The following is a 144,179-nucleotide window of genomic DNA, read 5'->3' on the forward strand; positions in this document are numbered from 1 at the left end:
GGAATCTCTTTGATTACGTACAAGATATTGCAATTCAAGTTTAAACAAGAAATCACTGAATGCATCTCCTGCCATCTTTCTTCTCCTTGTCTTGTTTTAGAGACGATGGAAGGAAATTTTTAATTTGATTTTTTTTTTGTAATGTGCTGCTTTATGTAATTCTTACGACCTTATAAGTTCTTTTTCCTTCTGAATGTGTATTCAATGTGCTTCCCACCAAGTTTTGTTGCAGCTGCTTAAAATTGCTAAAAATTAAGCCTATCGATTTTTTTCGCCTTCTAACTGGTGATTTATGAAATTATATGATAGATTACTTGATCTTTGTGTTTGCCATCACCCTTGTGGGGTAGACGGGTAGTTAAATAGCAAATTGGGTAAAATTTATCTCCACTGATGCCTGGTTTGCACCACTTTCTTTCTCTTCATTTATGCAAAAAAGGTTTTAAAAGAGTTCATAAATTTGTGATTATTTACCCTTTTGCAATAAATCTTTTTTAAACAAAGAACAAAAGTGCCAAAAGTCTAGATCACGTTGAGAATTGACTGCTCTGACGAGTATTCAGAAGCTTGAGGCAAGTATTTCTTTATTGCTTAAACTTGTCTATTAACATGAGAAACCTGCACGTATTTCTAAAAATTTGTTGGACGATGTGCTACTTGGATTTGTTTTATCTTGATCTTTACAAACAAAATATTTTCTGCCCTAGTCTATGTTGTGTCTGATGTTGATGTCTTACAGGTTCACCAAGAAGTGCTTGTGCAGCTGGTCGATTTGATTGGTATCACATCCATCATGGAGGTTGGGTGCACGTATATGTTGCTATCTTTGGATCAAGCAGTTTGTTGGATTTAAGTTTTTCGTATCAATTTGTTTTTGAGTTTTGGTTGTAATATTCTCTCCCAATTTGCCTTTTACTATCAGGTTTTGGTACGACTTGTAGGTGCGGACGATCAACTATATCCCAATTCTTTTGATGTGATGCAGTGGCTGACGAGTAGCAATTTATTAGAAATGATTGTGGATAAACTGAATATTCTGGTGAGTTAAAACAGCTATTGTTGTCATGATGGGGAACTTACTGTTGGTTGGGCAAGCTTATCAATTCATTGGGTTGTATGGTTTTTGACTATTAATTGGCTGACAATTGATCCACCCTTCACATAATTCCACTTTATATTTCACTGATATTTCATATTATATTACCCTAAGAGTCTAAGGTATTTTGTTTCATTCTTCAACTCTTTGTGCACATGAATGGTACTGCTGTGTTCTCCTGAATTTGCTCATCATACATATTAGTTCTTTAATTTTTGTTTGAATTGTTTCAATGTAGCTGCCATGTGGTTGTCTTCGGATTTGATTTCATTGTCTGTAATGCGCGTACAAACTCATGAACATTCATCACTAAATTGTTTTTATGACATAGATGAAGGAAGAACTTTGGGTATTTAGAGGTTATTCTATTTGGACAGCCTATTGGATTATATTTTTCTGATTCACTTCATGTGGTGGCTTTGTTATGTATCTGAATCTTAGATTGTTTCTTATACCTTCAGAGTTCTCCTGAAGTGCATGCTAATGCAGCAGAAACTTTATGTGCTATAACCAGAAATGCACCATCACCTCTGTTCACCAAACTATCCAGTCCAAGGTAGTCTTCCAACTCTAGGTTCATGTTTTTGTCGTGTGCTTATAACTGATTTGGTGTGTTTGAGTTACTAGCCTTTTTGCTTTGCAGTTTTGTTGAGAGGATCTTTGCCCATGCGCTTGAAGACTCACAATCAAAATCTTTACTTGTTCACTCGCTATCTGTCTGTATTTCATTGTTGGATCCGAAGAAATCGATTCCTTCACCAGCGATGTATTCTTTCAGAAGTAAACACACGTATGAATCAACAACAAATGTTAACCCGGATACTGTTGGTGCAATGCTTCCAAAACTTGGTTAGTTTACTATATATGCCGACGGGCCTTTTGCGGATACTTACGATCAACTCTCTCGATTTCATCCTCTAACCTCAAGGAAAAAAAAACTTTCATAAAAAAAATTGTTCTTGGTTTTAAAATTTATGTTGGAATTGGACATGGGAATGCAAATGGATTAGCATAGAGGTGAGGTGATAGCTGTGTGACTCGTGAAAAGTATTTTGGTAAGAATGAAGTTGAGTCTAAAATTCGCATGGATGGACATGGGTGGATGAAGCTGAAATTTTCCTTTATGAATCTTTTTGTTTGTTTTACTGTGCTGCTACTTCGTTCATGATCTTGGAATGTGTATTTCGGAAGCTAAGAGAATTTTTTGAACTCTACAAATGGCCAGATATCAACTGCTGATATTACTCCTTATCTTGTGAAATTTGGATTTAAGTGTGTCACATTATTGTAATTGGCTGACCATGGATGTAATAAGCATCTAAATATTTTGTTCAGGGGAGTTGCTTATTCTTTTGAATGTCTCATCGGATGAAAAGATGTTACCAACAACATATGGTGAACTGAGACCTCCTCTTGGAAAACATCGTCTAAAGGTTCATTGACACACTATTGTGGTCATTTGTTTTTCCCAAAGCCCCCAAAATGGTTTGTTAGTTGGTGCGGGATATAGAGAGAGCCATGGACAGTTCCATTGATTCATAAATATACGCGTGTGGAATTTCTTAACTGGTTAATTTACATTTTCTGTTGTTGTGGTACCTGATTGTAGATTGTCGAATTCATAGCGGTACTTCTTAAAACTGGCAACGTGGTGGCAGAGAAAGAATTGGTCAACTCAGGAACTATTGAGAGAGTCCTCAATCTCTTTTTTGAGTAAATTTCATTACTCTAGTACTTCCCATTTTGAATTACACGCTCTTGGTTGCTATGAACAAGTGCTCCACATTCTTCTTCCCAAAAGTGCAGACGGTGTTTCTAAATTATTTTGTCTGCTGCAGATATCCATACAACAATGCTTTGCATCACCACGTGGAGAGCATAGTATATTCTTGCTTGGACAGTAAAGATGATGTCATCCTTGATCATCTTTTCCTGGAGTGTCATTTGGTTGAAAGAATTCTTCAAACTGAGAAAAGTCCCGTCCTTTCTGGTTATCTTAGTCAGGTATTTTTAGTTGGAAATTATTGAAGTTTTCAGTTCATGTAGCTTGTGTTAGGCTTCTCCCTTTTCTATAGAAGAGATGTGGTTGCCTTTTGCTTTGATGGTAAGAAAGTTGATACCACAGATTTATGCCTCGAAAACAATTGCATGTCGATAACTGTGAAGTATAAATGCCCTTGTCAGATTCTGGTAGATTACAGATTTTGAGTTTAGACCTATTGGGGTCTCTGATTGGCTTTTTCCTACTCAATGCAGCCAACTGTGCCAGCATCTGGAAGACAGGCTCCTAAGGCAGGATACTTTGGACACCTAACAAGGATATCAAATAAATTAGTTCAGTTGGGAAGCAATGATACTCGAATTCAAATGCATCTTCAGGTGGGTCTCTGGGTGTAATTTTAGATTATAACGATGTTCATGCTAATTTTTCTGCCACACAATCAATTTATTTTATTCGTGTCTTTTCTCATGCAAACTCGATATCATTCTTCAGGAAAATAGTGAGTGGAACGAGTGGCATTCCACTGGCTTACAGGAGCGCAATATGATTGAGAATGTTTATCGATGGGCTTGTGGGTATGACTTTCTGTGTGTGTTATTTGGATTGTTCAGAAAGCAAAGCTGTTAAATCTCGTGCAAAAATCACTGTATCTTTGTGTACCAAGGTATTTCCTGCTCTACTCGGCTATAGTTCCTTAAAATGATGGATCTTCCCTCTCCACTGCAGGCGACCCACTGCATTGCACAACAGGAACGGGGATAGTGATGAAGAAGACGTTCATGATAGGGATTATGATGTTGCAGCTCTGGCAAATAATTTGAGCCAAGCATTTAGATACACCATGTATGATAATGATGATGCTGAGGTAAACATATGAGACAGAAGAAAAGCTGTTTTATTGTTGCTGCTATTGAAGCCGAATATGTAATTAGTTGAGATATAATTTATTGTTTTCATATCTTGATTGCAGGGTTATGGATCTCTTGATCGTGATGATGAGGTAATGCACATCACTATTATTACTTGGTACAAATGAAAACAATGGGCTTCTTGCCAATCAGAGTGTTATTAATTACGAAAGAGTACTTACGGGTGATTAGTTTTTTCATTTGCCATTCCCTTCTGAATTGATGGTTCTTATGCGAGATTTTTAAATTTGATGAAATTTTAGGACGTCTACTTTGATGATGAATCTGCTGAAGTCGTGATTTCATCCCTAAGGTTGGGTAATGAGCAAGGCAGGTGAGTTTCGTTGGCTTTTGTCAGCAAATTTAGAAAGAAAAAAAATCAGATGCACAAGAAATAACGAGCAGGGTTTTTATCATTTGAGCCTACTTTTGTGTCCTTTGTGGCTGACCATTTTCATGACTCATTTCTATGACCTTGCTTATTTCTCGTTTGCAGCAGCTTGTTCACAAATTCCAACTGGTTTTCATTTCAAGATGATGATAGAAATGGAGACATAAGTATGAACCCATCACCGTCATCTGACATGATGGACGATAGTAACCTAAAAGGAACATCAAACAGCAACAGCAGTAGTGATGATGATGTAGTAGTTGGGGAGGAAGATGAGTTGGAGAACAAAATTTCTGCCAGTGGCTCATCTAGTCCCAATGCAAAAGTCTTCTATGGATTCAATGCCATCAGTAACAAGGGAAACGAGTCATTTGCTGAAACCAAGAACAGCATTACCCCTGGTGACTCGGATTTCTTTCCCTTCGGGAATCCAGACAGTGACGACCCATTTGGAGAAGACAGACCTATACCCGAATGGGTGTCATGGGGTGAAACATTCGATTTTCAAGTTAGTGGATCCAGTGTGAATCCATTTGATGAACCGACCGATATTAACAACAATCTTTCAAATTCAGCAAAGGCGAGCTCTACCCCTGTACCTCCATCTTCTAGTGACGGCTCCATATCAAACGGGACAACATCTACTTCCATAGATTCCAGTGATAGCTCATCTAAATCTGATTCAAGTAACAAAGGTGCTGCTGTACCCTCGTTGTTTGAAGAGGATGTTGAATTTGTGGGCGTGGAATTAGAGGGCACAGAGAAGGCAATGGAACGCGCTCTGAAGGAAGGTATCATAGGAGAAGCTGGGCCAATGAAAAGAAACACTGTTTCGAAGAAAACAGAAAAGGAGGATTCAGACAGTGACGGTGCAGTGATGAAGGAATTTAGCGATTCTAACTATTGGAAAGTTGAGCATGAGGTTGCAGTGTTGGAGTAAGTAAATTAGCTGTCATTTATGTTCTCTTTATCTCTATCAATGGACTCTATCAATGGGGGACCGTTGGAGCTAAGTTATGTACAGAATTTTTTTTTCGCAATTGCATTATAGGCTACATAGTTCGTTGTTCACTGGTTATTTATTGTACCATTTGTTGTACTAAAGTTGTTGCAGTTTGCTTAAAGATTTTAGGGGTGCTTCCCTTATCTTTGTTAGGTGTTTCACACTTGTTTATATTTTTATTAAATTTCGTAATTTGGGTATTAATAAGAGATGCTAGTAGGGATGTAAACGATCCCAATCAAACCAAACAGTATCAGACTTGAGCTTGGTTTGTTTAAAATTGTTTGAGGCTCGAGCTCGATTCGAGCTTCTATTATCAGGCTCGAGCTTGGTTTGTATTGATTACTGAGCTCGTTAAAGCTCGAGCTCGGCTCGTTAAAAGTTCGTTTGACATGTTAATCAAGCCAAGCTCGAGCTCGGCTCGTTAAACGCTCGTTTAGCATGTTAATCAAGCCAGGCTCGAGTTCAGCTCGTTAAAAGCTCGTTTAACATGTTTAACAAGCCTGGCTTGAGCTCGTCTCGTTTTCGAGCTTGATAAACATAGAATTGAGCTCGAGTTTGAGTTTGAATCGAGCTTGTTAAAAATTAAATATATCTATAAACTAATTTTAAATCAGACATAAAAATGTAAATCCATTCATAAATAACCAAAAAGACACAAATAAGAGCAAAAAAAAAAAAACATAAATACGTATATTATTGAACATTTCAAAATCATGTTTGCGAGCCATTTAAACGAGCCGAGCTCGAGCTTGAGTACGAGCCACCTAAACGAGTCGAGCTCGAGCTCGAGCTCGAGCTCGCGAGCCTATTATCGAACATGTTTGCGAGCTCACGAGCCGAATATCCTTAGGCTTGAGCTTGGTTTGATTAAATTTTCGAGCTCAAAATCGAGCTTGGGTTTGGTTTGATATGATTAACAAACAAACTCAAACGAGCTTTTTATCGAGCCGAGCTTCGAGTAGCTCGCAAACCGTTTGGTTCATTTACATCCCTAGATGCTAGGAGAAAATTCGGAAAGATTTGTTCTTTCTTTTTGTAATTATATATTGTTGTATTCTAGGTACCAAGATAATATTTAACTAGTTATATTTCTGAATTATATAGTTACAAAATTTAAAATATTTTTATCTACTTCATTTAATGCTTTATATATTTCATTTTTTAAATAAATATTGGAGATGTTCGAAAAAAATGATACGCAAATAATATTAAGCATATTCTCCGGAGTACAAGTACAAGATGGGTGTATCAGTGATATGTAAAAGATATATTCAATGTAAGCAATCAATCAATACAAAACTTGGATAAATGAAAACTAAAGTAAAATGCACAATTTATATGGATACGATGTTATGGATGTTCGAATAACAATTCATATGTCATTTTTTCTTATGGATACGATGTTATGGATGTTCGAATAACAATTCATATGTCATTTTTTCTTCTAAGAACCCTTAGTTCGAAGACAAAACAATTTTTTCAATGCTTAGCTTTGAACGATTCGCCTTGTTATTAATTCTGCATGGTTATGAAATTCTGAACCTGCATATCTATATTCGAAGTCTTCAATTGTCGAAAAACTTTATCAACGATCATCTGTAATCTCACTTCATCGTACAATACATTAAATACTAATTTAATGTTTTTTTTTTTTTTTGCTTTTTACCTCTTTGGTTATTAGATTCTAAAATTTGATTGACTATTGACATTTGAAGAAACATTCTTGTCAATCGGATGTTGATAGAATATTGTGCTTGTTAGTTTATTTGATAGTTATTGAACAGCTTGAATTGTGGTATCCATCTTAATTCGTACAATATAACAATATATTAAATACTCATTTAATGTTTCTTTGCTTTTTCCCTCTTTAATTATTAGGTTCTAAAATTTGATTAACTATTGACATTTGAGGAAACATTCTTATCAATCGGACGTTGATAGAATATTGTGCTTTTCAGTTTATTTGATAGTAATTGAACAACTTGAATTATTGTATCCATCTTAATTTGTTAATGTCTGACCGGTAAGAGTAGAACGGTCAGACTCTGATCATTTGTGGATAAAGCGATCCGGTTAGAAACAGATACAAGAAATGATCTTGTGATGATATCTGCAGCTTGAGCTTCTGATCGAATATGAACTACTTGACTTGTCCAGCAGTTAGAGCAATGTAATTACATGAGAATGACAACTGGATTTGAAAAACTCGATGTTTTTTCATTGCCAAAACTTATGGCAATTTGAACTTAAATTTTTTTCTCTTTTTGGTGATGACAAAACTAAGTTGTAAGAATAAATACAAGTGTTACATAAGAACAATTAAGTATAATTGACAATTTAAAGAAAAAAAATAATTCATTGCATAATTAAATGACATTGCTACAAGTGCTTGAAAATTAAAACCTATTACACCTACAAAACAAAATCTATCTTCTAAGAATTGAACCGCCACCGCCACTTCCACTTCAACACATCTCCTTATGCCTTCCTCTTCTTGACTTTTCCTCTCCTTAGCTTTCTTGGCTTCTCATATTTGGCTCTCTCTTCCCTTCTCTTTTGTTCCTCTAGCTTCTTGTAATATGTGTTTACTTTTTTTTTTGGAATCACCATGCTTTATAAAATCATGAATCTCCTGCAGCAGGCTGCCAAGGGTAGTTTGAAGGTGATGAAGCCTTACTTACATCCATGTGATTTTTCACTTATGTAATATGCACTGACAATTCAACATTCATGTTTGCTGCTTAACTCTTCATTTTGAGCTGGCCGAAACTAAGATTGTTGTAAAGCTTTACAATGAATCTGATTTCTTCAAGAGTTTTTGATTTGAAGTTGTCGAATGTCAGTATTAGCAAAGTGCTTGATGTCCAAGTTGCTGTTGAACTTGGAGACATCTTGCAACTGATTCGGTACTTGCTATGGCATAGGATATTCATCACATTCTTCATCAAGATCAGAAAATTTATTTCCATGTCATGTTGAAGGGCCAATCTTGTATATATCGAGAGGATTTGATTTAGGTTTGGAAAAAATATGAATGTCGATTTCCTCGACGATTAGACTTGTCGAAAGAATATCCTCATGTATTCCTTCTGTCGGTTCGGTGGCTGGGGTTGAGATAGTTGAAGCTTGAGTCTTAGTGGCTTGAGCTGGTGAATCATCAATATTAACCTGCAACTCAACTACAAATTGGACTCCTTCCTTGGTTATCATAACATATGTAGGCATAGGAAAATAATGGCTCATCTTCGTCGGTCAAAGTCAAACAATGATAAAAACTTGACAAAGTCATTAACAGAGATAAGTGGCATCTCTGGAAGCTCGCCGGTTTGGTTTTCTGTCGATGGTGGAGGAGATGAAGGTAATGGTGTCTAATAATGAGTATATACCAAGGTTCTAAATTACGCTAGGCACTAATTGACTGTCTGACCAGTGCCTAGAGCTTAGGCGAGGACTAGGCACGGGTATGCGGAATCCATGGTATCAATAAAATTGTATTAGTTCTTATAATAAATTTCAGTCCAAACTTTGTTAAATTTCATGACAACTGGTTCATTCCTCTTGCTTCTTCTGATTAAGATGGGTCAGAATAATAAGCAATGAAAGACAAACGCTAGACTAGGTCACATTTCCCAAAGAAGGATGCCCAAACTAGTGGGAGAAGTCATGTTTGACTTGTCAGACATAAATTCTCTGCCTACTTGTGAGTCCTGTCTAAAAGTAAAAATGAATAAGACTCCATTCAATGGAAACATGGAACGTGCGCATGGTCTACTGGATTTGATCCACACAGACGTTTCCCGCTAAGTGTTAGCACAAAATTTGGGAATTCCTACTTCATTACCTTTACTGATGACCATTCGATGTATGGGTACGTTTATTTGATAAATACAAATCTGAAGCACTTGAAAAGTTCAAAGAATTCAGATCTGAAGTAGAAAACCAGCTAGAAAGAAGTATTAAGGCACTTCGATCTTATCGAGGTGGAGAATACTTGAGTGCTGAATTTTTGGGTTATCTAAAAGAGAATGATATTCTCTCACAGTAGACTCCACCAGCAACACCACAATTGAATGATGTTTCTGAACATCGAAATCGAACCTTGATGGACATGGTTCGATCAATGATGTGATTCACTAAATTGCCTACATCGTTTTGCGGCTTTGCGCTTGAAACTGCCGCAATGTTGTTGAATAATGTCCATACAAAAGCAGTAGATAAAACACCATATGAAATATGGATGGGAAACTCCCAAGTATTCTTACATGAGAATATGGAGATGTCTTTCTTATGTGAAGCAAACAGTGAGAGAAAAATTGGATAGTAGATATACTTTGTACTAATTTGTAGGATATCCAAAGAATTCTGTTGGATATTTTCCCAATGAAGTAAAAGTGTTTGTTTCAAGAAATGTCACTTTTTTGGAAAGAGAATTTCTATTAGATAGAAATGACAAGATGATAGAACTTGAAAAAAATTCAAGATACTCCCTAAACTATAGAAGTTGAACCTAATCCCCAACAACCAGTAGTTAAAGTACAAGCTCCTAGAAGGTCTGATATGGTTATTAGACCACCTGCAAGATATACGATGATATGAATATATAGGCATGTGCTAAAAGCAGTAGATAAAACACCATATGAAATATGGATGGGAAACTCCCAAGTATTCTTACATGAGAATATAGAGATGTCTTGCTTATGTGAAGCAAACAGTGAGAGAAAAATTGGATAGTAGATATACTTTGTACTAATTTGTAGGATATCCAAAGAATTCTGTTGGATATTTTCCCAATGAAGTAAAAGTGTTTGTTTCAAGAAATGTCACCTTTTTGGAAAGAGAATTTCTATTAGATAGAAATGACAAGATGATAGAACTTGAAAAAAATTCAAGATACTCCCTCTACTGTAGAAGTTGAACCTAATCCCCAACAACCAGTAGTTAAAGTACAAGCTCCTAGAAGGTCTGATAGGGTTATTAGACCACCTGCAAGATATACGCTTCTTCATGAACAAAGCCACGATGAGCATTGCACAATTTCAAAGAAGCAATATCTGATACTGATTCAACCAAATGGCTTGAAGCCATGCAGTCTGAAATGGACTCTATGTATTCAAACCAAATCTGGACATGGGCGGATCCATCAGAGGGAATCGTTCTCATAGGATGCAAATGGGTCTACAAAAGAAAGCTTGGGGCGGATGTGAATGTATTGACCTTCAAAGCAAGACTGATTGTAAAATGTTATACTCAAAAGCAAAGTATTGACTATGAGGAAAAAATTTTACCAGTTACTATATTTAAGTCTATTAGAATACTACTAACCATAGCAGCATGGTATACCTATGAGATATGACAAATGGATATAAAGACTGTATTCCTCAATGGAGACACCAAAGAAGAAATTTATATGTCTCAACCTGAGGTATACACATCAGTAGGAAGTGAGCATAAGGTATGCAAACTTCAGATGTCACGCCCCGAGCTCGGGCCCGCGCCTGCGTGACTGCACAATGGGCCCCTATAGCAACTACTTCGTATTCGTCCTCGCTTTACGAGAAATGATTAATCCAAGTTGCTATAGAAGTCTATTGTAAGCCATAATAAACTCATTTTAAATCTTTCATTTTTAAGATGTGGGACAAGGGTATCACAATCATTCCTTCTTAGAACACGACGTCCTCGTCGTGACCTGAACACTCGATCCACCAGCACCGAGAATCTAGAGGTGGCTCCTAAATTGGATAGTAGATATACTTTGTACTAATTTGTAGGATATCCAAAGAATTCAGTTGGATATTATTTATATCATCCCAATGAAGTAAAATTGTTTGTTTCAAGAAATGTCACCTTTTTGGAAAGAGAATTTCTATTAGATAGAAATGACAAGATGATAGAACTTGAAAAAAATTCAAGATACTCCCTCGACTGTAGAAGTTGAACCTAATCCCCAACAACCAGTAGTTAAAGTACAAGCTCCTAGAAGGTCTGATAGGGTTATTAGACCACCTGCAAGATATACGCTTCTTCATGAACAAAGCCACGATGAGCATTGCACAATTTTAAAGAAGCAATATCTGATACTGATTCAACCAAATGGCTTGAAGCCATGCAGTCTGAAATGGACTCTATGTATTCAAACCAAATCTGGACATGGGCGGATCCACCAGAGGGAATCGTTCTCATAGGATGCAAATGGGTCTACAAAAGAAAGCTTGGGGCGGATGTGAATGTATTGACCTTCAAAGCAAGACTGATTGTAAAATGTTATACTCAAAAGCAAAGTATTGACTATGAAGAAAAATTTTACCAGTTGCTATGTTTAAGTTTACTAGAATACTACTAACCATAGCAGCATGGTATACCTATGAGATATGACAAATGGATATAAAGACTGTATTCCTCAATTGAGACACCAAAGAAGAAATTTATATGTCTCAACCTGAGGTATACACATCAGTAGGAAGTGAGCAAAAGGTATGCAAACTTCAGATGTCACGCCCCGAGCTCGGGCCCGCGCCTGCGTGACTGCACAATGGGCCCCTATAGCAACTAATTCGTATTCGTCCTCGCTTTACGAAAAATGATTAATCCAAGTTGCTATAGAAGTCTATTGTAAGCCATAATAAACTCATTTTAAATCTTTCATTTTTAAGATGTGGGACAAGGGTATCACAATCATCCCTCCTTTAGAACACGACGTCCTCGTCGTGGCCTGAACACTCGATCCACCAGCGCCGAGAATCTAGAGGTGGCTCCTACAAGTTCAAGAGGTGGCTCCCATCATGTAGCACTTTGCCCCGCAGGTTCAAGAGGTGGCTCCCATGCATGTAGCACTTTGACCCGCATAGCACTTATTTCCCGGTGTTCCATGCCGGTGACCAGCACTGATAGCATTCTGTCACGCCCCGAGCCCGGACCTGCGCCTGCGTGACTCTACAATGGGCCCATATAGCAACTACTTCGTATTCGTCCTGGCTTACGAAAAATGATTAACCCAAGTTGCTATAGAAGTCCATTGTAAGCCATTATAAACTCATTTTAAATATTTTATTTTTAAGATATGGGACAAGGGTATCACATCAGAGATCAATATAAGGTCTCAAGCAGGCGTCAATGAGTTGGAACCTCAGATTTGATAGCACTATCAAGGAAATTGGTTTTGCTAAAAATCCTAAGGAACCATGCGTGTACAATAAAGTTACTGGGAGTGCAGTGACATTCCTATTACTTTAGGTTGATGACATCCTACTAAATAGGAATGATGTAGGATTATTGCAATCAACTAAAGTATGGTTAACAAGTAAATTCTCCATGCAAGACATGTGTTAAGCATCCTATGTATTGATAATACAAAATCTATAGAGATAGATCAAAGAGGATGTTGAGACTCATCCAAGCCACTTATATCGATACCATTTTGAAGAGATTCTCTATGGAAGAGTCCAAGAGAGGATACTTACCAATGTGTCATGGTGTTACTCTATCTAAAGCTATATGTCCCAAAATCGATGAAGAGATAGAGATGATGAGACGTATTCCATATGCATCAGTCATTGGCAGTATCATGTATGGTACGATATCGACACGTCCTGATGTTGCTTATGCTCTGAGTGTTACAAGCAGATATCAGGCGAACCCTGGTCCAATGCATTGGAAAGCTGTGAAGGATATTCTTAAATACTTGAGAAGGACTAAGAACTTGTTCATGGTTTATGGGGGTGAAAAATGAAATTGGAAGGCTGCACTGATTCTAGCTTCCAATGTGATGTAGATGATTCAAAATCGACCTCTGGTTTTGTATTCATGCTAAATGGTATGATTGTCTCTTGGAAAAGTTCCAAGCAAGACACCGTTGCGGATTCCACAACTGAAGCTGAATACATTGCTGCATCTGCTGTAGCCAAAGAGGCAGTTTGTATGAGGAATTTTGTCAAAGAGTTGGACGTTATTCCTAATGGAGTTGATCCAGTTCCGATGCACTACGCCAACACTGGTGCCATTGCGCAAGCAAATGAACCAAGGTCTCATCAGCGATCAAAACATGTACTGAGAAAATTCCACATCATCCGAGAAGTTGTGGGAAGAGGAGATATATTAGTTGAAAGAGTCCCCTCTGCAGATAATGTTGCTGATCCACTTACAAAGCCCTTGCCAGGACCATTGCTTGAGAAGCATCGCGAAGCAATGTGATTAAAATTTATGGGTAGTTGGCTCTAGGACAAGTGGGAGATTGTTAGAGTAGATGCCTTATAAACCAACTGTTGGCTAGAGATTTTATTGACTCAGTTGTAATGAACAATCTTTATTCTAATTTAATTCATTATTTCATGGTTTGTTTTACTTTATCTCTATACCCATGCAATCAGCATAGATAAAGCCCTTGATTATACTTTAATACAAATGAATCGTAATTCGATGTTGAAATTCATTTATAAACACTGTATAATCTAAATTCGTTCCTAGTCAATTCAGCCGCCTAAAACATGGATAAAGGTCGCTTGAGCTCGAGACTAGCATATGTGATGTTGTATACTGCGTTTCTTGGTAAGGGCATAGAGATGTCCAAACATGCTGATGGGTAGTCATATGATGATTATACCGAACTACCCTCCCTCGGACTTTCCAAATACAAGAATAAGTCTGTGGTTATGATTGTACACCATTAGTCCTTACGACCCGTGACAACACTGAGGCTCTATATGCTAAGGCTATGCTTTGACTCGTTTACCGACTCCAGGAGAGTCATCAGGTGACGAGATTGGGTACAGTTGCGACACATTTAGGAGCCAGTATATTCTAGCCAGGAATTCACCGCTCACCTGCGGGTGTTGATAGCCTATGTGATATGATGAAATAATAGTATATGGAATCTCTGGCCAGAGTATGAATTGTACGTTAGAGAAGGAGTTCTCCAATTGTACATGTGATGCCACTATTTATTCTTAAAGATGAATCACATAGTTATCAAATTATTATGCAACCATCGATGAACCAATGGTTGCATATTTGATCGAGATATATGAGATGAAGGGACAGTACTGTACGTTAATCATAATTGACTGTTCTTGCAGACACTATCAGTGATACCTAAGGAATCATGGTGTGATGCTACTAGACACTCTTACCATGATTCAATGTGTTTAATCAGAAATATGATTTCTGACATTCTCGTGATCAGTTGTTGATACATAGAATGTGGTGAATTAGGGTAAGTCCGAATTAAGGATTATGTCCTGAATCACAAAGAGTTGCGAACCCACGACTAGCTGTATCCCTGATATAGCTAGTCGTGGGTATAAATAGATCAGTTAAATTGAATCAAGATAGAGTTCCGACTCTTGATCATACAAAGAAAACTGATAATCTCTCTATAAAGCCTTCAAAGTCCAACTAAAAATCAGCACACGCCGACAATTCATTATCCGATCAATTCAGGATCTCATTCATGCTTAGAAGTTTTCAGTTCAATTTATAATTGAAAGTAAGAAGCCTTACTTATCAAAATTCTTTAGATAAGAGTTTTGGCAATGTTTAAGTCCTACTGAAATGGATGATTTCAAATTGCTTATAATTATCAAAGTCACTTTTAGTACAAACCTTCCACATGGAAAAAGGGATAACGTAGGAGTTTTGAAATTTCCAAACATCCATAAACAATTTTTCATTTTGTTTACTTTTTCAGTTCTAAACGAGTCATTTGTTCAACCATTTTCAGTAAACTTACTTCCGCAGTGATCAACTGTTTGGTTCGTTGAAAACTTTAATAACAAGAATCAAATTTCAGTGTGGCTAAACAAACCAAAATATTTTTTGCTAAATTTATTCACTCCCCTCTAAATTTTATATTCTATCCTAGCACTTTCATTACCGCACTTATCTTTATCCGGTTTATCTTGTTAAAAAATTAGTCTTTTTATTATGTCATTATCCAAATCCAGTCGGTCCGTTCCGCACTTGTAAATTTTTTTTAATTGGCACATCTACATTTTTCCGCTCGAAAAAAAACATTACAATTAACAATTGTTGAGTCTGGTTTGAGAAGCATCTCAAACTTAAATATTTTAAAAAGAATTTCCATAGTTTATTCGCCCACTCTAAAATCTAAATCATGTCCTAACACAATACTATCATCTTTACACAAATAAATTACACATAAATTTAATATAATTGCTAAAAATATTCATAAAAAATTACACACATATATTTAATATAATTGCCATTGACAAAATTGGCTTCAAGTTAGCAAAAGCAAATCCCATTTTCCTATCACGCCCCCAATTAAGTTACTAAATACAACAAGGTTCCCTATTTAGTGATGTCCTTATGTCCCTAATTAAATTAATAAATTCCCTCAAAATTCTACTTTGTGTCGAAATCACTCGACATTTTGGGTTCATTTTTCAAATATTCATCTCCATATAAACACTAATCACATATAAAAACATATCTTCTATTACATAAGTATCGATTTTACCGTCATACATCAACTGCGATCGGACACTAATTACCTTAATATGAAAGCATTTGTATATTAACCCAATCGTTAATTTATAATTTAATGTTACTAACTACTAAGAAAGGCAGAAGCGAAATAGGAGCAGAGTCATCACGACATGAAGATGAAAAGTATAAAGAATCTATATGCAAAGGTGACAAAGATCTAAATTCTATAATATCCCCTTTATTCTTATTATTCCCTACACTTTTTACGTTATTAATATTCTTCTCAATCCCGAAATTATTTTCCGCGGTCGGTTTTACGTGGCATATTCTGATTGGTCGGTTCGGAATCCAAATTTAAGGGGGAAAAAACCCATATTTTTCTAAAGGCATCGGGTCGATATTCCAAAAAGCAAGTAATATTAATTTATCAGTATAAATTAAAATATAATGGTATATATGTGTATGAATATTCCCTTTATATTTGTATAGTAATTTTTAATCAACCTACAAACTAGTTGATTTCATTGCTCCATCCATGGGTTCCTTTTAGCTCCTATAAAACACACAACAACATTCTATTTTCACCACACATTTCTCAAAACAAATGGCTAGATATTACAACACTTCTTACTATGATTACCTCCAATACCTCTCCTTTCCAATCCACTTCTTCTTCTTTCTTGCCACAATCTTCCTCTTCTTGACCTTAACTTGGTACATAAACTATGAGTCAAGATTTTATGACATGATGGATCATGTCAAGTTTCTCTTGATGGCTTTCCCCGTGCTTCTGCTACTCGTTGTTTACTGGTTATCGAGCGACGTTGGAGAACGGGACTCGTTGGTTTGGTCGCTGCCGGAGAAAGATTCGGTACATAAGGTTGGAGCGTCTCCTTTTGGAGTGGCCATTGTGCTCATGTTCTTGATGTTCATGATATCTCATCATGCTTCGTTGAAGGAAAGATGGTTTCCCTTGTTTAGTAGGAGATAAGTTGGCACATATATATATATATATATATATATATATATATATATATATATATATATATATATATATGTAATTAAGAATCTTGTCTAGAAGTATGTCATTACATTAACTTTGGTTATTAATTTGTTTGTCTTATATATATATATATATATATATATATATATATTATATATATATATATATATATATATATGAATTGAGTGTATGTATGATGGTGCTATATATGCTTGATTCCTAATAATTGACTCCAATAATATAATTCTTGGTTGGTTGTCCTTCAACTTTAATTGATGAAATGAACAATATTTTCTTCATAAGGTGACCATGTACCGAGGTCAATCAAAAAAATAAAATTTGAACGTTTATATGTAATATTTTTACTAATTAAGATTTCACCCCAATTGCAAAAAAAAGGCATTGTTTTGCCATCTAGCCTCCCTTGTAAAATTAAATATATAATTTTGTGAATAGGTAATGTAATAAAATTACAAATATTAATTATATTAAAACTAAATATATAATTTTGTGAATAGGTAATGTAATAAAATTACAAATATTAATTATATTATAATAGAAATTATGATTATTATAATAGAAATTATGATAATAATAAATAAATGGAATAATTATTTATGATAGAAGATTCCGATTTCGGGATTTGGAACATCTTAAAGTAAAATAATTTTTATTTAATTAATCAATGATAATTTGATTTTAACACCCTTATTTATAAATTTATACTTTGGTGTAAATCAAGATAATGAGATTACTAAATCCGTAAAATATAGTTGCATGACAGACACAAAAGCCCAGATCAACCAATTAACACATTTATTAATCGATGGCTAGCATATTGTACTGTGTTTTCGTTAAATTACGTGACAATCCCTATCATGCCCTGAGATCGAGGCGTCATTGACATCCGACATTGTTAATAAATTAAATTGAAAACAATAAACCTCGTAGCAAATAGCCAAAACCAGTCCAATTCATAAAAATTCAGTGTCTTTACATATAAAAATGCGATTAATGCGGAATCAGTTTCTTATAAAGAAAAATGCAAAATGCAGAAACTAATATGAATAACTGATAATCTTGCAATCAAGGACTTGGTCTTCATATCCCTGGATTTCTTCACCGGCCCCAGAATTGATCTTGTTCCCTTTCTTCCACATGTTCCTCATTATTATCTAGGGAAGGACGCAAAGGGCGTGAGCGTTTTGGAAAACAATCAGCTAGTGATAGCCGATCAAATGCAAAAATAACAGATTTTACATATCTTTAAAAATTATTTTTGAACATAACAATTCAGCAAAACTGAATAAAACAAAATGAAGAACTAATTGAACTAGACACAGAGCATGTCAAAAATTGTTATCAGATCAGAACGTACCAGAACGAAAACTTATTAGATCTTATTAGGCAGAACATATCACAATGATCATGAGTTGTCCTTGATCTTGGGCTCCCTCTGAGGCTTTCTTCTGTAAATAGGCTCTCTCTGGGCTCTTTTCTCGCATCCGGACTCTATCTAGGGCCTTCTTCCATAAACATGCTTCCTCTGGGGTCTTTTCCCTCATAAGATTTTCCGATGCACCATTATTCAAATCATGTCATATACTTCAAACGGAACAACACAAAAATAGAAGCGAAGCGGAGAAACAGAATTGAAACAAATAGACAGAACAAAACGAATCGAAGCATAACTTAGAAAAAAATAAAATACAAAAAAAAAAACGATTTATAGCAAAACATGCAGTATACAATCACATTTAAAAACATAAGTAATTTTTAAAACATATATAAGCCCACTTACCATTGTTCAATGGATTATTCGAAACTCGCTTGAACTTGAATAAATCTTGGCCGAACACGAACCGTATTTCGAACAAGCCTAATAGCTTTCAATCATTTACTGGGATGACTCCTTATGAGGCACTTTATGGAATGAAATGTAAATCACATATTCATTGGGACGAGGTTGGCGAAAGAAGAGAAATTGGTCCTAACTTTTCGAACAAACAGCCGAGCTAGTAGTCAAAATTCGAGAGAGAATGAAGACTTCACAAAGTCGACAAACAATTTATGCCGACAAGCGACGAAAAGAGCTAGAGTTTACAGTGAGAGACCACGTATTTGTAAAAATAACGCCTATGAAGGGTGTTATCTGATTTTGCAAGAAAGGCAAACTTAGTCAAAGATTCATAGGGCCATTTGAGATTTTGGAGAGCATTGGAACACTAGCTTATAGAGTGGCACTGCCACCAATGCTATCTGGATTACACAATATGTTTCATATCTCGATGCTGTGAAAATACATGTCGAACCCTTCACATATACTAAATCATGAACCTCTGCAATGAAATCCAAATATGAATTATGAAGAAAAGCCTATACAAATCTTGGCTAAACAAGAAAAAAAGACTCTGAAACAAAGTCATTCCAATGGTCAAGGTCAAGTGGCTAAATCACTCGTAGGAATAAGCTACTTGGGAAACCGAGAGGAGCTTGAGGAGTCTCTACCCGGAGTTATTCAGTAAGTTCTAATTTCAAGGACGAAATTTTATTTAAGGGAGAGAGGAATTGTAAGGTCCAAAATTAAGATGACATAATCCAACTGTATGTGAATATAGGAAAAATGGAAAATAGCTAATTAAATGATTTTAATTGCTAAATTGATTATATTTGATATGTATGTATGATTATAAAGAATTTTTCTACTTGAATGCTTGAAAATGTATTTTAAAGGTTATTCGAGTTGCGATCGAGGAACGGAGACCAATGGCTGAAAAATGGAAAATATTTTTATTAAATAATTGTTTTTAATTATTTAAAATAAGGTTGATGCTTTTTGTTATTTTTGAAAATAAGGATTTTTGAGGTGATTTTATACGCCTGGACGTAATTTTTATCAGTATACAAGTTTTTTGAAGAATAAGAACTTTTTGACAAGTCGGCTAATAATTTCTTTAACTTTCTTAAACGAAATAATTTTTAAATGCACTATTGGGCTTATAAGACCTAGTATAGCTTGCTAATGGGCCTAAGCTTGCACACAAGTTTATCATCAAATTTTAAGCCCAAAACTGTACACCATTTATCTTTAAAACTCACGTCCACCACTCCAACACAACACAAACTCTTTTCCCCTCAAACACACGGCACACACTCGATATTTTGCAAGGAAAAGCTTCGAATTTTGCAAGAGGAATTCGTCGTAGGGTTCTCGTCATCGTTCTTCGCATCGTCAACGTATTTTTGTCTGTAATATATGCAAATGCACGTCATAATTCTTTATTTTCTATCTATCACACCCTAATACGTATTTGTTTATGATGAATGAAAAACCTGAACTTCTTTTCATTATTTTCGTTTTATGCATAAAACATGTGTTTTTAAGTTTGATTTGTGTTCCAAAAACATGATATATGTTTACATGAAGGGGCTTCCATGATTAAAGATCAATAGGGAATGTTTTTACACGAGTTTAAGGGTCGTAAGATGCACGGTTCTGTAGCAGCACCGAACTAGAACAAGATGGAACCGATCATTGCATGTTTTGTGTCAAGGCTCGTTTTTTAGGGAACAACCATGCATGGCTTGGATTTGGCTCGACCAGGGCTGGGCTGGGACATGGTTGGGTCAAGAGAGGAGTCATACCCATGCTAGGACTTGAGCACAGCGGCTGGGAAGAGTCCAAGCAAGCTAGGACACTTCCCGAGCCTTCTCGCGTGATGTGCATCTGTGTGCATGGGCTTGGGGCTCGGCCAGGGTGTTCAGGGCTGGGCTAGGTTAGGTCTATAGGGTCCTGAGATGGTTCACGAGGGGCTGGGCTCGTTGGTGGCTCGAGGGTAGAGGTCCTAGCCAAGTTACAAGAGACCTAGTATATTAGGGTGTCTCTGCCACAACTTGCTTCTGGTGTAGGTGGCTTCAGCTCAGGCTAGGGTCGAGTCCTAGGGGTCCAATGTGTTCATTAGGGTCCAGGGGAGGTCTGGTCAGAAGATGACTCGAGGTGGCTCGGGCTTGGCTCGATGAAACCATGAGTTGGTTCGAAGGCATGTTAGAATGGTTTGATTTTAAGGTTTCTATGGGTCAAAGTTTAAAACGTGGTTCAACGGGGGTCTAATCATAGTTCATGAGGGTAAATTAAATATAAAAGTCTATGTTTAAAATTTGGAAATTTTACATTAAAATTTGAATTAGTTTGGGAATTAAACGCTCTGCGAATTAATAATAAAATAATAATTAGAAAGCCTAGAATTTAAGCTAAATAAAAATATGAGAAATTTAATTTAAAATTAAATATGAAAGTTGAAGGAAGTGAAGTAATTGTGACTAATACGAATATGATGATGTGTTAATACGTAAGGCCAAGGCTCAGTTGACGGGTGAGAGTGTTGATGATGTCCATGCCGCCCAGTACTGTGGTTACATGTAGATGGATCCATCGACCCCTAATACGAAATTCACAATTAACGATCTGAATTCAACGAAAAGGAATACGTATACGTATATGATGGATATGAATATGATTATGATGATATGAAAATGTTTAAGTTTATGCGTGATTATGAAATGTTATTTTAAGTAAAAGTATTTTCACTATTGCATGTGATGGTATACGTATTATTTTTTATCAAGATTATGGTTTGCTGAGTATTTAGACTCACTAAATGTAATCGATGCAGGTGAGTATCACGTTGATACTAGTGGAGGTCTTGATGGTTGATCTTACTGGACTGAAGGTGCACATAACCCGAGGATCAGCGTTAGTTTTTCTGCACTTATGATTTTAAGTTTATGTTAAAGATTTTTACGACTTTTATTTATGATTTTGAGTGGTTTTTGAGAGGTTGATAGATTTAGCTTTATTACTAAGTTAGGATTTTCAAACGTTTGACGCTTTTATATTTTTAAACTAATTATTTTAGATTTTCAAATATATATAGTTGGTTGTTTTATTTTTATAATGATGCAAGTTATTTTAAAGTGTATATATATATATATATATAGTGTGTGTGTGTGTGTGTATCTATTTTATTTCGGCCGAATCTTGTAGGATAGAAAAAAAATTCTAATTATTTTTAAGAAAACGAATACTTGGACGTTTCAAGGATTATCGAGTTGTACATGCGATGACACTATAAATATTTCATGGATGCATCACATAGCTATCGAATCTAATATGCAACCCTCGATTAACCAATGATTGCACATTCAATCGGGATATATGAGAAGAAGGGACCGTACTGTACATTAATCACAACTGATTGGTTCTTGCAGGCACTATCAGTGATACTTAGGGAATCATGAGCCGATCCTACTAGACGCTCTTACCATGATTCAATGAGTTTAATCAGAAAATGATTTCTGATATTCTCATGATCAAATGTTGGTACATAGAATGAGACAAATAAGTGTACGCCACAATAAAAGACGATGTCTTGAATCACATGAGTTGTGAACCTACGGCTAGCTGTATCCCTGAACTATTGAGGGTTACACAAGCACTGGATCATTTTTTCTCGTTGAGAAAATAAATTCAATGAGTTGAATTTATATAAAATTATGAAATAATAAATGGAGTTGAATTTATGGTCATTAAAATTTGGTGAGAATAAATTCAAATAGTTGAATTTATAAAAAAAAAAAAAAAAAAGAGAGTTTAAAAACATTAAACACAATGGTTGAGTTTATAAAAGATTTAATTAAATGTAATGGGGGTATGCATAATGGGCTTGTAGGAGTACAAGTACAATATGCTAATTAATTAAAGTTCTTAATGGACGTTGGTATATTAATTAATTAAACTAGTTGAACTAGTCAAATTAATTAACTAAGCTCATTAATGTTAATTAAGGAACCTAAACTTAAGGAAACTAAGTTAATAGTTCAATATAAGAAAGGATGCCAAAAATCCTAACCTCCATGCTTTACAATTTTTGAAAAATACACTCCCAAAAGCTCTTCAATTTTCCGGCCATCATAAGAAAAAAATAAGGTTTGAGCCACCTTTTAATTTTCTAAGTTTCTAGTGTAATTTAGAGGATGAACAATTATTTCCAGTCGTGGACTTGATCGGAGAATTGAAGAGAATATTTCAAGAAAAACGTTTATAGAAAATACTACAAGAGCTATATTCGTCAACCTCGGAATAGTTGATTCCAAGTGATTAATTCACTAAATGTATAATTATTAACATCCTACGAATGTTTAATTCATTTAAACCATACGAGTGTTCAAAGACGTTATTTGAACGTCAAAATAAAAATTTAAAAACTTTCGTTGCGTTTTGGACACGAGAAAATCAATTCTCATCATAATATCCGACGTTTCAATGTTTTCGGAGCTCGCAACTTGGGACCTCCTATTTCTGATTAGTTCGAAGCACCCTAGTCCTTCAAGTGAAGAATAAACCCCAGAACTCTGCTGATCTAATCTAATGGCATCTTGTGGCTGTTTAGGATTTCTTTTCATCCTATTCAATAATATGGGTCTCATGTGTTGGCGCACAAGATTGAATGTTTTTCCAGGTACTAAAACTGATTCAGGTTGCACAGCGCTCGGAAACTCGATAGGGTTGGCAATATAGTGCCTGGGGTACTACAAGATGATTTATTTGGCTGTGATTGGTTCTGGAAAAACATCAATGTGCCCGCCTGGATGCACCAGGGTAAACACATCAGTTTCTCTTGTAGATACTTCCATGTTTGTGTTTTTTCTTCACTTTTCTTCCTTATTTTTGTATGTTTGTGCAGAAGAATCAAATGGCCTCCTACATACTTCTTGTAGGAGTTGCTGAATCAAACTGAGACAAATTCTGGGGTGGATTTTGATGTAAACTGTCTTCCGAAAGAGTGGATTATTTATTTTATGAGATAGAATGATGGCTTAAGAGAATGCAGTCTGGAGTCGAAAGTTACGAAATTATGATCCCTGATGAGGGAGTAAATTAATTTTTGTTTGTTTTGTTGTTCCCTATTGCATTAGGGCATCCGCATCCGTCGGAATTAATCCATGTTAATAACTCTCCATCTCATCAAAAATGATGGGGTCCACGAGCCACATATTCATTACATTAACACTTCCCCATTATTAACACACACTCACATTCATTTAATTTCAACTTTCATTATTTATGGGTCCCACTGTCCACTTACTCATTTTTTTTATTTTTAATATTTCAATATATTTCTAATATTTTTAAAATTTTACAACAAATATTACTAAAAATAAATAGTATTATTATTTTAAAAATAACTTAATTCCAATATTCATTAAAATATTATTAAGAAATGAAAAAAAAAGTTGGACTCTTTTATTTAAAATATTATTCAACACAATCTCTTTAAAAAAAAACACAAAATACAAAGAAAACGAATTACGATAATTGAAAAGAGAATTACATCAATCGAAAATTACATATTCCATTTCTCTCTAATTTGGTCACACAGATGTTCATGAACTATAAGCTGCTCCGGCGTCATTTGTGAAGTGTCTTTCGAAAGGATTTCGTATTCCTTAAGCAAATATTTGCTCTTTTTAGCTTCAGATTTGTTCAAAGCCGCTTTTGCTTTCATCTCCTCTATTGCAAGTTCTTTTTGTTTCCATTCAGATTCGTTCTTCTTTATGTCTGTATACTGAGTAAAACTTTCGAACAAACTGTCGTATCTGGTTGTCAAATCCTCCATCGATGATTTTGCTTTGTTTTTACCTTTTCTTTTTGCGGCTTTTTGACCAATTGGACGAATCTCTTCTTCATTTATATCTAAATCAATACTCGCATCTTTGTTCGATGAGGTGTTGCTAGCCCCCGACTCTGAGATTCTCGCTTTCTTTGTACCAACCAAGTGATCATCGGACTGTGGAGTGAACAGTGGACGTGTTTTCATGATTCTCCACACATGCTCCAGATTAAATGCAACTCCATTATTTTCATCACGATATTTTTCATATGCAAACCGCAATATGTCTTCATCAATATGGCCGCTTCGATAAGTATTGTAAACACTATTATAATTTGCGTTGAAGCGATTTACCTTTTTTTGGACGGTATTGTGCCAATGAGATCGAATCACATTTAAAGCTCTCCGAGATGAACCAGCGGGACGATTGTCATTGTAGTAGTCCGCAACACGTCTCCAGAAATCATTCCCCTTCTGATCATTGCCGATGACTGGGTCATCACTCATTGTGACATACGATCTCGCTAGTAGCTCGTCTTCCTCCTTTTTCCATATTATTCGATTCTTCGTACCCTCAACATCTACATCAGCATTTTTCACATTTTCGAGATCAACTCGTGTTTCACGGTCGGACAACTGAGTCTCTGGGACAACGTAGGAGTTGGCGGCTCGTTTTCGATTGGCATATTGGTGGATTGTGGATTATATAATCCAAAAAAATAAGGCGGCATGAAATCTGGGTTGCCTATACTTTGCCAATATTCAGGTGTAGGCGGTGGATACGGAGCTCGGGAGGTGTAATTTGGATGATTCGAAGGATTTTCATAACCTTGGAAATTTGAAACAAACGGCCAATTTGGAAATTGTGGTGGATATTGTGTAGAAGAAACAAATCGAGGTCGATTTTGTGAGTTCTGACTATTGTCACCCATTTGGCTTAAAAATATGAAAAGATAAATGTTGTGGGATGAATTTGTAGAAATTGATTAGTATATATAGTGAATAATTTCGAATATAGCCGTTGGTGCATAATTTTGCCGTTTGAAAATAGCAGTTGGTGATAATTAGCGACGGTTTTTGAAAAACCGTCGCACATAGCGACGAGTGTTAAAAAACCGTCGCAAATAGCGACCTTTTTTTAAAAAAAACAGACGCTTTTCACTTTGCGACGGTTTACGAAAAACCGTCGCAAAGTTGCGATGGTTTACGAAAAACCGTCGCAAATTTCGAAATAACGCCGTTCATTCTGATGAATTTCTTGGCTGCCATGTCAGCCAAGATTATTAATTCTCTCGCCCACATTGGTGGGCGAAAATTAATAGGTGTTATTAACACCCATTAACCAACCAATGTGGGTGCCCTTATATGAATTAGTACACCGACTCACGCGTTGCGTGCTTGTACGATATTTTTTATAATTTATTTGGTTTATATTTAAATGAAAATCAAAATATATTTATAAGAAATAGTGAGTCGAAATAAAAAAATAAATAGAAAAAAAAGGAATAACAAAAACCCAAGTAGAAATTGAACTTACAACCTCATGGCTAAGAAACAAAGGCTTTATCCACTAAAGTAGATGTGACTTGCATAAATTTTTTAACACTTTATTAATATATATAATTATTAAAACAGACCATGACACCAAAAATTAGTTACTTTGAAGGTCTCTTGCTTAATAATATAGTATAGATAGTATAGATAATATCGCTTTAATCATCTTTTAATAAAGACCACAAAAAATGGTCAGTGATATAAAATGCAGAAATTTTTTGCCTGTACAAGTTATTACATTTCTTTTAAGAAAAATCTTATTCCAACAAATTATGTCTTAAACAGAATTTGAATTTTGGTTTAATTCGTTTCTACATTTTATGAAAAAACTTATTTTCACACAAATATATTCTTTATCCTTTTTAGCTATTGAGCCTTGCGATCTTTTTTACTCGGAATAAGGTCAATTCTATCCTAAATAGAAGTAAAGAGACAATTTTTATTATCCGCCATTAAATCATAAATATCACATGTAAGCCAACATTAAAAATACATGTTTATGTCACATAATAAGAGGACAAGATATTCACAAATATTTTAAGCACGACTGGTCAAATAAAGAAAAAATACCAGTCATGGCTACTTCTAAGAGGGGCCATAAAATATAAATAAACTTTAAGTCTTTTACTCCCGACAGGAGTATAAATGTAGGGGTTTCTCCAGAATCGGGTACAAAAGTAGTCCAAAATCATGACAAAACAAGATGGAAAAAATTGAAAGAACACAATCATGAGTAAATGAAAATACAAAACAAATGAATCCCCAAATACCACATGTCATACCTTCTAGGTTATAATAGAAACTGGTCAGGGAACACAAACACAATTTCAACCCAAGTAAACTTATTACTGATGGTACATTTCTTATTTTTAAGCCGATGATTTGGTGTAGAAACGCACACCAAAAGCCAAGCCCAATATAAGAAGGGGAACTAAGAATTGGAGAAGCTTGATGATGAGGTCTGATGATTTGTCCTGAACTGGCTGAGTCTGTTTCGGAGGAGGAGTGTACTGAGCCTTGCTCTGAATGGTCGATGAATCAATTTCACCTACAAAGAATTCATCCATCGTTGCCCTAGCACTGCTGCTGTGACCAACATCCTCAAAATCGTCAGTTGCGTCCTTCCCTGCAATAAAGACAACAGTTAAATTCGGGACAACAGAGACATACATATACCTACATTACTAAGTTATTTACATCCACAAAAGCTCCCATTCAAAAACCATAATTATATCTTGATACATTCAGAAGGCAGATAAGGGTTGTTACAGAGTTACGGATTTACACTAGGAAGAGTTGATGCAGTTTTATCCAAATGATACAGCAACATACAAAATAGTTCTACCTGTTGCAGTCAGCAAAACATCATCACCACCAGGATGGTCGTCCAAGAATTTGGTGACATCATACACCTGTGTAAGAGAAACCAAGAGCGAGTGATGCAGGCAAATCAAAGTCATAGCATATGGTGCAGATAGAAGTATATAGACACCCTAAAAATCCAGCTGGTATTATGTATCGAACTGTGCCACTCAAACCTGCTCTTAGAAAACTTGTTTACCGCAGTATACAGCTCAAATGTTAAATAAGGAAATTACAGATCCATATTTCGGAAGATCCATGCTCCATTGAGTTTAACCCAGCGAAGACCTTAATTAGGAATTTATGACTGGTGGTAACCAACTCTAAATTAATTAAGAGAATACACTTCTACTTTCATTCATATATTTGGCTCATATCACATTTGGATGTCATATCATGAATCCAATTGGACATAGATGTTACCGGAGCTGTAATGTGATGTTAAAATCAAATGTTAGAATAGGTGCCCAGCGAGCCAACTTGAGGCTTGGGCTTTATTAACTCTTATGTAAAAAAATTTATTTTAATAATATTTTACGGTTTTATCCAATTGTTTCATTTACGTTGTTTGTATACTCATACAAGATGCATAGATAAAACTCTTGAATATACAATGGGGTACTATGAGGCCTGTCTCGCAACGTATGAGCATTAAACTCATTAGAAAGTGTACCATGTATTTTAAACATGTTCCTAGTCGAATCAACAGCCTGAAATAAGGATAAAGATCGCTTGAACTTGAGCCTAGCATCTGTGATGTAAACATCATATTTCATTTGTAAGAGCATGGAGATGTACGTTCGTACAGATGAGTGATCATTTGATTATGTATTGAACAACCCTCTCTCGAACTTTTTAAGTGGTTATTACTTATCAACTGGAAAAGTCCACGGTTATGGTTGTAGACCATTAGTCATTTGACTCGTGACAACATGGAGGCTCTGCGTACTAGCACTGCGCTTTGACTCGTTTACAGCCTCCATCATCAGGTGACGAGGTTGGGTGTAGTTTCGAAATACGTAGGAGCCAATGCATTGTAGTTGGTGATTAATTGTTTGTCTATGGCTGAAGATATCCTATGTGATCTGTCGAGTTAATAATGCAAGGAGTTTCTGATCAAAGCAAGACATGTGCTTTAGAGAAAGGTGTTTTCCTAATACACATACCATGTCACTGTTACTATTCAAATATACATCACATCGTTATCAAATTCATTTACAACTCTTGATATACCATTGGTTGCATATTCGATCAGGATATATGACTTAAAGGGAATGTACTATACGCCAACCATAACTTAAGGTTCTTGCAGGCGCTCTCAATGATACCTATGGGATAATGGTGCGATGCTATTAGACGCTCTTGTCATTATCTGATGGAGTAATCAGACTTGGGTTCTGACATTATTGATCAAAGGGTTGATGGAAAAATTGGGCTAATAAGGGTAAACATTTTATTCAGAATTACAATGAAGTTGTGAACCCAAGGCTAGCTGTATCCCTGAACCATTGAGAGTTACAAATATGTCTGATTCTGTGTTTTCATCGAGTTAGTCAAGTTCAAAGAGTTGAATTTGATGACTGTAGTTTGATCGAGATCAAACAGACTGCTTATAAAGGAGCTTATAAGTAGATTTCATGTATTGGAAGTTGTAGAAGTTAGCTTAACTGCTAATTAAGTGAGGAGAGTCGAACTGCATGTTTTCATTAAAGAGTTCACAAAACTAGCAGCTACCAAAAATGGATCATGGAAATTTTTATCTTCGAAATTTTCAATTTTCATAATATGAACGTGATTTGTACCCTCGACACATCGACGTTAACGTCTGACCGTCGATCGGGGTTATAATGAGTTCACAATTATTTATTTAGTGAATTTAGAATCTACGAATTAAATAATAATGTTAGAAATTGTGACTACTATATGTGCAAGATTCTCATGGAATATTCTAAAGAAATGTAGAATTAATTAATTAGTATTAGTTAATTAACAAACTAAATAAGAGTTATTTAATTTTACATATGTCTATATATATGTGTGTATACATGTGTATATATAGATATATTAATATATATGTATATGGAGATATAAATATATATATATATATACATATATCATTGTTATCAATAGTTGATTTGACATGGTATTTTCAAAGAAAATACTACATGAGAATTTTAAATAATAAAAACAAATAATCATAATTCAAATGGGATTCCTGATATGATCAGAAATTAAAGTTTATAAATATTTCATTAAAGGTTATATAAAATAAAACAATTTTTTCGCACAAATTTTGTCTACCTTCTCTCCTACCTCAAAGTAATTTTCATCCACTTTAAGTTTTTCGCAAGAAATTTTTCGGCAACCTTTCACCATCACGCCGCCCGATTTCTGAAATTCCGACGATCCAATCTTGAGACAAAATCGTTTGGATCTCTATTGCGATCTATACAAGTGCGTCTCAGATCGTGGACTTTATTAGACGATCAAAGGAAGAAGATCCGTTCATAAAGAATTACAAGAATGACTATCTCCACTTAAAATCCAAAATAGTTTGGTATCTGGTGATTAGAACACAATGTATATATTTTAAATGTACTATGAATGTTTTGGTTTCATACGACGCCCAAAGAAGGTTTTGTACGTCAAAAATAAAATTTTTAAACTTCCCGAGAAAACGGTACTTTAACAGTGGTATCAGAGCCATTTTTTCTTCTATAATATGATTTGTATTTAAATCGTGTTGAGTTGATTATTCCTAACCGCTTATGAATTTTTCAGAAGATTGCAGTACCTGAAAAATCGTTTTTCGGAAGGAAAAAAATATGCGCTCTGCCCAGAACCCTTTTAAATAAATAAAAAATTTGAAGATCTGGGCAGTGCAGTGCTGCCCTGCGCATAGGAGCAGCTTATATTCGGGTAGTAAGCGGGCAGACAAGCAGCGTGCTCGAGAGTGTCTCGGGCAGCCCTGCCCCCTTTCGGGCTCGAATTGTTCGGGCTTAGGGCGCTTTTTGAATTTTACAAAAAAATTAGGGTCAAATTGGTGTTTTGTGCAAATATAATCAAATTCACCCTTGAAAATGATTTATGTTAAAATTATGGGATTTTTCTTATAAAATAAATATTTGGAATTGAATTTTAATTATTTATAGTAAAAGGTATATTACGAAAAATTTAATTATTACTGAATTAATTGAAGTTAATAAAGGTATTTATTTAATTTATTAATTTCTTTCTAATTATAGTGGTTAGTAATAAATTTACAAGATAAATGATTTGTTGATAATATTTGATATTATGGATTTAATATAATATTTGATATTATATGGAAAATGATGATCGAGGGTCAAGCCCAATTTGTTAGGTGTATGTTTGAATATTTTACATATTGTATTTTTAATTATTTGATAATTGAGTACACCTGGTTTATGTTTCGTTCCCAACCCCTAAATTTATATCACAATGTGGCATGAAAATTAAATGTAAGTATTAGATTAGTGAGAGATCCAGAATTGAAAATGATGGGCCTGGGCCCTGATCCTCAAAAATTTTGAAGATCGAAGACATGTAAATTTGAAATTTACCTACTTCATTGAGAGTCATCAGGTGCCGAGGTTGAGTCTAGTTTCGAAATAAGATTCACCATTTGCCTACGGATAAAGATATCTTATGTAATCTGATAAGTTAATAGTGTAACGAGTATCTGGCCAAAGCAAGACATGTGCTTTAGGGAAAGATGTTTCTTAGTTACACATATCAGGTTACTGTTATTACTCAAAGTTCTTGCAGACACTATCAGTGATATGTAGAGGATCATGGGGCGATGTTACTAGAAGCTCTTACCATGATCCAACGAGAGCAATCAGTCTTGAGTTCTGACATTCTTAATCAAGGGGTTGATAAAAAGAATAAGGCTGATAATGATATGCTCGAATAAGAATAAATTTTATTCAAAATCACAATGAAGTTTTAAACTCACGGCTAAGTGTATCCCTGAACTATTAAGGGTCACACAAATATCTGATTCAATGTTCCGGTCGAGAAAACAAGTTCAAGGAGTTTAATTTGGCGACTGTAGTTTGATGAAGATCAAACAGATTGCTTATAAAGGAGTTTATAAGTGAATTTCATCTATTGGAAGTTGTGGAAATTAGCTTAAGTGCTAATTAAGTGAGGAGAATGACATTGCTTGTTTTGATGAAGGAGTTCACAAAACTGGTAGCCGCTAAAAATTTTTCAAATCCTGTTGCGTCTTAGTACGAGAAAACGGTATTCCAAATCAAAGACAATGTTGTAAAAAATAGAAGAAAGATGCGAACTTGTGATGTGGTTACTACCTGCTTAGACTAATCAGGAAAGATAATGTCACCGAAGGAAAAAATTAACCAAGAACAGTGATTGAAGGTTAATATCCAAATGTCAGTATATAAACTCGAAACCTGGATTGTAATTTTCCGATAAGATTGAAAAACAGGAGAGAAGAAATTAAATGTAACTTAACTCCACATATTTGAGGAAACAGCTCATAAAAAAGCATAAAAAAATACAAGTATAGACATGAGTGAAAAATGAATGAGACGATTATGCATCAGATGTTATCAAAATCATTTGATTTCTGCCACAACAGTAAAAATTTCAAGTCAATAAATTTGAATAAAAAGAAATTCAAGAACGGCAATTATTAAGGTATCACTTAAATAATTAAGCATTCAATGAGGTTTGCGTCCATCCACGTGATGCTCGTGCCATATCATGGTGAATCTTCATCACCATTACATAGCTTCCTCTATGAATATCCAACTTTATACAAAGTACAGACAAACAAAAGAATGCCACAAGCATAGTCGGGCAATTTTTTATTTTTTTTTAAAACAATGTTACAAGACAGTTATGGCATTCAACTGTCTCCCATTTCTTGGCGTATGGAACAGACAGTAGAAAATCGCCAGAAGTCAAGATACATTGTACTCTTTTAAGGAACTTAAGAATCAAAACGAAATATTAATTCTACAGCTAATTGCAAAATCATGCCGAACCTTTCTCGTCAGAATTGTATTGTCAGAAAATCTTAATTTTTATTGATAAGCATCACAGTCATCGAGCTCTAATGATGATAACCAGATTCACACATGATCCATCCCCAATAATCAAAATTATTCTAACCGAAAATCAACTGAAAGAAACAACAGAGACACGGAGCACAATGCATCAAAACAAAGATAAATCGGTTACAAAACATCCCAGAAGAACCAATCAAGATTGAACCTTCCAGAGATCCAGAACGTCACACGCTCAAAACAGAACCACCCACAACAAAAAAACACCAAAAGGATATAAAATTCGAGATCAATCCAGAAAATTCCAATACCTTGCCATTAATGAGGAGCCAACAATCCTTCTTGCTGTTGTGCTCAGAAATCTCAGCCAAAGTGAAAAGTTTACCCATTTCAGGTCAGCTGATCAAGCAAAAAAGAATAAAAAAATATAGAATTCTTCAAGACCTGTAAAAGGGCTTCAAGATTTGTTTTGATGGAGAGTGAAGCGAGGGTGGGTGGATCCGCTTGGGGATCGTACAGTGAAGATTTGTTCAATGGAGAGTTAAGTGAGGGTAGGTGAATCCGCTTGGGGATCGTAGAGTGGTGGGCTAAAAGGGAATAGGCTTTATTAGGATTAAAGTCGGGTTTAATATTTTTTTTTTATTTTTTTTAAATGGAAATTTGATATTTATTTGGGTAGGTTTGGTATCTACCATTGTAATGGGTCACCGAATTAATCTTTAATTTTTCATAACGTTACCCATTTACAGTGACATAGCCAGAAAGCAAAAACTTGTGTGAGATAGTCTCACGGATCGTATTTGTGAGACGGATCTATTATTTGGATCACACATGAAAAAATATTATTTTTTATGCTAAGAGTATTACTTTTTATTGTGAATATGAGTAGGGTTGACCCGTCTCACAGATTATGATCCGTGAGACGGTCTCACATGAGACCCACTCGAGCCAGAAATATAGCTTTGTCCGGACTAAAATTTTAAACTCTAAAATCTTTTAATATTCTAAATTGATCTACCCGGACTAATATCATATTATTCCAAAATTATACAAAAATTAAATATAATTTTTTAAAAAAAAATTGGACCACCCGGGCTTTCATTTGGGGCAAAAACTTGTGTGAGACGGTCTCACGGGTCGTATTTGTGAGACGGATCTCTTATTTGGGTCACCCATGAAAAAGTATCACTTTTTATGTTAAGAGTATTAATTTTTATTGTGAATATGGGTAGGATTGACCCGTCTCATGGATTAAGATCTGTGAGACGGTCTCACATGAGATCTACTCTTCATTTGGCTCCGCCCCTGCCCATTTCGATCTCTCCCATCATTTCTTTTTTAAAAAATTTAATAGAGATCCAATCCAACTCCTCTTAAATCGTGTGATACATTACCTCCTCCTCATTTCCCCCAACGAAAAAAATATATGTTTTCCTTTACATTATAATATAATTCGAAACAATATAAAAAACGATTCACAGAAATTTGATCATTAAAATAAAAAATTATCATCACAGAGATTAGATTTATAAATGCTTTTTCGAGAAAATTTGAAAACAAAACTCCATACAAAACAAATGCTTGTATTCATCTATACAAACTCAATACATCAGATTTTGAAAACAAACTTCAATATGTATCTGGTAAATTATGAAAACAACTGTGAATTTGGAACTACTATTTTTTTTAGTCTTCCAACGTTATAAGAACAATCTAGTAAAAAATTTTATTTATCTATCTCACACCGTTTGATTCAAACGATAAACATATATGCAAAAATTTGGAGCACACACATAAATAGATATAAACAAACAACGAAAGGATCACAAAAAGAGATGCATAGAAATCATAATATATTTTTTTTATCAAATCAATAATGATTCAAGAGAGGAATCATACCTCTGAAATTCGAGGAACCCTCGACTTATCTTTAGAGAGGAAAAAAGTGTCGTTTTTGAATGAAAGAGATATATGGGGGAGAAAGATATTTTATTTGATTAAAAGTCTACCAAAATCTTTAGGGTGAATAAAGACAATTTTTGAGTTTCTATAGTTGTACCTAGAGTTTTAAGGTTTGTACATAAAGAATTATATTAGAATCATTGTAAATCTATGGAAATATTATATACATATAGATTTATATAGATTTTTAGAAAGTTAAGATTGAATACCACTGGATTTTTAAGACTCTAGAAAAATCTAATTTGAATATCACTAAACTTTTATAAACTTTATAAAAGTCTATGTTCAATACCTTTATACGATCTACAAAAAGTCAATAAAAATAATTAAATTTCCAAGATTGAATATACCCCTCTAAATATCAGTTGCCAAACTAATTTACAAGAATTATTTGAAAGATGCTATTTATTGTTTCTATATTTCCTTATACTTACCAAATCAATACCTTTTAAGTTTTTTGACTACAAATGTTGTGAAAACCAGGTTGAATAGTATTAGTAAATTTTTAAAAAAAAAAATTATTGTTCTGCTATTATAAAAGGTTGACAACATTTTTTAACAAATTTAACGATGATTTTTGGAGAAATTTTTTTTATAATTGTGAAAATTTTATCATTTGAAGGATTAATTTGTTGTTTTTTGGTTGATTTCCTACCAAAAGTTTGTTGAGTATCATGGTCAAGTTTATATACCTTGTCTAATATTTTTTCAAAGTATCAGTACTAGCTGAACCACCACCCGTTTTCTAATAATATTTGGTTTTTTTAAAATTTTATATACGACAAAATAGTTGTTTGTACCTTGTTTTTCAATATCGAAGTGATCCCAAACTTTGTTTCGCTTTGCTCGAGCTGTCGTCGTGCTCATTGCCATCGTGTTGCTTGCTCGAGCGGACGATGGTATCCCTACATCTTTGTTGGAGAGTTCCATTGATTCTTCATCCTCGTAGCCAGGTTTGACTTCATCAAATTCGTAGATGTAGCCAAAATGTTCATAAAAGTCGTAAATTTACTCATATCCCCCACTACTACGGTTTGAAGATGACGTCATTGAAATTCAAATTTATTTGAGTAAATTGCGAAATAGTAAGTAAATAATAATAAATAGAATCAATGAATGTAGATAAAATTATAATAAAATTTATTGAATATATTTTGAAAAATTATAGTAAAAACTTGATTGTAGAGAAAAGTAGAGCTGAGAGAAAATTTGTGTGAAAATGTTAAAAATGATCTTGTTTTTATAATCTATTTTTTGGGTAAAAACAAAATTATGTGTGCAATTCAGCCCAAAAAAAAAAGTGTATTCAGTAGTCATACTGCCACTGAATAAACAACTATTGGGGCCAATGACCATTTTTTAAAAAAGACATTTCTGAATCCGGTCCAGTTCCAGATCGATCCAGTCCGTTATTGGATCCAGTCTTAGAACCGGAACCGGTTTAACCGGTTCATGAAATATTGAACCGGTTCAATCTATTAAATAATGGATTGGATACAGTTTCAGGTTCGATTCATCTATACCGCTCCTGGTTCTGGGCCTAACGGACCGGTTTCGGTCCGAACTGGTCCATTAAGCATGCCTAATTTAGTAAAAACACTTAGTCTGACTTTTCTCTGTTAGGCTCTGTATTACTGTCGGTTGGGTTCAAATTCTTATTATAGTGTAATGATAAGACCATCTTATGTAAAATCAGTTGAGCTAAAATCAAATACTTCTTTGTCATTTGACCTTCTCTCATCCTTCTTTGGCTTAGCAGTCGGAATTGAAACGATCAAATTTCCCACAATTGAAACATTCATTGTCCTCGTCAGTTCATTCTTTCTTGTAATGATTTCTTTCTACTCGGGCTTTGAAAATGTCCCTAGTTTTTCCTTAAAAGAATTTCCAAATTTCTTCATAAACAATGACATCGAATCATTACTTAACTTCTCGGCTGACTTCTCTTTAGAAATAAATTGATCACTTGATATAGTAGCCAGAGCCTTCGTCAGTTTGGCAGTCGATTCCCAATCAGTTCTCGAATCCAGTTAAAATCCATACGCCTTAAGATCTGCAAACAGATCATGTAGTTACAGCCTGTTAAGATCTTTTGATTATCACATGATCATGGTTTTGAGATGAAATGTACACTACTCGTTTTTCTTAAAAAGTACTATTTTTTTTCCTTCTTATAATACCTTTGACCAAAAATATACATATATAAATATATTTTAAAAATACTTTTGCACCATTTAATAATAAAACAACTAACTATTATTTGAAAATACAAAGGAAATAAATCCAAGCACAAAATCGTCAATCGTTTACCAAACCTAAACATAGAAATATCTCAAAATAAAACTAACTCTAACATCCTCTCAAAAACCTCTGAAAAGCGTCATAAAAGTCATAAAATCTTTAACATAAATTTAATTTAAATTGCGAAAAACTAGCGCTGGTCCTCATATTGTGTTCACCTTTAGCCTAGCAAGATCAACCATCAACTCCCTCAACGACATCACTAACATACTCACCAGCATCGATCACACCTAGTCAGTCTAATGACTCAGCAAACCATAATCTTGGTAACAATTAATACATATACAATCACAGGCAACAGTGAAAATATTTTTACTTAAAATAACATTTCATGAACATGTATAAACATAAACATTTCTCCTTTAATCATAAACATTTTCCTTTATCATCATATACGTATACATTTTCCTTTTATTGAATTCAGATCGTTAATTGTGACTTTCGTATCAGCTAAAGGTCGATGGATCCATCTATGTGTAACCACAATAATTATTTAAACTTAAATTAAATTTATTATATTTTTATTTAGTTTAAATTCTTGGCATTTGATTTAATTTCATAATTATTAATTCGTAGAGCGTTTAAATCTCGAATTAATCCAAACTTTAATATTAATTTTCCAAATTTTAAACATAGACTTGAGCCACCCCCATGGACCCACGATTCCAGCCCTAAGCTTTTAAGCCAAATATTCAAACCCTAACAAGAAACCCTCGAGCCACCTTGCGATTTATTCGAGCCAAGCCCGAGCCACCCTGATCTAGCCCTTGACCATACCCCCTATGGACCCTACTGACTAGCCCTAACTCCTTTAACCAGCCCCTAGCCCACGCTGCAGCATCCTGCAAGAACAAGAGCATGCACGATTTCCTCCATACATGCGCCTAGGACTCCTAACATCACTAGGACTCCTAGCCCGAGCCACCACCTGATCCCTCACACCCCTGACCTTGACTGGACCATGTTCTAACCCTTGGCTACCAGCATGAACCAGCGCCTACACCCCTGTAGGCGCGTGAAACCGCCTGCTCAATCATGCTAGGACTCTTCCTAAAGCCCAAGCCACGACCAGCACGAGCCCTGGTCACGCCCCAGTCCTAGCTAGAAGCTGTGGCGAACAATGAGGCCATGCTCGAACCCTACTCATGCAAGTTCAATAATTTTCGTCCAGCTTTCCCTAGCTCCTGTCCTATCTCTAACCATGTCTTTAGTGGCCCTTATACCTGCTGGAAATCATCCTTAGGATGCTCCTACCATGGCAGCCCCTTCATGCATTGTTAATACAAGGTTTGCATCATAAAATCATGAGTCCTTGTCATTTAAAGCATAAAAACAAAAATAAAATCAAGGCCAACATCTTTTTCATGCAAACGCAATTCAAATACGTAATATGGTGTGATAGATGAGAAAAAAAGATATTTATGATTTGTCTTTGCATAAGTTACGCTCGAAACAAATCGACGATGCGAAAAACAAAGACGTAGAACTCTTAGGCTGAATTCCTTATGAAAACCATGGATCCCCTCCTTCAAAAATACGTGTGCTGTGTGTGCTTTGGGAGAGGGGAGAGTCCTTGCAAATATGGAGGGGAGGGGCGTGTATTGCAAGGTATAATGGGTAGGGTTTAGGCTTATTTATTTGTTGATTATCAAGTGTATAAGCCTAGGCCCAATAACATGGTTTAATAGGTCCATTAAGACCATTTGCTAATAATTAAAATATTTCGTTTAGGAAAGTTCGTGAAAATATTAGTCGATTTATCGAAAAATTCATATTTTCGTCGCGAATACCGTTAAAAATTACGAATCGGCGTATAAAATCACTTTAAAACTCCTTATTCTTAAAAATATCATATAGCATCAATTTTATTTTAAATAATTAAAAACAATTATTTAATAAAAATATTTTTTTCAGCCATCGGTCTCTGTTCCTCGATCGCATCTTCAATAACCTTTTAAAAATACAGTTTTAATGCATTCGTGTAGAAAGTACATTTTATACATGTAACCATGCACATCATATTTAATTTATGCAATTAAAACTTATTTAATTAACAATTTTCTATTTTCCTGAAATTTTCATGTAGTTGGATTACGTCATCTTATTTTTGGACCTTATATGAGATCCCAATCTTGTGGGAGTTCCTTCATTACTTTCAAGGTTATTCCAGGATTGTCATACTCATGCCAAGAGCAATCAACTCGATTATAATGTTGCTCATTCTTTCATCAAAGTCCAACATATCCTCACCGACCTTCATTTTAATGTTGTCAAGCTTCTGTGTTGCAACAAAAAGTTTGTTATATTTCGTTTGGTCATTACCATCGCACCGTGGGATAAGTTTCTCCCATATGTCTTTTGCAGTAAAGCATATCTTGATTTTCTGAAGGCATTTTTTCACAATATATTTTATAAAATATACTCAGCAACATTGTCTAGGTTGAATTTATCTTGTCTTCATCGATCCACTCCATTCTTGTCTTTTCAATCATTTATAGAGCTCCGTCAGTGATGGCAATGACAGTATTTGATTTCATGATTTTCATTAGTTCGTCTACAATAATGTACCACGTGTCATCATCTTTTGCAGTTAAATGAGTCTGCACCTTGTTCTTCCAATCATAAAAGTATTTTTTGGAGAACATGAGAACTTAATGAAGGATGTAATTTGGATTTATTGTTCAGAGACAAGAATTAACCATCTCTGATACCACTTATTAGGATCGGAGATTGATTTAGATTGGGGTGACTAAATAATCTCAACAAATTATGAGAAATATTTCAGTAGGCTTAGCAACACTGAAATGAAATTTTCGTCCTTTGCGGGTATCAATAAGCTAGAAGTTTGGTATTGCGTAAAAAAAACTCACTAACACGGTTTGGACACATAATGGATTACGTAATAATCAGTTTGGATATGAAATTAAATCTTAAATTAGGGTGACTAAAATGTAAATTGCACATGTTTGTTTCTAAATGTTCGAAAATTTGAATAACTCATTTTTCCTCACAGAAGGATTTTCATTAGAAGACTTTGGAAATTACAACATTTTGTATCAACCGGATTCTGTTGTCTTATCACTGCCTAACTGAAACTCCTAGTATCTCACCGATTTAACAACACTTTATCGGTAAAATTTTAATGTCAGATTACAAGCGTTTCAGAATAACACTCTACGCACAAAAGATCCTTGATGATTTAATATAAAATCTTATGTGTGTACTTCTGAAAATCTTGATAAGTTTGGCTCTTGATAGCTAGAGAGTAATAGATAATTTTGAAATTCGAAGATCTATTTACTGATTGTTCGCTTCTCTATTTATATGCTTCAATCCAGCAGTCGTCAAAATGAATCTGATTATTGTTCGAAATGAGGTGGCCGTTAGTCGTGTTGTTTTTCATGTCACTGTACTTTCTGACAATCGTACAATATGGGTAGTACTCGTGGTAACATAACATTTACAGTTAATCAGTGACTATATATGTACGGGAAACGTTCTCCGTAAAGTCAGCTAGGTCATGATCCGTAACAGAATAAACTGATAGTTTCATAGAATGTCTTTTATCAGCCTGATTGATTAAGTTGAGTAGGATCAGCAGTTTGTTTGAGTAAAAGTTGTTCTGATTATTTAATTTCGACAGTCAATTTTCCACTTAATAAGGTCTTTGTTCTCACATATCAATTTGGTGATAATCTGTTCGGTTGAGTTGTTGCTCAATCATCCAAAACATAATGGATCTAACATATGTGTTAATGTTTTTTCCATGGTATAGCATTACTCTTTTAAACCTCTTCATAATCTTCTGTTGCCAGAGGCTCAAACTTTCTCAAATTCCAGTAAGTGGACTCGCAAGTCGCAACCGTCTACTTTTCAATTGAGGAAATGAGTGTGAGATTGCATTTCAGAAGCTTTAAAAGGGGATGAGCTTTTTTCCATTACATTTTAGCATCAACATGATGAGATGGACGAATTTGGGAAACATTACAAACATTATGGACCAATTTAGCTATCCGAGAGAGAAAATTTTGGGAGAATGACAAACAACATTGATATGCCGAAGTAAAATATAATAAAAAAATATAGTAAAGCCCGTGTTTTTAAACATCCGAAGTAAAATATATTATTTTACTTCGCTTGTGTTATTAATGAAGTTATTGGTAATGTATTACTTCGTAATTTATTATTGCCGAAGTAAAGCCTGTCGAAGTAATCCGATTTTATAAATATAATAGATTTCACCAACACATCAAAATATATAATATAAGAGGTTTAACTTTAGAGTAGGTCTCATATGTGACCGTTTCACGAATCTCAATCTGTGAGACGAGTCAACCCTACCCATATTCACAATAAAAAGTAATACTCTTAACAGAAAAAAGTAATACTTTTTCATTGATTATCCAAATAAAGATCCATCTCACAAAATACGACTCATAGAACCGTGTCACACAAGTTTTTGCCTTTAACTTTAACATAATATCAGTAGGTTGTTGCTTCGGGAAAAGTTACATAATGAATTTGTTTAAATATGGGTGCACCACTGTAGCTACCTTATCTGCTTTTCTTTCGTTCTTTTTGTCTTTTTATTTTTTATCTCTCTTGGTTAAATATAGATTATAGTTATATAACTAACCTAATAATTTTAAAATAGGAGTAATGATTTAAAAATAATTTTAGGATTGATTTGATTAATAAATTTCTAAACAAAAATTAAGATTTGAATTATTTTAATAAATAATTAAAAATGCAATATTTAATTAATTAATTTTTAAAATAACACAATTGTTATAAATAAAATAATAAGAAATATTCTTAGAATATTTTTTTAAAAAAATGAGTTTAGACCTGATGAAATAAATAAAAGTTTTATATTTGGTGTAAATTTGTGTCATTTTGAAGTTAAAGTTGCACTAGAATAACATAATGAGTTGGAGATGAACTTATGAATTTTTTAAATTAAAATGACAATAAAGAAAAGTGTTTGATATAACATTGATCTTGTTAGAAGAGCGACAAAATCGTGTTTTTTGAGATTATGTAATGTTTAAAAGACATAAGTTGCATCATTTTTATGAGTTATAACTTTTGGTAAAACAACAAATTCTCAGTCCTAAAATTAGTCCTAAAATTAGTATCAGATCCAAAACCACGGAAAATAAAATTGTTGAATAATTATCTATGCTCACAAGCGAACCGTCGCACTTGTAAAGTTTAACATTTGGCTCCAATGTCTTCTAGTGGATAATAGCCCACTATTGCCCCCTCAATATATATATATATATATATATATATATATATATATATATATATATATATATATATATATATATATACGGGTTAAAAGCCTACTAGAAATTACCATAAAATTCAGATGCTAGAATTAGGTCTTTTTCCATCTAACTATTGGACGGCTGAAGTTAACTCAAGCAAAGCAACTTTTCAAATTCGCAAAATCAGGTTTGAAGCATTAGGAGAAGTTGCACCAATATTTTTCAATTTGTTCGGTATGATTGCTTTTTATTCATATAATTTTATAAATTATTGAATATTTCTGATTTAGAGATAAATAAAGAATCCGTGCTTTTATTTCCATTTCTTTTATTTTTTTAATAGAATTGTGATTTTCTTTATTTATATGTATTGAAATTGAATTTTATTAACTGAAAATAATATTATCATGAAATTATATGGTGATTAACAATAAAGTTTTTTTTTTCAGATTTATGATTACAGATTGATCAATTGTTAAAATTTTATTGTGATTTGAGTAACAATTTTAATATCAAGAACATTTAAAACTTTTATAAAGTAATTTATATATATAGTTCGCATAATTTATACATTTTACGAAAGTTTTCAAATAAATTATTATTTGGTCAACACGTCTGAAAACTTGTGTAATATACTTTTTTTGGTTCCTTATTCTGTGTGGTTTTCATGTTCAAGTTTGTAATTATTTATTTGATTTGACAAAATTTTGATTATAATGAAAAATCAAAATAGTTTTTAAGTTTTTCGATAAGAAAGATGCATTAACAAGTAATCCAAATGGTCATCACTCGTCTATTTCGACTTCAATCTCACAATCGGAAAATAAAAATACATGGATGTGCTTTTAAAGATAATGATAAAAAAAAATAATGATGAATAGATTGACTCTACCAATCAAGGAAATTATATTGAATTGATGAAATTACCAGGAATAATGAATCCAGATACTGTTGATTATTTTTTTAGTTAAAAAACTAAAAATGCTAGGTTTATATCACCTTTGATTTAGCAGGAAACTTTGAACATTATTGTTGATACTGTTAGAGACAAAATTCGTGAAGAAATCGGTTATGTCGAGTTTTGTACTCTTGTAAATGGATCAGTTGATGGATCTAATAAAGAACAAATGACTATAATTTTTACATATTTCGATCAGAATAGGTTCATAAGAGAACGTTTTTTGAAGTGAATATCCAAAATATGAATGTTTCACTTTGAGAAAGGAGATATAGAATGTAATGAATCGATAAAATATATTTTTTGAAAATTTGAGAGGACGAGGGTATGATGGCGCTAGCAAAATGTGGGTGAATGAAATGGACTAAAATTTTATTTTTGAAATATTGTCCACATGCTTGTTATGTTCATTTTTTTCCATATATGACAACTTGCTTTAATCGCAGTTTCTAAGTAGGTACAAGATGTGTGGTGTTTATTTTAAAAGCTAATTTTAATTATCAATTTTGTTGGTGCATCAACGAAATGACACTTTCGATTGAAATCAATTCGAGAAGCTGAGATTGTTGATTTGATAGTGTAGTCTCCCGAATTCTACTAAGTTAACTAAACATGATTAAGTGTCTTTAATTAATTAATTAAATCATGTGTTAATTGACATTGGAACCGTCATATTTGATTTCAGAAGCCATACATGATTTCAGAAGACATGGCAGCCTAGGTAGTGGCTGAACAAACATGGCTGAGCAGAAGTGTCCGAACCGAGCTGGTGCTAGGGAATAAGTCCGAACTCAGCTGATGCTAGGGAACATGTCCGAACCGAGCTGGTGCTAGGGAATAAGTCCGAACTGGTATGTTAGTTAGGGAGCAAAGATGGAGGTCGGGATAGTGAGCTGAGGTGTTCAGTAACGTGTCACAAGTCGGGACAGGTGTCTTGGTGCATGTGGCCGAGTGACAGGTGTCTGACAGGTGTCGAAGTGCACGGCATTGGGTTGACATGTCCATGCATGAAAGGGCTTGCGAGTCCCGAACTGAGGTCTATAAATAGACCATAGGATTTCTCACTGGGAAGGGGTATTGTGTGTTTTTAGTGCAAGTCCTAGCCATCCTAGTGAGTCCGGACAGAGCAGAGCAATCCGGGAAAGTCAGAGTATAGTAGTCCGGCTAAAGCAGAGTAGTCTGGATAGAGCTGAGCAGTCCAGACAGGACAGAGCATTCCGGACAAAGCTAGCAGTCCGGACAAGACAGTGCAGTCCGGACAGGACAGAGCATTCCGGACAAAGCTAGCAGTCTGGACAAGACAGTGCAGTCCGGACAGAGCAGAGCAGTCCGGACAAGGCAGCTAGGAAATGAAGCAGTCAGGGAACTAACTGTTTGAACTTGGGCAGGTTGAACTCAGAGCATCATCATCAGCGGGTTGATGACGGATGAAGGTTTGGAATTGTATCATTATTATTTCAGGAGTATTTGATACTCTAGTTAAGTCTGGTAGATATGTTTTAGTGATAGTTTTCACTTGATGTATAGGATTGGACTAGACCTGGTTTTTCTGGTTTTTCCTGTGGATTAGGATTGCAGTGATGGAGGTACGAAAGTTCTATCCGAGATATCCTGGTCGAGTATATATTCTTATATGTGTTGCATGATTATTTGCTGCATTGATATATGTCATATGATGCATGCTATTATGTCACGCTTTATGATGTATGTTGCATTTCATGTTGAGTCGTATCTCCTTCGAGATAGCCTTTACTGTTGAACTGTATCTCTTTCGAGATAAGCTATATCTTGTGGGACCGCTCAGCCCTGTCTTGTGAACACATGGACACCGAGAGTACACAGTGGTCGACGGGTCGGGAGGCACTACAAGAAAATTTGTCTTCAACAACACTCAAAATACTATGGTTTTATTGGAAAACCGTTGTGTTTTTACTTTTAACGATTATAACAAAAACCGTTGTGGATTAACGTGTTTTTTGGACAAACGACAACAGATTTTGTTAAAATTGTTATGGATTAGCGTGTTTTTTTACACAAACGATAACGTTTTCGGTCTATTTTCCTCCACACCGTCCACATCAACAATAAATTTTTCTCTCTTAGACGATTTTAGTTTCGATTTAGGGTAAATTTTTTCGCTTCAATCCTTGGTAAATTTCTAAATGTAAGTTAAGATCATGAATAGTATTAGATTAGTCAGATTATAAGTTTTTTTGGTAGATTTATTAAATTATAAAAGTAATTTTATTTATTTTACTTAAAAAATTAGCGATAGATTATGTCTAAACCGTCGCTAATTAGTCAGAATCCGTCTCTAAAATTAGCAACGGTATATCATAAATTGTACCTAATTAGCGACGGTTTTTCAAAACCGTCGTAATATGATGGCTACGACAATGGTTTTTAACTGTTATTGTTGAGCTCACTTTCAATAACACTGCTAGTTACAACGGTTTTCTGCCAGCTACGACAACGGATATTATCCGTTGTCGTTTTGCGTTTTTGATGTAGTGAGGGCTTCGATGATCTGGGACATTTCAGGTCCACGTCTGATCTTGTAGTGGATGTAGTGACCCAGAGGAGTACCTCGCAGCACTATCCACTTGGAGCCTCTAGACTAAGCATGTTGAAATCTTTTGTAATTCTTGTTTCTTGTCTACCCTGGTATCATATCAATAGCATGTGCATGTCATATAGGTTTGTATGCTCATGCTTTTGTATTGGGCGTTCTTATCGCTCATGTCCTCGGTTTTGTTTATCTTGGGCACCTCATTCCGGCGGGGCATAACTCAGGTTGGATGGCTCAGGAGGAAGAGGAGGACGTTGAGTAGCCGGATGATTTAGTTTATCAGTACTGTTTTGATTCGATTTGGTTGTACCATATATTTTGGTTTGAGTTATTCTGGACTTCGATTGGGTTGTATAAATATTGTTTATTGACATGTTTCCACAATTATCTCTGATTATTGTTATTTAGGTTAATTGCATGCTTAGCTCTTGATTAGTAGGTGATTCTGAAAGGGTCACTACAGATAGCATCAGGGAAAGTTGAGACGGATACTCGAGCTAACTAAATTTGTTCTTTTGTACGAGATGGCACTGTCCTTGGAGTTCACATTTTTAATCTGTTTGGAGATTGGTTGATTGATTTTTTTGGTTCAATATATACACTTCTTGGAGATCATATTGATGGAAGTTTGAATGTTAATATTCTGAGAGGCTAAAGGTTTGTACCTACATATAAAATCACTTGTCTACTACCAAGTTGGTTCTTCAAGAGATGGGAGATGATAGATGTAAGAGTTTTCTTTGGACTGTTATGGAGTATTGTGAAAGTAATGATGTTGAACATGCCAAAGTTAGATGGTTGTTATCTGGAAGGCAAAAAATGTCTTTTTCAGCAAAGGAATAATACAACAGTGTGTGATCATTATCATTTTGATGTATTTAATGCATTAATATATCTTCAGTTGATGGAGTTGAATGTCATATTTTCAAATATTGTGATGGAACTTCTTACTCTTACTGATGCATTGAGTCTTTTTGTGAGGTCTATTTATCATAATTATAATTAATTATCAAACAATATTGATTTAATTTAAATCTGCCGCAGAAAATGGTTTAAAATACTTAAAAATGGACCTCATTTCCTAAAAAAATTTCAACATGACCTCCTCATACATAGGACACATCAAAATTTTAAAATACCTATAAAAAAAATGAATCAATGACGATGTTGTTGAATTCATAAACAATCACACACAGGTGCTGACCGGGAACAAATCAAGAGTACACAAGAAGTAGTTCAAATATAGTTGACAAGGCTAAAAACAACATAAAATAAATCCAAATGCACCATAACAACAACAAATCACCATACAAATACATGAGGCATCTCCCCGGTAAATAGACTCAGACGTAAAACTGACCAGACTCCAATATAAAAAAAATGAACAAACTAGGAGACTTCAACTCCGACAACCGAGTAACAATATCTCAATCATGAGCTCCACGGTCAGAATCTCCGTTGGGTGCTATAAAACTACTTAGGTGACCTACAATAGGTGCCCATCTGCAGCCATAGTAGCCCCTCCCCCAGTATAAAGTACTAAGATTAAGATTCTGGTATGAAACAGTCAAACCACAATAACGATAATCATAAATCATGCATGAACATTAAATACAATAAATATGCATTGCATGAACAAGTTCAACATCGATAGGATAACAGTAGCCAAAGAACGATTCGATAACACAAGAGTAATGCTTGAACAATAACACACATGAGAGCTATATCGTCATGCAGCTAAATCGTGCTGCCAAGTATGCGAGATATTATGTATTGTGTCTAATAAATACCCACGAATAGGCCTCCGTAAAGCTTATAGCGATACAACATGAAGGCATGATGTCAATGTTTCAAGTGCATATCACACAAAAAATTTATTAAGAAAAAGATAGTCAAATTTTCGATATCAGGGATAACTCGACTCAAAAGTCACCCACTGATTCTGAAATAACCACATGTTCCAGGAGTGCAATATAACAAGAGCAACTAATCACAAGATTGATCAGGCTCAACATGAATACCATAATATTATGCCCTAAATGATCATATTTAAAGTCTAAGAATTTTTGTATAATCAACTTTTCATCAAAAGTTTATATTTCACCATTATTAGATTGTACTTAGGCTCAGTTATAAGGTCATAATTCATCACATACTTGTCTAAAATATAATTACAATAAGTGGTTGGAATCTTAACTCAATTTCCCAAAATTAAATTTATCTAGAAACATCAAAATGAGATTCAATAATTTTGATGGGCTAATACTCGCTAAACAACAACTCTATGCAGTAAATTCCGAAACATAATCCAGATTCATCACGTGATAGCATAAAATTCATATCTTACTTGTTATTGTCTTAAATAAATATCCGCCAATTGAAAATGAAATAAATTCAAATATCTATTTTTTCCCAATTAAACACATATTAAAATTCTCAATATTTTGTGCCCAGAATTTATCAAAACACATTGCACCAACCCAATTCGCGAACATAATTTTGAAATAGAGCAACTCCAAGAAAACAGGCATAACTATCTCGATTTGTAATGGAATTGAACAATTATGGTTTCATTTCAAAGATACTAATAGATCTACAACTTTGATTTGAACCAAAAGTACGGAATCCTAGTGCACGCTGCTCATATTCCAAAAATACAATAGGTTTTCATCCCAACTCAAATACAGAAAGAAAAGCAACCCAGAATATTACAAGTTTTATTTAGATCATAACTACAAATTCACAGTGATTAGTTCTGACCCCCAACAAATTCCTACCTCGAACCAAAATGAATCGAAGCTAATGAGCAGATGGACTCTTCACGATGTGCAGTAATTGGTCAGGGGAAAACCCAACTAATATATTAAGCCTCAAATCCTTAGCAGAATACCACGGATCAACCAAGAAATCGAAGCAAATAACATAATGAAATAGGCTGGAAATCTCTAAGAAACATATATCACGAATAGAGATATGTGAAGACAGAAACAAAAATAAAAAATAGATATCCATGGCTCAAATTGAAGCTACGGATGTGTGGAACAAAAACCTTCAAGATATTTTGAGTTTAGACATTGTATGGAGAAGTTATGGTGATTCTTTGGTGGCTGCTAGAGTAGTAATGTGAAAAGGGGTTGGGGATAAGGGGTTGGGGATAGGTTTTCTTCTTTCTTCTTTTTTTGGAATGAAATGTGAGTGTTTGTATATTTGTGTTTTATAGTTATTTATTAATAATAGTAATATGTGTCAATTTATTCCAGTTTTATATTTATTTTGCTCTCGTGTATTATTTGATCTCCGGAGATATTTTATATGATTTAAATTTTTGATATCTAAAATACATATTTTTAACAGACTCCCTAAATTTATTTGGCATAAATAATTATTTTAATTAATCATCTCAATAATTATTCTAATTACGTCAAATTATTTGATTATTATTATAAAGCTTTATATTTATCCACCTCTTAAAACAAATTTCATCCTCGACATCTTTGTTTATACACATACATCTTACATACAATACGAATACAACAATCTATAATACTAAGAATTGAAATAGTAAGAATAAGATGCTCTCATCTTCTCCTATGTCTCCCAACTTAACTTTTTTACCCCATGCCTTGACCACTGAACTCGAACAAGTGATATAACTTTATTACGAAGAACCTTATCTTTGTTGTCTAAAATTCAAATCAGATACTCAATATACGGTAGAGATGGATCAAGTTCAACCTCATCAGGATGAATCGCATGAGAAGGATCAGGGCCAGGCTCATACTTGCGCAACATATACAGATGAAACACATCGTGTATTCCAGACAACGATTGTGGCAACTCTAACCAATAAGCACAAGTCCCAACACGCTCAACAATCTCATAAGTGCCAACGTATCTAGGTGACAACTTACCTCATACCAACACGAACAATACCCTTAAACGATGACATTTTTAGAAACACAAAATCTTCAACTTGAAATTCCAAAGATCAATGACGTTTATTTGCATAACTTGCCTGACGATGATGAACAACATTCATTCTCTGACAAATTAACTGAACTTTTTCATGTATTTCTTGAACAATCTCGGGTCCAATCAATTGTTTTTCACCAAACTCATCCCAACATAAAGGTGTTCGACATCTTCGACCATGTTGCATTGGAACACAACCAAAATTTCAATTAGATGAATGAGTGCAAACAAAAAATCCTCCTGAACCTCTTGGAATGGTGAGAACTGGTGCAGAAGTCAATATCTTTTCAATTCAACAAAACTTGACTCACATTCATCAGACCAAATGAATATCTGATTTTTCTAAGTCAGTGAGTGATAGGTTTAGCAATCTTCGAGAAATTTTAAATAAATCTATGGTAATAACCAGCTAAACCTATGAAACTTTAGATCTCGGGCACATTATCGGTCTTGCTCAGTTCAAAACTGCTTCCACTTTACTTGGGTAAACAGAAATACCATGTTGAGAGATAACATGGCCTAAAAAGACAACTTTTTCTAATCAGAATTTACACTGGGACATCTTTGCAAACAATTGCTTCTTCTGAAGAATTCAAAGAATTATTATATGGTGCTTAGCGTGCTCTACATGGGATATAGAATAAACAAGAATATTTTCGATGAAAACTATCATAAATTGATGGAAATATTTTCTAAACACATGTTTCATCAAGTCCATGAACACCGCATCATCATTCGTCAAACCAAAAGGTATAATCTGAATTTCAAAATGTACATATCTTGTGCAAAAAGTAGTTTTTAGAACATCTTCTTGTCCCACTCGCACTTGTGACATCCGTAACGAAGATCAATCTTAAAATACACTGAAATACCTTGTAATAGATCGAATAAGTCATCAATCTTAAGAATTGGATATTCATTTATGATAGTAAACTTATTCAATTGCCGGTAGTCAATAAACATTCTCATTGTACTATCTTATTATTATTATTATTTTTAAATAAATTGAACAGGTACACCATAAGGTGAAGAACTAGGAAGGATATAACCTTACTCAACAAATCATGTAGTTGTTCCTTCAATTATTTCAACTAGACATGAGCTAAACGGTACGGTGATCGAGATATAGGTTCAGTTCCTGGCATCAATTCGATATTAAACTCGATTTCTCGCTCTGGTGGAAAACCAGGATTTTTTTCCCAGAGTACGTCAAGAAATTCAAAGACAACAATAATATCATATATTTGTCGCTCATCTTGTGACATATCAACAGCATAACCAGAAAGCCTTCATGACCAGTTTAAATTTAGCAGACGAGTCATTTCAATAGAAAAGACCAAAGGAATTTTGGCTTGAGAACCATGGCTATAGAAATTCCAATTAGGAGCAAAATTAGGTCTAAAATGAAATATTCCTGTATAACAATCAACAATAGCTCTATTGACAGTCAAAACGCCCATACCAACAATACAATCGAAATCAACTCAACATCCAGACCTTTCTGTGACAACTTAACAAAATCAGGTTCCAGAAGAAACACATACACCAACTATTCAGTTCCGTGAATCTCTCAATTAACATACCAAATATTTTCCCTTGAGAGATCGGGAATGCACATCTTAGGCTTAGTTCGATAAAATTGAGTTTGAAACTACTTTTCTAGTTACCGCCATTTGCAAATTGATTTCCTCGACAATTGAATGTACCATGTGAAATTTGTACCAGTCAGAGTATTGGAGAATAACCTCATCTCGAAGAATGGAAATTTATCATAGTTGAGCAGTTCTACACATCGTATAGTGAATCGTGCTCCACATCATATAGCGAACGATGCAATGTGCTAGGGGGTTGATTGGCCATAATCCTCTGAAAAAGTGGAAAGTCATGTATCTTGAAGCCTTTTGGATAAGGATTACTGATGTCGATGATCTCTGGATGAGGCTTGCGAAGGCCTAATTCCTAGTCCATAAAAATCTTGTACCAGTTAGTGTATCATTTCTTGATCTACCCCATGTGAACCTGTCAATTGGTGATAATAACTGGATGTACCCCCGAGTATTCATCATAGGATACGGACATGGATATAGTTCCTCATACAATCCAGTGTGTGCACCCGGGTATGTAACAACAAAGTTTTGAATGACAGAGGCCTTACCACTTGCTCTCTGATTTGGTACAACTTCCCCCATGGTTCATCTCCCCTTCTGTGATGAGGATATAACGTTCACCCTGAGGAGCGAATTCAGAGATTCCCAAGCGGTGGTTATCAACTGTCGGGGAATTCCTGTTGGATCCACCACCTTCATTCGATTTGTGACTCTCTTCCATGTTTTGGTTCACCTCAACAGTCCGTTCATGTGTTTTTTCTATGATATTTGGCCCAGATCCTCCAACTGACTTAACTCTGCTCATCTCACCTCTCATGTAACCCATGGCAGTGATCATCAGTTGGTGTGCCTCCACCATTCATCCCATAGTGTTAGCCACCATCCGATCCATTTCTTCAAATTTCTTTGAGATCATAGAGTCGTGGTGTTTGGGAGGAACTACCAGAATCTCTATGATACTGCCAAATCATTCATCTCCAGAAGATTGCTTGTTATTTTTATGTTATCCACCATTTTCTGGACTATTCCATCAGTAGCATCACCCTGAGGAGCAGGGTCATCGGATCTGTAATCTTGTGACGGCAGTTTACCATCACCTCTATCAATGTTCCCTCAATTCTTTGGCGGTATGGGTCCTACTGGGCGTGCCATTATTATTTGTGCACACAAAAATTGCCGAGTGGGTGTTAGGGCGTGCCAGCCACGTGACGTGCCAAAGTCAATAAAATATTGAAATCTAACTTCTAAATCAAGTGAAGTGAGCATCGGTTCAACTGTCAGTTATAGTGTCCCCAGTTAAGAATCACGAAAGATTGACTAAAAAGTGATTGTGTCTCATGTGAGGCCGTCTCACGGATCTTAATCTGTGAGACGAGTCAACCTTACCCATATTCACAATAAAAAGTAACACTTTTAGCATAAAAAATAATAATTTTTCATGGATGACCCAAATAAGAGATCCGTCTCACAAATACGATCCGTGAGACCGTCTCACACAAGTTTTTGCCCCCTAAAAAGTGCTAATAATGGAAAACAAACATCTCATGATAGCAATTGAAATTAACTTTGCCATTAAGAAACCAAACATAGTAGAGATTTACAAACATAATTCGAAAATATGCTGTTGGGAAATGTCGATGAACTACCAGAATGTCACTGGAAATATCGCTAGAAATATGAACTGGAAATCGAAAATTAAGCTTGAAATCTGCAGAAAGTTTGCTATAGCTTTAGAGCATTTGATTTTCTAAGATGTAGCAAACTGGAAACATTTGAGAATGATTTTATAGCCTTAGAGGATTTGATTCTTGATATTTGTTGCATGATTTTCGTCCGTTTTTCTGAATTGGTTCCTCTGATTTTGCCTGATGCGCTGAGTGCAACTTCTATGCCACGATTTCCGCAACATAACCACATTGTATTCCCTACTTCCTCCCCTACGCTTTGACTTTGTCTTCTAATATAACTACTTTAACGTTCCTGGGCTAAGCAATTTGTTAGTGTTATTAGTAATATCCTTGGCTGAGTGCTAATGAATATCTTGATCCGAGCAACTATTACGGATCTTATTAAAAAAAAAAGATTTATATCCGGGGCAAAAATTACTTGGATTTCAACATATTTACTTTTTCTTTTTTTAAAAAAAAAATTGGTTGGATCGTATGAGATTCGAGGAACCATTTAGAGGAAGAATGAGTCTCTTGTGAGACGGTCTCACGAATCTTTATCTGTGAGACGTGTCAGCCATACCGATATTCACAATAAAAAGTAATACTCTTAGCATAAAAAGTAATACTTTTTCATAGATGACCTAAATAAGATATCCGTCTCACAAAATACGACCCTGTGAGACCGTTTCACACAAGTTTTTGTCTTAGATGAATGATTACTCGGTTTATTATAGTAATGTAAATCCTCATATTTTGTTATAGGTTGGAAAATATTTTTAAAATTTAGGATATTTATTATTAAAAAAACCCAATTATTGTTGTATCTTGATGCAATTTTATCAATATTGATTAATTTAAATAGATTCAAGAAAAATAACTAGATTTATCAAATAGATTTATATTTTCTTAAAGAACGCATTTGTTAAATTTTTTTTATCACACCTAAATTTTTTTGGAACACACCATTTGTAGATGAAATAAAATCTTCTGTTATATCATGTGCTATATTTTCTGCTACACAAATATATATGGTCCAACAATTTTAATTATTAAAAATTTATTTGATAATCAATGAAAATTCAGAACATTTATACCTTATATTTGTTTAACAAGAAGTATAATACAAAATATAGCCGATGATTTCATTCAAACAGCCCCGTCTACATATGATTAATCAACCAAACCAAATCTAAAATTATTGAAAGAAATATAAGAGAATTCAAAATTTTATTCATAAATTCGAAATCACAATAATAAAATTAAAATTTAGTAAAGTTGATTTCCTCCTATGTCTAAATCAATGTGTGCATAAATTTTAAAAATAAAAACAAAAAATAAAAAGCATAAAGAAATAAATGAATATAGAGGTATTGTGAGTTTAGAAGATATCAAGAATCTCTAAGATGTAATTGTTGCAGAGTGGACAATTCCCTCTTTGAGCCCATAGCTCTCTTGAACAAAGCCTACAAAAGGAATGCCCACAAGGAACAAAGGCTGCTCCTTTATGCCTCACCATGCATACACAACAATTGTTATACTCTCCTCCGTCCCCGTCGCCATCCTCGTCCTCATCCTCGTCTTCGTCATCCTCATCTAACATGTACGACGATCCATCCAACCCCATTTCTCGGTCTGTCTCTGCCAACAATGACATTAGCGACATCCTCACCGGTTGTTGCCCTCCTGCACTGGCCGCCTCCTCATCCTCGCAGCCACTCTCCTCCTCCTCGCTTTCGCATTCCTCCTCATCATCATCGTCATCGTCATCGTCATCGTCATCATCCTTGTCATCTTCGCTACTATTATCTTCCCTCTGCAACCTCCTCATTCCCGGTGCAGTGTGTGTGCGCGTGCTCCAGTCTATCACTTGCTCGCTCCACGGCGCGACTTGCAGTTTCTCTGGAGACTTGGCCTGTTCATTGGGTTCGACATCAATTCTGGGTCCACATCGGGGACAGCTGATACATCAAGTGGATGAGCCATGTCGGATGGGAATCCGCCAGATGGCCGGCGGTTCATCGAGCGATTGTTGATGGGGATATCTGAAGCTGGTGTGGAGAAGGTGGATGTCCAGGCTGCACCACGGCGCCGGCGGAGCTTGTCCTTGAAATGCCTCCAGCTCTTCTTGCCAGTGTAATAGTGAGCTGTACCACCGGATTCATCACGGATTATGTCTGAGAGGGTCCGATTCGAATGAGCCCGAGGAAATTGTTCTTCGCCTGGTCGAATTGGCCCTCGTTTGTCACTGAGCATTGTGTTTAGTGTCATGCCGGCTGAATTACTCCGGCTGCCTCTACCTCTTGATTCCATTTACCAGAATAATAGTTGAAGGCTAGATCTGAAGGCAAATTATAAATTAGGCTCATTCATAAATCAAAACCACCTACTGGCAATGAGGATCCTAAGATTAATTAGGAAAGAATATATGTAACATAAGGGTAAAGGTAACCAAGAGCATTTGGTTGAGGTTAACTGCCAAATGTCAAATTAAACTTCACGTTTGTTGAGGTAACAGCTCACAAGAGGCCAACAAAATTAAGTAGGAATCATGTTATGGTTAACGCCTATGTCAAACTGTCAATATAAACCTGCCCATAACAATTTTTCAGGCATAACTCTTACTCAAATAATTGAGCTTTCAAAGTTGAGGATTGTGTCTATCGACATGGTGCCGTATGTCTTATCAGGGTGAATCTTCATCACTTACACTCATCCATGATTATTCAACCATATATAAGGTACAATCAAACAACAGAATGCCATATCAATTGCTAGAGAGAGTTTTCTGCAAAGCCAAGCACCACAACCTCGTAATTCTTCGGAGCAAAATCTTCTATCCCGTCTCATCAAAATGCATGCAGATCATACAAAATCATAACCTGAAGAAGCAATAATTCCAGACAAAGTGGTTTATTTTATGCAACTTAAATAATCAAAATACCAAGTTCAAGTGTTCGCTATTTTTTTTCCTGTAATGAGTAGAACAAATTGCATCCGCGGATGTAGGAATATGAACAGCAGTAAGATATTGCAGTTCAGGAAAAATGCATACTCACCCCCTGAATCTCTTGTTTAGTGGCAACCAAACCAGTACAGAAATAGGATGTTGGTGAAACATATCAATATTGACATCAATAATTCAAGATAGGCGGAACATTTTTACGGAACTTAAGAATCAGAACCAAGTTCAGATGTTTGCTATTTCCTTCCCTGTAACGTGTATACAAAATTGCATCGGCGGAGACAGGAATATGAATTGCGGCAAAACATAAATCATTGTTTCATAACATACAAAGAGAAATCTATTACATTTCAGGAATAATGCAGACTCACCCCTAGATCTCTAGTTTACTCGAAACCAAAGCAGTATCGGAATGTTGGTAAAATTTTATATCAGCATTGAGATCTCGCAAACAAAATTGTAATTTGACAAAAGGATCACAGACATTTGACAAACTACAGCTTCACTCACGCTCAATCCCCAATTATTAAAAATAATATGCACATCAAATTCAGATTAACCAATAACACAGCAACAACGATATATCAAGAACCGAACAAAATAATTTGAAAAACACCCGACAAGAACAGATCAAGATTGAATCTTTTAGATATCCAGAAATCACAAGCTGAAAATAGAATCGACCCACGACAGGAAATGCAAAAGGGTACCATTAACAAGGAGCCAACATTCCCTATTGTTCTTGTGCACCACCAAAGTGAAAAATTGCTGCAAAGAAAGAAAGACAAAAAGAAGAAGAGAATAATGTCCGGTCTAGAATTCTTCAAGGCGTACAAATGGACTCTGATATTGCAAGGGAGAGAGTGAAGTGAGGGTGAGTGAATCTGCGTGGGGGTCGGTGAGGTGTACAAGTTGCATGGCTTTTTTCCTTCAATCAAATCAATACATATACATATATATAATTAAAATATTAATTTAATATAATAGACACCACAATATCTTATTTATTTACCTATATATTATACATCAAACTGCTGTCTAAAAGAGAGAAACTAAATTTTTCAATCCCAAAATACAATTTTTTTTTTCTGAAATACAGAAACAAACCAGTGAATTTTTTAAATCCCCATATACAATTTTTCTTGACATGGAAAATTAATTTTATGTATGGACTATACAGTTATATAAAGACATTAGTATATAAATAAAATTGCGCCGAAATCAAAATTATTTTTCAAATTTTCGAATTTAAATCATTTCGGTTTTGGTTCTTGAATGTAGAAACCGGAACCAAAATCATGTGAAACTTTATTCAGAACTAAAAATTTTAAAATACTGATATATAAAGATAAATGATTTATATAAATTAAATTTAACTCTTACTTCTATTTACAACACATAACTAAATATTTATAATATTTTGGAATAATATAATTATCAGTAATTAGATTTAAGTCGTTTGACTATTTCACAAATTGTATTGCTATTTATTTAATTTTTTTTAAAAAAAATCCGTTTAAATCGGAACAAACACGCTAACCAGAATTACTTCAATCGAAAGTTAATACTGAAATCTCTACGTCAGCACTAAAGATGAGTAAATCCACCAGTCTTCATGCAGAAGCCAAATATGATCAGCAAAATCTCAGAGCAAGCAGAAGCATTGGAGGCACTGTGTGTCAATGCCTGATTCGAATGAGTCAATGAAGAACTGTAGAAATATGTGGCGAAGATCACCCAACATATATAAAAAATAACTCAAGAAAAAGAGGCTCGAAGTAAATGGATGCTGGTCCCATCCGTAATCCAAAGACTGGGAAAGGGTGAAAGACGGGGAAAAATCCCCAGGTGAATAAGGTGATGACGTATGAGTGTAGGCGTCTGCACCAACCTATACTCCCAAACTGCGGCAGGAAATGCCTGTGAAGAATGGTGGTGGGAGAGGCAGTGTGTAACTGTCTGATATCAGACGCCCCCAAGAGACATCACCAGAAGTGTAAGTGTCTGAATCCACCCGCACTTCAAGATTATAAGAAGAAGATGGGTATCAGCATAATGGAAGCTGAGGGAGGTGGGCGAAATCATGAAACGACCATAAAAAAATCTCCAGGACTCTAGCAAAAGTCAAAAAGAGTAGAGATAGAGAGAATGGAGATCTTTGAGTGTAAGAAATACACACACATAGATATATCACATATATAATTTATTTATTTTTTCTAGACAAATGCAAAGCAGAGATAAGGATGCCCAAAACAATTGGAACAGCCAATAAACTAAAATATTCCTACGTAAATAAGGCCTAAACTCTACCATAAAACGTCTGTGATCATGCCCATAATGCGCCATCGCTACAGTGCATCTGCCACCACATTTACCTTTAGAAAAATGCATCGGCCAACCCCTTAGAAAGAGATATGTCCGAGTTAGCAGGTGATCTAGATGTCATCGGCACCTCCGAGAATGAAGAATATGAATGGCAATTTGGGAATCGGTTTCAATCCAAAAGGGTAAAAGATAACTGTTATGATTGGAACTTGGACCTAACTCAACTCATTGTCCAATCTCATATATATCACTCAAAGGTTATTTATCCAACCGATGCAGGACAATTAACACACATCTCTCACGCCCAGGAATGAACATCTGGAGCGTGGAGTTTACAAATGACCCAATTATGGGCAGAACGGGTGGCCTAACTATAGGCAGTCCAACACATAACGATGAAACTCGGGCTCTGATACCATGTTAAGATTGAAACTTGGACCTAACTCAACCCCAAAAGCTAGCTCCCATATATATCACTCAAAAATTATTTATCCAACCGGGACAATTAATAATAACGGTGATAACAGAATGGAAGAACCCTTCGAGCTGATTTTGGAAAAATAAGTTTGATATGAATATGACAAAAGTATAGAAAATGATATTTGAAGTAAAGCAGAAAATAAAAACTACAAGAGTTTATAGATTTAAATTTGTTGTGTTCTTTTTTATTTCGTCTTTTATTCATTACTAATGATTTTTATTTGTACTTACCTTTGATATCTTCAACACCCATATTAAATTATAAAAATCAATCCCTAGTTTCTACATAGTGACATAGACCACCACGATTCTCAAATTATATTTATAAAGTATAATGTTCATACTATCGGTGAAGTCAATTTTAATAATTCATGAATCACTATCTATCACACACTCAAAGACAATTCCGAAGTTGAGTGATTCTATAATTTACTTCTCTAAATAGGAATCATTCGGGTTCTCTCGAGTTTTAAAACCTCTAACATAGATAGTAATCCAATTTTGCATATTTGTGAATCTTAGATCAGAGTATTTAAATTCATGGATTCATGCATGCAGGGGCGGATACATGTGCTTGTTTACCCGGGCTTTAGCTCGAGGGACCCATTTTTTTTTTTAAAAAAATGTATATGTAAATTTTGTATGATTTTGGAATAAAATATTAAAAGATTCTAGAGTTTAAAATTCCAGCCCGAACAACCATATTTCTGGCCCGCCACTGCATGCATGGCTTTAATGATAAATTTCCCAACTACAAGCTAGCATGCATCTCAATATCATCAACTTACATTGCATAATTATTAGTCGATGACAAGAACCAGTTGTGCTGAGTTCTACCTCATCATTTGGAGGATTAAAATATAAGGAACTGATATCAGTTAACCATGAAATTCATTTATGATCAGTGCATAAGTTTGGTACCCATTTATTTCTGAAAATTTGGAATACTACTGTTATATTTGAGATTTATGTGAAAAACGATTTAAAGACTGGAAGGATTATTTCTCTCACTTACTGAGCAACGACCATATCACTCATTCATTCACCCTCTTTCAAATGAGAATAAAAACGTAATGCCCCGTCATCCCTATGCCATATATGATATACGATATTTCCAGCAATTACTATTTACGATTATGATGTTATATGTTATTTACATGAATCAAATTTATTTCAAATTATGGTTAATGTTTTAATTATTTTGACTGAAAGGGGACTGTTGATCATAAACGTACAGGAAATAAATATATTGTGTGTATCAATAGTTAGTGTTGTACTCGAGTGTTGTCAAATATTTCTTTCATTGACCATATTCACGAAATATATGAATATGAATGGTGAATATATGTTGTATATGTTACATGAGTTCAAGAATATTGAGTTCTAAGAAATGCCAACATGTACGTGTCGATATGAAGATATTGATGTTGGGAGGAGAGTGATCTAGAAAATGGTAATGTTTAAGGGCTGATTATGGATTGGAAAATTAGATGGTTTATATAGAGATAAATATAGAATGAGAATGAAAGGAATGGATATATATATGATATAAAATCGAATTTGACCTCATTTCTTAATTCCCAAACTTCTCTCAACCCAGAAAAAAGATAGGAACCTATGTTTCTTCCTTTTCTCCATAAATTGCCAACAACTCATCCATTTTCTTTTAAAATTGAAGGAAGATTCTGCCCTGCACAGAAATTGGCAAAGCAAAGAGATAAGTGCTTAAAGTCGATCCTTGATGAAGTACTACTGTCACATGAAATTCATATGACATCCCACCAACAAACCTAACACTAGTCACAACACCTTCATACACATCTTTAATGATCTAAATTTAGCATCAAGGCACATGTTTCTTTCTAAGTATCCACCAAATTAATTCTCTAGGCATTCTATCATAGACTTTCTCTAAGACAATAAATATCATATGCATGATCTTCTGTTATTCTCTATATTTCTGTATCATTGTTCTAATAAATAAAATAGCTTCCATTGTAGACCTACCTAGCGTAAAACCAAATTAGTTCTATGATACAATAATGATACACCTAGGTCTCTGCTACATCACTCGCTCTCATAGCATCATCGTATGGCTCATAAGCTTAATCTCTCTATAATTTGAGCAATAATGTATATCTCTTTATTCTTATAAATTGATACTACAATACTATGTATCAAAGATTCTGACATTTTCCTAGTATCTAGAATCCTATCAATGAATCCCAACTTCCCCTAGACACTTCTATATCTTAATTGGTATCTCATTCAGTCCAATTACCTTCCCTGATTTCATCATCTTCAGTACCTCTATTACTTCTTTAACACTAACTCTACGATGAAACGCTAGATATCTTACTTCCTGCATCTCATGTCTACCCACACTTAACTCTTCCGTATTTGTCTCATTGAGTAAGTTCTTAAAGTAATCTCTGCATCTATCTAGGATAACTTTATCTTACATTAAAACTCTATCATCTTAATGCTTGATACACCTGAAATGACTCAAGTACTTAGTTTTTCAATCTCTGGCTTTCCTTATCTTAAAAATATCTTTATCTCCTTTTGAGCATAGCATATCATAAAAATCATCATACAGCTCTTTTCTGGGCATCTCTTACTGACTCTATTGGCTTGTTTATATAGCTCATACGATCTTTGTTCTCTAACTTCTTGTCCGTTCTTGAACCTTAATTTCTTTTCCCTAATGACAAGTTGCACCTCATTGTTCAAACATTGTGTTTCCATGTCTAATGTCTTGTTGTCACTTCTTTTTAGCCTCTCCAAATACTATGCTCTCCCCACTCGTTACATGGTTAACCACGAGGTCAAATAACTAATGGTATCAGTTAATCAACGCCGTACGTACGTTTATGTATAAGTAATAAAAAAATTATAATATAAATAAAATTTGAAAATTACCTCTTTTCTTCTTCTTTTTTTTTTTAATCCTAAAAATCCTCCAAAGCCCTAGAAACTGGATCACAACGAGGCCTACGTTGGTAATGTGGACTTAGTCCAATTTTTGGTCTTAACTTCTTCTGTGATGAAAGCCCATACGTAAGCCCACGCGCAAAAAAAGAATGGTCTATATATAAGAGCTACCAAATGATTTAGGGTTTCAATATTCATTTCAGGCTGCTGGCCGTAGACCAACAATGGGGAGAAGTAAGTTTTCTCTTCGAAATTGATGCATAATTTGTCGATTTAATCAATGATTGATTACTGGTTTATTGCATTTTCATATCAAGTTATGAATTTGAGCTATGATGGAGCAGTCCCATCTCAATTGCTGGTGATCTTTGAGAATGTTTTGTTTGCTTTTATGTATGATTTTTTTTTCCAGTTTTTATATATGCGATCGGATTGTAGTTTATTTGTGAATTGGGCGTATACAAGTTTCTATTTCTTAGAGGTTTATACGCTTGTTTACTGTAAGAGCTTTGATTTGTGGTCAGCTTCCGTCTGCAAGTTGTTCAATTGCTTGAGGTGAGATTGATTTAGTTTTTATAAAGGTGTTCACTTGGACTACGTGTGATGGTGTTTTTGTTATTTTTAGTTCATCGGTATTTCATTCAAGTGTGCTGAACATTATGTTGGTTAATTTGAGTAACTTATTTGTGTTTTACCTACAAAGAAATTGCTCGGGTAGTTTATGTTATGATTATTTAGTGGGAACTTGTTCTTTTTTGTGACTGAAGTTAGTATTAGTTTATTTATTTATGATTTGGATCAAGTATAGTTTTGTTGATTTCTGATTGCTGCAATTGATTATTCCATGGAGCTTGTCTATGGGGAACATTTTGATTGCCAAGATACATAGCATGTTGGGCATAAAAATTAAAAGAACCTGAATTTTCTCAACATTCCTTTTTTATTCTTTTATTATAAATTGTCTGAATAGGAAAAGAAATGTGAGAGAAAAGTAAGAGGTGGAAAAGAGGTATTTTGCATTTTAGGTTTTCCAAGTCACATCAGGCGTCTGTTTTAAGTGGGAAGAAATGTCTTCCTAAGTGGCTGACTTTATGGATATAATAGTCTTTTTTATATCTTTTACAAGTTTTTAATGAAATTCAAAATGGAACTTCTGTGGAGGTCATCCATCTAAAATTTCCAGTTTTTTTTACCCTTCAACACGTCAAATATGATCTTTAAGGAGTCAAATTTGATGTTTCTATTTTAGGGAGTACCTATATTTTCATATGTATTATGTTAACAAGGCTTAAAATATAACAACCTTGGGACCAAATGCATGTGTAGTTTTACAACATTGAATAAATAGTGATGTTATAACAAGCTGAATCTTCACCGTAGGACCTGCGAGGTGTTATCGTCAAATCAAGAATAAGCCATACCCTAAGTCTCGGTACTGCCGCGGTGTGCCAGATCCCAAGATCAGGATCTATGACGTGGGAATGAAGAAGAAAGGAGTGGATGAATTTCCATTCTGTGTTCATTTGGTCAGTTGGGAGAAGGAGAACGTATCCAGCGAGGCGCTTGAAGCTGCTCGTATTGCATGCAATAAGTACATGACCAAGTTTGCAGGAAAGGATGCTTTCCATTTGAGGGTCAGGGTACATCCCTTCCATGTCTTGCGTATTAACAAGATGTTGTCATGTGCCGGGGCTGATAGACTCCAAACTGGAATGAGAGGTGCTTTTGGCAAGCCTCAGGGCGTTTGTGCCCGTGTCGCCATTGGCCAGGTTCTTCTTTCTGTCCGTTGCAAAGATGGTAACAGCCCCCATGCTCAGGAGGCTCTGCGTCGTGCTAAGTTCAAGTTCCCTGGTCGTCAAAAGATCATTGTCAGCAGAAAGTGGTATGCCCGTTTGCTAATATTTTCTTTGATATATTCGTTTTGATGGGATTTCTAAAGAAGCTTGCAGACTATGAAATGTGATTTTTACTTGATTTTACGTTGGTTTCCTTTAAACATTTTACACAAATATATCACGTGTTTTCTCCATCTGTATTTCAGGGGTTTTACTAAATTAACATTTTACACAAATACAACACGTGTTTTCTCCATCTGTATTTCAGGGGTTTTACTAAATTCAACCGTACTGATTACGTGAAATGGAAATCTGAGAACAGGATTGCATCCGACGGTGTCAATGCTAAGGTTTGTTGATTGCTTAAGTACAGTTTGCAATATATTTGCTATTCATACTCGATGTGTTGAGTTTCTTATTATTGTGCTATGCATTTTCATTGGCGCAAGGAACCAGTACTAACTGATTTAAATTTCAGTTCCTGGGATGTCATGGACCATTGGCCAAACGTCAACCAGGAAGAGCGTTTTTGTCGGAGGGTCCAGCAGCCTAGAAGTAAAGAAATCAATAGGGTTACATCAAGCAGTTTTGGATATGATCAGTTTCTTTGGATATTCCCATTTTGGGATGTTTTGATATGATGTGTATCCAGTATTTTCATTGTTGAACTATGTTGGATTTGAGACATTGTGTTTTCTCTAGTTTGTTCTTTGACCTCGCTAATCGAATGAAAATCTTCAAATTTATCGATTCATATTTTTTCCGGTTCTTTGGACAATGTTTATTATTGAGTCATTTCAACAACTGTAGTGGTGTCGTGTTCTTTTTAATAAATAAAATATATGACTTAACCAAACAAGTACAAATATCATGTGTATTTGTAGGTGATTTACGATCAAAGTCAAATAGAAATTACATCATTTACTCCACAATCATGCCACTGTCGTTGAAACGTTTAATACTCGAATCATTTAGCATAAGTCGTAAACATAAGTAATAAACATAAGTGCGGACAAAACAAACGTTGGTAAACTTTGCATCGGTGCTGGCCATCAAAGATGATGCCATGTTGAAAATGTTCAGAATGCTAGAAAGAGTCCTGCAAGTTTTTCGGATGCAGCTTCCATTTCTATGAAACCTTTCTGAACAAGCTCTTTCATACTGTTAAGATAGAGCATGGATCAGTTCTCTTCACGTGGATGGGTTGAATATCAATATCACAAAAATTGCTAACTGGAATGTTCAACCTGCCATGGTCAGACTTACATCATTTGCTCTCCCAAATGATAATGCTGACCATTGGAGGACATAGTTCACAATTTTTGTGTTTTTCTCTTGATAAGCCCACTGCTTAGAAGAAGTATCTCAATTTAGAATACATATTTCTGGCAGATTTCGTGAGCAAGCTGCTGTTAATCGATTTCTCACATTCCATATATATATATATATATATATATATATATATATATATATATATATAGACACACACACACACACACATTATACCACTAGTCTTGCCTTAACGTTTCCGCACTCAATTTTCTTTAACTTGTATATTTTAGTCTACTCGTTCAAGAAAAAGTTTTAACAGCTAAAAACTATTAAAATCAGCTCAAGTTTAGCAAAATAGTTTATAATTTTTATTCATTCCATCTAAGCACATTTTCTGATCCCAACACGATTAGTTTGGTTTGGTTTGGTTTGGTTTGGTTTGTAATTTTTTGAAACCAATAGTATTTGTTTGGTTCGGGTTATTATTATAAAACGAGCAAACATGGTTGGCAAAAACTTGTGTGAGACGGTCTCACGGGTCGTATCTGTGAGACGGATCTCCTATTTGGGTCACCAATATAAAAGTATTACTTTTTATGCTAAGAGTATTACTTTTTATTGTGAATATGGGTAGGTTTGACCCGTCTCACGGATTAAGATTCGTGAGACGGTCTCACATAAGACTCACTCAACATGGTTTTGCTTGGCCCTTGCGCGAAGTGTAGACATCAAGCATGATGATGAAGTGTGATAAGTTGGGTCAAACCGACTTTAAGTGTAAAAAATTGTTTTTGAAATTTTCATATAATCTTGTGAAAAAGTGTGTTATAATTTTTTATATAATTTTAGTTATTTTTAAGTTAAAATAGATAAAATAAAATACCATAAATTTTTATTATATGCATAAAATTATAATTAAAATTAGTTTATTATTAATTAGTAAATCATTTTTGTCAATAAATTTTCGAATTTTTTTTATTCAATATTTATATATTTCATGAAATATAATGATTAAAAAAGAATAAAGGAAACATATTTATTAACTTTGAAATAAAAAACAAATAATTGAGTTTAAGCCTGTTTAAGCTGAAGTGAGACAAGTCCTAGCTTAAATGAATTTTTCAGAACAGTGCATTTTCATCAGTTGTTTTAAAAACCAGCTTAAGCAGTGCTTAAGCGCGCTTAAGCTTGAAACTCGACAAAAACGCCCCGTTTCGGAGAAAAGCGGAAAAAAATGATTAAACTTTAGTTTGACCGAATTAAACGTAATTAAGTCATTTAATAAGTGTGTTTAAGTACAATTAATTGCATATATTTATTTTTAATTTTTTATTTATTTTGAAGGTATATCTTTTTATTTTAAAATAATAAATTAGGTTTAATTTAGATGTTTATTTTTTAATTTTAGTATGATTAAGCATATCTGATAATGATTTGACAAATATTTAGCATTTTTTAATGTGGTCTAGTTGCAAAAATAAATAAAGATTATAATTTTGATATTTTTATGCTTTTATAAATATGAAAATTAATACATCAAACTTAAATTTATCATATTTATATTTTATTTTATTTATTTATTTGTTTGAGATAATTACAATTACACTAAAGATAAAAAAAGCTTTTTCACGCTTAAGTCTGTGCTAATCTCGCTTAAATTTGAAAAGCTTGGAGCTCGACATCTGCGCTTCGGGGCGCTTCATGTTTTTTAGAGCCTTGATTTCCATGCTTCCGGGATCATACCTTTTGTTATATATAATATAAATTTAAATAAAATCATTTGTTTTTGTCTATTTTGTTTTTGTTTACCTATTTCACTATGAACCACACGTAAATTATCTATTATTCTTCATTGTATTCTAAATTATATTATCTGCATAAATTGTTTTGAAAAATACACCAACTTAACGTGATATGGCCAGGTACGTATTCTAGATTGCATGGTACGAAAAGAACATATTATCTAGAGATGAAATTAAACATAAATAATATCACAACAGTCTCATTGATCTTCGATTCGACCGACTCATGAAAAAAAAATTATTTTTTCCACAAAAACTTCTATAACACTGTCTCACAAGTCAATTTTGTGAGACAAATATCTGATCCGACACATGAAAAATATTGCTTTTCACTTTAGGTATAGACTGGGTCAACCCGTCTCGCTGATATAGATCTGTGAGACCGTTTCACAGGAGAACCACTCAATACTAATATCATGCAGGTGAAATTTCTGTGTACAGTGTATCATACTATTATTGTAATGCTTTAGTCGTCCCTATACATGAATCGCCTTAAAAATATATTATTGATATAAGTTTAAATTATTTCATGGTATGGTTTATGTTCTAAGAACATTGAATATGAGCATTAATTACAAAAACTTTATTAATGAGGTAATAAACAATTGAAGTTCATGAAATTGTATAAAACCGTACATCAGTTATGGTTTTTTGTGTAATATTTTGGATATTGATGTACAAGAAGGTATAATGCTACAACTTTTAATGTTTTGATTTTTGTCCAAATCTAATCAGAAAAGGGCCTAAATTTCCCCAAATGTGTTATATGCAGGGACGTAGCCAGGAAATAATTTGAGGCTAGGCTGAATGCAAGTTGCGACAGACACTAAGTGTCCCTACTAGCGACGGCTTTTCCAAATACCTTCGCCGATTTCGATCGGCGACGGTTTTGATTAAACCGTCGCTGATTAGCGACGGTTTATACTCAACCGTCGCTATATAGCGATGGTTAGAACAAAACCGTCGTAATTTTAGCCACAGATTTAGTAAAACCGTCGCGAATCCATCCGTTTTTTTTGTAGTATGGGCTATGGGCTAAAATTTTTGAATTTATTAAAAATTTTAGCGACGGATGTAGTAAACAGTCGCTAATCTATCTATATTTTTTACTAGGCCCAAAAATCAAGGCTGGGGTGGGCAAAGGGGTGACTCCGTCCCTGGTTATATGTATTGTTGTTACTGTAGAATGAGCGTAACTCTCTGGTCCGATTTCTAAATTAAGCAAGGTCGATTTCAAATATACGTTAAACATAGAGTTAAAAACTTTCATGTTAACTATGTTTGCAAATTTGAAAGTAAAAATTAAGTTTAGGACCGCGAAAAACACGCTAGGTCGATTAAATATGACTGCCTCAACGCTCCACAAGTTGAAGCATATGTGTCGGGCCGTGGAGGGTGCGCAAGAGCGGTTAAAGATGACCGCTCCAACGCCCCACAAGTTGTAAAACAGGATTTTAAGCACTTATATGAGCGGTTTTTGATTATTTATCACTTTTCACTTCTAAACCTCCTTCCAACATAGAGAAAACGATAGAGGAGTAGGGTTCTTCATTTTCTCCCAAATTTCTCTCCTTAAGGTATATTTCTTCTCTTAGAAATTCTTGGAGTATGTGATGGAGATTCATAGATAGGTTAAATGTCTTATATGCTTTGGAATGATTCATGTTAATGGGAATTCTATGAAATTGCAGCTTAGAATCAACATAGAAGGTTGTTGAGTATCATTCTCCAAAGTAGTTGTGAGTGAAGTTCATCCTTTGATGGCCACATGATATGTATCATATATTGTTAATTCTTTGAAAAATTTAATGCAAGTGTATATGTATATATATGTATCTATTTTTTATTATGAAACGAAATATGGATTTTATGTTAAATAGTTATGCAAGTTAATGAAATGTAAACCATGTATTTGATAAAATGCTTCAATGAGCATGATGTTATGACATAAGTGATTATATGTTATTGGGATGGTAAGTATTTAAATTAAAAGAAATGCACAACTCATGAAATATGTTGGTGAATACTTGAAAGATAGGAAATACACAACACACGATTCAGAACATGATGGTATTTTCAATGCCACAACCTATAAACTGTTGGCCAAATAAATATACAAGAATATGAACAATGTTTATGAGTGTCATAACACGATATAAAAAAGATAAATAAACCATCAATGTCATATTTGATATTATGTTATTTCATGTCTTGATCGTTAAATAATTTTAAAAGAAGGTTACATTTTCTATTTCTATTGTATATTTATTTTTCTAGTACATAAGTTTCATTTGCTAATTTTTTCCAAAACTCATTCAGTTAGTTTCATGTGGTGCAGGTAAGAAAGGTTGGCAAGAAACTGGTTTGTTGAAGCGATGGAGGATCATATGCCACGTTGTTGTGAGAGGAAATGAATGGAAGTGGCATGATATTAGTCTGTTAGTATAAAGCGCTTACGACTAGGCCAAAAACTATAGCTGTTAGCCAAGACACAACTTTATTTTCTTATATTGTGGTAGCACAGAGTGCACCTACTTGGGTGCTAATTGGTCGGGCTGTTAGTTCCATGAGTCCGGGGAGGTGCATGTCTATCTGCTGGTGTTGTCTCATATCTCTTAGAGATCAGTCTTACACTTTCTCTATTATCGACCATGTCCCCAACAGAGACAATATTACCCATTAAAATCTGGTGTAACTCTTTTACGGTCCACTTAGCCAACTAGATCAAGCGGCGCAATGTCAGCAAGTTGACGCATGAGAACTTCCCAGGAGGTCACCTATCCAAGTACTACTCTCACTCATGCATGCTTAACCCAACATCCCCCTGCCTCCAAGAAGTATATAAATATGCTTCTTGGGAGACTTGAACCAAAAAATATGCTCTGATATCAATTGCTAGGATCAAGCGCTTACCCTAGGCCAAAAGCTATAGCTGTTAGCCAAGGCGTAACTTTATTTCTTTATACTTGTGGCAGTGCAGAGTACACCTACTTGTTTGCTAATAGGTCGGGCTGTTAGGTCCTTGAGTCCGGGGAGGTGAGTGACTATCTGTTGGTGCTGTCTCATATCCCTTAGAGATAAGTCTTACCATTTCCTTACCGTCGGCCCTGTCCACAACAGAGACAGTATTACCCGTTAAGATCTGGTGTCACTCTTTTATGGCCCACTTAGCCAACCAGATCAAGCGGCGCAACATCAGTAGCTTGACTCATGAGAACTTCTCAGGAGATCACTTATCTCAATACTACTCTCAATCATACACTATTAGCCCAACATAGTCTTCATAAATGTTCTCATGTGACTTCACAAACATAAATATATGACACTATTACACATTTACATATAACTATAATTTCATAGTATGGGAATGATGGAGTTTCCGTGGAGAAAGGGCTCATTTATTTATGATTATAGTTATGTGTAAGTTTCTAATAGTGTCATATATATATATATATATATATATATATATATATATATATATATGTGTGTGTGTGTGTGTGTGTGTGTGTGAAGTCACTTCTTTTGGATATGTAGATGTGTGGATATAAGAAAGTAATGTACAATTTTATGGAAATTACCTTATGCGGCTTTAATATTTCATATGCGAGTAAATATTGGTGTTTGCATCTTGCTTGTGACAGGGGGCTAAGTCCTGATTGCAAAAAAATTTAAATATACATCTCAGCTATTAATATATGTTTTTAATTTATATGTCACCTTTAAAATATAGTTTTATGTTCCGCATATATTATAATCAAAAAATGCTACATGCATCTAAATTAAGTTTAGAGTGTCACACTTAGTGGTATCCGAGCAAACGTTCTTATCGACTAGTAAAGGGCATATGCCACCATCACCTTTCGACAAATTCAGTATGTATGTTCCTGCATTTTATTTATGACATAAAACAATGGTAACATCATATGTTGATATGTATATATATGTTTTCAACATGTTTTTTAAAAGAATCTCTTGTAAGAACATGCCTCCTGAGATAAATGTAAACGAGGGAGAGGGCAGTTCGTCTAGAGTAGTGGATTAATTTAGCAACCTACTTCAACAACAGGCTAGGATCCATAGTGAACAAATCTAACAGCTCTTACAAATGCAATCACAGGCAAAACGAGAGGCTCAAGCACAAGGTGGGGAACCACCTAGACATGAACCTACTGCCGAAGGAGCATATGATCAATTTAAGGGGATGAATCCTCCTGAATTTTTTAGCAGCACAGATCCAATGGTGGAACTTGAATGGATAAAATCCTTGGAGGCCATCTTGAATATTTACACTTCAATGATGCCGACCGAGTTAGTTGTGCTGTCTTTTTATTGATTAAAATAGCTAGGACATTGTGAGAATCCATGAAGTTGACCATAAATGTTCAAATGCTAAAATGAGAAGAATTCAAGAAGATGTTTTACGACAAATACTTTACAAGAGATGTAAAACTAGAAAAGTGAAGGAATTCCTCAAACTAAAGCAAGGTGGTATGACAATGAATGGATATATTCTAATGTTTGAGAAGAATGACAGTTTGTTCCTTACATTGCACAAAATGAGGGGGAACAAGGGTAACACTTTATAATAGGACTAGGATCATAAATCAAGAGAGATGTTCATATGTCTAAGGCCAAGGGATATAAAGAGATAGCAGAAAAGACATTGCTCGGTAATAGGACTAGGAGCATAAATCAAGAGAGATGTTCATATGTCTAAGGCCAAGGGATATAAAGAGAGCAGAAAAGACACTGACGACCGAGCAAGATGAAAAGAAAATAGAACAAGAAAGACAACATAGAAGACAAAAATTCACTCAAAAGGGGCAAAAGTTCAGGGCACAGATCAATGGGTGGATATAAGGGCAGTAAAGAGGGAGAGCAACATGCCAAAGCACTACAGTAGCAATCGGGGCAGAAAAACATTATGTCCAAATTGTGGCAATCTGCACTCAGGAGCTTATATGAAGGGGACAAACAGGTGCTTCAGGTGCAAGGAAACATGACATTTGGCCAAGGATTTTCCAAGAGTATTGGGAAAAGTACGAGGCTGCATCTTTGACATGACCAAGGAATAGAGTGACCCCAACTCTTTGATTTTCATAGGTAACATTTTTATTTCAGGAAAAGTAGCTACTACATTGATTGATACTTGAGCTACTCATTCTTTTATGTCTGAAAATTTTATGAGGGCATTGGTCATTGCATACCACCCTCTCCAGGACACTATTATGTTGCCTCTGGAGGAAGAAATCTATCCAACACGATTGATTAGAGCTTGTATAGTGCAAGTGTATGATTTGACCTTATATTCCGATTAAATTGTGATCCGAATGGTTACATTTGATGTGATTTTGGGAATATATTGGTTAACTAAGTATCATGTCATTATTGACTGCAAAAGAAAAATGGTGCAATTCTCACATAAGGGAGCGAGCCAATTCCCATTACTATCTCAGGTGTGGATTTTGCAATTGCTTTTGTGTCTGCATTGGAGGCACATAATATGTTACAAAAAAGATGTCAGGAATTCCTTGCCACTATTGTTGATATGAGCAAGGAATTTGAAATGAAACTTGTAGACATTGATGTGTTACAAGAGTACACCGAGACTCCCACTTGAACTAGAAATTGAATTTGTAATTGATATTGTTCCCGATACAGCTCTCATACCCAAGACATGGTATATAATGTCCTCAACAGAGATGAAAGAAATAAAAGAACAACTACAAGATTTGTTAGAAAATGGTTTTATTCGACCGAGTTTCTCTCATTTGGTGCACCTATATTGTTTCTAAAGAAGATGAAGGGATCTTTGAGACTACGCATTGATTATAAAAAGTTAAACAAGGTCACTATTAAAAATAAATATAATTTGCCTCGAATAGATGACTTGTTTGAACAATTACAGGGGCAGTAATCTTTTCAAATATAGATCTACTCTCAGAATATCATCATTTGAAAATCAAATAGGCCGATGTTCCAATGACTGTTTTTAGGACCAGGTACGAGCACTACGAATTTCTGGTAATGTCATTCAATTTAACTAACGTTCCAGCAGCATTTATGGATCTATTGAATTTTCAAGCTCTGCTAGGATAAGTTTTTCATAATGCTTATTGATGATATTCTAATCTACTCTGAGACAAGATAGGCACACCGATAACACATAATTGCGACATTGCAGAAGTTGAGAGAAAAATAGTTATATGCAAAGATGAGTGTGAATTCTGTTTAGAGCAAGTAATGTTATGAGGTCATATAATCTCAAAGAATGAAATAGCAGTGACCCGAATAAAAAAGAGGCAATCAAACAATGGTCTATCCTACTAAAGTATCAGAAGTCTTGAGTTTCCTTGGATTGATAGGGTATTATCATCGATTTATTGTTGTCTTTTCAAATATTGCCTTGTAACTGACAAGCTTGACTAGGAAATATGTAAAGTTTGGTTGGACAAATTCTTTTAATCATGGTTTTCAAATGTTGATAGGTAAACTGACCGTAGCTCAAATATTGGCACTCCAAAAAGGAACAAGGGATTTTGTTGTCTACACAGATGCATCGAAACAGGGGTTGGGCTGCTCGTCTATACTGGAATGTGCATATTCTGGATGTCCGGAGACTTAGATCTAGTGTTGGGCTGCTCGTCTCTACTGGATTCTGATCACATCACCCTCAACTCAAAGTGAAGAACTGAGAGATGGGACAGAAGCTGCACATTTCAATAGAGACGAGAAGCCCAACACAAGATCTAAATCTCCGAACATCCAGAAAAAAACTTGCATACATTTTACTTTCTGTTTACCAATCAGTTTACATAGTTAAATCATTATTTAAATTGTTCTAATCTGTTAGTTTAGCTTCTTTGCACATATTTTGTTAACCAAATGATATTCAAAATCGAGAATACCAAATTCACTTTCTTACCAGACTGAATTATTTTTGAACAAATAAATTTTAGAAAGTATTATTCAACCCCCTTTCTAAATACTTCAACTGATCCTATCAATATCATAGTTGATATCATGTTCTTTCACGTCTTGCTGGTTTAAATAATTTTAAGAGAAGGTTATCATTTAGTATTGCTATTGTAGATGCATTTTGTCAGCACATGAGTTACATTTGCTGAGTTTTATAAAACTCATTCAGTTAGTTTCATGTGGTGGACATAAGAAAGGTTAGTACGAAATAGGTTTGATGAAGCGATGGAAGATCATATGCCAAGTTGTTGCGACAGGAAAGGAATAAAAGTGACATGATATTAGTCTTTGTAAATGTGCTCATGAATATAGTTTTGAAATATAATTTCATAGTATAGGAATGATGGAGTCTTCATGGAAAAAACCCTCTCCTGCTTATGATTATAGTCGTTTGTAAATTTCTAATAGCACTACCTTTGGATATGTAGATGTTTGGATACAAGATGTTTGCATCTTCCTTGTGATGTGGACCAAGTCCGGGGAAATGCTTCCAAAATATTTAAATACACATCTCAACTATTCATGTGTTCGTAATTTATATGTCACCTTTAAAATATTGATTATTTGTTCCTCATATGTTATAACTAAAATGCTACATGCATCTAAATTAAGTTTAGGGTGTCACAGTTACCATCTAGCCTCAACCCAGTGCTAACAGATTCTAGTCCATAGCCTGGTTCCAATATGCTAGTAGAAATTGTTGTGCTCCGATGGACTAAATTTATCTTGGAGTACAACCGAATTTCCTTTCGGTCACTTTTCTGAGAGGGACTCGAGGCTTCGAACTCCATCCCAACATATATAATAGTACAATGGGAATAAATCAATAAAAATTATAGAGGCTAGTTGAGGTAGGATCCCGTGATCAAGGAGAAAAGCAGTCCATTCAGACAACAATTGTATTGAGAGCTGAAAATAAAAACTACAGACGGAATAATTTGAGGTTACCTATGCTACATAAAGACCTCTCAATGTGTAAAGCAATGGCATTGCTGTATTTGTGGTTAAACTACAGAAAACAAAAAAACTATCCATGATCTACAATAGAATACATTATATACAGTTCACAACCAAGTTAAAATCCACCAATGGAAAATTCAAGAAAGGGAAAACAAGACCGTCACCTTGGTGCAATGGTGGGAATGACATTACTGACAAGATCACTACCAGAGATGTCCTGCGAAACGCATGGGTTTCGCAACGTGGACGATGAAGATGATGGAGTCACAGTAGTTACAGAATCATCAGTGACTACAGATTCTGTTGTCTTGGGGTCAGACTCGGGCATCATAAGCCATATGCTTTCGAGTTCCGTTACCACTTCTTTCATACAGGGCCGGTTATTTCTCACCTCTTGGCAACATTTAAGAGCTAGATTTATTAACTTCTCGACACATTCAGAAGGATAAGATCCCATTCGCTCATCAATAACAGAGAATATCGTACCAGAATGATATGCGACGTTGACCTATACATAAACAAATGCAGCAAAACAAGTGATTTTTCCTTCTGATTCTCCTTGTCATTGCTTTTTCCCCCTTTAAAATTTAATTTTTTGGAGGGGAGGGGGTTGGGAAAATGCATAAAAAGAACATTGTTCAGAGACTAGGAGGCGGTTACTTTCACTATCTATGTAATAGCGTGTTACCTCACGAACAATGTTTTTGCCATGAGAAATAGGGTGCATTCCAGTTAGTAGCTCCATAAATACGACTCCAAGACTATAAACATCACTTTTGTCTGTAAGCTTATGCGTAAGGAAGTACTCTGGATCAAGGTATCCCTGCAAAAATAAGATGTCAGCAATTTTTCAGTGATAGACTAACAATGAAACTTAACTCAGTTTCACAAAATGAATCCAGATATTTGGGTCTTGCAAAAAAGCCTGGCCTTAAAAAATAGCAAAACCATTACATAATGAGCTAATATTTTAATCATTCTCACCGGGGTGCCCTTGACAACAGTAGATATATGAGAAGGTACATCCCCTTCAAGCTCCGGCACTGGAGCTAGACGTGATAACCCAAAATCAGCAACTTTGGAATTAAACTTAGAGTCCAACAATATGTTGCTTGCTTTGATATCCCGATGAAATATTGGAGGATTGGCTTCTGTATGAAGGTAAAGAACACCTTTGGCTGCACCCAATGCAGTTTTCACCCTCATTGCAAAACGCAGAGGCACTTTAGACTTGCCTGTATTATCATGAAAGAATAAATGATTGCCCAAGGACCCAAAACTAAATGGTTGTATCAACACCTCAAACAATAAGATTTGTCACCCAAATTGCATTGGCAGGTAGTATCACACTTGTATTACTAGGAAAATATTATACAGAAATACAAATAAAATTTGAGAAACTCATTTGAGTGGAACGCTTCTGAATATTACCGGATAGATGATCTCTCAAGGTGCCATTTGACATGAATTCATAAATCAACATCTGCGCCATGAAATGCATAATAAACAAGGGCATCCAACTTTTTTGGGAAGAAATGTAATAATTCAACGTAACTTGTTAACAAAAAAAAAATAAATCATCAAAGAATCACAAATGCATATTTTCAATTCACTGTACTGCTACACTTTGGATAGCAATTATACTCCGCATGAGCCATTACTTTTTTATTGAGAGGCTAAATGTAAGTTTGCACACATGGACAAGAAGGCTACCTGCTCATCGTCTTCATCACAGTATCCAATCAATGAAACCAGGTTCCTATGATGCAATCGAGACAAGAGTTCGATTTCTGTGAGAAACTCCTTCTCACCTTGCAGTGATCCCTCCAGTGCACGCTTTATAGCGACAACTGTTCCATCATTCAGAGTACCTCTATAAACTTTTCCGTAGCCGCCTTGCCCAACCACGCTCGTGCAGTCAAAATTATTTGTTGCCAGAGCCATTTCATCATATGAAAAATCTTTCACACCATCAATTCTGAGGTTGATCCTAGATGCTGCAGTATCACGTAACGATACATCTCAAATAACGTAAAATCGTCCAATTCTAATCCCACTGCTTCAAGAAAAGATATTGAATTCGACGTAAATGCTTAGACACATCGCTCACAGAAATCCTAATTCAAGAATAGTAATCTATTACAGACTTCGGCTTAGGGGGTTCTAGGGGGTTGGGCCAAGACAATAAGATACAAAATGGCCCAAACAGTACAAATACAACTATATTAAAAGTTCATACTAGGAGAATCTAAGAAGGTGAGATAGAGTGAGATTTTACACGTGAATAAAAAGGAGAGAGTTGGTTATTCTGTACTCTGAAAACACATTTTTCTCTTTGCTATCACTCGTGGGTTTCTTATTGATAAATGGGTAATGATCCAAATACCAAAAATATAATAAAGTTCCTAAGGATTCAATCAACTAAGGCAGACACACTCATGGTTATGTCCACATGTGTCAACATGGGCTGGTGCCTAAAAAGGGGTGAAATTTTATTCCCGACATCAGATGCAACACCAATGCAAAAAAAAGAAAAGGATCTACTCACAAAGATAAAATAAAAGAACACTGGACACTCACAATGGCGTCTCTTAGAAGACTTGTACCGCTTTTGGATGTGCCGTTTCATTATGAGAATCGACACAAATGCAGTTAGAGCAACTGATCCAGCTATTGTACCAAGCAAAATCCCTGCCAAAGCTCCCTTGCTCATACCAGGACGTGACCCTGTAAATAAAAGCTAAGAATTGAAAGAATATTCCAAGAGTGCAATGAGAACGAGGGCTCTTGCAATTAAATTTTTAAAGATCAGAGCGTGTTAGAGGGAAGAAAGCCTTCAGTTTACCTAAAAACTAGAGTACCTAATTTTTGGAATTAAATTCTAAAATTATTATTGCAGCCTTATAGGCAAAGTACATTAAAGTCCTAGCCATAAAGTAATAACATAAAATGACATTTTGACATCACAATGTGGGAGATAGATGAGCCAAACATAATTCTGGAAATTTAAACATTTGACTTCATCGACTGCTTTCTACAGACGTAAATGTCAGGTGAAATGTGTGTTATGATAAAAGAAGACATACCATCGGAAGGATATGTGAAATTGAGAAACTCGTAAGGTCCAAAAACTTGGGTTTCATGAACTCCCCATACACTGAACATCTCATTAATCCAAAAAACTTCACTACTGTTAAATAATGAAATTTTTGTATCATTGTTGTACTTTGGGAATACCCTCAGGTGCATTCTCAGACGTGGTCCCTTTTGCCACGCAGCGGAATCAATGTCAAGCTGATACTTCTCCAATTTGAGTCCAGAACTTAGGTACTCTTTGAATTGATCTTCATAAGGAAGAAAATACGAGAACCCAGGACTCTTCAAGCGATATCCAATATACAGAGGTGCAGCACAGAAGCAACGTCCAACAGAAGCTGCCAGGATGGACTGATAAGGAGGTCGGCATTTAGGATCACAACCATGGACCCTTGTAAAGTTTAACCTATAACTGAATTCTCCCTCATGAGACCCACAGAACTGAGTCAAGTTACTAGTTGAGCATACCGGATTCCCTCTAAGCCTGAATTGTTTAGGTAGATATTCAAAGAACGAGAGAGAAAATCATAAATAACCACGAAAATATCTAAATCAGAAAGGGAAGTTATTGCCAATGTTAAGAAAATTATCAAATGGCAAACCTGATGGTGGCATTGGGTTGGATGGAAAGACTGCCCGTTATATCTGAAAACGTATTGTACTCAAAATCTCTGCAATATCAAAAAGTACACACATGCATATCAAAATAATTGGGCATACTTAAATTCCATTCTTATTAGAAAACATTTATTAGAGTCTAATTTAATTTATAATCAAGGTCAGCTTGATCATATGCTCTTATAATAAGCAGAAACTTTTTTTCCTTAATCAGACTTACAGAACAAGTCCCTCAGATGCATTTAACTTCCTATTTTGCCAAAGGACGGATGAAACAGAACCACTTAACGAATTGTTTGCTAGGGACCTGCAAAGGGAATGCACAGAATTGGATTTACTTAATACATCTCACATCTTTGAAAGAAATATTCATGTAAGCTAAACCAGGAACAATTGGTGAGCTACTAAATCATGAATTAACAAGCAAGAGAACTAATTGTCAGCACCATTACATAACAAAAACCGAAATAATAACCGAAAAATGGGAGGAAGTTGAAAGCTTACAATTTCTGTAAATGGGGAAGCCTTGTAAAAGTGTCAGGAATCGTTCCATTTAGATTGTTGTTTGAAAGATCCCTGCAAAATAGAGTTGCTGAATGTTTGCCAAAGTGATAATAAAAAACTAATAACATTCTAAATGATTGCCCACATTGTAGTGATGTTCCGAGAAAGTTCATCAGTTGGTATAGATCCGCCAAGCTGGTTCTGGCTCAAATCTCTGAAATTGAAAATGTTAACAGGTAAGAGTAAGCGATATAAAATGACACACACACACACACACACACACATACATGTCAATATCATAGACAGTCAAATGTCAAAACTGTGTGTGTGTGTGTATAATTATATATATATATTATGTGTGTGTGTTGTATCCCAAATACACATGTTGCCTGGTGGACAAAAGGTCAATAACATAGAAAATCAAATGTCCAAACATCCACTTGATCCAACAGAATATACATATACTTACATGTAAGCAATATCAGTCATGTTGCTCCAATTAGGAATTGGCCCCTTCAAACTACAGTTCCTTAGACTCCTGATGTCGCCAATAGAACATATTAAAACCAACAGTACTGAAAAAAACTGAATAATTTTTCTTGTGAAACTTCTGAGCTTGGAAGACCAAGTTAGTGTAAAGCCAAGAAAAGATCCCTAAATGTACTCTACAGAAGATGGGACACAAACCCCGAAAACAGATTTATGCTATATATCACAAAAATATCATAAGACATGCAATTATAGACTTACAGTTTTAAAAGGCGAGACATGTTGCCATATGAGGGAGGAATTGTTGTCCCCTCCAAATTGTTGTTATCAAGTTGACTGGAAAACGGAAATGTGAAATTAGAAAAAGAAACATCTTGGTTGCATGTGCATCAAATTTCCAGCCAAACAATGCTCAGCCTTTTAATACTTCAGCCAAATTAATAATAATATATTATAATTATTATCTGATTTAAATGAAACACGTAACAGAATTATTTTTTTTAATTCAGGCATGCACTAAAAGACCTAATACCAGGATCAAACACGTATGTAGGACAAAAGCAACACATTCATAGAGAAGCTCTGAAAGTAATTTGAGAAAAAAGGGCAGGAATAAGTTAAGTTTTGTTGGGGAAACACATCCTGGAAGCAGGTCATAAGTAATGTAAGACCACATATTCAATTTGCAAAACGATAACAAGGCAATGATAGCATACAGTATCAGTAAGTTTGACATTTCAGACAGTTCTGGTGGAAGGGGTCCAGATAAATTGTTGTTGTCAAGCAACCTGGAAAAACACCAAGTTACTAACCATCAGACGTTAAACATGAAATGGAAATAAGAACTCAAGGATCCCTGACTCACAAATGAACAAGAAACGGAATTTGGGACAGCTCTCGTGGTATTTGCCCACTGAGTGAATTATTATTCATGTGACTGCTCAGAATACAAAGAAGGAATCAGATGAATGAAGGATTAGTCAAACAACCAATCAATCTAAATATCTGGATTAGACAAAATCATAAAAAGAAAAAAATTACTTCTGAGCTGAATTAGGCTTATTTAATCTAGTAATTAAGAAGTCCACTTACAAATGTTTTCCGTTGATCAAATTAGCGAATGACTTGGGTATTGGTCCAGATATTTGGTTCTGGTCGATTTGTATCCTGTTCAAATTGGAAAGATTACCAAGCTCATCAGGCAGTGAACCTGTTAATTGATTGCCATTCAGCAGCCTGCAACCAGAGAAAGGAATTCATGGTAAGGAATGCAAAATAAGCCAAACCTTTCAGAGAGAAAATGGTTCTTCTTAGAAATGGCAAATTTAGAAATTCAAATTTCATACTTAGTTAAAAAAACCAGCACAAATATATTTCCAAGTAATTTAGGGTTTTGGTCTTCTATATAAAATCCCACACAAAAAAGTTAAACAAGAGTAAAAATGAAAGAAAAAAATTGAACATAGTGATCCTTCAACTCACAATAGCTCTAATGATGTGAGGTTTCCTATCTCCTTCGGGATTGCTCCTCCGATGTTATTCCACATGATATCCCTATCAAAATATTATAACCTAAGTTATTAAATATCAAATAATAAAGTAGAATATGTGTCAAACAAAAAAATAATAATACAGTAGAATATGAAGTATGATACTTACAGTACTTTCAGATAAGATAGAAGGCCAACTTCTGGTGCTAAACTTCCTGAAAGATTCATATTAAAAAATGACCTGGTTGGAAAAGTTAAAATAGATAAGGCATCATCCGGACTGCAAGAACCAGGCAAAAATGTATTTAACACACAGTCAACATATTGGTGGAAGCATCCAAGATGTCCACAAAATTCGACACCTCGTACCAGGGTATAGAAGAATCCTATACAAAAACATCTATTACAGAAGATGAATAGCTCATAAAAATTCATAGGTATGGTTTTCTCTCTCCATCAAATATCTTTTACAGCACGTGTTTATCCTTCATGTTCATTTCATAAAAACGGAGACACAATTCCTGCTTAAAAAAAACATAGCAGACACGCAAATCTCAATTTGCCATCTCGACAAATTGGTCCAACTTAAACCAATCATGTATGGGAGCATACTTCCGATAATGTAGTGGAACATAAAATGAAAGGAAGGCAAGAATAAAGATAATGGCAAAAAATCTGAGTGTGTAATTTTATGATACAAGGAAGAAAAAATCACCCAGAGATGAATTCTTACAATTCTCTGACATGAAAGTAACCATCACCCAGTGCGGTATCGTTATAGCAGATAATCCCCGTCCAATTTGATGCACAAGGATCCCCCCTGTTCCAGCTGCGAAGTTCTTTGGGGTGATTGTTCAGACTTTTCTTTATGGAAAATAATGCATTGACTGCACGAAAGATTGAAAGTTGTTATGATTTCAAATTAATTCAAGCAAATAGAGCATTTTGTGTTTCCTTTTCATTGTATTTGTACTAGCTAAATTGAATAAAATCAGTATAAGATCCCTTAGACAAATAAATTCAAAACTGATATATAAAAAAGGACACTACCAGGATAGTTAAGCGTGGTTCAAATTTATTTAAACATGCAGCATAGGTCTATATCAAAACACTCATGGATAAAAAATTCAAAAGAACATAAGAATATATAAAAAGCAAATGTGGGACCGATATTTAAGAAAAGAAAAATAAATCTGTGGCCAATACTTAAAGACAGACAGATTCTCTACTCTTCGACTTGGATGTCCCTCATTGTGTTTTAGCCAGAGTATCAATATCTATTCAAATTAAACACCATCTCTGAAACAAATTTCTATACACATAAGATCCTCTTGTGCATCATGAGGCCATTTTTGCACTGATACAGTAACACTATACTGAACTTGTTAACCTATATAGGTCAACATGCGAAAAAATCCTATCTTGAAAAACTTTTGTTTGTCAAAACATTCCATAGAGTTCCATAATCCTTTTAAAAGCTAAAAATAAGAAAAAAGATAATGTTTACAAATGTTCTCTCCTAAACTAATTAGTCTGATCTAACACAACACACAGGATAGCAGTCACGCGCTGATTTCAAGAACATTGACTGGTTTTCAGCCAGTTTCAAGAACACATGCCACATTTAAAACGAGTCTACATTAACATTTCAAAGCTAGACTATAATGATAATGGAAACAACAAACCAGCTATCACATCAAATTCCCGAGTGTTTTAAAGATTTACTAATTGAAAGGAACATGAAGCGGGAAATTTCGGGAAGTTCAACAAAGCAAGCCTCCGGACTAATTCAAATCACAGAGCAATAGCCTGAAAAAGGATACCTTCTCAGGTTGAGACCAGAACTTTTTAAGTAATGAAATGCTGACATTTATAATCTACATATCGATTTCCCCCTCCACCAATTTCTAATTCAGTTTAAACCAGCTGACTCAAGAAAAAGAAATTTTTTGGAAACGTTAGCTAAAGCACAATGCATTTAAGATTAATAAAGAATCCATTAGAAAATCTTATACAGGTACATCCCAATGGGCCAATGTAAATAAAACTAATTCAAAAAACCTTAAACAGGGACATCCAAATGGACTGAAGTAAAGAAAAGGCTAAGGAAGGAAAAGACTTGATGAATCTGAACGATGACAAATCACAGCTTCAAAAAAAATCAACGTAGTTAATAAATGAGATACCAGATCAAACAATTACCTTCAGTTGGATGAGTTTTTTGACTATCTGCACCAATTACCAACAAAGTCCAGCAGCAAAAAAGCACGATCAGCTGATTTTTACAAGCTTTGGGCATCCCACGAACACACTTTTTTCCAAGATTGTCGATCATTTCACACCTTTTGAGCCAACCTAAGATAACATTTAGACAGACATCAAACTTAACAGCTCAAAAACCTTCCCTCGGCCAGGAACTAAAATACAAATTTGTCAATTGAGACTAGAAACCAATTTGAAACAAATCCAAATAAAGTAAACCAATAAGACAAGAAACAAAAGACTACATTACTTCCAATCAAACAAATTTGGTCCAGTGCAAAACAAACAAGAGAGTACAAAAAGAATTGTCAATCAAATGCAGAAAATACGGACACATACCTATACAACTCCACTAATAAAATCCAATTCTTGATTAAAAAAATTCAGTTGAAGGGAGTTGGCTGCAGGTTTTATCTGTAGCATATCATAAATGGTTTATTGAAAATGGAAAGATAGAATAAGTAAACGCACGAAACCGGGGATTGACTTGGTCGGCTACAGAAATATTGGTGAAAAGGGTGAATAGAGCAGCAGCCATCTTTTTCAATCGATAATATTTCAACAGCAAAAAATATGGAGTTGAATTGAAAACAAGAACACATGGTTGGCACATCCATTAGTTTATTGATTGATGAGATTCGATAGGATTTATTGACTTTCTGGGAGGAGGAGTTGTTGAACAACTCTTCGTTTACACTTTCTTGCATTATGCGACAATCATTATTGGTGGAATCAAACTAAGGATAAGCTTTTTTTATGATCACGGGTAAATTTACATAATTATATTATCAACTCATAAAAAATAATATTTTTTTATATAAAAAATCAGCTCAAATAAAAAAATTTATGAGGTCGTTGACAAGATATCAAATCAAAACGAAATTACTTAATAAAAAATGAGGTATATCAAGTTTAAAAAAATGATGTATACATAATGTCTCATATGATACGATTCTCACATATATTCGTGAGACAACCTGATCTAGGTCAATACATATATTGAAAAAATAATATTTTTTATGGATTGGGTCGAAGATCTATCTCACAAAATTGATATGTGGGACTATATATATATATATATATATATATATATATATATATATATATATATATATATAATATTTTTTCTTAAGAAAATGCAAAAGGTAAAAACTCTTTATTATTGCATTTAAATACGAGTTTTTTTGTATTCGTGTCCCTTATAATTTACATATAAATTTAGTGGCTTTATATGTCTCGATTAAATAAATATTAAGAATGTGAGTTAATTTTTTTATTTATGACTTTTTGTTATGATGATGGAACCCGTAAAGGTTACTTTTCGATGCACACTGAATAATGATAGAAACATGAGTTTTGTTTTCATTTAAAATCAATAAAATAATTCGAACAAGCAACGTAACAAACAAAATTATTTTTCGATTATCAATTAAGATGAATAAAATTGAGTTCGAATTTTATCGAGTTAAAAGACTGAATCAAAATGATTGTGTGTGTGTGTCTGTGTGTGTGTATATATATATATTGTTCGTAGGTATTCTTTTATTATATTTTGGGAAATCATGAAATAGAAATGGGTCAACCAAATGACTACGAGAAAATAGTCGAAGCAAGAGTTTGACTCTTTTTCCTTAAACAATATTGCCCTGCCCCGGTGTTCATAGTTGTTGGCAATTCATTTCTCAAAATACAATGACTACAGCTTTAAAATAGTAACAATACAAATTTTAAAGTCACAAGAACTTGAAAATATTTAGAACGCAAACTTTTCAATTTCGAATTCTAAGCGTTAAACTTAAAAATCAAATCCAAAGTGTTTAAATCTTGCAAAACTTGAATTTAACGCATATGCTATTGGTGATTTAGTTAATACAAAATTGGAATCGTATAACTTTTTTATATAATACAATAAATGTCATATAATTTTTATGTATATTTTAATAATTATGTCCATATTGAATGTATTTGCATAATATAATTGAGATTTGAACACAAATCTAAAGCATGGATCTTCCATATCAAATCAATGCAATAGATAAAAATATGACTTAAGCGTACTTGAATCCATAACGATATATATTTGATGAAGATTCGAACATTGAAATCTTCCACATCAAAAGGCTCGCCATGAGTTCAACTGCCCTTCTTGTTAGCGAGCTAGTTTATGAGAGAATGGCTTTCACTTTTCTTCTTTTGCATTTGTTCAGAATTTTATGATATTGAGATGTCAATAAATTCAGAGTTGTGTATGAATTGAAGACTTCAACTCATATTTTATAATTGAAAGAGTTACAAACTTAATTTATCTATAATTTAGCCTCTGACAAATTAGTAAATAAGAAGATAAAGTTGCTACACGAGATAATATCCATATTTAAATTTTATGCTACAAACCCGATAAGTATAACTAAAGGAGATCACTTGAACATCTTGAAGAAACACAACATCCAAGCAAGCAACATGCTCGTGAAAGGCCGTGGGTGTCATACCTTAGTGACCATATCTATGTCGGCAGAGCATTTATTGCATGTTGGAATTGGCTGAATTCATTGAATTTCAAACGTAGTGGTTGGGGAATAATTGGCACACGTTGTGTGACCAAATTTGATAAGTTTGAAACGTAACCTTTTTGTTCAGACGAGGAATTGCATCTATAAATAGATGCATTCCTTCATCAGTTGGAGCATCCCAATCTCAAGTAGCATCTTGAGTTCTTTCTTCTCTCATATGAGTATTATAATATTTATGAGGTGTTTTGTTCTCCTGTATTAAGAGAGTTGTGTTCTCTTTGGAAACACAGTGAGTGAGTTGTACACCACAAAATATTATAGTGGAAATTCTTTTCATCTTGCCCGTGGTTTTTACCCTAATAATTTTTAGGGGTTTTCCACGTAAATCTCGGTGTCCAGTTTATTCTTTATTTTCGGGTTTTATTATCTCAAATTCCGCACGTGGGACCAACAAGTGGTATCAGAGCCTTGGTTTAAAATTTCTTAAAATTCTGAGTATGCTCTGTGGTTGCAGCCTAGACTGATCTTCCACATCAGAAAAGATTTTTCGAGATTTTTTATTTAAGACGGGATTATTTTGTCCGGTCTACTAAAATTGTCGTAGACATAATGGCGGGAAGGTACGAGATAGCAAAGTTCAACGGAAGCAATTTTATGCTGTGGAAAATTAAAATACAAGCAGTTTTAAGAAAGGAGAATTGCTTGGCGGCTATTGGAGATAGACCGGTGGAGATTACGGATGATGGAAAGTGGAATGAGATGAATGATAATGCTGTTGCCAATTTACACTTGGCTATAGCAGATGAAGTTTTGTCAAGTATCTCTGAGATAAAAACAGCCAAAGTTATCTGGGATACTCTGACAAAGATGTACGAGGTCAAGTCCCTACACAATATGATTTTCCTAAAGAGAAGGCTTTATACTCTTCGGATGGCGGAATCTTCATCGATGACCGACCATATCAACACACTAAATACTCTATTTGCCCAACTCACTTCCATGGGGCATAAAATAGGGGAAAATGAACGTGCAGAGCTTCTACTTCAAAGTCTACCAGATTCATACGATCAACTCATCATCAACATTACCAACAATATTCTGATGGGCTTTCTAAGATTCGAAGATGTCTTAACTGCGATTCTCGGAGAAGAAAGCCGGCGCAAGAATAAGGAAGATAGGTTGGTATCCTCGAAGCAGGCAGAGGCGTTACCGATGATAAGAGGAAGATTTATGGACCATGACTCCAGTGGGAGCCAAAGACGAGGTAGATCAAAGTCAAGAAGTAAGAAGAAAAATATTTACTGCTTTAAATGTGGCGGTAAAGGGCACTTCAAGAGAGAGTGTACGAGTATCGATAAAAGTTCTCAAGGAAATGTGGCCAGTACTTCAGGCAGTGGTGAAATATTATTCAGCGAAGCGGCAACAGTTGCGGAAGGCAGGCACAAATTTTGTGACACATGGATTATGGATTCAGGTGCGACGTGGCACATGACGTCTCGGAGAGAATGGTTTGATCATTATGAACCAGTCTCAGGAGGATCTGTATTCATGGGAAATGATCATGCCTTGGAAATCGCTGGGGTCGGTACTATCAAAATTAAAATGTTTGATGGCACCATTCGCACCATACAGGAGGTACGACATGTGAAAGGACTGACGAAAAATCTTTTGTCCTTGGGGCAATTGGATGACATCGGGTGCAAAACTCGTATCGAGAATGGGATCATGAAAATTGTGAAAGGCGCGCTTGTGGTTATGAAGGCGGAAAAAGTTGCTGCAAACCTGTATGTTCTTTTGGGAGAAACACACAAAGAGGCAGAACTAGCTGTTGCATCAATTGGTTCAAGAGAAGAATTAACGGTGTTATGGCATAGAAAGCTCGGGCATATGTCAGAACGAGGGTTGAAAATTCTCTTAGAACGGAAGCTGCTGTCGGGACTTACAAAAGTGTCACTACCCTTTTGTGAGCATTGTGTTACCAGTAAACAAAACAGATTAAAGTTTGGCACTTCTACTGCCAGGAGCAAAAGCATATTGGAGCTGATTCATTCGGATGTTTGGCAAGCACCGGTTGTATCCCTAGGAGGAGCGAGATACTTTGTCTCGTTCATTGATGATTTCTCTAGGAGATGTTGGGTGTATCCAATCAAGAAGAAATCAAATGTTTTCCAGGTCTTCAAAGATTTCAAGCGCGGGTTGAACTTGATTCAGAAAAGAAAATCAAGTGTCTGAGGACTGACAATGGAGGAGAATATACCAGTGATGAGTTTGATGCATATTGTCAACATGAGGGCATCAAAAGACAATTCACGACGGCTTACACACCCCAACAGAATGGAGTGGCAGAGCGGATGAACAGGACCTTGTTGGACAGAACAAGAGCTATGTTGAGGACTGCAGGTCTGGAATAGTCATTTTGGGCTGAAGCAGTCAAAACCGCTTGTTATATTATCAATCGTTCTCCTTCAGTGGCGATTGATCTGAAGACTCCGATGGAGATGTGGACCGGGAAGCCGACAGATTATTCTCATTTGCATACATTTGGAAGTCCGGTGTACGTTCTGTACAATGAGCAAGAAAGATCAAAGTTGGATTCTAAATCCAGAAAATGTATCTTCTTGGGTTATGCTGATGGAGTAAAGGGGTTTCGCTTGTGGGATCCTACTGTTCACAAGCTTGTCATCAGCAGGGATGTTATCTTCGAGGAAGATAAAGTAAAGGGAGACAAAGGCACACAGAATTCAGAAACTACTATATTTCAGGTGGAGAATAAGACAGACGAAAGTCAAGTTTCTTGTGAAGCAGTACCAGAGCACGAAGAACAAGAACATGTTGAGTCTGAGGTTTCCAATGTGAGGCAGTCAACTCGAGACAGAAGACCACCGTGTTGGCTTTCAGATTATGTCACTGAAAGCAACATTGTATATTGTCTATTATCAGAGGATGGTGAGCCATCGAGTTTCCACGAGGCTACTCAAAGCTCGGATGTATCCTTATGGATGATAGCAATGCAAGAAGAGTTGGAGGCTTTAGACAGGAATAAAACTTGGGATCTTGTTACACTACCACGAGGGAGGAAAGCCATTGGAAACAGATGGGTCTATAAGATCAAGCGTGATGGCAATAACCAAGTGGAGCGATATCGTGCTAGATTGGTGGTAAAAGGGTATGCTCAGAAAGAAGGCATTGACTTCAATGAGATATTTTCTCCTGTGATTCGGCTTACAACAGTCAGAGTGGTGTTGGCATTGTGTGCGGTGTTTGACCTACATCTAGAACAGCTAGATGTAAAAATGGCGTTTCTTCATGGAGATCTTGACGAAGAAATCTATATGCTCCAGCCAGAAGGTTTTGCAGAAAAAGGCAAAGAGAACTTGGTTTGCAGGTTGAAGAAATCTCTGTACGGTCTTGGAGGAGATCGGACACAAACAAGAGAATGTTCCTTTGTTTTGTGACAGTCAGAGTGCCTTGCACATCGCAAGGAATCCAGCCTTTCATTCCAGGACAAAACACATTGGAGTACAATTTCATTTTGTGCGGGAAGTAGTAGAAGAAGGAAGCGTAGATATGCAGAAGATCCATACGAAGGAAAACATAGCTGATTTTCTGACCAAGCCAGTGAACATTGATAAGTTTGAGTTGTGTAGATTCTTAAGTGGCCTAACAGAAACGTAAGCAGTAGGGAATGGCAAGATTGAAAGGATGTGTGGAGATGTGTTTGATTATCAATCAAATCTCCAAGTGGAGAGAAATGTCGGCAGAGCATTTATTGCATGTTGGAATTGGCTGAATTCATTGAATTTCAAACGTAGTGGTTGGGGAATAATTGGCACACGTTGTGTGACCAAATTTGATAAGTTTGAAACGTAACCTTTTTGTTCAGACGAGGAATTGCATCTATAAATAGATGCATTCCTTCATCAGTTGGAGCATCCCAATCTCAAGTAGCATCTTGAGTTCTTTCTTCTCTCATATGAGTATTATAATATTTATGAGTTGTTTTGTTCTCCTGTATTAAGAGAGTTGTGTTCTCTTTGGAAACACAGTGAGTGAGTTGTACACCACAAAATATTATAGTGGAAATTCTTTTCATCTTGCCCGTGGTTTTTACCCTAATAATTTTTAGGGGTTTTCCACGTAAATCTCGGTGTCCAGTTTATTCTTTATTTTCGGGTTTTATTATCTCAAATTCCGCACGTGGGACCAACAATCTATACTCGTCGAGTTGGTTCCAGAATACTCCATGACAACTAGTCACCATGTATATTTCTTTAACAACGAATTTATTGGCAAAGCTCTTCAATTTTGACAAATCCCTATTGTTGTGGAGAACATGAATGCAATTTATTATCACAAAATATTTTTATGGTCTTTCAACACTATCCGTAAACCATAGCCATGTGACAAAATTTCACTGTCATATTCCATCGTTGCATGTTTCATAATATGCTCTGAATATTGTTACCATGTAGAAGAGACTATAAGTGCATGCTTAGTACGTTTCCAAAATATAGTCTTCAACAATTAATAATACATATCATATTGTGGATCTACAACTATCTAGGCATCCCACAAAATAAAATCTGAATTACCAATGATCTCCAATTGGTCTTATATTTAATATATGATACTTCTATAAGAGCCTGGGTCATGGATGACCCGAGAAATTAAATAGATAGCCCATATCTGAGTCAATATGCAGAGTGTTTTCTTCAGCAGCCGGGCAGGGAGATGTCCGAGACATTTTCTCCCCGGGCATTCAGGAGCCCGACCTCTCATGAAAACTCACGGGAAATTTTTACCCGGGCTACCTCGAGAAGCGCACCACACTTGAGTATATCAGTATGGGTTACCTTGTGTTTTGCAATCATTATTGTCAAAACAACATGGTTTTGGTATGTCAGAAAAGTCATCAGAAGCAGGGTATGAGCAGCCGCCTTACAATACTTAGCATGTGGGCACCGAAAACTAAGAAATCATGGGATTTCCTCCTATAAATAGCATGTATACTTCTCATTTACAGATTCTGGAATTCTGAACTTTGAAACACTCATGTATATTCACACATATACAGCCATTTTACCCTTCTTCTTCACATGCTGACTTAAGCATCGGAGTGGCTACGCCAGACACTCTTCTGGCTAGGGGTGAGCAAGATTTCGGTTAAATCGAATTAACCGACCGAACCGAGTCAATTCGGAAATTTGGTTCGGTTATTTCGAAAATTCGTTTTTCAAATTAAAAAAATTCGGTTATATCGCTTAATTTGGTTCGGTTATGGTTTTCAAAATTTTGAAATCGGTTAACCAATTTTAAAATCGATATAATATATATTAATTGTGTTCAAATAAAACTTATACATTTTTTATGTGTGTGATTTTATATTTTTATGCATTTGCGTAACTTTAGTGTTCCAAAAAAATTACATATATAATTAAAGTTAAATCACAATTTTTTAAAAAAAAAACTAATCAGACCGAATTAACTGATTTTAATTCGGTTTGGTTTTCATTGGTTATGAAATTAATTCGGTCGGTTCGGTTATGGCTAAATATTTTGGTTCGGTTCAGTTATGTCTAATTCGGTTCGGTCGGTAACCGAATTGACCGAATGCTCACCTCTACCTCTGGCGCCCATTCACGAGTTCATCTTCCTGTCTGCAGGTCACAGTGGAAGCCATAGCCCACAAATATATCCCTTGCTCATTTCCTTCAACACAACATTTGTATTATCATCCGGTGGATTGCCCCGACTCAGCTCACCTGATTCACCCGGATAACATCATTGGTGCTGTCTATGGGAAATTGAGCTCAAGACGTTGATATGACTACTACCAGAAGAACTAATCAAAATACTTCTCTGGTTCCAGGAGATGATGCGCTTTTCTCTGGACAAGGTGGTCTTCCGCCCACAGGACCTCCACATGTCATTACTTTATCCCCAGAGGAGTTGGCTCGGATTATATCCGATACAGTGGAGAAAGCTGTGGTCCGAAGAGACCCTTCTCATCATGCTACTCATCCAGGAGGAGAGCAGGAGAGAGAACAGAAGGTAGAGGATGAGGAAGCAAGGATGGAAGAAAGAGAATCTAGTTCCGAGTCCAAGTCCCCGACTGTGGTGGAGGAGTTGCAAGAATTAAGGCAAAAGATGAGGGTTTTGGAGGGGCAGATGGAAGCCGAAGTCATTCTTGGGTAATCATCAAGGGATGCCCGTTTGCTGAAGCTATTGTCCGGGAACCTCTTCTTGGGAACTTTAAATCTGCTAAAGTCAAGGATTATGATGGCAATGCGGACCCAGAGAAACATCTGGCCAGGTTCAAGAATATGATCATGTTGTACTGTTATGCTGACAAAATCAAGTGCAAGGTATTCTTGACCACTACAGTTGACTCGGCTCAGAGGTGGTTTGAGGGATTGACCCCTCAGAGTATTCATTCTTTTGAGGATTTTCAGAAAGTGTTTCTGCACCATTTTAGTAGCAGTAAGAAGTACAAAAGGACTGTATTTATTCTTTTTGAAGTCAAAAAAAGCACGGAAGAGAGTCTGGGGGCTTATATCCGAAGATTTATCAGAGTTGTTTTGGATGTCCCCTTTTGCGTTCCTGAAACTAAGATTATTGCATTCACCCAGGGGCTGAGGGAGGGTGAATTTTTTCGGTCACTGACAAAAAGACGCCTGGGGATTTTGAAGATCTGATAGCCCAGGGCAGAAAAGTATATTAATATGGAGGATGCACAAAAACAGAAGAGGGAGGCGATGAGGAGAGAGAGGAGAGACCGGGTATCTAAGCCCGAGGAAAAAGGGCAGAGGAGGGGTAACCCGAGGCATTTTTCTCATCACATGCCCCTGAAGATTACCCGGGACATGGAGGTCCAAGAGTGTAGTAGAGATTTGCTTCCATCTCAATAATTTATCAGGCCTGAGAAGAAGGGATTTGTACCCTTCACAAGGTGTGTTACCACAATACAGAGGACTGCAAAACGCTAAAGAGAGATTATGTCCCACCAGCAGTCCAGGGACATAATCAACTAAGCAAGAAGCTGAGATTGCAACCTTGGGTAGCTCGACAGCCCGGTCCCAGTGCCAGGGAAGATTCAAGAAGTTCCCCGAGGGGGAAAAGAGAGTCGGAGCCCGAGAGGAAGAAGTCCTCAGCCCCTGTCTTGGGGGTAATTAAAATTATATTTGGAGGTTCCACTGACGGTGAACTAATCGGGCTTGTAAGTCGAGGAGCAGAAGAGATTGCATGGAGGTGGAAGGGTGAGGAGGAGCGAACCAGTTATCAATTTTGGCCTGTAGGATCTTAAGGGCGTTAATCTTCCCCATAATGATGCCCGATAATTCAAGCGAGGAATGCAAATTATGATATTATGAGGGTTTTTGTGGATTCAGGCAGCTCTGTCAATGTTATTTTCAAGGAGGCCTTCATATAAATGGATTTTCAGGGATATCAGTTGGATATAGTGGACATATCACTTTTGGCTTAGCTGGCCATGTTGTCTATCCAGAGGGGGAGATTGCTTTGCCTTTAACTTTGGGGCACCAGGGAGCTGAAGAAGACGGTGATGACAACTTTTACTGTGGTGGATGGCCCGTCATCATATAACATCATCTTGGGGCGGCCTACCATGAATGAGCTAAGGACCGTAGAATACACCTACCACCCAAAGATTAAGTTCCCGGTGGGTAGCCAAATGGGTGGAGTCCGGGGAGATCAACCTTCTCCCCCGAAGTGTTATGTAGAAGCGGTCTGTGTGGACCAGAAGAGAGCAAGATCCGGGTGGCTCGGGATCTTGACTCATCCACCCGAGTCTGTTTAATAAATTGTTTAAAGACTAATGTTAATGTTTTTGCCTGGTCCCAGCAGGAATTAATCGAGGATCTCTCCCCAGATAGCTGAGCATCATTTGAACATCCTCCCATGATCTCAACCTGTGAAGCAGAAGAAGAGACACTTTGGTCCAGAGAAGGACAAAGTAATTGATGTACATTTTCGAGATTTGCTGAAAGCCGGTCACATTGGGGAAATACAATTTCTTACCTGGCTCTCGAATATGGTGCAGGTACCAAAATCTACCGGAAAGTGGATGATGTGTTGATTTCAGAGATCTCAACAAGGCTTGCCCCAAAGACCATTATCCCCTATCCAGAATTGATTAGTTCATAGATTCCATCTCTAGCTATGAACTGCTTAGCTTCATGGACGTTTACCAGGGGTATCATCAAATTCCCCTGGCCTAGAATGATCGAGACAAGACCAGCTTCATCACTTCGGGAGACATATTTTGCTATGTTGTCATGCTTTTATGACTGAAGAATGTCGGGGCCACATATCAGCATCTAATGAACAAAGTATTTGAGAAGTAGTTGAGAAGAAATGTAGAGGTTTACGTGGATGACGTCTTGGGCAACTCCAGGGAGGTTTCTGGTTTCATCTCTGACTTAGAAGAGACTTTTTCCATTCTAATGCAATATTGAATTAAGCTCAATCCAGCCAAGTGCATCTTTGGTGTAAAGAGTAGTAAATTTTTGGGTTTTATGGTCAATGACTAGGGGATCGACGTGAATCAAGAAAGAGTAAAGTCAGGTATTAAACATGTCGTCCTCTCGATCTATCCGGGAAGTGCAGAAGTTGACCGGGAGAATTGCTTCTCTTTCCCCGTTTATATCTCGGTCAACACATCAGAGTTATCCATTTTTTCAGGTTCTTAAGAAGGCACAGAAGTTTGGATGTGAACAGGCCTTCCAATACCTTAAAATTCATCAGGCAGAGCTTCTATCTCAGTGAAGTCAGAGCCCGGGGAGAGATTATTTATCTATCTGTCCACTGCGGAGTATGTTGTCAGCTCGGTTCTTATGAAGGAAGAGGGCTCTGATCAGAAGCATGTCTATTATGTCAGTCATGCTCTTAAAAAATGTAATAAAGAAATTTATGATGCCCCTATAAAATCCGAGTTAGGAAATGGTAATTTTGACCACATAATTCAGCAAAATAACTGCACTAATCTTACTTTACATTCTTTAAAAAATCAAACTACTAGGATAGAATAAATTCTATCAAAATCTAAACAAAAACCTTCTGATGAAGATAACAATTTAACTTAAGCTTACCCGAATCCAATTACAATATATGTTTGATAAAGATACAAGCGTTGAAATCTTCCAGATCAATATGCATTCTTTTATAATTTTATGATAATGAGATACCAATAAATTCAGAGTTGTATGTGAAATGTAGACCTCGACCTATGTTTATAACTGGAAGAGTTATAAACTTATCTAATTTCTAAATTAGCCCATCATAAATTAATAAACAAGAAGATAAGTCTCTACACGAGATAATATACATATTTAAATGCGATGCTCAAAACTCGATAAATATAACTCAAGTAGATCACTCGATCGAGTTTCACTTTTAAGATAATAATTAATAAATACATTTAATTAAATATGCCAGCCCACAAGATTATGTTCCAACAATATCTTTCTATGAGGTCTGCCATGACTCGCAAATTATTTCATATTAAGATTTTATAAAATCGATCAAGTTTAGTCAACGAGTCGAAGAACATGTTTTACCATTATAGAAATAAAATGGATACTGGTGCTTCGATACACGCAAAAAAATATAGTTTATATCTATTAATTATTATTTTTTGGGCCGTGAATTTCTACCGATAATAGCTTTAAGAATATAATAATATGATTTTACAGAATATAATAATATGCTTTTACGTGTCGATAACTATTATTTTCCCTCGTTTACTTCAAATAAAATCAATAATCCTAAATACGTATTAGTTAATTAGTTCTAACGCATTCACGTTTAATTAGACGACAATGGACAGCAACTATATTAATTTTTTATTTGAAAACACAATTGGAGAAAAAATAAACATGGATTTGTCAGAACCAGAGGTGAGAAAAAATACAGAATTTTCGGTATACCGAGATTAACGTATCAAAAAAATACTGAATTTACCTAATTTTCGGTATACCGATAATTTCGGTACGGTACGGTACAGTAACTATACTGAATTTTTCGGTACGATAACGGTATGAAGTTTGAAAATTTCGTTATATACAAAATATATATATATATATATATATATATATATATATATTTAAAAAATACGTAATATTTTAAAACAATAAATTAATAAAATTTTAAAAATGTAATGTTTTTTCGCTATAAAATGGTATATACCGATACAGTACCGAAATCTTAGTATACTATACAATTTCAATATGGTATCATTATTAGTTTGCTTATACCGTAATTATCAACACTGTATACGATACGCTATGATATAGTCATTAGTCAGAACACATGTTTAGTAAGTTTTATGGGAAAAAAGGTTTGGTGATTCCACCAAATCGGTTTGTAGAATTATCAGACGGTGCGTGGTTTTTAAAAGAAAATAAATTTAATAAATTCCGATCTTTATTGTTGAGGCTTTGGATTCACGTGAAAGCCTGCAAAAAAAAATTATATATATATATATATATATATATATATATATATATATATATATATATATATATATATATATATATATATATATACACACGTACAAACTTGATACCCTACACACCAAATGGTGTGTACCTCGGTGGGCGCCGTTGAGTTGGCGCCCTCATTTTTTTTTTTTAATTTTTAGTTGTTTTATAAAAATTATAAACAAAATTTTAAGGTGTTGACTCCTCATAACATTAAGCGATCAAGAAAACGAAGCCTTCTTCCCCCAAGAAAACGAAGCCTTCTTCACTGATTGTAATTAATTATCAAATGCTTTGATATAATTGTTTTTTTCTCATTTGTTTGCCTGAATTAGTTTTGTGTCTGACGGAGGGGTGAAAATTTCTTGAACTCGAGAGAATCTTGATTCTTGATTGGAATTTTGTTGTATTTTGAGTTTGTTGTTTTAACTTGTTCGTTTGCAGTTTATTTTTGTTCCATATGTTTTGGATTTCTGTTTCTTGTTTCTTAACTTGCATTCAATTGTCAATACACAAATTCAACAAAATGTGCTCTTCTTCTCAAAAAATAAGCGATACCCACCACTTCACCGCCCAATCTCCGCCTTAGGATCGAAACTCATCCACCACTCCGCCACCCGATCTCTGCCGTTCCAAGGTATGCACCGATTACCTATCTTTTTTTTTGTTGAACATATTTTTTTTTATTAAATTAGAACAAAACATGACTGATTGGTGGAATACTTTCTCTCGAATTTTTCTTATTTTTTGTCTCCTTTTATCATAAAAGACAGTAGCTAGTATGAATTATAACACAATTTGATGTTTTTCTATTTTATTGTTTCTTTTCACCTTTTTCATTGTTATGAATTTTCTTAATGCAAATAAGAATTTAAAATTTAATAATTGTTATATGAGACAATCAAAAGATCATTTACACACATTTAATAATTGGGTGGTTAAATAAAATGTTCATCAAATTGTTCTAAAGCAATATATAAATTTTTTTTGAATAACTACAATAAAATGTTCATCAAATTATTCTAAAATTTCATATTTCTCAGTAATGGAAGTAAATATCGGTGATGATCAGCAATTCATTCCCCAAGTTGCAGACGATCGAAAGCTAAAAATTGGGATGGAATTCGTATCATTAGAGGATGCATTTTCGTTCTATAACCAATACACACGAGAAGCAGGATTTAGCGCAAGAATAAGCAACAGCAAGAAAAACAAGATAACAAATGAAGTTGTTTGGAAGAAATTTGTATGCTTTAAAGAATGGCGTACAGACGAAATGCGGTCGAATAAACAAGAAAAAGGTGATCAACCGAAAAATGAAAGAGCTCGCGGCGAAGTTAGAACTGGATGCAAGTCAAAGATTTCAATTGTCAAGAAACAAACTGGTCCTAATTGGATTGTCAGTACATTCATGGAAAGCCATAATCATCCACTCTCGACTCCTTCGAAGGTGCATTTACTACGCTCACATCGTAATGTTTCGGCATCAAAGAAAGCATTGACTCAACAGTTTTCAGAAGCCAATGTGCCAACTTGTCAACAAATGCGATTATTCGAAATAGAGTATGGAGGGCCCGGGCATGTAGTTTGTACTGAAAGAGATATTAGAAACTTTGAGAAGAAGCTAAGAGATGAACAAAAGGGTATCGACGCCGAAACACAGATTGAGTTCTTTGCATCTGAGAAAGACAAGAATTCGTCTTTTTTCTTTGATCACGAGACTTATTCAGATAAAAGATTTAGCATGTGTTTTTGGGCAGATCCCGTGTCAAGGAGGGCAAACAGTGTATTTGGTGATGTTGTGGTGTTTGATACGACGTATAACACTAATAAATATGGTATGATTTTCGCACCATTTGTGGAAGTTAATCATCATCATCAGACAATTGTGTTTGGTTACAGTTTTTTAACTGACGAGAAAACTCAGTCTTTTGTTTGGTTATTTAACAAGTTCATAGAAGCGATGCCTAAAGGTGCACCAAACGTGATAATCACTGACCAAGATCCTGCTATGGCGAAAGCCATTGCACAAGTTTTTCCTAAAACAGTGCATCGATATTGTTTGTGGCACATATTGAACAAATTCCCAGATAAATTAAACCCTATGACTTTTCGTGACCACTATCGAAGGATAAAGAATGTCATTCAAAATTCCACAACACCTGATGAATTTGAGAAGTCGTGGGAAGATGTTATCAAGTGTGCTAACTTGGAGAAAAATGATTGGTTGTCATTGATGTATGAATTGCGACAGAAGTGGGTGCCAATATATTTTAACCATATATTTTGTGCTGGAATGTCAAGTAGTCAGAGATCTGAAAGTTCACATGCATTTTTCAAGAGGTACGTCTCTAATAAGAATTCATTGATGGATTTTATCACTCGCTTCAATAGGGCACTCCGACACCAAAGGCACAATGAGTTAGTTGCTGACCATATTGATATGAATGAGCATCCCAAGATCAAGACAAACTGGCCATTAGAAGCTCAAATGGTTAAGGTGTATACGACAAAAAAATATGTGGAGTTTCAAAGTGAAATGTGTGAGAGTCATGGTTATTATGTGCAACAAGTTTCTGTAGGAGCTGAATTAGTTAAGGTGTATCCGACAAAAAAATAACTTATTCATCTCATCGTTGGGATTGAATGAAAAAAATGCACAAAAATAACTAGTCATCTACAAGATGACACATAAATGAATTTCATTCATCCAAACGTATTCCAGTTGTCCACATGTTGTTAGAACCTGCAATAATAAAGACAATTATAAATGTCAATATTTTAATGAAAAACATTTGTTTAAAAAAGATGAAGCATTTCAAGTACCAGTCATCGATGCAAAATCTTCTTCATTTGTGTTGTCATCATTGTTATGATGATTATCTACAGTTGATCTGGTAAATGATAAATAGTCATATTTACAAAAAATTAATGAGATTAATTGGTTTGTAAAAATATTATAAAACAAACACAAAATGAATCAACGTATACCTGTCATGAAAATTTGGACAGTTGCGCTTGTCATGTGACACACCTCGATGCCCGCATCCACGACATATCCTGTTCTTACTTCATTGTGCCTTTGGTGTCGGAGTGCCCTATTTAAGCGAGTGATAAAATCCATCAATGAATTCTTATTAGAGACGTACCTCTTGAAAAATGCATGTGAACTTTCAGATCTCTGACTACTTGACATTCCAGCACAAAATATATGGTTAAAATATATTGGCACCCACTTCTGTCGCAATTCATACATCAATGACAACCAATCATTTTTCTCCAAGTTAGCACACTTGATAACATCTTCCCACGACTTCTCAAATTCATCAGGTGTTGTGGAATTTTGAATGACATTCTTTATGCTTCGATAGTGGTCACGAAAAGTCATAGGGTTTAATTTATTTGGGAATTTGTTCAATATGTGTCACAAACAATATCGATGCACTGTTTTAGGAAAAACTTGTGCAATGGCTTTCGCCATAGCAGGATCTTGGTCAGTGATTATCACGTTTGGTGCACCTTTAGGCATCGCTTCTATGAACTTGTTAAACAACCAAACAAAAGAATGAGTTTTCTCGTCAGTTAAAAAACCGTAACCAAACACAATTGTCTGATGATGATGACTAACTTCCACAAATGGTGCGAAAATCATACCATATTTATTAGTGTTATACGTCGTATCAAACACCACAACATCACCAAATACACTGTTTGCCCTCCTTGACACGGGATCTGCCCAAAAACACATGCTAAATCTTTTATCTGAATAATTCTCGTGATCAAAGAAAAAAGACGAATTCTTGTCTTTCTCAGATGCAAAGAACTCAATCAGTGTTTCGGCGTCGATACCCTTTTGTTCATCTCTTAGCTTCTTCTCAAAGTTTCTAATATCTCTTTCAGTACAAACTACATGCTCGGGCCCTCCATACTCTATTTCGAATAATCGCATTTGTTGACAAGTTGGCACATTGGCTTCTGAAAACTGTTGAGTCAATGCTTTCTTTGATGCCGAAACATTACGATGTGAGCGTAGTAAATGCACCTTCGAAGGAGTCGAGAGTGGATGATTATGGCTTTCCATGAATGTACTGACAATCCAATTAGGATCAGTTTGTTTCTTGACAATTGAAATCTTTGACTTGCATCCAGTTCTAACTTTGCTGCGAGCTCTTTCATTTTTCGGTTGATCACCTTTTTCTTGTTTATTCGACCGCATTTCGTCTGTACACCCTTCTTTAAAGCATACAAATTTCTTCCAAACAACTTCATTTGTTATCTTGTTTTTCTTGCTGTTGCTTATTCTTGCGCTAAATCCTGCTTCTCGTGCGTATTGGTTATAGAACGAAAATGCATCCTCTAATGATATGAATTCCATCCCAATTTTTAGCTTTCGATCGTCTGCAACTTGGGGAATGAATTGCTGATCATCACCGATATTTACTTCCATTACTGAGAAATATGAAATTTTAGAACAATTTGATGAACATTTTATTGTAGTTATTCAAAAAAAAATTTATATATTGCTTTAGAACAATTTGTGAACATTTTATTTAACCACCCAATTATTAAATATGTGTAAATGATTTTTGATTGCCTCATATAACAATTATTAAATTTTAAATTCTTCTTTGCATTAAGAAAATTCATAACAATGAAAAAGGTGAAAAAAAACAAGAAAATAGAAAAACATCAAATTGTGTTATAATTCATACTAGCTACTGTCTTTTATGATAAAAGGAGACAAAAAATAATAAAAATTCGAGAGAAAGTATTCCACCAATCAGTCATGTTTTGTTCTAATTTAATAAAAAAAATATGTTCAGCAAAAAAAAAAAGATAGGTAATCGGTGCATACCTTGGAACGGCAGAGATCGGGTGGCGGAGTGGTGGATGAGTTTCGATCCTAAGGCGGAGATTGGGAGGTGAAGTGGTGGGCATCGCTTATTTTTTGAGAAGAAGAGCAAATTTTGTTGAATTTGTGTATTGACAATTGAATGCAAGTTAAGAAACAAGAAACAGAAATCCAAAACATATGGAACAAAAATAAACTGCAAACGAATTAGTTAAAACAACAAACTCAAAATAAAACAAAATTCCAATTCAAGAATCCAGATTCTCTCGAGTTCAAGAAATTTTCACCCCTCCGTCAGACACAAAACTAATTCAGGCAAACAAATGAGAAAAAAACAATTATATCAAAGCATTTGATAATTAATTACAGTCAGTGAATTCCAATCACGATTAAAACAAAGCATTCTTGTTTATTTGTTGAACAAATTTCTTTTTATTGATCTAATTAGGGCAAAACATGGCTGATGTTATATATATATATATATATATATATATATATATATATATATATATATATATATATATATATATATACATAATTGAAAAGAGCAACTCAAAAAACTTTTGTAAATAAATATCGAAGCAAATTCCAATGTCATGATTGGCGGTTACGACATCCCAAAGGAGCCACCGTGAACGTCCACATCTCATCCTAAAGAAAACGAAGAGATATTTTCAAGCAGAAAAACCATTTTGTGGGATCTATACCTGGGTAATTTAGCTGAAGGCTATGACTGGCATAAGGGACTTGCGCCCAATAAGATGAAGAAAAAAACGGTTCGATTTTTCACAATGACGATTGACGCAGGGGTAACTGTCGATCGCTTTTTTTTTTTTGGGGAAGAAGGCTTCGTTTTCTTGATCGCTTAATGTTCTGAGGAGTCAACACCTTAAAATTTTGTTTATAATTTTTATAAAACAACTAAAAAAAAATGAGGTGGGCGCCGCTACACACCATTTGGTGTGTAGGGTATCAAGTTTGTATATATATATATATCGAGTTTTTTTTTTAAGTTTAATCACTATATATTATTTCTCAAACGGGTGAGACAGATAATCAATAATAAACGAACATCAATAATATTTAGAATTTCGTATTATTATAATTTGGATAAAATTCAGAAGTTGAATTTAACGAATGAGAAATTAAATAAGATTTAATAAATCTTTACACCTATGTAATTTGATCGGGATATAAATTTGATAGGGGAATCAAATTTAATAAAATAATTTTTTTCCCCGCAAAAGTAACATTTCTGATTGTAAGATTTTTGAACTTTGAACAAATATAATTCACAATATTAAGGGAACTGTTATTGACACTCCAAAAATTTATTCTCAAATTTTAATTTTATGATTTTTTTTTTTGTGTGTAATGTTACAAAATTAGCTATACTTAAAATATTAAGTTATTTTATTTTACTAAAGTACCCTCAATCATCCAATCCTTCCTTGACTTTGCTTATTCCATTTGATTTTATTGTCACGACTTCAAGTTTTTCATTCTATTTTTTTAAAAAAAAACAATGGAGAACACCGACAGCTTCAAAGATCTGCAATTTATCCATGAAATTGAACATGTAATAAAATTGGAAGCCTCGAACGATACTATAAAAGATTTCTACATATACTGTCATTGATGTAGCCAAATAAAATCATTTTAGAATTAGGAAAATTTATGAGTGGTGGACCGTCATCTACGTCACGAACAGAACGTTAAAAACCCCGAAGAGTTCACGAAGAAAATCATATGATGTTCAAGTCTACACTACCCAAAACCAGATAGAATAATGAGCTTTTTGAAAGCAAAAATTAGAACTCACTTGAAAACGAGAGACTTGCCAATCTATAAGCTCTTGGAAGACTTGGCGAGCTTGGGCTTTGAACATATTTAAGAAATTTAGTTGTGTCTAAGGATGAGTACTTTATTGACCTAAGTTCAATTTTGGGTTGTTCATTCTCTTGCGGTATGTTATTTTTCTCATATTTTTTTCTTTATTTGAATGAGATTTTGTTATAAAATATAAACTTGCAAGTGATAGCTACTATACGTTTTCTTCTTCAATGAAAGAGTCTGATATGATGGTTCGAACTTTCTTCGTGTGTCAATTCGAGTGAGTTGGGTCTAGTTCAGCAATAGTACTATTCAGAAATTGCCCAGCCCGAACTCAAACTCGAATCAACCCGATTAATTTGATTTTGAATTTTTTTTCTAATTTTTTTAAAAATAATAAAATTTTAAAAAAATATTTTAATTTAAACACATAATAACAAAATCTTCGTCATATATATGATTTAAATTTGAAATTTTAATTATAGAAAAATAAAGTATATTTACTAAATCAAACACACAATTGTTAAAAAAGTAAAAATATTCAAAATAAATATTAAATTATGAAAATTTATGATATAAATATACAATAAATATTTTTTCATATATATAATATATAAAAATGTAGGCAATATTTATTAATTATATATTTTTAAAAAATTTAAAGGGTTGACCCGAACCCAACCTAACCCAACCCGATCATTTTTTTCGGGTCAGCTATTGGCTCCAACCCGATCTGACCCGAACCCGAACCCGAATACCCCAAACCCAAACCTGAATTTTTTCGGGTTGAACCGTGTCGGGTTGGTGGGTCGTGTCTAATTTTGACACCCCTGCTTCTTAGATACAATACATGCGAAGTACATAAATTTTTTGAAGACTTTTTTTTTCTCCCAAATGATACTAAAATTACCTTTTGCTTCTAGTAAAAAAAACCATAAAATGATTTCCTGCATCATCATGGCTAGGAAATTTCTGCGTTCCAATGCTTCAGATATTAAATTTGTCTCAATCTAGTCTGAAAATTGATTTTCACGTTTGGTTAGAATCTCTTTCTTCAGGGTCTTTATCTGTGAGAAATGAATAACAATCTGATGATCTACCCGTTTGTCAAACTTCTTCAACTTGAACTGGACCATCCTTTCAGCCACTTGCATAGTCTGATCAATGACCGTCTGAACTTAGGAGATTTTGTTTAGTTGGTTCAATCAGAATGCTTTGCCCTTGGCCATTGGGTCAATATGAGACAATCCAAAAACGGTGGAAACAATGTTCAGTTTAGAGATAACTATATCACAAAACACTTCAGAAATTGGATATGCGGGAATAAGAGTTGGTATAATTGGTTCATTAAAATTCTTGATCAACTTGATCTTAGTTGTTCTTTTATTTTTTTAAATCCGGAATATGAGAAGAGAATACTCGAGTAAGTGGCAATGACTCTTGCTCAACATCATAACTGTCAAGTGGCAATGACTCTTGCTCAGCATAATAACTGTCTTGACTCAGACAGATAGACAATCAGTTTTCTCTTGCCTGACACCTTACTCGGAGACTTCTTCTTCTTCTTTGGTGTCTGTTTCCTCTTTTTAATATGCTTCTCTAGCCTGTCAATCTCCTTCTTAACTATCAAGAAATCTTCCACATAAATACGTTCTTGGCATTAAAAGCTAAAATATACTTTTCATTGAGCACTTTTTGAATGTGCAGTGCTGAATATTGACCCATCTGAACATTCGACCTCACTGAAACCCGACAGATAAGCACAAAAATTCCTTGAAATTGCTTTTTCTGGAGTAGAAATCATCACGATAAAATTTGTAGAGAATAATAAACCAGTTGATCTGAATACCTTTGAAATGACAACCATCAGTTCGAATAGTTCCATAGTGAATTCATCGACAGAATCAGCCTTCTTGGTAGTGAGAGATTTGGCCTACAAAATCATTGACGCAAACCTGGTCATGCATGAGAGGCAAATACGAACCAGACCTAGTCGCGCCCTCTATTCAATAAATAAAAAGAATTCTCATAACCCCTGATCTTTATTTTTGAAAAAAGCAACATCATATTCACCCCTAAACGACGTGGCTTAGTAACAAATAACACAAATAAGAACAATTGATCTCAAGAGAACCTTCAGATCGTCTTTGACAATCCTAGTAAATAACAATCGACAAATGCCACAAAATATATAAAGTTTTATTTTAGAAATACAAAAAAATGTAAACAAAGTCAAAACTTTTTAGGAGATAAAAATATTTTCAAATATATAATAATCTCAATAATTATGTTGTAATAATGTTTACAACTTTTGTTTATATATAATAAAGGTAATAATTCATATAAATCTCAAAAGTTAGGGTTTATTTCTTAAAATTTGTGTCGCGGCTCGCGGGTGCACACTTAAATTTAGCTGTGCACACATGGTTCATTTCTGACATGTGTTGGTCAACTTCATGCACGTGGCTGTCATATTGGCGCGAGGCTGATCATTTGGTTATGCTCATGCACACATTTCCTCTTATGGGCGCGAATGTGCGTTCGTGTTGCACGGGTGCGCACCAATTGTTGTTTTCCCAGGTAAAATTGCACTCGAATGCTTGGTCGCTCGATACGATACCACTAAGTGCTCCCTTGAACTCCTTTAATCGGTTGATTGATGCTTCATCTTCAGTCATCATCCAGCTTGTGTACGTTTGAGACAACAAAGCCTCTTGAAATTCTTTCCAAATATTAATTTTTTCCAAATATTCGCATGTAATGCCTAATCAATTCATATCTTTCTCTCCTTCTTCAAAACGATTTGTCCTCAAATCTTTGCTACCTATAAAAAAAAGCGATTTAGTAATACAAAAAATTATATTATCAACATGCTTACCTTTCAACTTTAGTAAGTAGGCGTTGTCATCCACTTGCTCCATCAACCATAGAAAACCTAACTTCATGGTTGCCTTTACCATGTCTTCATCAATTACACCCGGCGATAAATAAAAAATGACACCAAATTAAATTCATCTCTTCTTAGACCTAGATAACACCACAACAAAATTCATGCTAGTGTACGGCCTTTGCTCACTAGGAATAAGAATTATTTCATGCAATATATAATAATCCAGTCTAGATGTCATTTTCTTATGTATACTACATGTTTTACAATCTCACTCAACATATCTTTTTATGTCTAACCAATACATATAATCATGCAACACATCAATTATCAAATCACAACTATGTGTCTCAATAACTCGTCGCTCATGCAATGAATATATAATGAAATATTTATTCTCTTTAAATAAATATTCATCTTTGAATAAATATTCATCATGAGCATATAAATTCTCATATTCACCATGCACTTTTCACAACTCTCACCAAACAAATAACAATCATGCAAATAGGACACATCAAATGTACTATCCATGCAATCTCTTAACACCTCACAGGAATTTGAACTCAATGCATACACATCCTTATAGCTACTAGATATCATTAATTTGACATATCCTTATAAATCAAAATCAACAATGTTTAAACTTGGTGCATGCAATTTGTCACTAGTCCCACTTCCATAAAACTAAGACACAAAAGCTAAATTTAAATCATGCCACTTAACTATCATATTCAACTCGTTCTTCAAACTCTTGAAAAAAAACATATAATTAAGGTAAGGAAGCAAGACATATGTAGGACCGAGTGCTTTCCGCTTTACCAAAAGCTATAGCTAGTGGTAATGGTGCAACTAAAATCTTTTAAACCACACGGAAGCTCAAGCGCCACGGTTCGATCGCTCTACCAACCAGGGACAATTATTGTACCCAATAATCTCCCTCCAAATAATTTCACTCCTTGCAATCAATGAGAATCGAACCCGTGACCTTGGCTCTGATAACAATTGTAGGACCGAGCGCTTGTCAGTGTACCAAAAGCTATAGCTATTTGTAATGGTGCACTCAAATATTTTAAACTGCACAGCAGCTCAAACACTACGGTTCGATCGCTCTATCAAGTAGGGACAATTATTGCACCTAACAACATACCCCGTAGTTTTTGTGTGGGCAACTATACTTACACTTAATTTAATGTTGATCAACCCATGGTATTCTTCCACACTTAACACTCTTTTGTCTCCACATTATGACTCCACCAGAATCCTGCCAAGAGGAAATAAAAAATTTCGGGGTTGAACTGGCTTTATTATCACAGTGGAAATAAACTTCTTTGTACAAAGGCACTTGAAGAAGTTATACAAAAACAAGTATATATCAATCTCACTCTTTTGGGTCATCAATTTATTTTTCTTTTTACTTTCTTCGACAAAATTTTCATCTTTTTTCTCTCTTTGGCCAACTTATTATTTTGTTCACTCTTTATTTCGACCATTTCACATATTTTTTTCACTATCACTCACCATTTGAACTTCCAATCGATCCTCAAGGAAATCTTTCAGAGTCAATTGAACAAGCGAAGTATTTGTTTATCAACATATGTATGCAACAAAGTTTCACTTTGTCTACTTTCCTCCTCCATAACGTACATATTAAGAGCTTCCTCATCATCTAAGAATCCACCTTGCACCGCATATTGTTCTGCAATATTCGAATCATCAACTAGTGAAGTACCATTGTAAGGTCTAAAATGTGATAACAGTAATCCAATTACATGCAAATATAAGAAAAATAGAAAATGTCTAATTAAATTATTTTAATTTCATTAATTAAATATGATAGGCATATTTACATTTTAAAAATGTGGTTTTCTATTAGAGTGCATAAAACAATGTTTTCAAGGGTTATTCGAGACTCGACCGAAGATATTTCAAAGAAAGATGGATAATCTATTTAAAGATTATTTCAAGTTTATGTTTTTCTATATTGATGATGTTTTAATTGCATATAAAAATATGGAAGAACATATTAAGCATTTAGAGATTTTCTCTGATATTTGTAAAAAGGAAGGACTGATTCTATCAGAAAAGAAATCAGTCATTGCCACAAGAATATTGAATTCCTTGGAATAGAAATCGATGAGTCTCGAATAATTTTTCAAGAACATATAGTAGAAAATGTGCAAAATTTTCCAAACGAGTTAAAATAAAATAAACAACTTCAGAGTTTTCTAGGAGTTGTTAATTTTGCTGGAATGTTTATAAAAAACTTAGCAAAACACAGGAAGGTGTTTAGTCTATTATTAAAGAAATATGCAAGATTTATATAGACAAAAAACACACATAAGAACTTGTCCAATTAAAGGAGATTTGTAAAAATCCTCCGAAAATAGCTATTCCTCAGGATGAATATGATATGTTATTATATACAGATGCCAATTATTATTGGTGGGCGAGAGTTATTACTAAGCTCACCCTCGATGGAGAACAACCATGCAGATATTGTAGTGGTCTATTCTCAGATGCAGAAGCTATAAGATGACATATCAACGAAAATGAATTTTATTCAGTGAAAAGGGCTTTTGAAAAATGGTCATTATTTTTACTTGCAAAGAAATTTACTTTGAAAGTTGATAATACACAGGTGAAAGCTTTTCTGAAAAACATGATTGAATCCAAACCAGAAAAGTTTAGAATTTTAAGATGGCAAGCTTTATGCAAAATTATATTTTTGATATTATTATTATTAAATCTCACGAAAACATTCTTGCATATTTTTTAACAAGAGATGGACAACATTGACATTGATGCTATTATCAAGATGCAGAGGCATTTGAAGGAACACCTTGAAATGCTTCAAACCAATTTTAACAAGTTAGCACTGAACGCAGAAATTGCGGGAAGGCTTCAATAAACGGATAAGAGAATTGTCTCTGATCGAATTACATGATGTTTACAGACATACACTTAGTTATTGTCTGTAACGCAAAGGCATATCCTCCAAGGCATCGAGAAGCCATTGGTTTCTCGAATGGAGAGTTCTCGAGTACATGACTCTATACCTGGAGCAAGGGATTCAAGTACCCCTAGAACAAGTGTTAAGCCGGGACCATCTCCTGATGAGTCGACCAAAACAAAATTTGAAACTTCAGATTCCAATCTCGAGTCTTCAAGTCAACCCTTCACCTCGGGGATTGAAGAGGGAGAGATCAATCTTAGACCTAATACTAACAAGAGCAATTCTAAGGTTGGTACTAATGAAGCTGCAATTTCTCCATTCCAGGTTTACCAACAGAATTGAGAGAAATTAAACACAAGAATTGTCATCAACCCATCTATGGTTCGAGTTGATGTTGCAGGGAAATATCATAGGGTATGGATGAAACAAAATTCATATCTAAAAGAGGTCAAAACTTGGTATGAATTCGGGGCTCTTGCATCAGTTTATACCACATCACCAAGCTTCCCAAAAATTTCAGGTCTACCATAATGGATCCAGGAAGTGGTGCATGAAACTTGGACAAATAATGATTATTTGTCCAGATGAGATATTCTGGAGTTGTATTTTTTCACTGCAGCACCAGAACCAGCAGGGAAAAGCACACACGAAGCCTTTCATTTCATCAAGATAAGGAGGCCAGATATGAATGCTCAGAAATTCATTAAGGATCCTCCTACAAACGAAACACCCCTAGTTTCTTCATTTAATGAAGATGACATATCTACCAGGAGAGCATGAGGAGTGTGGGTCTGTCTGACAGAGATGGACAAAGTCAAGTATCCATTTAAATTTTATTAAAATTCTGTAAATGGATCTTTCCTATAAAATACAATGACATGAAAAACAACGAGTTTTGCAGAAGATCTATTCGAAAATAAAAGATATCTTCTGTGGAATAGCAAGCTGCCGGCAAGTAAAGAAACCCGCCGGAAATTCTGTAATATGACACATGTGAGAAGATAATCGGAGAACATCTGCCCAGAATCAGAAAGAACCAGAGTTTGGTAAAGGATTCAAGCCGAGATCTGATCGAAAACACTTTACCGATACCAGTACAAGTAGAGAAGGACCACAAGCACGTTTTCCTCGGGAACATAGAAAGAAAAAGATTCCCCGACAAAACTAAAAGTAGACATGTGACCATCCTATTAACAAAAGAAAGGACCACTATGTGAGTGGAATACAAGAACCACCAATAATCGGTGAAAAAGGACAAAAGACCATTGGATTCCATTTCTTTAAAAATAAAAGAAATCCAATAAACAGACAAGGAACTTTAACCCCAAAATCATCTATAAAAAGAAATAAAAAACGGGGTAAAAGAAACACAGTCGAAACCTGAAGAAAAATGTATTATACATATTTAAATGTTTCTAAAAGACGAATCAAGAGAATAAGAAATCAGCTGGTAAATACTAAAGATCTCTACAAATTGTTAAAGGAAGAAGGAAACGAGATCTTAGCTGATATAAAACAGACACATATCTACTAGTTATGCCAGGAGATAAAGTCAGAAGAACAAGCTATTTCTAGATTAATAATCTAGGAAGAAGACAATTTGAGTGGAGGGACCATTCAACCACTCAATCAGATGGCCAACCACAGCTGGAAAGCATCAGATTATAACAAGAGTTTGAAGTCCTCAAAACAAATCCGTCAGGGACTTCTATAAATAAGAAGACAAAAGGAAGATGAAGGCATCACTCAACATCTTCGTTTTTCTTCAAAATATTTGTAATATTCTCTTTCTAATTTATGTATTTTGCAAGTTCATCTATTATCAGTAGCTAAACAAGTTTCTACTCCTCTACAGGAGGTTACTATGTATTAATAAATGTTTGTGTTTGAATAAAAAGAAGCCTTTGCTCTAGCCCCTCTCATGTATTATTTTCAAAATTTTATCTTTTTTTATTGTACACCTTAAGGTAAGAAACGAATTAGGGTTGTGCCAAGTGCTGCTGAAGGAATCTGCGTCGGTGACCATTTGTTGCGACTGCGTGGTTAGACTGTGAGAGCAGTCTGTAAAATACGGTGGATATAACCCGGTGGTACTCCGGTCAAATAGGTAAAAGATTTAATTTATTATACAGAAGCAAGATGAGCTTTTTATAAAAAATTAAAAAAATTGATTATTTAAGCATGATATATAGGCTGGAGATCTAACGTAGCCCTATGTCTTGAGGCTATATATCTTTAAGAACATGGTCGATAGGTATAACAATGTCACGTACCAAAATCAATGAATTAAAGATGTTTTTGGAAAATTTTAGAAAATTGGGAGTTTAAATAAAGAAAAAAGGGGATGTGGAGTGAGGAGAAAGTTGAGAATGAGAATGGAGAGTAAATGCAAGTTTGCCCTAAGATATGTTACATCAATGACAACAAAATTAGTCTAAAACTAATTTACTTTATAATATATAATATAGTAAGTGTAAATAAGTAAATAGAGAAAAACACTCAATAAAATTTCTAAAAATTATCAACTAATCTATAGCTTTTACTTTTATTCCATACTAATCTATATTTAGTTTTTAATTTTTTTTTTAAATCATGTGATGCTTTTTTTTTATTTTTTATTTTTATCTGATATCTCCTTTTTTTCCCATAAATTAAAAGAAATATTTTTTTTAGAATTAATCATATTATCTTATAAAAAACGTAGACACTAAAAATATATATTTTTAAATAAGGTAATTTAAAAAGCACTAATTTTTTAATCAAATTATTTGTTTGTATATTTCAAAATAGTGTATATATTTATTTAATATATAACGTTGGTTACATTAGGAAAATAATTGTAAATGAGGTGCCCTAATGATTTTATTTCATAAATTTTGGGTTATTTGTAAGAAACCCTAGGCCAGTGCTTTCATGAATCTGTGCTTACAGAAGTAATTTTGCTCTCCAACGCGACTTTCAATTACTTCTGTTCTACTTCATCTCGCATTTCTACAGTTTGGCCGCACTATGTTGGGCAGCATTGAATCAGGTTTTGGGATGAAAGGCGAGTTTTTTTTTTTAATTCTGATTTTATTTAATTTTGTTTTTGTTTCACTCAAACGAACTTAGAATTGTGGAAATTTCATCACTTTTGATTTTCGTAATGCGTAATGAGTATAATTTATTGGTGGGATTTCGGAATGATTTCATAATAGTCTGATTTTTATGTTGCTAAAATGGAAGTCTTCGATTTTGGTGTATTAGGTAATAATGATCTTGAAGCTTGAGATTATGTGATAGAGCTTAGAAAGATGACACCACTTTTTTTCCTGGTGCCAGGTTTGGGTCTCTGATGTTGGGTGTGATGTGGCGTGATAATGTTTCTTAGATTATCAACTAAGCTGTTGAACATTTCGATAGCTTCCCTCTGTAGAACAAAGCAACTGGAGAAAGCAGAAGCCGCTATAATCGATGGCATTAGATTGGGAGTGGTACCAGATGTTGTGACTTACAATACTCTGATCATGGGGTATTGTCGTATTGTTGGGTTTGAAGCTGGTTACTCTGTTATTTACAGAATGAAGGAAGCTGGGGTGTCTCCAAATGTTGTTACATATAATTCATTGATGGCTGGTGCCACCAGGGGGCACACAGTGTCTAAATGTTTTGATATGTTTGAAGAGATGCTTGAAATGGAAATTATTCCTGATGTATGGACTTATAACACATTGATCCACTGCCTTTTCAAATACGGAAAACCAGATGAAGCATACAGGGTTTTCCATGATATTCTCCTCCATAATATATATCCATGTCAAACTACATACAACATTATGATAAATGGACTATGCAGGAATGGGTATATAAAGAATGCACTAATTTTATTTAGGAATTTGCAGCGTGGTGGATGTGTTCCTGAGATAATGACATACAATATTCTTATCAATGGTCTATGCAAGTCAGAAAAGTGGAAACACACAATGAAGCTTTTCGAGGAGCTTCGACAATCAGGTTGTTCCCCTAATGCTATTACCTATACCACAGTGATGAAATGCTGTTTTAAGCGTAAGAACCTCAGGGAAGGACTTGAAATCTTTTCGGAAATGAAGAATAAAGGGTATGCATATGATTTATTTTCGTACTGTACAGTGGTTGGGGCTTTGCTAAAGTGGGGCAGGACCCAGGAAGCCAGTAAGTATGTTGCTCTCATGATTAAGATCGGGTACCAGCTTGATATCGCATCATATAACACCTTAATTAATATGCATTGTAAGTCAGGTAAACTAGAAAATGCCTACAACTTATTGAATGCGGCAGAAGAGAGTGGTCTGGAATGTGATATATATACCCATACCATCTTGATAGATGGACTTTGCAAGGCAGGAAATATTTCTGGTGCTGAGAGGCATCTAAACCATTTGAAAACAATGGGATTCTATTGCTTGGTAGCTTTTAATTGCTTTATTGATACTCTTTGTAAACTTGGCCACATAGATTATGCACTGCAAGTTTTTCACTCAATGGATGTAAAGGATTCCTTTACCTACTCTTCCTTGGTACACAATCTTTGCAAGAATCGGAGGTACCGATTGGCTTCTGAACTCTTGGTATCTTGCATTAAAGCTGGTCTGCAAATACTTAGATCAGACAGAAGGGCTGTTATTAAAGGCCTTACTCTTACAGGCTCCGAGAGGGATGTTCAAAAATTTAAGTTGAAAGTCCGGATAGCCAAGTTGTTGAGTTATTAATCAACCATTGATGTTATTTCTCCGTGATAACATGTCACACCGACTACCGCATGGAAAGAATTAGAAGAGTCCTATGTTGCTGCTGCACTATCGAGCTTGTTATGAATTCCTGTGAGTAGAGTAACATGTCCTCGCAAGCTTCATGATTGGAAAAACATTCTGCAAGTGCTAACTCTGATTATGTGGGACATTCTGTTATTCATGTACTTCTCACTCCTGAAGAGTTCTGCTTAGTACCAGAGTTGTTTATATCCCCAATTAGGCGGTCTGTCAGTCCACTTTATAAGTACCCTCATTTCTATTGGAAAGTTGAAATAGAATTAACCATTCTCACTTTTAGACACCTCTCCAATGAGTAGGACAAGACAGGAAATTGTTTTCTTGTGTAGAAGTCGAGAATAGAGAAGATTGAAGGTGGGTGTTGGCCAGGTATCAAAATTGCATTGTTTTCTTTGGATCTTATTTCAGGAGATTGAAACATCCACGCCCTCTGCCAATTATGTTGATTTATCGTGCTTGCATGTCTGTGATTACTAAGTTTCATGGCATGGTGTGTCTCACCTAAGGTGGTGTCTGTATGTGTGAGCCCAATTTGAATTTTCTGGACCTCTTGCAACATTATATTTCTTTTGGGATTTATCAAATGTAGGGGTTTTTATTTCAGGGTTTATTACATGTATATACTCTGTTTAAAGTCGAATTGATCATAGTTCTTGCATGACACAGTAGACAATATTGAGCATGTTAGAAGGTCGCAACCAACTAATGTTTTCAGAAGTATGTTGTGACACTCACAGCAATGGGAAATTTTCTCTCTTTAAAATGCTGGAGTTTGAACTTTGAATTATATTCCTTTACTTGCAACAAGGAAGGTGCCAACTGAGCCTAGGCAGATAACAAAATGCAAAATCATATGATACTTATAAATTATAATGGTTAGCACAATTTCTTATATAAAAAATGATATAACATTCAATAACAATGACATATTTATTTTATTTTCCATTCAAACATGTGACTTCCAAATATTTGGTACTTTTTCATGTGCATTGCATCCACTTAGAACTGACTCTTCTACGCAATGTGATGTTTTTCAGCTGCTTTGAAATTACGCCACCCAGTTTGTCTGCACATCTATAGTTCATTTCGTATTCAGTGCCTAATTAGAAGACTGCAGCAGCTACTGCGGTTTAAGAAGATATTTTTATGATCATCTATAAATTTGCCATGTGTACATCTTGTTTTTAATTTTAGTGGTGCACCCTCTTGACTCTTGCGGGGTTTAAATTATTAATAAGATCATTTTTTATGGGCTTCATTTTGCTCTGTTAAAACTGGAGCCTAATATTTTCATACCAAAATATATATTCCATTATGGTTGCAAATCTATTCCTTGTTTAAACTCAAGTTAGGAACCGAGTCCATAGTCTGTCAATTTAGTCATAATCAATGATCTGCAGTTTCATGGATGATATGAAACTGTGAATTCCTTCTGTATACCATTTCTTCATTTTGGATTTGTTCTACATTTTCACGGTCATGCACATAATAGAGCAGAGATAGTTTTGTCCTCTGCACCTCTTCCTCTGTCAAATATTTGGGAAAGAATATTGACCTAACTGATAGCATTAATTACATCTGAAGTATGCTTTCAATTTTCACCTCCTTATGTCTTCTTCTATTTGAAAGGGTTTAATTTTGCTTCTATTTGAAGGGTTTAATTGGACTTTAACTAAGGATGCTAATCAAATTGGGGATAGTCTCCCCCATTTCTTTTGAACATTTATTTAATTTTTGTACTTTTGATCGGTAAGAATCACTTTTTATGACACAGCCTGAACGGGAACTGTCTGTAATCTGATTCTTAGTCTTGTAACATGATTCTCGTCGGCCTGTGGCTCCTTCCTGATTATTTTCTTAACTGGATCTGATAACTATTGACAATGATTCATGGTTACAGCTTCTGAAATCTTCCATGATCTTAACTCCACACCTTCACAAAAGTTTTTATTGACCATTGCACAGTTCAGTGATAGCTTACAATATTGATATATTTGCCCAACAAATGCTATGCAAAAAAAGAAGGTTGTATTTTGCTCAAGGTCATGGTTATGTTGGTGTTAATAAAACAATTGTTGTGTCAAAGCTGATTGTATGTGGTCAAAGTCTGGTTTGGCCTAGATGGATAAAAGGTGCATTCGTAAGTGCAGCTTAACAGTTATATTCCTCTGTTTTGAGTCCATTCTGCTATGTTCTGCCTCTTTCACTTGATAAAAAATTTCCCTATCTATCTTCTTTTATTGTGGCTGAGAAAAGTGTATCAATCTTTTTTCAGTGACAAAATTAAAGTAAAACAAAAAAAAGGTTTCGTGTACTGTCAAATAATACCCTTGTTCTCTCACTTGTGTATGTATTGAGTTTGTGTTACAATCTTGTAATTTTTCAAGTTTATATTTACTGATTTTTGTTTACCGATATGAGGTAATTGTCTAAGTGTTGTGTCTATTGTAGTGACTAAAGTTTAATATATCTTGATATTTCCATAATGCAGGCATTAATCAACTGATGGCCTATGAAGTCTTTGACAGGCAAGACTGCGTTCAAGAGGAAGAAACAATAGGATGTCGTCGTATTGTTGGTCGCCATATTGCTCTCTGATTAAGTTGCATGAACAAATGAAGTTCAACTCTATTTCCAAAGGTTCCGCGTCGGACTTGGAACAAAGGGAGTATTTGAGTGTGGAAATTATAGCTTCTTGGGATAATCGATCCAAATAAAAAAAATAAAAGGCAGTTTCATTACGGTGGTATACCAATCATTATTTTTGCTTGATTGGATGTCACTGCAATTATACCACCATAAATTTGCAAGTTTTAAGTTTTACCTTTTCTTTAACCCATGAGATTGACAGAATTCAGTTTCACCTTTATCGACCAATATCATTTAATATGAAAAACTGCTTAGTGCCGAAAGAATTGAAAATTGTACTCAAGTTGGCATTTTGAGGCCAAATGTCTCGAGAAACAACACAAAGGTAACGATCATTTGGGGCAGAGACAAACTCATTCTGGGCACTTCTGAAAAACAACTGAATCAAATGTACAAGTGGCATTATCTTAATAGTATGGAAAGGTCGAACAAATTAACTATAACATCGAATGAGACATACCATTTTGGTTGTCCCTTCGAACATTATCTGCCCAAATAGGGGACATTTATATTTATAAATTGAATAAAAAGGATTATCCGCCCCGTGTGACTTGCGAAAAAAATGAAGCAAGATTCAAGGGACTGATGTATCATCATCCGAAGCAGAAACACTGCTGTGTCCTTGCTCACCACCCTCCAATTCGTTGTTTTGCAACTTTCTTTGAGAGCCAGGGGTAGTTCTCTGACTTTCTGTAGATAAAGTAAAAACATGTCAAAAAATAAAAGATAATAAAGGTGTGCATATGCTTTTTAAGATTGAGACTCCTCACTCTTGTTGGTTATTGTTAAACGAGTAAAAGCTAGAAACTCATCCCATTTAAATTTTCTAAGCTGTTGCTTTTCCTCCTCTGATAGCTCAAAGTTGGGTTCCCTTCCACACATGAATGCAGCCCTGTGAGTTTTGGAAAAAAACTGTCACATTTTGACCAAGAGACTGGAAGTTATTACAAACACAAGCGTATACATTGGAACAAAGGCAAGAGTTAAGAATTAACATGATATCGAATATTATTAGCAGAAGTCAGAGGACAAATTTTATTGGTGTTGGTGCTAAAAAGTAACTTAAAGTGTAATTTTTCCTTCGAAAAGGGGGTTTGTGCACCAAACTGTAATCTCACTGACTTAATTAGCAAATTGAGTTACTCGGTTTTGTAAAACAGAGAGGAGCAGCAAGTGGTAGTTAATGAGACCAGATATTTATGGGCAAATGAAAAAATTTAAGTCAAATAAAACTCTAATCAATTCTCAAACATTTAGAAAACCAGTAAAGTTACCTGTCGTATAACCGAGCAGCTTCTTCTTGAGAGCCAACAGTACCCAAATGGATCTGTTTCTTGTCAACTTTAATTGCAGCCTGCCATTTAGAATTCTTGAAATAGACACCTCGCATGATGCATGGTTCTTGGTTTTCAACTTGTTTTCTCCTGTGACGCTTTCTGCGTTTAACCTCTGGAATATTGAAAATTGATGGATCAAATCAATTATAAGATGCTGAGAACATCTAATATATCTGTATTTACTCATAATCCCGTTAAAATATTGAACTTATTACCTAAAAAAGAAGGAATTGTGACTGTAAGAACATGTCAAAATGTTTAAATATGTGAACAGACAAAATCCATCAAACCTGTCAATTTCTCTAAAACATACAAAGACAAGGATATACTTCAGCTAATTCTGAGTATTATGATTGGATAAACGTGACGTGAGATGACAAGTAATCTTAACGCCCCAGAAAGACAAGATTATCAGAAAAGAGGTACAACAGTTGTTGAAGGTGGGACGCAAATGAGAACCACAGTCTCCACTGTATTTGTCTAATGTTGAGTTAATCCCAAAACCATCAGGCAACTGGCATATGCTCGTAAATTTTCGAGACCTGAATAAGGGTTTTCTACTGCTTTTAATTGTTGGTTAATTTCATTTAGATGTTAAGTGACTACACTGAATCACACTCGCCCTTCAGAAAAAAGATGTGTTACCAATTTGTTCATCAGTAAAAAGAAGTGGAATTCGAACATACAACCAATAAGTTCTTAACTGAACAATGTGCATGTGAACAAAGATTTTAAACAAAAAATGTCTTAAGTTATCCTATAACAACTCAACAATGGGGTTCACACTTTATACTATTACTGGCAAGAAGTTCTTAGTAGAAACAAGACTGCAAGGAGGAGACGAAAACAATACAGGAGAAAAAAAGAACGAAATGAACCAGAGGAGTATTGAAAGATGTTGTCTTGCAATGGACTTGATGCAGACACATTTGATTTACCAGGCCCATCTTCCAAGGTGGTTTCCTAGCAGTTTTCAAAATGAAAAGCTTTAATTTATTACATAAAGCATGCAAACAAAATTATAGAGCATGAATTCGAGAATGCAGGAAATATAACATTGGAAGTTGGAACTGGTAGAGATGTATACACATGTTTTTCTCTATGAAAGTCATTAGTCAAAAAATTATGTCAGGCTTATCTTGAATGAAATAGCACATGCCACATATTGAAAATGATCCACAGATAAAGGAGAGGATGATCTTTCGACAGTAAAGTTTACCAGAGAGAAGATGAAACTTTCCTTGTAATTAAGACTCTCTATTATAGGTAAACATGATAATAACTAAAACTGGTGATGGGGCGATGATTCTTTATCCACCAAACAAACGGAGAGAGAGAGAGAGAGAGAGAGAGAGAGAGAGCAAGCTGTTAGAGTTTATACCAAAAGATTCTATACATTTACCTTCATAAGCAAGCAGGGCTAGTCAGTTTTAAACCAACTCACACATACAAAAATGCTCTTCCTTCCAAAAACAAGAATTTCAATCACATGGGAGAAAAGCATTCTACAATGTTACAGCTTCTCATCAAAAGATGGAAGGGAATTAAGACAGGATTCTTGTTCAAGGTCACCGATGGGCGGTCAAAGTAAAAAATCAATCTTTCAAGTTGAATGTGTCCGAACATGCTTAGTACTTCGAAGTTCCGCTTACTAAAGTGACTTCACAATTTAAAAGGATAGAAGATGCAAGACACTCAGTGTTTACTGTGAACAAAAGAAATCATATACATTCAAACATTGTTGTGATAGTAATTTAAACTCTAAAGGACTATGGTTCCATATTTCCTGCATACAGACAAATCGTAAGATAGATAACATATAGAATCACACAGATAGAACTCAGAGATGCTAACTTCTCTTGGGATGTAGCAGCCATTCGTAGACAGACCATAATTGCCGACAGACTTTGTGTTCTCCACGGAGTTTTCAAATTTTTTTCCAAGCTCGGCAACTTGGGGCAGTGGAGCCAAGAAAGAACTTCTCCCTGAACGATCATGCAAAGTATCCAAAAAGTTTGCACTTTAACTTAAAGTTCTGGAATGGACAATTAAATGAATTATACAGAACAATTCAAGAAGGTAGATGCATGATATTGTATTGCCAACCAAATATTCACATAATAAACTTCATCACTAATAACAACTGATTTAACTTAAAATACCAGAGCATAGTCCTAAGAGTTTGCGCCTCCGGATGCTCACCATCTTAATGCCTGTGCTCCTTGAAATGTAAAAAAAAAACGATAAGTACAGGGAATGAGCTAAAAAGAAGGAAATAAAAACAAATGCGGCCAGCCAGTCTCATATGGTGGTACGACACAGTTGTCCTCATTTTATTTTACATGCCCATTCATTGTTTCTCCAAAGTTCATCATAGCATAACTGTATAATATACTTTGAGAAATGAAGAGAACAATTTTCAATTTATGAAGACTTTTATTCTCACACAGCCCGAAATAAAAACAAATAAATTTTGATCTGCTTAACTACCACGCCACAAAGATTTCACCCTTTTTACATGTAACACATGATAACAGAAAGGAAGGTAAATTTGGACAATAAGGTGCCTAAAATAAGACACAGGGCCATCTATCATTCAGTGTCAGCTCTCAAATTTTACACACCTTTAATTTCGTTTTAGCAATCATTATCTTCACAGAAAGCCTTGAAGACAATAAACCCAAGTTAGTATCACAGTAGCTGACTGTCCAAATTATAAATATATAACGGTGGAAGAATGACACAAAAAGCTAAAATTAGCCATGAAGTGCAGCTAAAAGACTCATCAAGCCAACAAGAACTAACACAAAAAAACAAAAAAAAAACAAAATCATCCAATTTTCAAGAACTACAAGTAAATCCCATAGCCCTACCACCTTTCTTGGACTAGCAAAAATCCCAGAAAAAAAACAAGATCCAATCACGCAATCCAATCTAAACTAAACAAACAAGAAGAAAATCAGGGCGAAAACCCACCAAGAATATCATAATTTGAATAACTTTAATTCCAAATCCAATATATCAGCCAGCAATTAGTACAAGACAAGTATTCAACCAATGCAGACAATAATTTCGACCACAGTCCTTGGGGAAAACGAAACCAAAAAACCCGATCTTTAATTACATCACAAGTGGCCATTTTAAGGAGCAGGAGTTTTTGTGGTAATACCTGAGGAAAAAAATCCAGGAACAAGACAAGGTAGCAGATACTATAGTCGTGGATACCGAAGAGGAAAAATATCTGAAGGGTTGGTTTAAAGCATAGACAACAAGGGGAAGGTACTAAGAATCGAAGAAGAAACGAAGAGAGAAGTGTCACATACAAGCAGTTGGCGTTTACTCATGCAGCTACTGTTGGGGGAAATGGGGAATATTTGAAATGATGTGGATGAATTTTCCGTACCATTGTAAATTACAATATATTAATAATAAAATAAATTAAACTTCTTATAAAATTTGAATTAATATGTATCAATCTTTTCTTAAAACGTATTCGTCCTTTCACACGGTGTTTCGAAGTTAACTGTAGATGATTGTTTTACATTATATAACTGTGATATCCGCAACAACTTAACACAAAGTCTGACACAGACGAGTTGAATAGTATCTAAACTTTATCACAGTGTAAAAGAAATAGTAGTGACAAAATATGATAGGTATATGTGACCCTTTGAACCCTCCCTTATGAAAGTACTTTTATTTACTAGATTACAGTAAGACTTGATGTCCTTGAATTATTATGTATTTTATGTAAATTAAGAAATACTTCAAACAAAATTTCCCCTAATATCGTTCAATTCTCATGATTGTATTTTTTGTGCCCATGAACACATGTCTGGTTCTGTGAGAAGGTCTAGAATTGAGCTTCACAGTTTTTCGAGGCGGTCCCAATTCTCTCTCACGTAGCTGAATCTAAATAAAGAATAATCTATATTATTCCGCTCATTTATTGACACATAAGAATCATTAAAAGGAATATGTTTATCCTCCAAATTCATTGTTTCGCCTTAGGAATGAACAAGAGATAACTCCCCTTTAGTGATTCACCAAATCAATATGTTAGGTTTTCCTTCGCACAGATGTTTTCTGTAGGCTTCAGCCTCATTACCCTATATGATTTCACAACCAACTCTTTATTTCATCTTTTAGTTAGCGGATCCGCTAGATTATCATTTGACTTTACATAATCAACATAGATAAGTTCAGTTGAGAGTCGTCTTATGGTATTATGTCTATCACGTATATGTCTATACATACCATTATACATATTATTTTGTGCCCTTTCAATCGCAAATTGACTATTACAATGAATACTTATAGTTGACACAAGTTTTTCCCAACTAGGAATATTTTCTAAGAATAGTCGTATCAATTCAGCCTCTTCAACACATGCATTTTTCGAGGGCTATAAATTCATATTCTATCGTAAATCTAGCTATTACAGTAACGACCTAGATTTTTTATTTTATTTTAAATTTTGCAGAAGAAATAAATTTTTTCTTATTAATACAAACTCGAGTCGTTACTAAAAATAAAATACACTCATGCAACATAAATAAGTATTTTTACGATACACAACCCAGTTTAATAATATCAGAGTACTGAAAATTCAAGTTTATAAAATATATAAATAAATACAACACCGACGACCCTCGGGTTTTCAACTGCCACAGTCCGAGACCACTCACTGATCACCGCCCCTAGCCTCCTCATCAACAACATGTGCATTAATCAAGTATAGTGAGTCCAAAGACTCAACATGCATATACGTGGATAACAATTAATACGTAATAAAAATCATGTGATTTTAAAATATCTGATACATGGTAACTTGAATATGAATAAATAAATATGTATGACTTGGCTTCTATACATGAAAATAATTTCCTGAGAACAAAATGTAGTCTCAACCTAAATATGTCATAATATGACGAGAACATAACTGGCATGAAACTGTGTGAGGCTGGAATATATTGTTTATAAAATGAAATCTGAATTGTGGCACACATGAATTGCTTGATCAAATTATACCATAGTACTAGGCCTGCAAGGATCATTCAATTTCTGGGTCTGGATGTCCAATCATAGCATATATAACTGAATTTGTTGGATAGTTCGCTAGATACGTGTACTTTGGGTTCCTAACCTGTATTTTGGAGTGTTCACCGGTCACAATACCCTGATTCCAAACCCGTAAAATAAGTGGCCACAATAAAGTTCAATATCTCAAAACTATACTTTTAAGAATGTCATACCTGATATCATACTTACGAACTTTGTAGTCTTCATTGGATTGTTCCCGGGTTCGTTGCAATTGAACTTGACATACAACTCAAAACTAGTCTCAAATCGTATACGTGTAACTCTCAAAATTCATTCGACGACTTAGGATCTACCAATTGACTCGATACTCGAATCAACCTTAAACAACATGTTAACTTACTGTCCAAAAACCCAAACTGTGGGGGCCCGTGCTCCTGATTAACGTTTAATGACCAAACAACCAGGATTTATTAACGTAAACAGCGAAAGCGATTAAAAATTTTCCATTTTGGGCCTACAGAAATTTCAGCATGACCTATTCGTAAATAGGACATCCCAAAAAAAATCAAAACATCACAAACAATATTTATATACTCGAAATAAAGTCACAACATCAATTCACAACCTATAGCCGCACTGGCCGGGACTAAACACATGCAGAGCCGGCAAGGCTCGATCACACAACTATCCATTCAAAACATCGTAAAACAACATTACAGCTACACGGGGCATCTCCCCGGTAAATGTATGACTCCATAATATAGTGTATATATATATCTGGGAAACTCTCAACCACGACTCGACGACTGGGCACCACTACCTGACGCTCCACCAGACGCGTCAAATCCTCCTGGATAACCTGCTATGGCATCAAAAACAACCACAGCATAAAAGAAACGAGGGGTCGGGCCCCAGTACGACGAACCAGTAATATTACGACAAATATAACTGACATGAAATAAAATCAAGTACAATGCGATGCGATGCAATGTAATGCAATGCGTGAAAGGTAACAACAAAATAATGGATACCAAAGCGGAGTCCAAATGAAACGCATCAGCAACAAGAACAGTGGCCACCCGTGCCAGGAATGCAGCAACGTAATAGCATGCCGCCGCTATCCATGCACGTAGCATCGAGGGTACGGGTGCGACCCGCTCAGCCCTCATGCAAGTCATCAGGAGTGCTAGTCCTATCACCCATTCCATCGATGAGATGTCAGGAGTGATCTAATCCTATCACTCACTCCATAGATGACGCAACATCGCAACAGATCAGTAATGCTAGCAATCAACGGAGTCAAGGCTCGAAATGCTATGCATCAACTCAAATAAATCCATGAATGCAATCAAGTATTCACAGAAGCACATAAAGCACGTCACAACTTATTACAAAGTACTTAACGTCATTTCACATCACTATAGACGTCATAATAAAACGGTTTATACGTACCTCAACTGAACCCTTAATTTACCACTGAAATTTCTTAAGGATTTCTCGAATAATCCAATCCTGTGGCAAATAATACCTTTCATATCAACTTCAATTTATTATTCCAATATTCACTAATTTAGCCTAAAATTCCGAAAATCCCTAATTTAGGCTTTTATATTTCCAAATTCATATACGACTATTCTACAGTATCGAAACACCTAATTATTGAACACTAAAATTCGAAAATCCGATTATATATTTCTGAATTTTCGAAATTAATCCCAAATAAATTCCGAAAATCTGATAGATACCTCAAATCGGCTCAATTCTCGTACCTACAATCAATAACATAACAATTATCAATATTGGTACCAAATTTAACCCAGCAAAAATACACAACCTTGCGGGAATCCTGATTTGTACCTCAATATATCTACCAAAACGAAGCTTATGACATAGGGAACAAAAGCCCTCAGTCAATTTCCGAATTCCGGCGACGTACGGGCGGCAATTCGACGGAGAAAAGGGATACGGGTTTTCGAACAGGGTCGAGAAACCTTTCAATATGGGTACCAAAACGTAGCCCTCGTCGAGAAGATTCCAAAACTATGCTTACTTTCGAAAATCGATGACCGACGGTGGAGTTACGGGCGGTCAAAGGCGGAAAAATCGTTTGACTTTCACGGACAGAAGTTACGGGAGCTTTCTGATTCTTTCTTTTACTTTCTGCACATGATTTTATATTATTTAATTAATTAATAAAACAAATGGGCTGGGCTTGGGTGTTTACATTTGGGCTTTGAGGGGAAATGGGCTCTCACATTCTCCCCTACTAATAAAAGATTCCGTCCTCGAAATCTAGCATACACAACATTTATACAAAAGTGATTTATAAACATTTACCACTGATAGTACATAGGGAAATCAGAATACATGGAATAATTTATTACATTTTCAAACAAATGAGGCCATTCCTGACGCATCTTAGCCTCTAATTCCCATGTAGCTTCTTCTCTCCCATGTCTACTCCACTGCACCATAACCAATGGAATCGTCTTATTCCTCAGTTGCTTCACTTTGCGATCAAGAATTTGCACTGGATGCTCAACATAGCTAAGGGAACTATCCAACTCCACCTCATCAGTCCTCAAGACATGAGAAGGATCTGGCTCATACTTTCGTAACATAGATACATGAAACACATCATGTATCGCAGACAAACTCTGCGGCAAGTCCAAACGATAAGCCAACGTGCCAATCCTCTCAACAATCGCATATGGACCAATATAACGCGGAGCTAGCTTCCCTTTGCGCCCAAATCTCATAGTACCACGAAACGGTGATACTTTCAAGAAAACCTGATCGCCAACCTGAAATTCTAAAGGCCTACGCCTTTTATTAACATAGCTGGCTTGACGATCTTGAGCTGCTTTCATTCTTTTCCTGGTCATTTCAACCTTGTCTTTCATTTCTTGTATAAATTCTGGTATTGCCATCTGTTTTTCTCCTACATCTTCCCAGCATATCGGAGATCTACATTTTCTACCGTACAAGGCTTCAAATGGTGTCATTCCGATGGTTGCTTGGAAGCTGTTATTGTAAGAGAATTCAACAAGTGACAATGATTCCTGCCAACCACCCCTGAAATCCATCACGACTGCTCGCAACATATCCTCGAGTGTCTGAATGGTCCTCTCTGACTGACCATCTGTCTGTGGGTGATATGCAGTACTCATCGCCAAATTTGAACCCAATGCTGATTGCAAACTACCCCAAAACTTTGAGGCAAACCTGGGATCACGATCTGATACTATGGTTACAGGCACACCATGCAATCTCACTACATGATCGATGTACATTTTTGCCATTTTCGTATAAGTACAAGTACGATCATAAGGAATAAAATGGGCTGATTTAGATAATCTATCCACAATCACCCAAATCGCATCACAACCACGATTAGAACGAGATAGGTGTGTCACAAAATCCATAGCAATATGCTCCCAATTCCACTGTGGCACTTCAAGACTATGTAACATACCACCAGGTCTCATTATCTCAGCTTTAACCTGTTGGCACGTCAAACATCTAGCAACAAAGTCAGAAATCTCCTTCTTCATACCTTCCCACCAATAATGAGATTTCAAGGTATGATACATCTTTCTGATTCCAGGATGAACACTGTGCCGACTACAATGAGCTTCACGAAGTATAGATTCTTTCAAATCTATCAAATTCGGAACCACAAGTCTACCATTATAGCGCAGACATCCATCTGAAGCAACACTGAACTTGTCTGATTGACCTGTCTGAGTCAATTCTTTCAATCTATGAACATGCGGATCAGTTCTCTGTGCTGCTTTGATTTTAGAAATAATCTGTGGCTCAACTTGAATAGATGAAACTATAAAGTAGTCGCCCTTAGACTGATAAGTCCATCCTGAAGTTCCCAAATGCTCATGAACTTTTGAAATAGTCAAAGATGTCAACATTTTAGGCTGAACCTTTCTGCTCAAAGCATCTGCAACTTGATTCATTCGCCCTGGCTGGTACTGAATTTCACAATCAAAGTCCTTAAGCAATTCCAACCATCGACGTTGTCTCATATTCAAGTCAGACTGTGTGAAAAGATACTTCAGACTCTTGTGATCAGAATAAATCACAAAGTGTTCTCCGTACAGATAATGACGCCATATCTTCAATGCAAACACAATGGCAGCTAACTCCAAATCATGAATTGGATATCGAGTCTCATGTGGCTTCAACTGACGAGAAGCATATGCAATCACTCGCCCATTTTGCATCAAAACACAACCCAGTCCATTTAGAGAAGCATCTGTACAGACAACAAATCCACCTGAGCCTGAAGGCAAAGCTAGCACTGGAGATGTGGTCAACGTTTCTTTCAAAGTCCGAAAACTAGACTCACATTCTGCAGTCCACACAAAACGTCGATCTTTCTGCGTCAACTGGGTCATAGGCCTAGCTATTCGAGAAAATCCTTCAATGAAACGCCTATAGTACCCAGCTAACCCCAAAAAGCTTCGAATCTCAGACACATTGGTTGGTTTAGGCCAATTGATAACAGCTTCAACCTTACTAGGGTCAACAGATACTCCTTGTGCAGAGATAACATGGCCCAAAAATAAAACTCTGTCCAACCAGAACTCACACTTAGAAAACTTGGCATACAACTGCGCTTCTCTGAGTGTTTGGAGAACTAGTGTCAAATGTTTTTCGTGCTCTTTCTTTGACTTGGAATAAATCAAGATGTCATCAATGAAAACGATAACGAATTTATCTATGAATTCCCGGAATACACGATTCATTAAATCCATAAACACCGCTGGAGCATTAGTCAAACCAAACGGCACGACTAGGAATTCATAGTGTCCATAACGTGTCCGAAACGCTGTCTTAGGAACATCTTCCTCTCGGACTCTGAGCTGATGTTAGCCGGAACGAAGATCAATCTTGGAATATACAGAAGTACCCTGCAACTGATCAAACAAGTCGTCAATACGCGGCAGAGGATACTTATTCTTCACAGTAGCCCGGTTCAACTGCCGATAATCGACGCACATTCTCATCGTTCCGTCTTTCTTCTTTACGAACAATACTGGAGCTCCCCAAGGCGACATACTTGGTCTGATATAGCCTTTCTCCAGTAAATCCTGAAGCTGTTCTTTGAGTTCTTTCAACTCTGTCAGAGCTAAACGATATGGTGCTCTAGATATAGGATTTGTCCCTGGCATCAATTCAATGCTAAGATCTATTTCCCTTTGAGGCGGAAAACCCGGAATCTCATTAGGAAATACATCAGGAAAATCCTTGACAACGGGAATGTCTGAAACTTTCAATTGTTCTTCCCGTGTTGCATCAAGAGCATAGATCAAAAATCCTTCGTTGCCGATTGACAACAATCTGAACATTTCCATTGCAGATACTAATGGAATTCGAGACTGTGAATCATAACCATAAAAATTCCATTTGCTGCCATAATACGGTCTAAATCTGACAATTCCATGGAAACAGTCCACAGTAGCTCGATAATTCGTCAATATATCCATACCGAGGATACAATCGAAATCAGACATGGCTAACTTGATTAGATTAGTTATCATAATATTATCCTCAAATCTAATCACACAATTTATGACTATCTCACGAGACATCAAGTATACACCGGCAGGAGTAGCCACATACACAGTATCCAACAACGGAATAGTAGCAATCTCATGCTCATAAACAAATGCAGCAGATAAAAATGAATGAGATGCTCCAGTGTCTATCAATATACGTGCAGGATAATCGAAAACATAGCAAATACCTGCAATAACTCCGCCTGGTGCATCCTGGGCCTGGTCCTGAGTCAAAGCATGGACTTGAGCTTGCTGCGGCCCTGGAAATGGCTGCTGAATAGGACCTCTAGGAGGTGGATAACCGGATTGCTGAAATGACTGGGTAGGAGCATATGGTCTAAAGACTGGTCCACGGGGAACTTGTCCAGACTGTTGTGGCTGAAATTGCTGTCTTTGTGCATTAGGGCATACTCTGGCAAAATGCCCAACTTGACCACAAACGTAACAAGATCCCTGTACTCCTACACATTGGGAACTAAAATGTCGACCACCACATCAGTCACAATGCACAGTGCTAGACGACCCAACCGAACCTCCTCCTCGTGCACTTCCTGAACTGGAAGAGCTGGATTGAGACTTCTTCTTGAATTGCTTTCCTTTTACCTTGTACCTCTGCTGTTTGGGTTGTTGGTATGACTGTACAGGCTGATATGGAGGTAAATCCACTGGCATTGACATACTACTACCAGATCCCTGAGAACCAGATGATGGACCTGGCTGTGGGTCTCCTCTGAGCAAACTTGCTTCAATTTTCCTCGCCTTTTCCACTGCTTGAATATACGTATTAGGCGATCCAGTCATTACCAAAGTATGAACAGTCCGTTGCAACCCATGCAGAAAACGTGATAGTTTAGCCTGATCATTCCTAGCAACATGTGGAACATAGGGCAAAAGAGCAGAAAACTGTGAAGCATATTCCACAACTGATTTGTTTCTCTGCACCAACTGATTGAACTCTTCTTCTTTAGCAGCATAATATGACGGTGGTGCATATTCTTGGGTAAAGTGAGCACGAAATGCATCCCAAGTAATAATTTCACCAGAGTCCTTCATTTCTTCCTCTGTGGCTTCCCACAAGAGTTGTGCTCGGTCTTTCAGTTGGTAGATGGCAAGCTTCAATTTAATATCTTGGGAATACTCCATCAAATTAAATAGATGATTTATGCTTTTCAGCCAGCCTGCTGCTTTTTCTCCGCTCTCGTTGCCAAAGAATTTTGGAGGACGTAATTCTTGGAACTGCGAAATTATTAACTGCATTCCTCCAACTTTCTGTGTCAGCTATTCCACTTCTTGCTCAATCACTGCCTGTCTAGCTCCAGGTCTTTCAGGTCGAGGAGGTTCTTGATACACTTCTTCTTCAATGTTTTGAGCGACTTGTCCTCGAGGTCGACCACGTCTACCTCTAATGATATCAGCAAGTCCTCGAACATTTTGTGCCTCAGATTCTTGCGCTATTTCCTTCCCTTTTCTACCTCTACCTCCAGGTGCCATTCTACAATACACGAGGATTAAATACACAGGCAGATAACAGGTAAAAGAAATTAATAGGCAATTTCTAAACTACATATCATGCCTAATCAGCTAATCGTCAGGCAAATTCAAAGAAATCACACCAAATAATTCAAATAAGAGCAAATAGTCAAACACATGCACAATCATGTTATTTGTGTCTAGACTCAAGTGCCCTAGACTCTAATTCGAGCATATCCCAGTTACGCTCTGATACCAACTGTGGGGGCCCGTGCTCCTGATTAACGTTTAATGACCAAACAACCAGGATTTATTAACGTAAACAGCGAAAGCGATTAAAAATTTTCCATTTTGGGCCTACAGAAATTTCAGCATGACCTATTCGTAAATAGGACATCCCAAAAAAAATCAAAACATCACAAACAATATTTATATACTCGAAATAAAGTCACAACATCAATTCACAACCTATAGCCGCACTGGCCGGGACTAAACACATGCAGAGCCGGCAAGGCTCGATCACACAACTATCCATTCAAAACATCGTAAAACAACATTACAGCTACACGGGGCATCTCCCCGGTAAATGTATGACTCCATAATATAGTGTATATATATATCTGGGAAACTCTCAACCACGACTCGACGACTGGGCACCACTACCTGACGCTCCACCAGACGCGTCAAATCCTCCTGGATAACCTGCTATGGCATCAAAAACAACCACAGCATAAAAGAAACGAGGGGTCGGGCCCCAGTACGACGAACCAGTAATATTACGACAAATATAACTGACATGAAATAAAATCAAGTACAATGCGATGCGATGCAATGTAATGCAATGCGTGAAAGGTAACAACAAAATAATGGATACCAAAGCGGAGTCCAAATGAAACGCATCAGCAACAAGAACAGTGGCCACCCGTGCCAGGAATGCAGCAACGTAATAGCATGCCGCCGCTATCCATGCACGTAGCATCGAGGGTACGGGTGCGACCCGCTCAGCCCTCATGCAAGTCATCAGGAGTGCTAGTCCTATCACCCATTCCATCGATGAGATGTCAGGAGTGATCTAATCCTATCACTCACTCCATAGATGACGCAACATCGCAACAGATCAGTAATGCTAGCAATCAACGGAGTCAAGGCTCGAAATGCTATGCATCAACTCAAATAAATCCATGAATGCAATCAAGTATTCACAGAAGCACATAAAGCACGTCACAACTTATTACAAAGTACTTAACGTCATTTCACATCACTATAGACGTCATAATAAAACGGTTTATACGTACCTCAACTGAACCCTTAATTTACCACTGAAATTTCTTAAGGATTTCTCGAATAATCCAATCCTGTGGCAAATAATACCTTTCATATCAACTTCAATTTATTATTCCAATATTCACTAATTTAGCCTAAAATTTCGAAAATCCCTAATTTAGGCTTTTATATTTCCAAATTCATATACGACTATTCTACAGTATCGAAACACCTAATTATTGAACACTAAAATTCGAAAATCCGATTATATATTTCTGAATTTTCGAAATTAATCCCAAATAAATTCCGAAAATCTGATAGATACCTCAAATCGGCTCAATTCTCGTACCTACAATCAATAACATAACAATTATCAATATTGGTACCAAATTTAACCCAGCAAAAATACACAACCTTGCGGGAATCCTGATTTGTACCTCAATATATCTACCAAAACGAAGCTTATGACATAGGGAACAAAAGCCCTCAGTCAATTTCCGAATTCCGGCGACGTACGGGCGGCAATTCGACGGAGAAAAGGGATACGGGTTTTCGAACAGGGTCGAGAAACCTTTCAATATGGGTACCAAAACGTAGCCCTCGTCGAGAAGATTCCAAAACTATGCTTACTTTCGAAAATCGATGACCGACGGTGGAGTTACGGGCGGTCAAAGGCGGAAAAATCGTTTGACTTTCACGGACAGAAGTTACGGGAGCTTTCTGATTCTTTCTTTTACTTTCTGCACATGATTTTATATTATTTAATTAATTAATAAAACAAATGGGCTGGGCTTGGGTGTTTACATTTGGGCTTTGAGGGGAAATGGGCTCTCACACAAACCATGACCAAAACACTTTCTAACAACCAAAAATAAAATAAGAAAGCTTACGTCTTTAGCCAATCCCAAGAAATGGCACTTTACAGCTTACGGAAACAATAAAATTTCTAAACACAAACCGACTCGAATCAACCTCGAACAAAAACTTAGACTCGACCCTAAGACACTTATTAAGACCATGACACTACTCAAAACCACTCAGGAAATGATCTCAAAACCGAACACACACCAAAAACGTGAACAATAATATTCTCACACAATTAAGACAACTTGAGCGGTTTTACGAGAAAAATCATAACTTTTTCATTTCTTGTCAAAAAATTACGAATTTGGTATCGAATCAAAGATAACACAATAAAATACAGTTTTTGTGCTGAAATCATTTTCAGAAAATGGACGGATAGATATCAGAATTTAAGATACAAAAGATCAGATTTCAAGAGTTTGCTGTCAAAAATATTCTTTCGACAGATTGTGCGGTTTTGAAAGAAAAATCATATATCCCTCATTTTTTTTCCAAAAATTACGAATTTGGTATTGAATCGAAGATATTATGACTAACTACAACTTTTATGTTGAAAAGTTTTTCAGAAAATAAACTGATTGATACCAGTTTTTGAAACAATGAAAGTAAAATACACACCCAAAAACCCACTGCACAATGAACTCATGCTATCAACTCTTACCACCCAAGTACTATAAATCCTCAACTAGCATACCAATATGGATCTAAAACATATATGAACATGATCTTAAGCAGCCATGTTATACCGGAACTATCCAACGTCGCCCTACAACATGAAAACGTGAGAAACAAGTGTATAATCTTGACATGAACATAAATATTGAACATACTTGCATGAAAATGATTCTCACAAACATGAATGCTTGAAAATCCACACTATTACTTGATTTACGAGAAAATAAACGTAATATACATGCCTTTGGTCTTGAAACATTGAGAATCTCGCAAATCTCGATGATCTGGACACGAGGAAGAAATTTGGAGTTTCTCGCTATCCTCAAATGGTAGAACCGATGGAAATGGAGCTCAAGAATATTTAGGAGAGAAGGGAATTAATGAGAAGAAATGGAGGAGGATTGATGGGCATGTGAAGTTTCTTCCGGAGAAGACTTGGCCAAAGTCTTGAAATTTGAGGCAAGTCGGGTGGATTTAGGGTATTCTAGCGATAATTTAAATATATTGATTAGGTTTAAACTAATTAATCAATATATGGTGTAGTCCAAATAAAATTTTAGACTACTCGACTCGAGGCTTGAAAACCGATACATAAAATATTCCTAAATTTACAAAAGTTGCACGACAATTAAGGGAAAATAAAATACTAATTGTCATAAAATAAAATACTCCATAACTTAAAATAATTTTGGGCATTGAATTTGGCTCAAAAATAAATATCTCAAATATCATATCCCAAGTCCGATCTCATGTATTTTCCTGAAAGACTGGAACTCAAATAATACAATTAAATATATACATGAATAAAATAATATGTAATTGCATAAGTATATTTATAACAATTAAAATATGGTGCATGCATAATTTAGAGTAGTATAACTACATCATGTTTGATTTTACGTGTACTATTAAATTTTTCGGGCGTTACAATTACACTTGGCTTAGAATATTTTTATGCAATTGTGTCACCTCCTAGTGTGAATACAAATTCACTAGTAGACTTTGAGGCTTTCATATTATATATCCAGTTCGCATCATTGTATCCTTGAATTGCAGCAGGATATCTGGTGTAGTGCATTTCATAATCATGAGTATACCTCAAGTACCTCAGCAATCTCACAATTGCTTTCCAGAGTTTAGTTCTTAGATTACTTGCGAATCTACTAAATTTGATGACTGCATAAGTGATATTTGGTTTTGTACAACTCATTAAGTACATTAAACTTCCAATGATTCAAGAGTATTCTAATTGAGCCACAATCTCACTTTGATTCTTCGATAGATGTTGACTCATATCAATCGGAGTTCTAGCCATCCAGAATCGTCTTTATTGAATTTCTCAAAAATTTTGTCAACATAATGATTCTATCTAAAAGAACCCCTTATGATATTATTTGGATTTTAATAACAGGAATCACATAAGCTAATCCCATGTCATTCTTATCAAATCTTGAGTTCAAAAACTTCTTTGTGGATTTAATCATTTTGTCATTGCATCTAATGATAAGCATGTAATCTACGTAAATATATAAAATAACATGGTCAGTTTTAGTGTCTTTAACATATACACATTTATTACACTCATTGACCTTAAATTCACTTTTTGTCATGACTCTATCGAATTTTTCGTGCTATTGTTTTTATGTTTGTTTTAAGTCATACAAAGACTCAACAAGTATACAAACCTTGTTTTCTTGTCCGGCTACAGAAATCTTTTAGGTTGTTCCATGTAAATTTCTTCTTCTAAATATTCATTAAAAAATTATGTTTTTGCATTAATTTGGTGTACTTCAATATTTTGCAAGGGGACAATTGCAAGTATCACTCAAATTGATGTTATTCTCATTACCAAATAATAAATTTCAAAGTAGTCAAGCTCTTTATGTTGACGATAACCCTCGATTACCAATCCAGCCTTGTACTTATCTATTGTTCCATCTGATTTCATTTTCCGTTTAAAAATCTATTTGTATCCTAGTGATTTGCTTCATGGAAAGATCCACTAATTCTCGTGTATGGTTTTACAAATGTATTCAATTTCGAAAATAATTGCTTCTTTCATTGAGGTCCCTCAGAGAATTCACCTTCTCTTTAAAATTTTGAGGTTCATTTTCCAAAATGAAAGTAAAAAATACGGAACCAAGGATTTTTTTATCCTAGCTCTTTGGTATGCCTGGGTTCAACCTCATTATGAATCTCTTGTTCTTATTCCGTTGTCTCATATAATCCTTTAGAAAAACTTGATTCTTCTTTAGATTTGTATGGAAAAATATGTTAAAAAACAAGACATTTCTTGATTCCATTATCGTATTCTTGTGGATATCAGATGTTTGGGATTCATGCACAAGAAAACGATAAGGGCCGCTACTATGTACATATCCAATGAAAATGCAATCAACAATTTTTAGTCCTTTAAATACGAGATTTGTGATGATATTTGGATTCATATAATCTTATCTTCAGAAGATTACGAGGTTTGAATATATCCTGATATATCTGAGACCTATGCTTATCATAAAAGATTGGTCAATGTGTTTTGCATCTATGAGACTTTATCTGTGTTTATTGCGATATTTGTATGAACTCAGCTCGGAGGGCCTTGACATGGCTTGGCTCTTTAGGTCTCCCTTCTTGCAAAGACTTTTTTCGAGTAGAGATATGTTCGAACTCCATACAAGATGTTTATTCTAACTAAATTGCATCAAACATAGGCCGAGCCGCTCTGTATAAATGAGCTTGGGTATTCAATAGTTTGGATCGACTCGATTCGGATCATCTGTTCGAGGTATCAAACGAAAACTTGATGATGCACAAAAAGATTGTGATGAAGATGGTAATCAGTGAAATATATGTTATTAATGTTGTTGTCCTCAAATGAAACGGCATTGCATGTTTCATCATTAGCCTTAATTTTTATTTTCATTTTTCATTCTGATTTGCAGATTATATGTCCACACCATCCAACTCTTCCCCACCCCCAATTTGTTTTAAAAAAATGTGCAAATATAACAATGATAATTATTTTGTGAGTCCAAATTTATTATTAATATATTTTTATAATAAAAAAACATTAATTTTCTCCTCCAAAAACCAAATTTCTATGCTTCGTCCTGCCTATCATGGTATTCGTCCCTGTTTTCTTGGTTTTCTCTTCTCAGTCTCCCTGCGTGTGATGAACGAGAAGGGAAAATGAACAAACTGGCACAGAGAATTTAATTTGGGATGGCAATTGAAAAGAAAGTTTTCTGAAAGACAACGTTTTACACTAGATTGAAAAGAAAATTGAAAATAGAAAAGTCGATATTTATAACTTATGTAACATAAATATTTCAAATTTAGAATAAATAAGGTCGTAAACTATCCAATCTAATACAAGTCTCGAGTTTAGAATTACATATCGGATTTGAGACATTATATAAAACACTCCATAAAATAAGATCTCGAACTATCCAATATGACACAACATTAACTGTATATAACAGTCTCAATAAATTTATTTAAATTAAATTAAAATAAAATGATTATTCATTCATTGAATATAGTAAAAAAACTATATACAAATAGAGGACAGTATGAAAACAACAATAAATCTATTCTAAAAAAAAAATGCTATGTTTTTTTAAATAATAAAAAAAACAACAGTAAATCTACAACATGTTACAGCAAGAAAAGGTGAAGCACGCTAAAAAAAAAAGTTAAGCTTCGTTTCAAAATTCGATTTCTCTCAAATTCCTCCACCCAATCCTCCTCCTCCTCCTCCACCACCACCACCACCACCACCACCACAACCACCTCCTCCTCCTCCTCCTCCTCCTCCACCTGCACCACCGTCTCCACCACCTCCACAGCCACCACCTCCGGTCCCTCCATCACCACCACCACCACCGTCTTCAATATCCCCACCATCGTCTCCACCACCATCTCCACCACGACCACCATCACCACCACCACCACCACCATCAACACTATCGCCGCATTTAAAAAGAAGACTAAGCACAAGTAGGATAGCTGAAAAAGAACCAAAAACAACGAACACAATAAGAATCACATGACCTGGTTTCATCTTGTCCAACAATGTACAAAAATTCTTGCGCTGCAAACCCTTCTATATTAGCTAGCTTACTTATAATGATACGGCGAAGAATCGATCTCCAAGGAAATTTCTTGGTTGACTTGAATTGCGTGTGTTGATCAAATATCATCGTTACATCAAATGTATTATTTTATTGGCATAAATTAACTTTCTTTTATTAAAAAGTTTGTGTTTTAAAGGTAATTTTATGTAATTTATTTGAATTAAAGATGGGATGAATCTAAACCTGATAGGAGACGGGTAACCAACGGGTCTCGATCAACCGCTAAAATTATATTTGTGGTCTTATAACTTGTATGTTTTTATTTTTTGACACGTTATCTGTCGATTTAATATACTAATGATAATGTGTCGATGAAAATTACTAAGTTTGTGACAAATAGTGCTGACATGTTCGATGTTAAGTCATACCTCTCATCGACGTCCCATATTTAGATTGATAGATTTAAAGTTAAAGATTTCAAATCCATATGTTAGTTTGGAAAATCAATTTAACCATAAATTTTAAATTCCCAACTAACTATCTTGATTTCATTTTAGTTGATTTCTTGTGTATATTTTTTCAAGACAAAAACTTGTGTGAGACGGTCTTACGAGTCGTATTTTGTGAGATGGATCTCTTATTTGGATAACAATGAAAAAATATTACTTTTATGCTAAGAATACTACTTTTTATTGTGAATATCGGTAGGGTTGACCCGTCCAGCGACGGAACCCGCCACGGGCTAGAACTTTAAACTCTATAATTTTTTAATATTTTAAATTGATCTACCCGGGCTAATATCAAATTATTTCAAAATTATACAAGAGCATGTAGCTCCGCCTCTGCCCGTCTCACAGATAAAGATTTGTGAGACCATCTCACAAGAGACCTACTTTTTTTCAAATCCAAATCAGACTTACTCTTTTTTCAAATCCAAATCCTTAAATCTGAATTATAATTTTTTGATAATCAATTAAATAATGATATAATTAAACAGAATAATAACCTTTTATTTTTTAAATATATAAATGTTCATGATTCATTATAAGACAAGAAGGTGGGGTATATTTATGATTATCATATTAATTTTTATTTTAAACAAGCTACCATTTAATTAATCCAATGGATAAGAAGAAAGAATGAAGACAAAAATTTGTGTGAGACGGTCTCACGAGTCGTATTTGTGAGACGGGTCTCTTATTTGGATCACCCATGAAAGGGTATTACTTTTTATGGTAAGAGTATTACTTTTTATTGTGAATATGAATATGGTTGATCCGTCTCATAGATTATGATCCATGAGACGGTAGACCCACTCAAAAACGAATCAACAAACATAGAGTTTGGCAGCATTAAATTCCGAGGCGGCTTGAAAAGGCGACTTTGTGAATTGAAGAAAGACACGTATAATAGTTGACTCGATCGTCATCTTTGAAAAGGCAACTTCTGAATTGAAGAAAGATACGTAAATGTCTTGCATTAGTAAGAAAGTGTTTGAATAATTCAAGGATCTCCAAGTTGGTGGAGCCTTCAAAATTTTTTTCTTTTATATATATATATTATATATATATATATATATATATATATATATATATATATATATATATATATACTAGTGAAAATTTATCTCAAATTTTTATTTTTGGCTAAAAATTTTAAACATGAGTTATTTTTTTTCTCCACTTTTCTTTGAGTGAAAAAAATCCATCTTTATTATTAAAAAATTAAAATTCTTTGTCTTTGTTAAATGATTCCACACAGATGATTTAGGTTTTATACAATTGGGTCGATTATATAATGTGTCGCTTTTATCGAATGTGATTTTTCTTGTTTATTTGTATGTTTCGGTTGATGTTTTATTATTAATTGATTCGGGGTTTGATATTTGGGATTCTATAATCATGTGATTTGTTTATTTGGCTATTCGGCTGATTTTAACTCAATTCGATCGTAATTATTATATGCATGTGTTAATATTTAAATTTAAATTTGTATTTGGTTTGTTAGCTTTGTTTTGATGATTTTTATTTTATTTGTGTTATACATCGATTCATCTATTACTTGTGAAATTATTCTTTATTATCTTTATTATCATCTTCTGATTTTTTCATTGGACAACTTAATTTATATAGCCGAAGTATTAATTCATATAATCTAGATTTAAATATTTGTTTAATCTATGATAAAAATAAATGTTCATGATATTTTTAATTATATATGTAGCATATTGGATATTAGTGATAATCATATGTATTTAATTATCACCTCGTATGAAATGTTTTTATATATAATAAAATTTATATACACGACCATGGATGAGTACTTGACGGATGATCAAGAGTTCGATTCTTCTATCAATATTTTCTCGGGCGAACTTTTCTCACTAAGGTTTTCTTAGTGCAGTTTTACTGGATGACTTGCATTGTTTACTAGCTAAATGAGTAACCTAATGGTTTATCATGTACGTCGAAAAATAATAACATGATATATATCATATAACAATTTTCTATATTCATGTTAAAACAAAATTTGTCATCGATGGGGAACAAATACTACACGTTGAAGAATATTTAAGATTGGCAAATTTCTAGTCGATCGGTCGTCAACTTACGTATGTTACATGGATTTTACACGTATGAAAATGATTGGTTCTTCAAATACAAGTCAAATTAATTATTCAAAATATTATAATTAATAATGTCTGTCCACTCGGAACATATATTGCGTATAACTCTTGAATTCAATGAGGATTGAATACAAGTCAAATTATTTAACGATCAAGAAATTGTGATTCAGTTCATGTTGGAAGAGTTTAGTGAACAGCCTACGTGTTGCTTAATTAGCTCAGTCAATTAGATGCATGCATGCATGCATGATCTGTTGTATATTTTAATATATTTACATATAATAATTGTAATAAAATATTATTGCACCCTTTAACTAATATTTTTCACTTTGCCCTTGGGGGAAAATGTAATTTTTGGTCTTACAAATTATAGATTTTTATTTGGAAGCTGCTTATGAAACTTACAAAAGTATACAGGATTTATCTAAAATCTCATTACTCTCTATTACTCATATTTATTTGTCAATTTTCAAGTCGCTCACTTGTATTCGCAAAAATATAAATAAGATTTTCAATGATTTTTCAGTGCTACTAAACTACTCAAGCTATCTTTGGAGTGTTGTATTACATTTTGAATCTAAGGATTCATATAACAAGAGTTTGTTATCTAAAAAGTTTGTACTAGGAGTTTCAGGTATAAATTATAACAAGTCATAGACTGAAGTGTGTTGTTATAAATCTTTGTAAAACAAAAATCTTCTTGTGAATTATTTCTCTGTGTAAAAAAAAAAGAGACATGTAAGAATTTAACCTTCGAACTTCTATAAAATTTTATGTGTTATTTATTTTTTGAACCTTTTGTACCAGCTCAACTTCTTAGACATAAAGCCAAGTGAATATAACTAACTGTTCACTAGATTCAGTCGGACATTTTCGCACTTTAATTTTCTAGTGTTATCTAGCTAGTCGAGAATAGGACTTTAGTTTCTAACAACTATTAACACCAATTCAAGTGTTTCGATAAAATTTCTTGAAAATAATATATATAATTAAACAAATATTATTTAATTAAATGATTTTAGATTACTCTATAATATTCCTTGGTAGAAAATCTACTAATCAACCTTTAACTAGATTATTCATGTTTAGTAATTAAAAAATTTAGGATTGTTTATTTATCATAATCACAATAGACGATCAGAAATTGTCGATGTGACAAGGGTAAACAACTCTTTATTATGCTGAAAGATGAAAATTTCAAAGATCGAAATTGCCATCGATTCATTTTTTGGCACATGCCTATTTGAAACTTTTTTTGTTAAATCAGGGAGTTACACTCTACTCACAAAATCAATAATCATGCTAATTTCCATAACTTCCAAAAATGAAATCCATTTTTAAACACCTTTAAAAGCTATAAATTTGATCACCATAAAAATAACTAATCAAACTCAACTCCATTAGTTTGACTATCTCGAAGAGAACAAATAATACAATATGAAAGGAATTTTTATTCCTTGAAATACTTTCCATGATTATTGTTGATATTTTGCCTTTCTAGTTTTTGATATGATATTATAATGATATGATCTCACAATATCTTTAAGATATTATCCTTATTTTTAAAGAGTTTGTTTCCTAATGAAATTGCTCTTTTGTCTAGGTTAAATATGACTCTAAGCAGCAAAACGTGTGCGGCGTGAGAGAGAGGATTATTAGAGAGCCAAAGGGGTTCGAGAAGAGTTCGGAGATCAAAGCTAGCTCGTACTATTGTTGCCGAGAAGTGCTTACATCCTATGACGCCAACACCTAATCATTATGTTGATTAGTGTGTTGTTCTTTTGAAGACCTTTTCTTTCTCGGTTAATGCATCCATTGTATACCGGTTATATGCTTTGTCAGAAGTTTTGGATGCAATTTGTTACTCACCTTTACAAGGGAGTTGTTTACTTCTTTCACTAGTATTGATTTTTGTAAACTTACAAGTTTTTCTAGTGAATTATTTTGCCCTGAGGCATCGCACAAGTATTTTATACTTGTGCATAATTTATATCTCGTCTCTCCTATTATTATCGTTATTCCAACTACGTTTAGGTGTGTTAAACTTATAACTTCCGCTGCATGTTGTCGTGAGTGTTACAACACCTACGCACAACACCTATATTCTGAAACACACAACTCTCAACTCACACATACACTGTGGAAACAGAACTTTCAATTGGTATCAGAGCTTCCACTTGACGCTACTAAGTGAGATCCTGTTTTGTTTTGTTTTCAGAGTGAAAAGGAATTATGGAAGGATCAACAAATACCGTTTTTAGGCCTCCCGTGTTGGATGGATTAAACTATGCATTGTGGAAAGTAAAGATGAGGGTTTTTATTAAATCCATTGATGAAAGAGCTTGGCAACGTGTACTTGATGGTTGGAGTCCACCAAAACTCGAGGATGCTGATGGAGACACACGGCTCAAACCTGAAAGTACATGGACTGTCGATGAAGTGCAATCATCAAACTATAATTCCAAGGCTCTTAATGCTATATTTTCATCCGTTGACACAAGGATGTTTAATTTAATCACCATTTGTGTATGTGCCAAAGATGCTTGGGAGATACTCCAGAAGCACTGTGAAGGATCCGCAAGTGTGCGTAAAACTAGGCTAAGGATGGTGACATCAAAGTTCGAAAGTTTGAGAATGGAGGACAAGGAGTCTATCCTTGAGTATGACTGCCGGCTGAGACAACTCTCAAATGAATCACATGGCCTAGGAGATCCCATACCAAATGAAAGATTGGTGAACAAGGTCCTAAGATCTCTTCCTGAAAGATTCAATGTCAAAGTCTGTGCTATTGAATAATCTAAAGACACGTCAACAATCAACTTAGATGAACTAATGAGTTCTCTCAGAACCTTTGAGATGAATCTTGATCTTCAAAGGAAGGATAAAGGGAAGACAATAGCCTTTGAAGCCTCAACTGAATCTTATGATGAAATCCTTCAAATATCTAAAGAGGTGGATAAGTCTGATTTAGGTGAAGAATCGATCTCTCTTTTTACTAAGAAATTTGGTGATTATTTGAAGACTATGAGAGAAAAGAAGAAAGTTGGACAAAAGTTTGAGCTGCCCAATAACTCCACATTTGCAAAACCTCAAAGGTTTACTCCTATGAAAGGACAATTTCGACCAAAGACCGAAGTGCAAATCCAATCTAATGTCAGAAACCTGGACTCGGTGCAATGTAGAGAGTGTTCGGGATATGGACACTATGCCAATGAGTGTGCCAATCGACTTAGGAAAAACAAAGGCATGACTGTCACCCTGAGTGATGAAGAGTCTGATGATGATCAAGGATCGAGTGCATCTGAAAATCACACATCGTTATCTTCTGTGATCAAGGAAAAGCGCTCAATGCAAGTCAATCCTTTGGGTGTTGCCACAGGTGTTGCAATACCTGGCCGCAACACCTCTTCGAAGTCAGTATGTCTTACATCTACAACCCTTGCGGAGGCAAGTGAGTCTGAAATCCAAGAGATAGATGATGATGAAGTCACTCTAGAAAGTGTGCAGACGATGTACGAAGAGTTATATGAAGACTGGATCAAAAGAACCAAAGTAAATGCAAGTCTCTCCAAAGAAAATGTTGAGCTAAAGTCACAAATTTCACGACTTGAAGTAATCTTAAGCAAGAAAGATTTGGAATTATGCAAAATCAAAGAGGAACTTGGAGAAGCAACTCAGATTCTTGCCAAGATGAACTCAAGCTCATCCAAACTTGATTCACTTTTGATGACTGGACAGAATGACAAAGCTGGACTTGGTTATCCGAATAGTCTGTTTGAAATTGGAGAATCTTCCAACACTAAGGGAAAACAAACTGTTTTTGTCAAAGGAAGTGTTGAAGCTTCGAATGCTACACAAACTGAAAATGGTACTCCATCAAAAGGGCGATTGTCTATCAAAAAGTCTAAATCCAGAAAGCGCCACTTCATCTGTCACTACTGTTACAGACCTGGTCATATCAAACCCTACTGCTTTAAACTGAGAGATGATTACAAGAGATGAGAATCAGAACGGGTGTTACCACAGGTGCTGTACAACACCCGGCGCAACACTGCCAACAGAAAACCCATGGTAAAAAAGGTTTGGGTACCAAAGACACATATTCAATGTTCTGTTATTTATACTTCATTAAAGACTAACATTGCAGGAATATGGTACTTTGACAGTGGCTGCTCGCGCCACATGACAGGTTCTAAAGACCATTTGATTGACTTTGTTGAACTAAGGAGTGGTCATATGACATATGGTGGTGGTGCTAAAGGAAGAATTGCTGGGAAAGGAACCTTGAATGTTGATGGATTGCCTAATCTACACAATGTGCTCTATGTTGAAGGGCTTAACTCAAACTTAATAAGCATAAGTCAACTTTGTGACGGCGGTTTGCATGTTAAGTTTGATAAAGACAATTGTGAAGTGTTTAATAAGACTAATACTCGCATTTTGACAGGTACTAGGTCTGCTGATAATTGCTATCAACTTGGAGAAGACATAGTGAGCAATCATTCAAAGGTGAGCGAATTAAACATGTGGCATCAAAAATTAGGACATGCAAACTTCAAGACATTAAAGAATCTTGGTAAGTACGATGCTGTGAGAGGTATGCCTAATTTATCCTCTGGAATTCCGTATGTTTGTGGTGCATGTCAAAAAGGTAAGCAAACACGTGTTCCCCACCAAGTGTTGCAACACTTTGGGACAACACGGTGTCTTGAACTCTTGCACATGGATCTTATGGGTCCAATGGAAGTGGAAAGTCTTGGAGGTAAGAAGTATTCTTGTGTTTGTGTGGATGATTTCTCTCGCTTTACTTGGGTAAGATTTCTTAGAGAAAAATCCGATACATTTGATGTTTTCAAGAAATTACATGCTAAGATTACTAATCTACATAATATGAGGGTTGGAAAGATAAGGACCGATCATGGCAAAGAATTTGAAAACTCACATTTTATATCATTCTGTGAAAAGAAGGGGATAACTCATGAATTTTCGGCCCCTAAGACTCCTCAACAGAACGGAATAGCCGAAAGGAAGAATAGAACACTGCAAGAAATGGCTAGGGTCATGTTAAGTTCTAAGAATATTTCAAAGAGATTTTGGGCCGAGGCCTTGAACACAGCATGTCATATTTCAAATCGTGTGTACTTAAGGAGTGGTTCCACTATGACATCCTATGAAATCATCATGGGAAAGAGGCCGAACCTCAAGTATTTTCATGTCTTTGGGTGTGTATGTTATGTTTTGAATGATCGAGAACATCTTGCAAAATTTGACTCTAAAAGTGACAAATGTTTATTTCTTGGTTATTCATCCAATAGTCGTGCATATTGCATGTATAATCTGAGAACAAGAACGACTATGGAATCTATTAACGTTATGTTTGACGATCTTGCAGATCTAACAGGAAAAACAATCGAGGATGAAGTTGTTGGGCTCCTGAATACAAGTGAGACACTGCCTAACACAGA

At 35.1% G+C, this 144,179-nt stretch overlaps 11 protein-coding genes, 1 long non-coding RNA gene and 1 pseudogene across 32 annotated transcripts in view; 5 read left to right on the forward strand and 8 right to left on the reverse strand.

The window, feature by feature from the left end:
- Positions 1 to 6,524, forward strand: part of LOC140834026 (uncharacterized) — a 12,487-nt gene extending 5,963 nt beyond the window's left edge. The window contains exons 7-20 of one of the 5 annotated variants that reach the window (XR_012118635.1): positions 740 to 799; positions 923 to 1,039; positions 1,558 to 1,652; positions 1,740 to 1,945; positions 2,432 to 2,529; positions 2,706 to 2,809; positions 2,935 to 3,100; positions 3,353 to 3,475; positions 3,591 to 3,673; positions 3,825 to 3,963; positions 4,069 to 4,098; positions 4,270 to 4,340; positions 4,503 to 5,616; positions 6,399 to 6,524. Coding sequence is in view for 1 of the 5 variants with exons in the window: in XM_073198603.1 (XP_073054704.1) it covers positions 740 to 799; positions 923 to 1,039; positions 1,558 to 1,652; positions 1,740 to 1,945; positions 2,432 to 2,529; positions 2,706 to 2,809; positions 2,935 to 3,100; positions 3,353 to 3,475; positions 3,591 to 3,673; positions 3,825 to 3,963; positions 4,069 to 4,098; positions 4,270 to 4,340; positions 4,503 to 5,337 (2,127 nt within the window). In the remaining 4 variants the exon portion in view is untranslated. Of the gene's footprint in view, positions 1 to 739; positions 811 to 922; positions 1,040 to 1,557; positions 1,653 to 1,739; positions 1,946 to 2,431; positions 2,530 to 2,705; positions 2,810 to 2,934; positions 3,101 to 3,352; positions 3,476 to 3,590; positions 3,674 to 3,824; positions 3,964 to 4,068; positions 4,099 to 4,269; positions 4,341 to 4,502; positions 5,621 to 6,398 lie in introns of those variants that run through there. The other 4 variants (XR_012118636.1, XR_012118637.1, XR_012118638.1 and 1 more) reach the window with 4 other exon arrangements.
- Positions 6,525 to 24,252: 17,728 nt separating this feature from the next.
- Positions 24,253 to 25,451, reverse strand: LOC140835434 (glutathione S-transferase T3-like). The gene is made up of 2 exons (XM_073200930.1): positions 25,271 to 25,451; positions 24,253 to 25,163 (listed from the first exon to the last, which is right to left on the reverse strand). The coding sequence occupies exons 1-2, from the start codon at positions 25,449 to 25,451 to the stop codon at positions 24,253 to 24,255; spliced, it is 1,092 nt and encodes a 363-aa protein (XP_073057031.1).
- Positions 25,452 to 26,777: 1,326 nt separating this feature from the next.
- LOC140834028 (cytochrome b5-like) lies at positions 26,778 to 33,078 on the reverse strand. The gene is made up of 3 exons (XM_073198604.1): positions 32,804 to 33,078; positions 27,419 to 27,485; positions 26,778 to 27,199 (listed from the first exon to the last, which is right to left on the reverse strand). Exons 1-3 carry the CDS (start codon positions 32,879 to 32,881, stop codon positions 26,943 to 26,945), a joined length of 402 nt encoding a protein of 133 aa, XP_073054705.1. The 5' UTR covers positions 32,882 to 33,078; the 3' UTR covers positions 26,778 to 26,942.
- A 21,057-nt stretch (positions 33,079 to 54,135) lies between these two features.
- LOC140834029 (uncharacterized) lies at positions 54,136 to 56,469 on the reverse strand (annotated as a pseudogene).
- A 5,142-nt stretch (positions 56,470 to 61,611) lies between these two features.
- On the forward strand, positions 61,612 to 64,094 carry LOC140834030 (large ribosomal subunit protein uL16-like). Its single transcript, XM_073198605.1, has 4 exons — positions 61,612 to 61,739; positions 62,886 to 63,387; positions 63,609 to 63,690; positions 63,819 to 64,094. The coding sequence occupies exons 1-4, from the start codon at positions 61,730 to 61,732 to the stop codon at positions 63,891 to 63,893; spliced, it is 669 nt and encodes a 222-aa protein (XP_073054706.1). The 5' UTR covers positions 61,612 to 61,729; the 3' UTR covers positions 63,894 to 64,094.
- Positions 64,095 to 74,257: 10,163 nt separating this feature from the next.
- LOC140834031 (probable LRR receptor-like serine/threonine-protein kinase At1g06840) lies at positions 74,258 to 83,528 on the reverse strand. 5 transcript variants are annotated; one of them, XM_073198607.1, is made up of 21 exons: positions 83,283 to 83,528; positions 82,752 to 82,904; positions 81,283 to 81,436; positions 80,719 to 80,790; positions 80,542 to 80,613; positions 80,152 to 80,295; positions 79,925 to 79,996; positions 79,776 to 79,847; positions 79,321 to 79,395; positions 79,040 to 79,108; positions 78,716 to 78,784; positions 78,571 to 78,642; positions 78,287 to 78,373; positions 78,051 to 78,119; positions 77,439 to 77,932; positions 76,933 to 77,079; positions 76,066 to 76,349; positions 75,784 to 75,835; positions 75,337 to 75,587; positions 75,041 to 75,175; positions 74,258 to 74,860 (listed from the first exon to the last, which is right to left on the reverse strand). In XM_073198607.1, exons 1-21 carry the CDS (start codon positions 83,422 to 83,424, stop codon positions 74,513 to 74,515), a joined length of 3,033 nt encoding a protein of 1,010 aa, XP_073054708.1. In that variant the 5' UTR covers positions 83,425 to 83,528; the 3' UTR covers positions 74,258 to 74,512. The 5 variants fall into 5 exon arrangements, with proteins under 5 accessions (XP_073054708.1, XP_073054710.1, XP_073054711.1 ...); XM_073198609.1 differs by having other exon boundaries at positions 83,151 to 83,527; XM_073198610.1 differs by lacking the exon at positions 83,283 to 83,528 and adding an exon at positions 83,062 to 83,115.
- Positions 83,529 to 97,561: 14,033 nt separating this feature from the next.
- On the forward strand, positions 97,562 to 98,411 carry LOC140835435 (protein FAR1-RELATED SEQUENCE 5-like). The gene is made up of 2 exons (XM_073200931.1): positions 97,562 to 98,317; positions 98,400 to 98,411. Exons 1-2 carry the CDS (start codon positions 97,562 to 97,564, stop codon positions 98,409 to 98,411), a joined length of 768 nt encoding a protein of 255 aa, XP_073057032.1.
- A 20-nt stretch (positions 98,412 to 98,431) lies between these two features.
- Positions 98,432 to 99,268, reverse strand: LOC140833410 (uncharacterized). The gene is made up of 3 exons (XR_012118465.1): positions 98,809 to 99,268; positions 98,644 to 98,711; positions 98,432 to 98,563 (listed from the first exon to the last, which is right to left on the reverse strand). It is a non-coding gene; the product is annotated as an uncharacterized lncRNA (long non-coding RNA).
- An 11,935-nt stretch (positions 99,269 to 111,203) lies between these two features.
- On the forward strand, positions 111,204 to 115,944 carry LOC140834032 (uncharacterized). 6 transcript variants are annotated; one of them, XR_012118639.1, is made up of 3 exons: positions 111,204 to 111,391; positions 111,667 to 113,504; positions 115,627 to 115,944. XR_012118639.1 is itself a non-coding variant. In XM_073198612.1 (2 exons), the coding sequence occupies exon 2, from the start codon at positions 111,705 to 111,707 to the stop codon at positions 113,073 to 113,075; it is 1,371 nt and encodes a 456-aa protein (XP_073054713.1). In that variant the 5' UTR covers positions 111,204 to 111,391; positions 111,667 to 111,704; the 3' UTR covers positions 113,076 to 113,796. The 6 variants fall into 6 exon arrangements, 1 of the variants encoding a protein (XP_073054713.1); XR_012118640.1 differs by having other exon boundaries at positions 111,667 to 113,489; XR_012118642.1 differs by having other exon boundaries at positions 111,667 to 113,236; positions 115,627 to 115,943.
- Positions 115,945 to 116,168: 224 nt separating this feature from the next.
- LOC140834033 (ethylene-responsive transcription factor-like protein At4g13040) lies at positions 116,169 to 120,481 on the reverse strand. Of its 5 annotated transcripts, none has more exons than XM_073198614.1 (7): positions 120,291 to 120,481; positions 119,284 to 119,342; positions 118,976 to 119,106; positions 118,000 to 118,084; positions 117,059 to 117,233; positions 116,555 to 116,676; positions 116,169 to 116,474 (listed from the first exon to the last, which is right to left on the reverse strand). In XM_073198614.1, the coding sequence occupies exons 2-7, from the start codon at positions 119,324 to 119,326 to the stop codon at positions 116,359 to 116,361; spliced, it is 672 nt and encodes a 223-aa protein (XP_073054715.1). In that variant the 5' UTR covers positions 119,327 to 119,342; positions 120,291 to 120,481; the 3' UTR covers positions 116,169 to 116,358. The 5 variants fall into 5 exon arrangements, with proteins under 5 accessions (XP_073054715.1, XP_073054717.1, XP_073054718.1 ...); XM_073198616.1 differs by having other exon boundaries at positions 120,445 to 120,468; XM_073198617.1 differs by having other exon boundaries at positions 119,284 to 119,334; positions 120,291 to 120,438.
- A 2,256-nt stretch (positions 120,482 to 122,737) lies between these two features.
- Positions 122,738 to 131,303, reverse strand: LOC140834034 (uncharacterized). Of its 4 annotated transcripts, none has more exons than XR_012118645.1 (4): positions 124,022 to 124,411; positions 123,910 to 123,933; positions 123,617 to 123,676; positions 122,738 to 123,023 (listed from the first exon to the last, which is right to left on the reverse strand). XR_012118645.1 is itself a non-coding variant. In XM_073198620.1 (4 exons), exon 3 carries the CDS (start codon positions 128,995 to 128,997, stop codon positions 128,236 to 128,238), a length of 762 nt encoding a protein of 253 aa, XP_073054721.1. In that variant the 5' UTR covers positions 128,998 to 129,232; positions 130,506 to 130,822; positions 130,911 to 131,303; the 3' UTR covers positions 122,738 to 123,023; positions 127,929 to 128,235. The 4 variants fall into 4 exon arrangements, 2 of the variants coding, with proteins under 2 accessions (XP_073054721.1, XP_073054720.1); XM_073198620.1 differs by lacking the exons at positions 123,617 to 123,676; positions 123,910 to 123,933; positions 124,022 to 124,411 and adding exons at positions 127,929 to 129,232; positions 130,506 to 130,822; positions 130,911 to 131,303; XM_073198619.1 differs by lacking the exons at positions 123,617 to 123,676; positions 123,910 to 123,933; positions 124,022 to 124,411 and adding exons at positions 127,929 to 129,232; positions 130,506 to 130,822; positions 130,911 to 131,303 and having other exon boundaries at positions 122,738 to 123,026.
- LOC140835436 (uncharacterized) lies at positions 124,498 to 128,209 on the reverse strand. Its single transcript, XM_073200932.1, has 7 exons — positions 128,152 to 128,209; positions 127,929 to 128,084; positions 127,805 to 127,886; positions 127,181 to 127,612; positions 126,528 to 126,751; positions 125,419 to 125,903; positions 124,498 to 125,226 (listed from the first exon to the last, which is right to left on the reverse strand). Exons 1-7 carry the CDS (start codon positions 128,207 to 128,209, stop codon positions 124,498 to 124,500), a joined length of 2,166 nt encoding a protein of 721 aa, XP_073057033.1.
- A 9,643-nt stretch (positions 131,304 to 140,946) lies between the features above and the next one.
- Positions 140,947 to 141,510, forward strand: LOC140835437 (uncharacterized). Its single transcript, XM_073200933.1, has one exon. It carries the CDS (start codon positions 140,947 to 140,949, stop codon positions 141,508 to 141,510), a length of 564 nt encoding a protein of 187 aa, XP_073057034.1.
- Positions 141,511 to 144,179: the final 2,669 nt, after the last annotated feature.

Source organism: Primulina eburnea, chromosome 6 (assembly GCF_022965805.1).
Source record: "Primulina eburnea isolate SZY01 chromosome 6, ASM2296580v1, whole genome shotgun sequence".
NCBI lineage: Eukaryota > Viridiplantae > Streptophyta > Magnoliopsida > Lamiales > Gesneriaceae > Primulina > Primulina eburnea.

What these genes read in the sequence shown, in the direction of transcription:
- LOC140835435 (XM_073200931.1), top strand. Translation starts at nt 97,562, where the DNA reads ATGTGTTTTTGGGCAGATCCCGTGTCAAGGAGGGCAAACAGTGTATTT.
- LOC140834033 (XM_073198614.1), bottom strand. Translation starts at nt 119,326, where the DNA reads ATGGTGAGCATCCGGAGGCGCAAACTCTTAGGACTATGCTCTG. An exon ending in CATCTTTCAATACTCCTCTG is followed by an intron (nt 117,234 to 117,999) that starts GTTCATTTCGTT and finishes TCAATATTCCAG; the next exon opens with AGGTTAAACGCAGAAAGCGT. An exon ending in GCTGCTCGGTTATACGACAG is followed by an intron (nt 116,677 to 117,058) that starts GTAACTTTACTG and finishes CAAAACTCACAG; the next exon opens with GGCTGCATTCATGTGTGGAA.
- LOC140834028 (XM_073198604.1), bottom strand. Translation starts at nt 32,881, where the DNA reads ATGGGTAAACTTTTCACTTTGGCTGAGATTTCTGAGCACAACAGCAAG. An exon ending in GGCTCCTCATTAATGGCAAG is followed by an intron (nt 27,486 to 32,803) that starts GTATTGGAATTT and finishes TCTCTTACACAG; the next exon opens with GTGTATGATGTCACCAAATT. An exon ending in TGTTTTGCTGACTGCAACAG is followed by an intron (nt 27,200 to 27,418) that starts GTAGAACTATTT and finishes TCTTTATTGCAG; the next exon opens with GGAAGGACGCAACTGACGAT.
- LOC140835434 (XM_073200930.1), bottom strand. Translation starts at nt 25,451, where the DNA reads ATGGGTGACAATAGTCAGAACTCACAAAATCGACCTCGATTTGTTTCT. An exon ending in TACACCTGAATATTGGCAAA is followed by an intron (nt 25,164 to 25,270) that starts GTATAGGCAACC and finishes ACGTTGTCCCAG; the next exon opens with AGACTCAGTTGTCCGACCGT.
- LOC140835436 (XM_073200932.1), bottom strand. Translation starts at nt 128,209, where the DNA reads ATGTGTAGGAGTACAGGGATCTTGTTACGTTTGTGGTCAAGTTGGGCA. An exon ending in ATTCCGTTGTTGGATACTGT is followed by an intron (nt 127,613 to 127,804) that starts GTATGTGGCTAC and finishes TGGAATTGTCAG; the next exon opens with ATTTAGACCGTATTATGGCA. An exon ending in TGAGATTGCATGGTGTGCCT is followed by an intron (nt 125,227 to 125,418) that starts GTAACCATAGTA and finishes GGTGGTTGGCAG; the next exon opens with GAATCATTGTCACTTGTTGA.
- LOC140834031 (XM_073198607.1), bottom strand. Translation starts at nt 83,424, where the DNA reads ATGTGCCAACCATGTGTTCTTGTTTTCAATTCAACTCCATATTTTTTG. An exon ending in CCAAGTCAATCCCCGGTTTC is followed by an intron (nt 82,905 to 83,282) that starts GTGCGTTTACTT and finishes ATGTTATCTTAG; the next exon opens with GTTGGCTCAAAAGGTGTGAA. An exon ending in TTGATCAACGGAAAACATTT is followed by an intron (nt 79,997 to 80,151) that starts GTAAGTGGACTT and finishes TATTCTGAGCAG; the next exon opens with TCACATGAATAATAATTCAC.
- LOC140834032 (XM_073198612.1), top strand. Translation starts at nt 111,705, where the DNA reads ATGTTTCTTAGATTATCAACTAAGCTGTTGAACATTTCGATAGCTTCC.
- LOC140834034 (XM_073198620.1), bottom strand. Translation starts at nt 128,997, where the DNA reads ATGCAGTTAATAATTTCGCAGTTCCAAGAATTACGTCCTCCAAAATTC.
- LOC140835437 (XM_073200933.1), top strand. Translation starts at nt 140,947, where the DNA reads ATGGAAGGATCAACAAATACCGTTTTTAGGCCTCCCGTGTTGGATGGA.
- LOC140834030 (XM_073198605.1), top strand. An exon ending in ATCATTGTCAGCAGAAAGTG is followed by an intron (nt 63,388 to 63,608) that starts GTATGCCCGTTT and finishes TCTGTATTTCAG; the next exon opens with GGGTTTTACTAAATTCAACC. An exon ending in CCGACGGTGTCAATGCTAAG is followed by an intron (nt 63,691 to 63,818) that starts GTTTGTTGATTG and finishes TTTAAATTTCAG; the next exon opens with TTCCTGGGATGTCATGGACC.